Source organism: Macaca fascicularis, chromosome 8 (assembly GCF_037993035.2).
Source record: "Macaca fascicularis isolate 582-1 chromosome 8, T2T-MFA8v1.1".
Taxonomy (NCBI): domain Eukaryota; kingdom Metazoa; phylum Chordata; class Mammalia; order Primates; family Cercopithecidae; genus Macaca; species Macaca fascicularis.
In genome coordinates this window covers 80,530,934-80,675,000 of record NC_088382.1, presented here as the reverse complement: position 1 = coordinate 80,675,000, position 144,067 = coordinate 80,530,934, and the positions used below count along the sequence as shown (strand labels likewise).

The following is a 144,067-nucleotide window of genomic DNA, read 5'->3' as shown; positions in this document are numbered from 1 at the left end:
CAGGGCAATTTTTACATAGAAATAATCCTAAAATCTGTATAGAACCACAAAAGACACCGACTAGGCAAAGCAATCTCAAGCAAAAGGAACAAAGCTAGAGGCATCACACTACCTAACTTCAAAATCCACTACAAAGCCATAGTAATCAAAACAGCATAGTACTGGCATTAAAGTAGACATATAGAACAGTAGAACAAAATAGAGATCCCAGAAATAACCTCATGCATATATGGTCAATTGATCTCCCACAAAGGTGCCAAGGACACGCATTGGAAAAAGACAGGCTCTTCAATAAATGGTGTTGGGAAAATTGAATATCCATGTGCAGACAAAATTGAACCCTTATCTCAGATCATATACAAAAATCAACTCAAAATGGATTAAAGACTTACATATAAGACTAGAATGTGTAAAATTACTAGAAGAAAACATAGGAGAAAAACTATCAAACATTGATCTGAGAAAAAATCAATGTATTTGACCTCAAATGCACAGCCAAGTAAAGCAAAAATAGTGAAATTGAATTACTTCAAACTAAAAAGCTTCTGCACAGCAAAGAAAACAATTAACAGTGTGCAAAGAAAATCTACAAATTGGGAGAAAATATTTGTAATCCATATATCCAATAATTGGTTAATATCCAAAATATACAAGGAGCTCAAACAACTAAGTAGCAAAAAAACAAAAAACTCAATTAAAAAAATGGGCAAGTGGTCTAAATCGACTTTCTCAAAAGAATACATACACACTTTGGGCTGAGGCAGGCAGATCACAAGGTCAGGAGATCAAGATCATCTGGCTAACACGGTGAAACCCCATCTCTACTAAAAATACAAAAAATTAGCCGGGTGTGGTGGGGGGTGCCTGTAGTCCCAGCTACTCGGGAGGCTGAGGCAGGAGAATGACGTGAACCCCGGAGGTGGAGCTTGCAGTGAGCCAAGATCGTGCCACTGCATTCCAGCCTAGGCGCCAGAGTAAGACTCTGTCTCAAAAAGAAAAAAAAAAAAAAAAAAGAGACATACAAATGGCCAACAGACATATTTTTTAAACGCTCAATATTGCTAACCATTAGGGAAATGCAAGGTAAAACCACAAGAAGATAACATTTCACACCTGTCAGAATGACTATTACAAAAGTGATGAAAGGTAAGTATTGGCAAGAATGTGACGAAAAGGGAACCCTTGGTGGTTCAACATTCTACTATTGCTAGGTATGTAAATTAGGACACCTATTATGGAAAACTGTATGGTTTCTCAAAAAACTAAAAATAGATTTACCATGATCCAGCAATCCCACTTCCGAGTATTTACCCAAACAATGTCAAATCAGTTGGTTGAAGAGGTGTTGGCAGTCCTACATTTATTGCAGCACTATTCACAATAGCCAAGTTATGGAATCAACCAAAATGTCCATCAACAGATGAACAGATAAATAAAATGTGATATACACACACACACACACACACACACACACACACACGCAGTGGGATACTATTCAGTCTTTTAAAAAGAAGAAATTCTGTCATTTCTGAAAACATAGATGGAATTGGAGAACATTATCCTAAGTTAAATAAGCCAGGCAAAGAAAGACAAATCCTGCATGCACTCATTTATATGTGACATCTAAAACAATCAAACTTACAGAAGCAAGGAGTAGAACGGTGGTTACAGAGGTTAGGGGTTGGGAGAGATAGGAAGATTATGATCAAAAGGTACAAAATCTCAAGCAGAAGGAATAAGAAGATTATGGTCAAAGGGTAAAAAATCTCACGCAGAAGAAATTTTTTTTTACAACTGTATGCAGCATAGTGCATATAGTTGTAATGTACATTTCTAAACTAAGAGTACAGTTCAAATATTCTCATCACAAATATGCTAAGTATTTGAAGTGATGGATATGTTAACTGCTCTATTTAATTATTTAACATCATATTCATAAAACATAATATCACTTTTTATCCCATAAATTTATAAAATTATAAATTGTCAATTTACAATAAAAAATAAAAATAAAATGTACACAAGAAGGCATAATGTAGAGGGAAAGACTAAACCTGAAAATAGCAAAGCAACAAATTTAAAGTCTTTCAAAGAGTCTAAGATAGCAGCTGTGCTGGTTCACATTCCTACATGTTTCCATCAGACTTTGAAGTTCAACCTAAGTCCAGGTGATAGTGACAGCCTCTGCAGGACTTAGAAACCAGTAAGGAAAGACTTTACTCAGGACATTTGGGAGCAGAGGTCTAGAGCTTATAATCTACAATCATACTTGTGTATGTAAGTGTATCTTGTAAAGTTCTAACTACATATCAAGGGTTTTCTTTGTTTTCCTAAATCCATAGTGTAAACCGTAGAACACAAGTGCTATAAGTAATTCAAAGAACAAATTTTTCCCCCAGTAATCCACAAAAATATTTTATGGAATTAATCTTTATTTTATTTTTTCAGAACACACTTTTTGAGAAAGGTTGTTCTAAATGTCTATCAAGAGTATACTCTTTGGGTAAATGAGCTGAATAGACAACTCTCAAAAGAAGACATACAAAGTGCCAACAGCTATATAAAAAAATGCTCAACATCAGTAATTATCAGGGAAATGCATATCAAAACCACAATGAGATCTCATATAACCCCAGTTAGAATGGCTATTATCAAAAAGACAAAAAATAACAAACGCTGGCAAGGATTCAAAGAAAAGGGAACTCTTTTTTTTTTGGAGATGGGGTCTCACTTATGGAAAAATAATAAATGTTTGAGGTAATGGATATGCTGATTACCAGGATTTGACCATTACACATTGCATATATGTATCGGAATATCACCCTGTATCCCATAAACATATACAATTATTACATGTCAACTAAAAATAAAAGGAAAAAAAGAAAGTAAAAAGACAACCCACAAAACCACAGAAAATATTGCAAATCATATATTTGATAAGGGTCTAGTATCCAGAATGTATAAAGAATCCTTACAATTCAACAATAAAGAGACAAGCCAATTTAAAATGGATAACAGATTTTAATAGATATTTTTGCAAAAAAGATACACAAGTGGCCAATAAGCACATGAAAAGATACTGAATACGCTAAATATTGTTAGTCGCTAAAGAAATGCAAATCAAAACTGCAATGTGATACCACTTTACACCCACTAGGATGGTTATAATTTTTTAAAAAGAAAATGAAAAGAATTATTGGTGAGGAAAACAAAGGAAGAGAATTGCTGGTCCGACAATAGTAAGGAAGAGAATCACTGGCCCGATGATGGTGAGTTATCAGAACTTATTAACATCAGCATCACTGAAGTTGGTATACAACTCCCCACTGCTAAATTTGACTGGCTTTAAAAAAAGAAAAAAAAGGAAGAGAATTGTTGGTGTTGAAAACCAACTGTTGGTGAGGAGGAGAAACCTCATTGCTGGTGGGATTGTAATATGAGGCATGCACCAGTGAATTAATTTGACAGTTCCTTAAAAAGACAAACATAGAATTATAATACCACCAAGTATATTCGTTTTCTAGGACTTCCATAATAAATTACCAAAAATCAGATGGCTCTAAACAACATAAACTTAGTCTCTCATAGTTCTGGAGGCTAGAAGCCCAAAATCATGCTGTCAGCAGAGTCATGCTTCCTCTGAAGATTCTAGGGAAGAATTCTTCCTTGCCTCTTCAAGCTTCTAGGGGTTTCTGGAAATCCTTGACTTTCCTGGCTTCTAGCTGGAAAACTTCCAAAATATGTGAAGATTGAACATGATGTTTCTATATAGTACATAAGTCAAAAAAAAACACACAAGGAACTTAGAAAATATTTTGAACTAAAGGATAATGAGAACACAACACGCCAAAATTTGTGGGACCACCTAAAACAACGTTTAGAAGAAAATTTACAGCTTTGAATGGTTATATTAGAAAAGAATAAATGTTCAAAAATGAATTATCTAAGCATCCAGCTTAAGGAGGTAGGAAAAGAAGGGCAAATTAAACCCAAACTAAGAAATAATGAAGATTTAGGTGAAAAACATTAAAATAGAAGAGAAAAGAGAAACATAAATTAAATATAAGCCAGTTCATGAAAAAGTACAATAAAATTGAAAAACCTCTAGATAAAAAAGAGAGAAAAGATAATTACTAATACTGAGATTAAAAGAATAAATATCTCTATAACACTAAATGCCCACAAGGGAAAGCAGGAAAAATCTAAAATCGACACCCTAACATCACAATTAAAAGAACTAGAAAAGCAACAGCAAACAAATTCAAAAGCTAGCAGAACACAAGAAATAACTAAGATTAGAGCAGAATTGAAGGAGATAGAGACACAAATACCCTTCAAAAAAATCAATGAATCCAAGAGCTGGTTTTTTTAAAAGATCAACAAAACAGATAGGCCACTAGCAAGACTAATAAAGAAGAAGAGAGAGAATAATCAAATAGACACAATAAAAAATGATAAAGGAGATATCACCACCAATCCCACAGAAATACGAACTACCATCAGAGAATACTATAAACACCTCTACGCAAATAAATTAGAAAATCTAGAAGAAATGGATAAATTCCTGGACACATACAACCTCCCAACACTAAGCCAGAAAGAAGTCAAATCTCTGAATAGACCAATAACAGGTTCTGAAATTAAGGCAATAATTAATAGCCTACCAACCAAAAAAAAAGCCCAGGTCCAGATGGATTCACAGCTGAATTCTACCAGAGGTACAAAGAGGAGCTGGTACCATTCCTTTTGAAACTATTCCAATCAATACAAAAAGAGGGAATCCTCCCTAACTCATTTTATGAGGCCAGAATCATCCTGACACCAGAGCCTGGCAGAGACACAACAACAAAAAAAGAGAATGTTAGGTCAAATATCCCTGATGAACATTGATGCGAAAATCTTCAATAAAATACTGGCGAACCGAATCCAGCAGCACAACAAAAAGCTTATCTACCACAATCAAGTTGGCTTCATCCCTGAGATGCAAGGGTGGTTCAACATACACAAAGCAGTAAACGTAATCCATCACATAAACAGAACCAACGACAAGAAAACACGTGATTATCTACTGAGAAATACATAAGAAAAGGCCTTCGACAAAATTCAACAGTCCTTCATGCTAAAAACTCTCAGTAAACTAGGTATTGATGGAACATATTGCAAAATAATAAGAGCTATTTATGACAAACCCACAGCCAATATCATACTTAATGGGCAAAAATGGGAAGCATTCCCTTTGAAAACCAGTGCAAGACAAGGACACCCTCTCTCACCACTCCTATTCAACATAGTATTGGAAGTTCTGGCCAGGGCAATCAAGTAAGAGAAAGAAATAAAGGGTATTCAATTAGGAAAAGAGGAAGTCAAATTGTCTCTGTTTGCAGATGACATGATTGTATATTTAGAAAACCCCATCGTCTCAGCCCAAAATCTCCTTAGGCTGATAAGCATCTTCATAAAATCTCAGGATACAAAATCAATGTGCAAAAATCACAAGCATTGGTATACACCAATAACAGACAAAGACAGAGCCAAATCATGAGTGAACGCCCATTCACAATTGCTACAAGGAGAATAAAATACCTAGGAATCCAACTTACAAGGGATGTGAAGGACCTCTTCAAGGAGAACTACAAACCACTGCTCAACAAAATGAAAGAAGACACAAATGGAAGAACATTCCATGCTCATGGATAGGAAGACTCAATATTGTGAAAATGATCATACTACCCAAAGTAATTTATAGATTCAATGCTATTGTCATCAAGCTACTGCTGACTTTCTTCACAGAATTGGAAAAAAAAAAAAAAAACTATTTTAAAGTTCATATGGAACCAAAAAAGAGCCTGCATAGCCAAGACAATCCTAAGCAAAAAAAAACAAAGCTGGAGGCATCTGACTTCAAACTACACTACAAGGCTATAGTAACCAAAACAGCATGGTACTGGTACCAAAATAGATATATAGACCAATGGAACAGAACAGAGGCCTCAGAAATAACACCACACATCTACAACCATCTGGTCTTTGACAAACCTGACAAAAATAAGCAATAGAGAAAGGATTCCCTATTTAATAAGTGGAAAACTGGGTAGCCATATGTAGAAAGCTAAAACTGGATCCCTTCCTTACTCCTTATACAAAAATTAACTCAAGATGGATAAAATACTTAAATGTAAGACCTAAAACCATAAAAACCTTAGAAGGAAACCTAGGCAATACCATTCAGGACATAGGCATGGGCAAGGACTTCATGACGAAAACACCAAAAGCAACTGTACCAAAAGCCAAAATAGACAAATGGGATCTAATTTAACTAAAGAGCTTCTGTACAGCAAAATAAACTATCATCAGAGTGAAAAGGCAACCTACATAATGGAAGAACACTTTTGCAATCTATCCATCTGACAAAGGGCTAATATCCAGAATTTACAAAGAACTTAAACAAATTTACAAGAAAAAAAACCTCATCAAAAAGTGGGCAAAGTATATGAACAGACACTTATCAAAAGACGACATTTATACAGCCAAGAGACATATGAAAAAAATGCTCATCATCACTGGTCATTAGAGAAATGCAAATCAAAACCACAATGAGATACCATCTCATGCCAGTTGGAATAGCGATCATTAAAAAGTCAGAAAATGACAGATGCTGGAGAGGAGGTGGAGAAATAGGAATGCTTTAACACTGTTGGTGGGAGTGTAAATTAGTTCAACCATTGTGGAAAACAGTGTGGCGATTCCTCAAGGATCTAGAACTAGAAATACCATTTGACACAGCAATCCCATCACTGGGTATATACCCAAAGGATTATAAATCATGCTACTATAAAGACACATGCACATGTATGTTTATTGCAGCACTATTCACAATAGCAAAGTCTTGGAACCAACCCAAATGTCCATCAGTAATAGAGTGGATAAAGAAAATGTAACACATACACACCATGGAATTCTATGCAGCCATAAAAAATTATGAGTTCATGTCCTTTTTAGGGACACTGATGAAGCTGGAAACCATCGTTCTCAGCAAACTATCACAAGGACAAAAACCAAACACCACACATTCTCACTCATAAATGGGAGTTGAACAATGAGAACACATGGACACAGGAAGGGGAACATCACACAATGGGGCCTGTCAGGGGATGGGGGACTGGGGGAGGGATAGCATTAGGAGAAATGCCTAATGTAAACGACGAGTTGATGGGTGCAGCAAACCAACATGGCACATGTATACCTAAGTAACAAACCCACACATTCTGCCCATGTACCTCAGAACTTAAAGAATAATATAATATAAATATATATATTTATATCATAAATATTTATATATATTAAAATATTTATATATTATATATTATATAAATATGTATTCAATATATAATATAAAAATATATATTATATATATTTATATATAAATATATATATATGGAGAGAGAAAGAAAACTTGCTAAATGCCAGGTACTGTGTTAAGAATGTAATGGCAGGCCAAATTCCTGCCCTCAGGCAGCTCCCAGTAATCAAAGGAATCTGTAAAATTATAAGGACTTCTTAATTTAAGGTGGCAGGAGACGGCCCTTCTGACGAGGTGACATTTATGCTGAGATCTAAGGACTAAGGAGGGACAGCCACGAAGAGAGAGAACAGGTGGGGCAGAGGTTGTCCTATCTCCATTACTCCAGCCTACAAGGAGAACCTGGCTTTTCCCTGCAGCCAGGTGTCTGCCACTCACTGATCTGGAGTGAGCTGCAGGACCTCAGAGGAGAAGAGGCATTTAACTCCAGACAGCATTCAGAGTCTTATAGAAACCCCAGGGAGTTTATCACATCTAAGACCCTGATAGCATCTGTATCAGAAATGAGAATCCAACCAGACTGCTCAAGAAATATTAGCTTTAATTCTTTCAGAAGAGAAAATGGCTTATACCAAAAAAAAGAAGAAATATCACTAAGATCCTATAGACACTTTAAAAAAGGTACTATTATTTACATTTTTAAGTGAAAAAATGTTGATTGCTTAGTTGAAACAAATTCCTTGAAAGAATGAGTTACCAAAATGGATTCTAGAAGAGCAGAAAATCTGAATAACTCCCTTGTCAATTAAAGAAACTGTATTAGAATGAAGCCCTTCCTATAAATAAAATTCAAAACCCAGATGACTTCACTTTCAAAAAGTTTTAAAAAGAACTCTTTTAGAAAATAGAGGAAGAGAAACCATTTCTCAACTGATTTTGTGAAACAGGGCTTTCCCAATACCAATATGAGGCAAAAACATTACAAGAAAAGACCAGGCTAGGGTGGTGGCTCATGCCTGTAATCCCAGTAATTTGGGAAGCTGAGATGGGAGGATTGCTAGAGTACAGGAGTTTGAAACCAGCCAGGGCAAGATGATAAGACTCCATCTCTACAAAAAATGTAAAACTTAACCAAACACAGTGGTGCACACTTGTGGTCCCAGCTACTCAGGAGACTGAGGTGAGAGGATCACCTGAGCCCAAAAAGTCGAGGCTGCAGTGAGCTATGATTGCACCACTGTACTTTAGTCTGGGCAACAGAGCTAGACTTAGACCTTGTCTCAAAAAACAAAAATGACCAATATTCCCCATGTACACAGAAGCAAAAATCTTTAATAAAAGTGCAAGACAATTAAATCCATTTATATATAAAAGGTATAATACATCATGTCCAAGTGTGGTTTTCTCAAGAATACAAGGTTGGTATAATATTTGAAAATAATATATTCCACCATACTAACCAAATTAAAAAGATATCAGAGCATCTCAATAAACGCAGAGAAAGCATTTGACAAAATTCAACACTCATTCATAATTTTAAAATCTCAGGAAACTGAGACTAGGAGAAAACCTGAGAAAGAGCATCTACTAAAAATCTACAGCTAACATCATGCTTAATTGTATGATGTTACACTATTTCACTAGTAGTGAAGACAAGGCAAAGATGTCTGCTGTAACTTCTGTTTCACATTGTGTTTGAGGTTGTACTCAAGAAATCATGCAAAAAAAGAAATAAAAGTCATACTACTTGGGAAAAAAGAGCTAAAATTGTCTTAATTTGCAAGACATGATTGTACATAAAAAATACTAAAAAATTGACCCAAAAAGGGACTAGAATTAAGAACTAAACTTAGCAAATTTGCAGGATACAAAATCAATATGCAAGACTCAGTTATGTTGATATATCCTAGCATAAACAATTAGAAATGAGATTTAGAAAATAATACCATTTACAACAACATAAAAACAAGATATTTAGGGGTAAATGTAATAAAATATGTACACTGAAAATTATAAAACATGGCTGAGAACAATTAAAGACCTGTGCAGATAAAAAGATACTGGGAAACTCAATAAAATTGATCAAAAGATTCAATACAGTCCTAATCAAAATTCTATCAGACTTTTTCTAAAAGGTAAAAACTTGATTATAATACTTATATGGAAATAAAAGAGACATATAACAGTAAAAACAATTTTGAAAAAGAACAAAGTTGCAGGGCTTGTAATATTTATTTGAATATTTATAGTTACATTTTTCAGAACAGTGTGCATTAGCCTAAGGATAGACAAATAGAATAGACAGCCCAGTAATGGACCATTGCATATAGGGTCAATTTATTTTTTACAAAGATACCAATAATTCAATGGGGAGAGGACAGTCTTTTCAACAAACTGTGCTGGAACAACTGGAAATCCATATGGGAAAAAGTGAAACTAAACACTTATCTCATACTACACACACACACAAAAAGAAAACACCCCAAGTGGCCTATAGATCTAAATGTTGAATTTATAGAGCTTCCAGAAGAAAACAAAGGAGAAAATCTTTAAGACTGTAGGGTAGGCAAATATTGACTTGGTTTCGCCAATAAAACACAAATGAAGTGAGGTGCAGTGGCTAGTCCCTGTAATTCCAGTGTCTCTAGAGGCTGAGGTGAGTGGATGGGAGGATTGCTTGAGCCCAGGAGTCCAAGGCCAGCCTAAGCAACATAACAAGACCCCCATCTCTGAAAAATATTAAATTTTTTAAAAATTAAATTAAATTTGAATGAATTACATCACTTCAGGGTGGAAGCTTTAAGCGATAGTACATAATTTACCGTTTTCCCTTTTCTATGCAATCATGAAAGTATCAGTTGAAGTAGAATCTCTATCAACCTGTATCCTTAAGTGTATATGACAGATACTGCCAATAATTTCTGGACATGTAGCATGGATGAGAATTAAGTATTTATTGTGTTACATCATGAGATTTGGGCATTCTTTGTACTGAAGCATATTTTAGCCCCTTCAGTAATAAATGCATTGATTACATAGTTCATATGCCGTTTCTCTCAGAAATCAGAAATGTAAGGTCTTATTGGTACTAACAGTAAAAAAAAAAAAAAAAAAAAGTGAAATCTGGTAAATTATCAGTTGAGAACATCCATCATGCATGAAATTAGAGGTATGACCTCAAGGAAGAAATGGATGTTCTGTTAAAGGTGACTTGTACAAAGAAAAATTGAAAAGTATTATAAAATGATACCAACAGATTGCTGTGAAACTGTTTCTAGTAAACACTGCTCTAGATTTTAAATCTCCATAGTTTTAATCTACATGAAGATGACCTTATTCTAATAGCCAATCCATGCCTTCTTACTAAACCTAACAAAGATTACAAAGAAATGAAGAGTCCATTGCAACCAGCTGGCTTAAGAACAAGTTAAATGGCCCTAATTCACCCTGGACTTGATTCCAAATATTACAATGACACACTCATTTTGTTGATTCATTGCCTTCATAGGAAGCAAATAAATCAGTGTTTTTGACCCTGAACACTTCCCCCTTTTAACTGACAAATGGAAGTTAGAAATGGTATGCCAACATTTCACCAGGAAGCTATCAGTTTCCTTCCCAAAGTCTGATCCACACACATCATAAAAGATTAACACAAAAAAATTAATCCAAGTGTTTCTCCCCTTTCCCAAAATGTACACGTTGAGGCCACTTTACAACAACCAAGATCATCCAGTTTTGCATGTGGAGCTTGTTAAAAACTGAGCCAAGAGAAAAGACAGCCTGAAGGGAAGTAAAAAAGTTGTGTTGCTCTATGCTCTATGACCATGGCCAGCAGATTGTATTCAAGTTAACTTCTTGCAGGCATAATCCATCACTAACAGAACCAATTTGTTAACGCATATTCTCTGACTTAATTAAGCCATAGGCCTGCTTCCCTGCATATCCATATCCCTAAACATGCCAAATAATAATCCTGTTTTGGTTGGGCAACCTGAACTAAAAATCCCTCAAAAATACTTGTAAACTGCTTACCTCACCATATCTGCCAGATCTTTTTATAATCACTGAAAGAATGCACTGGCTTTCCTGAACACTCAGTAATCATAATATTGGAGTCTTTTACAAAGTGACAAGACTTGTGTTACAGTACGATTATATGTTTATCACAAATATACATCTACATTACCTGTATAAATAAACTTTTAATTTAATATTTTCATGACCTATTGATTTCCCAACAAGCCAATGGACATAGCATTTTAAAAATAACGTTCCAAACACTTTTCAACTGAAACCAACAATGCTTTATCCTTGCCATTAAAATCCTTTAAACTTTTATACCAAACACTCCCCTTTACTGTATACCTAACTAGAAAACTGGGAAGACAAACATTTGGCGAGTCCTAAAAAGCAAAGACTTGCAACACATGAATTAGAAATCAACAAACTAATTTTTCTGTTCATCTTTTCAAAAGATCTTTTAATTTTTTTAACATTTCTACATAAATATAATAATTTTTAAAAGTTGCCATGGTATTTCACGATGATTGTAGGAGCACAAGACAACACAATAAAGAGAATTACAATCCATCAAAATGAAACCTTACACAGTATTCATTTCTAAACTCCTGTCAGTGTCACAAATATTGTAAGATTCCTGGCTTGTTAGCTAGCGAAGGATATAATAACCAAGGCATTTCATGGTGTTTTAAACTAGATTGAATTGCCAAGAAATCTACTTCTCCCCCAACTGCTCCTGTCAATTACTAAATTGGGCCGTTCAAAATCACTGTAGGGTCAACACAAATGTAAATTCAAATCTTTAGGTTCCTTTGTCATGGAATATTGTCCCAACCATACAACACTAAAAAGAGAGATGCATCATTTCCTTTGTGTTCTCTTTCACAAAGTTTCTGTTCAGAGATCAGCAAATATCCAGACAGATGGCAAACATGTGTTAAACATTTACAATGTTCCAGTTAATCATGCTAGACTCCTGACACAGAAGTGAATAAGATACAATCCTGATCTCAAGTTGCTTAAGCATATTCTAGGAAAGAAAATGCATTTTAATTATGCAAAGATAATACATTCTCAAGGTGTACATGGTATTAATTTATCACGTATAATGCAAGTCTGGTACTTGGATGGACCATCTCAAATAAAATTTAACTATAAAAGTATTCAAAAGTGCACTACACATGGCAGGAAAAACATTTTTCTTTTCTATTTTTTATTTTGTTTATCTAAATCTCATCTAGAAAATTTTCTTGGGATTTTTAATAAACCAATTTTAATTAATTTTCCAAAAGTAATCCTTACAGAAATTTTGTCAATATCTACAATTCTCTTATTGCCATACTCTAAAAGATTCATGCTACAACAGGATTGGATCATCTGCTTCACCCAAACCTCAAGAAACAGCTTGACAAGTGAGACTGGGTTCTCAAGAGGTGGAGCTACAAGACATCATTAGTGGACAGCATTAAGGAACATTTCAGCTATTACCACCCTACCAAAGAACATAGACCACATTTTCTTTTGACCTAGACCAACCCAATCGTCAATTAATGTCATATGCAAGCCAGAATGACTAAAACAGTCACTTGATCCCTGGAGAAAAAAGCATAATATTTTTTGAAGTATATTAACAGGTTTTTCTCTTTTACATTCCTTACAGACATACTAAGGTATCTATCTTCCTTGGAAAGTGAGGTGAAGAGATCAGTGTTGTTGTCCCATTAATATAAAGAGAAAAAAAAATAGTAATCATTTGGACTACTAAATAAAAATTTCAAGTCAAAAAGGATAAAAAATAGTCTTGAAAGTCAGGCTTTGTAAAAATAACTTTCTAGATGGCCAAACAGGAACAGCTCCAGTCTGCAGCTCGCAGCAAGACCAATGCAGAAGGCAGGTGATTTCTGCATTTCCAACTGAGGTACCAGGTTCATCTCATTGGGACTGGTTAAGCAGTGGGTGTAGCCCACAGAGGGCAAGCTGAAGCAGGGTGGGACACTGCCTCACCAGAGAAGCACAAGGGGTCAGGGAACTCGATCCCCTAGCCAAGGGAAGCTTTGACGGACTATGGCATGAGGGACAGTGCTATCCAGCCCAGATACTATGCTTTTCCCATGGTTTTTGCAACCCACAGAACAGAAGATTCCCTCAGGTGCCTACATCACCAGGGCCCTGGGTTTCAAGCACAAAACTGGGCTGTCGTTTGAGCAGAAACTGAGCTAGCTGCAAGAGTTTTACTCCTGTACCCCAGTGGTGCCTGGAACCCCAGCAAGACAGAAGTATTCACTACCCTGAAAGGGGGCTGAGGCCAGGGAGCCAAGTGGTGTTGCTAAACAGGTCCCACCCACATGGAGCCCAACAAGCTAAGATCACAGGCTAGAAATTCTCACTGCCAGCACAGCAGTCTGAAGTCCACCTGGGACACTCCAGCTTGGTGGGGGAAGGGATGTCCACCATTACTGAGGCTTGAGTAGGCGGTTTTCCCCTCACAGTGTAAACAAAGCCACCAGGAAGGTCAGACTGGGTGGAGCCCACCTCAGTGCAGCAGAGCTCCTGTAGCCAGACTGCCTCTCTAGATTCCTTCTCTCTGCACAGGGCCTCTCTGAAAGGAAGACAGTAGTCCCAGTCTGGGGCTTATAGATAAAAGTCCCATCTCCCTGGGACAGAGCACCTGGGGGAAGATGCAGCTGTGGGTGCAGATTCAGCAGACTTAAACGTTCCTGCCTGCTGGCTCTGAAGACAGCAGCATATCTTCCAGCACAGCGCTCAAGCTCTACTACAGACAGACTGCCTCCTCAAGTGGGTCCCTGATCCCCATGCCTCCTGACTGAAAGAGACCTCCAAGCAGGGGTCAAAAGATACCTCATACAGGAGAGCTCCGACTGGCATCTGGTAGGTGCTCCTCTGGGATGAAGATTCCAGAGGAAGGAGCAGGCAGTAATCTTTGCTGTTCTGCAGCCTCCACTGGTGATGTCCAGGAAAACAGGGTCTGGAGTGGACTGCCAGCAAACTCCAGCGGATCTGTAGAAGAGGTAACTGATCATTAGAAGGAAAACTAGCAAACAGAAAGCAATAACATCAATATCAACAAAAAGGTCACACACAAAAAAAATCCAAAAGTCCTCTGCATTAAAGAGCAAAGGTAGATAAATCCATGATGATGAGGAAAAAACAGGGCAAAAAGTCTGAAAATTCCAAAAGCCAGAATGCCTCTTCTCCTCCAAAGGATCACGATTCCTCGCCATCAAGGGAACAAAATTGGATGGAGAATGAGTTTGACGAACTGACAGAAGTACGCTTCAGAAGGTGGTTAATACCAAACTCCTCTGAGCTAAAGGAGCATGTTCTAACCCAATGCAAGGAAGCTAAGAACCTTGATAAAAGGTTACAGGAAATGCTAACTAGAATAATAAATTTAGAAGAGAACATAAATGACCTGATGAAGCTGAAAAACACAGCATGAGAACTTTGTGAAGCGTATGCAAGTATCAAGAGTCAAATCAATCAAGGAGAAGAAAGGATATCAGAGATTGAAAATCAAATTAATGAAATAAAGGATGAAAACAAGATTACAGAAAAAAGAATGAAAAGGAACGAATGAAGCCTCCAAGAAACATGCGACTATGAACAAAACAAACATACAATTGATTGGTGTACCTGAAACTGATGGGGAGAATGGAACCAAATTGGAAAACACAGTTCAGGATATTATCCAGGAGAACTTCCTGGATCTAGCAAGGCAGGCCAACATTCAAATTCAGGAAATACAGAGAACCATTAAGATACTCCTCGAGAAGAGCAACCACAAGACACATAATTTTCAGATTCACCAAGGTTGAAATAAAGAAAAAAATGTTAAGGGCAGTCAGAGAGAAAGGTCAGATTACCAACAAAGGAAAGCCCATCAGACTAACAGCAGATTTCTCTGCAGAAACCCTACAAGCCAGAAGACGGCGGGGGTCAATATTCAACATTCTTAAAAAAAAAAAAAAGAAAAAGAAAAAGAGGAAGAATTTTCAACCCAGAATTTCATTTCCAGTCAAAATAAGCTTCAAAAGTGAAGAAAAAATAAAATCCTTTATGGTCAAGTAAATGCTGAGGGATTCTGTCACTACCAGGCCTGCCTTACAAGAGCTCCTGAAGGAAGCACTAAATATGGAAAGAAAAAATAGGTACCAGCCACTACACAAACATACCAAAATATATAGACCAATGACACTATGAAGAAACTGCATCAACTAATGTGCAAAATAACCAGCTAGCACCATGATGACAGAATCAAATTCACACATAACAGTATTAACCTTAAATGTAAATGGGCTAAATGCCCTAATTAAAAGACACAGACTGACAAACTGGATAAAGAGTCAAGACCCATTGGTGTGCTGTATTAAGGAGACTCATCTCATGTTCAAAGACACACATAGGCTCAAAATAAAGGGATGGAGGAATATTTACCAAGCAAATAGAAAGCCAAAAAAAAAAAAAAGAAAAAAGAAGCAGGGGTTGCAATCGTGTCTCTGATAAAACAGACTTTAAACCAACAAAGATCAAAAAAGACAAAGAAGTGCATTACATAATGTTAAAGGGATCAATGCAACAAGAAGAGCTAACTATCCTAATTATATATGCACTCAATACAGAAGTACCCAGATTCATAAAGCAAGTTTTTAGAGACGTACTAGACAAAAATAGACTTAGAATCCCACACAACAATAGTGGGAGACTTTACACCCCACTGTCAATATTAGACAGATCAATGAGACAGAAAATTAACAAGTATATTCAGGCCTTGAACTCAGCTCTGGACCAGGAGGACCTAATAGACATCTACAGAACTCTCCACCCCAAATGAACAGAATATACATTCTTCCCAGCACCACATAGCACTTATTCTAAAATTGACCACATAATTGGAAGTAAAACACTTCTCAGCAAATGTAAAAAAATGGAAATCATAATAGTCTCTCAGACCACAGTGCAATCAAATTGGAACTCAGGATTAAGAAACTCACTCAAAACCACACAACTACACAGAAACTGAACAACCTGCTCCCAAATGACTACTGGGTAAATAACGAAACTAAGGTAAAAATAAATAAGTTCTTTGAAACCAATGATAACAAAGACACAACGTACCAGAATCTCTGGGACACAGCTAAAGCACTGTTTAGAGGCAAAGTTATAGCACTAAATGCTCACATCAGAAAGCAGGAAAGATCTAAAATTGACACCCTAACATTGCAATCAAAGAACTAGAGAAGCAAGAGCAAACAAATTGAAAAGCTAGCAGAAGACAAGAAATAACTAAGATCAGAGCAGAACTGAGGAGATAGAGACATGAAAATCCCTTCAAAAAAATTAATGAATCCAGGAGCTGGATTTTTGAAAAGATTAACAAAATAGATAGGCCACTAGCCTGACTAATGAAAAAGAAAAGACAGAAGAATCAGGCCGGGTATGGTGGCTCATGCCTGTAATCCCAGCACTTTGGGAGGCTGAGGCAGGCAGATAACCAGGTCAGGAGATTGAGACCATCCTAATAACACAATGAAAACCTATCTCTACTAAAATTACAAAAACAAAAATTAGCCAGTCATGGTGGCGGGCACCTGTAGTCCCAGCTACTTGGGAGATGAGGCAGGAAAATGGCGTGAACCTGGGAGGCAGAGCTTGCAGAGCCAAGATCATGCCGCTGCACTCCAGCCTGGGCGACAGAGTGAGACTCCATCTCAAAAAAAAAAAAAAAAAAAAAGAAAGAAAGAAGAGAAGAGAAAAGGAAAAGAGAGAAGAATCAAATAGACAGAATAAAAATGATAAAGGGATATCACCACTGATCTCACAGGAACACAAACTACCATCAGAGAATACTATAAACACCTCTATGCAAATAAATTAGAAAATCTAGAAGAAATGGATAAATTCCTGGACACATACAATCTCCCAACACTAAGCCAGGAAGAAGTCAAATCCCTGAATAAACCAATAACAAGTTCTGAAATTGAGGCAATAATTAAAAGCCTACCAACCAAAACAAAAGCCCAGGTCCAGATGGATTCATAGCTGAATTCTACCAGAGGTACAAAGAGGAGCTGGTACCATTCCTTTTGAAACTATTCTAAACAATAGAAAAAGAGGGACTCCTCCCTAACTCATTTTATGATGCCAGCATCATCCTGATACAAAAACCTGGCAAAGACACAACAAAAAAAAGAAAATCTCAGGACAATACCTCCGACGAACATTGATGCGAAAAGTCCTCAATGAAATACCAGCAAACAGAAAACAGCAGCACATCAAAAAGCTTATCCACCACAATCCCAGTTTCATCCCTGGGACGCAAGGTTGGTTCAACATACACAAATCAATAAGCATAATTTGTCACATAAATAGAACCAATGACAAAAACCACATGATTATCTCAGTAGACGCAGAAAAGGCCTTCAATAAACTTCAACCCCCCTTCATGCTAAAGACACTCATTAAACGAGGTACTGATGGAACATATCTCAAAATAATAAGAGCTATTTACGACAAACCCACAGGCAATATCATACTGAATGGGCAAAAGCTGGAAGCATTCCCTTTGAAAATTGGCACAAGACAAAGATGCCCTCTCTTGCCACTCCAATCAACATAGTATTGGAAGTTCTGGCCAGGGCAATCAGGCAAGAGAAAGAAATAAAGGGTATTCAAATAGGAAGACAGGAAGTCAAATTGTCTGTGTTTGCAGATTATATGATTGTATATTTAGAAAACCCTGTCATCTCAGTCCCAAAACTCCTTAAGCTAACAACTTCAGCAAACTCTCAGGATACAAAATCAATGTGCAAAAATTACAAGCACTCCTATACACAATAATAGACAGAGTCAAATCATGAGTGAACTCCCATTCACAGTTACTACCAAGAGAATAAAATGCCTAGGAATACAACTTACAAGGGATGTAAAGGACCTCTTCAAGGAGAACTACAAACTACTGCTCAAGGAAATAAGAGAGGACACAAACAAGTGGAAAAACATTCCATGTTCATGGGTAGAAAGAATCAATACCATGAAAATGGCCATACTGCCCAAAGTAATATATAGATTCAATGCTATTCCCATCAAGCTACCACTGGCTTTCTTCACAGAATTAGAGAAAACTACTTTAAGTCTCATATGGAACCAAAAAAGAGCCCATATAGCCAAGACAATCCTAAGCAAAAAGAACAAATCTGGAGGCATCACGGTACCTGACTCAAACTATACTACAAGGCTATAGTAACCAAAACAACAAGACTGGTACTGAAACAACTATATAGACCAATGGAACAGAACAGAGGCCTCAGAAATAACACCACACATCTACAACCATCTGATGTTTAACAAACCTGACAAAAACAAGCAATGGGGGAAAGAATTCCCTATTTAATAAATGGTGTTGGGGAAACTGGCTAGCCATATGCAGAAAACTGAAACTGGATCCCTTCCTTACATCTTATGCAAAAATTAAGATAGAGTAAAGACTTAAATGTAATACCTAAAACCATAAAAATCCTAGAAGAAAACCTAGGCAATACCATTCAGGACATAGGCATAGGCAATGACTTCATGACTAAAACATCAAAAGCAATTGCAACAAAAGCCAAAATTGACAAATGGGATCTAATTAAAATAAAGAGCTTCTGCACAGCAAAAGAAAGCAGAGTGAACTGGCAACCTACAGAATAGGAAAGTGAACATCATCATAGTAAACAGGTAACCTACAGAATGAGAGAAAATTTTTGCAATCTATCCATCTGACAAAGGGATAATATCCAGAATGTATGAGGAACTTAAATTTACAAGAAAAAAAAACCATTAAAAAGTAGACAAAGATATGAACAGACATTTCTCAAAAGAAGACATTTTTGCAGCCAACAAACATGATAGAAAGCTCACCATCACCAGTCACTAAAGAAATGAAAATCAAAACCACAATGAGATACCATCTCACGCCAGTTAGAATGGTGATCATTTAAAAAATCAGGAAACAGCAGATGCTGAACAGGATGTGGAGAAATAGGAATGCTTTAACACTGTTAGTGGCAGTGTAAATTAGTTCAACCATTGTAGAAGACAGTTTGGTGATTCTTCAAGGATCTAGAACCAGAAACACCATTTGACCCAGCAATTCCATTACTGGGTATATTCCCAAAGGATTATAAATCATTCTACTATAAAGTCACATGCACATGTATGTTTACTGCAGCACTATTCACAATAGCAAAGACTTGGAACCAACCCACATGCCCAACAATGACAGACTGGATAAAGAAAATGTGGTGTTTACACACCATAGAATACTACGCAGCCATAGAATCATGTCTTTTGCAGGGACATGGATGAAGCTGGAAACCATCATTCTCAGCAAACACACACAGGAACAGAAACCAAATACCACATGTTCTCACTCATAAGTGGGAGTTGAACAACAAGAACACATGGACACAGGGAGGGGAACATCACACACCAGGGCCTGTCAGGGGGTAGGAGGCAAGGAGAGGGATAGCATTAGGAGAAATACATAATATAGATGACGGGTTGATGGGTGCAGCAAACCACCATGGCACATGTATACCTATGTAACAAACCTGCACATTCTGCACATGTACCCCAAAACTTAAAGTATAATAAAAAAATAATTTTCTAAATGTTTTTATCCTCCTCTTTAACAAATGAAGAGGCAGTTCTGGTCATCTTAATCATAGACTTTTATATAGAAGATGTATACATAGAAGAAGTCCAAATAAGACAGAAAGAAATGTGACAGCTTATTCTTTTGTTTGCCAGTGAACTTTGGGAAGAGAAAGAAAACCGAGAGAGAGAAAGCAGCAAAAGAAACAGGTACATTTTCTGATCTACCTTCTCCAAGCTGAAGTTCCAGAGAGGAGAAACTTTTAGATAAGATGAAAGGAATGTTGAGAGTAAAAGAGGTTTTGGCCCTTTGGGACTCAAGAGCAAAACTGCTGTGCAAGGCAAACCTGTGCTAATATGGTATAGTCCCCGCAGAGTAAAGAGGGCGGAGAAGGAAAGTTGAGCAGAAAAAGGCCTAATTGTCATTATCTTTCATTTGGTGGAATAAACCTAAAGTTGTCCAAATATCCCTAAGAAAAGAATGAGAAGATCCCAAGACAGCAGTCATGACATAGATTATCTCATAATGGGAAGCAAGGAGAGCTCATCAATAAGGCTATAGACTCAAAACTATCTGCCGTACTTGGCAAAAAACTTGAGACAGACGCAGCATCAGTGGGAGTCAAGGTAAATCCATGTCACACAGGTTGGCCTACCAGGGCCTGAAAAATCTGAATCTAAACTTCCATCAGGAATTATATCATTTGCAGACTCCAGAGGCAGATGCCAATATATTGCCTAGGAAAGCAGTCTACTAATCCAGCTCACCAGTTATAAGTATTTGTATACCCAAGGACCAGCAACAAGGCCAGAGAATAAGTTCCCCTCCACCAGTACACTTGAATAATACTTTGAAGAGGAGCAACACCACTGTTTGCATTTCTGCTTCAAATAGGGGATGGAGACAATTCACTGCCCTTATATCTACTATAATATGAAAGGGAAAAAAATAATTTCTTCAGAAATTAGTTTTAGATCTGCTTTTTAATTTGAAATTTCCTTTTAGGCCAAGAAGTTCAAACACCTGTAAACTGAATATATACATTGTTTATGGAAATGATGTATTATAAATAGAAGAATTATATTAATGAGAACTGCCAAAGGCCAAAGCAGCCAACCATGAATTCTCAAATTCTATTTCAGTTGAAGTCCACAGGGGGATTCTTACCTCACACCCAGATCTCTAGGAATGCTAAAAAGCAGTAGAACATCAACTCACAGACACCTTAGAGTTATCTGAAAGATGTTAGCTGGATGGTCCCTGCTCTATTCTACAAAGGCCAAAAGAGTCCACAAACATGTAGACTAAGTAAGCAAGGCCACCGCCTCAGGATATTTTTCAAAATTAACCATCATGCTTCTGAAGTAGAATGAATCTCATTCTACCCACAGATGTATTGAGCTCTTACTCAAATTCTAGGCAGAAACTATACTATCAAAGACCCCTTAATCCATTTTATAGCCCACAATTTTCCCTCTTTTCATCCCTTTCTCACAGACTACAGCCTGAGATTCCTTTTTGCTTAGATCATATAAATGGTAGGAATTACTATACAATTAAATTCCTTTTTATATCCTCTAGTCACAAAATTATTCGAGATCTGGTCACAAGACTATTAGATCAACCTTCCTTTACCAAAAAATCCACCACATACAATTCATGATTTCAATAGTGTCTCTATATATTTTATTGGAGGAATAACAAAAGTATGAAAAACCTATTTCTGCTTTGTAACACAAATAAATAAAGTTCATTGAGTTTTACAGCAGACTTGAAACTATTACTAGTGGCTGAATTATTAAGATTTGGGAACTGCAAGGGTCCCTTAAAATTTAGGGATTATATCTTATTTATCTTTATGACATCACTGCACCTAGAACACAATTAGTTCTCTTTAAATATTTGTTGACATGAACAGCTGAAACTAACCTCTTTATATATCATTATTTTCAAAAAATACCATAACTTAAGATGACTGTATTACTGAACAGAAAGAATGACACTTTTAATAAATTCCATGGATGCAGGGGAGGTGAGGGAATGGTTTCAGGATAAAATTGTTCTACCTTAGATCATCTGGCATTAGTTAGATTCTCATAGGGAGCACACAACCTGGATCTGTTCACAATACAGTTCATGCTCCTATGAGAATCTAATGCTGTGGCTTATGGGACAGGAGGTGGAGCTCAGGTGGTAATGTTCACTTGCCCTCTGCTCACCTCCTACTGTGCAGTCCAGTTGCTAATATGCCACAAACTGGCAGTCCATTGCCCAGGGGTTGGTGACTCCTGAAACAGAAATTACGAGGGGCTGGAAAAAGAGGGGATGGAAAATTACTGTTTAATGATTATATAGTTTTTGTTTGGGATGATTAGTCTAGAGAAAACTATTTTAAAATTCATGTGGAACCAAAAAAAAAAAAAAAAAAAACCGCCCAAATACCCAAGGCAATCCTAAGCAAAAATAACAAAGCTGGAAGCATCACACTACCCAACTTCAAACTATACTACAGGGCTACAGTAACCAAAACAGTATGGTACTGGTACAAGAAAAGACACACAGACCAGTGGGACAGAAAAGAGAACGAAGAAATAAGACCACACACCTACAACTATCTGATCTTCAACAAACCTGACAGAAACAAGCAAAGGGGAAGGATTCCCTATTTAATAAATGGTGCTGGGAGAACTGGCTAGCCATATGCAAAAAATTGAAACTGGACCCTTTCCTGACACCATATACAAAAACCAACTCAAGATGGATTAAAGACTTACATGTAAAACCCAAAACTGTAAAAACTCTAGAAGAAAACCTAGGCAATACCATTCAGGATATAGGCATGGGCAAAGATTTCATGACAAAGATGCCAAAAGTAATTGCAACAAAAGCAAAAATTGAAAAATGAGATCCTATTAAATTAAAGAGCTTCTGCACAGAAAAAAAAAAAATTAACAGAGTTAACAGACAGCTTACAGAATGAAAGAAAATGTTTGCGAACTACATCTGACAAAGGTCTAATATCCAGCATCTATAAGGAACTTAAACAAATTTACAAGAAAAAAAGCAAACAGCCTCATTAAAAGGTGGGGTGAACAGACACTTCTCAAAAGAAGACACATGTGACCAACAATCATATGAAAAAAAGCTCAGTGTCACTGATCATTAGAGAAATGCAAATCAAAATCACAGTGATATACCATCTCACACCAGTCAGAATGGCTTTTATTAAAAAGTCAAAAAATAACATGCTGGTGAGGCTGTGGTGAAAAAAAAGAACACTTTTACACTGTTGGTGGGAGTGTAAATTAGTTCAACTATTGTGGAAGACAGTGTGCTGATTCCTCAAATATCTAGAGACAGAAATACCATTCAACCAGGCAATCCCATTACTGGGTAAATACCCAAATGAACATAGTGTTCTACCATAAAGACACATGCACGCGTATGTTCATTGCAGCACTATTCACAATAGCAAAGACATGGAATCAACCTAAATGCCCATCAATGGTTGACTGGATAAAGAAAATGTGGTATATAAGCACTATAGAATATTATGCAGCCATAGAAAAGAATAAGATCATGTCTTTTGCAGAAACATGAATAGAGCTGGAGGCCATTATCCTTAGAAAAGTAACACAGCAACAGAAAACCAAATCCTGCATGTTCTCACATATAACTGGGAGCTAAATGATGGGAATACGTGGACACACAGGGGGAACAATGCACACTGGGCCTACTGGAAGGCAGAGGGTGGGAGGAAGAAGAGTATCAGGAAAAATAACTAACGGATACTAGGCTTAATACCTGGGTGATTAAATAATCTGTACAACAAGCCCCCATGACATACATTTACCTATGTAACAAACCTGCACATCCTGCACATGTACTCCTGAACTTAAAATAAATTTTTTTAAAAGCCCAGGAAATAGATAGTGGTGGTGGTTGTATAATTGTGAATGTACTTGAATTATACACTTAAAAATGGCTAAAATGGGCCAGGCATGGTGGCATTTGCCTGTACTCCCAGCTACAGGGAAGGCTGTGTGGCAGGAGGATCATTTGAGGCTAGCCTGGGAAACATAGCAAAACCCTTCAAAAATTGTTAAAACAGTAAGTTTTAGTTGCATATATTTTACCACAATAAAAAAGGCATAGTGACTACTAAATATTAAAATAATACCTCACAAAGTGCTACATAACAATTCACTCTACAAGTGTGAAGACTCTAAGGTGTACATACTGTATAAATTACCTATCTTATTTACCCCAAAAGAAACAAATACTAATCAGTAATGAGCAAATAGGTAAAATAGCTGAATATTAAAAATAAAGATGGACTACAATTCCCTTATCAGTAGCCTTACCACTTTACAAAGTAGTTTGAGAGCACTGTGTGTTTTATTCTTACTTACAAGTAAACTGAATAAGAATGGGTAAAAAATATGTTGTCCTAACAGAATTTGAAATAGCTATAGAATAATGACTGCTAAAGATACGCTAATTTGATAATTGAACAAATATTTTTAAAGGTCATTAGATTCATTCTGTAACAAGTCACATGTGAATATTAAAATCTACATTATTTGAAAACAAAAATATAAAGAATATGGTTGAAACAGACAAGTTAGAACTCTAAGTCCTCCAAAGGGTTAAAATAAGCTGTAGTCTTTGACCAATCACCCTCTAGAACCATGTCTTCATAAATTTGATTCATTTATAGAGTGTTTTTGATGATAGGCAATTCTTTGTTGAAAGTTAAGTGCTCTTTTATATGAATAAATAAAAAAGGCTTTGGTTTGAACTAATACATTATTTTGACAAATGTTTATTGGAACCTCAGTTATGGGTTCATAAATCAGAGTTCTTTGTGGTCCATCAGGTGAGCTCAGCAATGCCACCAGATGTCACAGCAAATACCAATAGGGTAATTAAAACAAGTCCATGGAATGCAGTCCCTCTCCTACACAATGACAGTAGTCAAAACAAGAAGAAATAGCTTATTATCTTTAATTTAACCTACTGAAAATACTTCTGCAAGATGTCATAACCATACCTTCAAAGAAAAAAAACATTTGTTTTCTATTTACTATTGTATTAAAATGACAAGGCCAGGCATGATGCATGATCTGTCAGACAGATTATTTCCAAATCTATCTCACAATAAAAAGGAGGAAAATCATCTGCATGCAGTAACTAAACTATATCCTTAGAAAAATTATTCCTCTTTTTTTCTTCCTTTTCTTTCCTTCCTTTCTCTCTACCCGCTTTTCAAAATAGCTCTTATTTCCTGAAAAGTGAGTCCTATTAATAATACCTAATGTACCTGACCCAATGCACATCCAGTTGTATATTGCATGGGCCTGAATTGTTTTTTAAAATTCCATGATTAAAAGCTTGCATTCTTTTCTATCAAATAGAAAACATTTGGCAAGAAAATTCTAGCAAAACACCAAACCCATTTATGACTAAAAACTGGAAAGACTTTTTACTCTGGAGACTTTTGAAAGTCTCTGTACAGTCCTGGCACTACCAGCCATAAAAAGGAAGGGGAACAAGGCTTTTAATTAAAATAGTCATTTGCATAATATAGCTTACAGTGGGAAATTTTCTTGAAGGATCCCTGCCTGTCGGAATGATAGGTAGACCTCTGCATAATTCATCCTAAACAGTCACAAGTAACACAGCGAGCACATTAGAGATTGCTTCTAAACCGACCAGGCAGCTCCATTTAAAGGGCCAGTATGGTAAGGCCATATAAGGAGAGCTTTGCTATTACTCTATAACTTCACTGCCCATGCCTGCTGGCTTCACTATTGATGATAATATAAATAGACAGCGAGTGACAATTTAAAATGCTAGCTATTGAACTACTCTAATCTTAAACCAAAGAAATTATGTCATCAAGACTGACTTAAAAGAGCAATGTCTAAATACAGCTGTTATTTGTGAACAACAAAAATGTTGCCATTATATCATAGGACAATGTTTAGAAAGAACTGAACCGGGACCTGGGTCTTCCAGAGCATCTCTGATTCCACATTATCTGGGTAATCCCATATTTTTAAAAAAGTTCCTATTAAATGGGTGCCTAAACTATAAAGGCAGCTAATTTGCAAGAAAGAACTGGGGAATAAGACAGCCGGAATGAGCCCTGTCAACATCAAAACAAATATTATACATTGACCTCAGAAACTTTTCTGTCCAAAGAACCAAATTTGATGGGATTAGTGTATAGAGAAATTTATATTCCAAGGCATTATTATAAACAATAGAGCAATAGTCCGGCAATTACTGGAGTTTAACAGCTAAGTGTGGTCAGGGAAAGAGTGAGAGAGAGCCCTACCAGTGCTGCCGTCATCCCAAGCTAATTGTGGGCATACTCAAAGCTGTGTCTCCCTAAGGAACAACATCAGAGGCTTAACAACGTAGGGGTGGGAGACATATAGCAGAGAGAACAAGGGAGAGACTTTAATAATCTAGCCAATCGCTAAACAAATAAATAAGAAAATAACAATAACCAGCCCCAGGGTAGTGCCCAGAGTAGCTATATTATCAAAAATAGTTACCAACAAAAAATGATGAGGCAAGCAAAGAAACAGGAAAGTAAGATCCATTCTCTGGGAGGTGGGAGAGCAAACAACATAAATTTCCTGTCAAAACAACCAGATGTCAGATTTAACAGAAAAATAGTTCAAAGTAGCCATTACAGAAATAAAGGAAAGTGGCCGAGCACAGTGGCTCACACCTGTAATCTCAGCACTTTGGGAGGCTGAGGTTGACGGATTACCTGAGGTGAGGAGTTTGAGACCAGCCTGGCCAACATGGAGAAATCCTGTCTCTACTAAAAATACAAAAATTAGTCACACGTGGTGGCATGCGCCTATAGTCCCAGCTACTTGAGGAGGCTGGGGCAGGAGAATCACTTGAACCCAGAGGCAGAAGTTGCAGTGAGCCGAGATCGCGGCACCACACGCCAGCCTGGGTGACAGAGCAAGAGTCCATCATAAATAAATAAATAAATAAATAAATAAATAAATAAATAAAAGCATGATTAAAGAAGTAAAGAAAGATATATTGACAATGTTATACCAAATAGAGAATACCAATAAATATAAATTTTTTAAAAAAGGAACAAAATCAAAATTCTGGAGTTGAAAAGTGTAATGACTGAAATAATGTATTTGCTAGAAGGTCTCAACAGGATGTTTGAACTGAAAGAAAAAGGAACTCGTAAACTAGAAGATAAATTGACAGAGATTATGAAAGCAAAGGAACAGAGAGAAAAAAAAATGATGAGGAAAAAATAAACGGGCCCTCACAGAAATATGGGACACCATTAAATGCACCAACATGCACATAAAGGGAGTATCAGAAGGAGATGAGAAATGAGAAAATTCATAACCAAATGAGATTTCACCAATAATTCAAAGTTAAACATCCAAAACCCAAATAATGTAGTATGTCACACAAGTAAGCTAAGAAACAAAAATCACATGATTGTCTCAATAGACACAGAAAAAGAATTTGAAAAAAAATCTATTACCCTTTCATGATAAAAACATTGAACAAATAGGAATAGGAAGAAATTTCCTCAACCTAATAAAGAGCATCTATAAATATCCACAGTTAACATCATACTTAGTGGTGCAAGACTGGATGGTTCCCCTTAAGATAAGCCACAAGACAAAGATGTCAACCTTCACCACTTCCATTTGACATTGTACTGATGTTCTAGACATGGCATTAAAAAAGGAAAAGAAATAAAAGGTATACAAATTGGAAGAGGAGGCAAATGATCTCTATTTGCAGATGACATGATCTTATATGCAGAAATCTTAAAGTAGCCCAAAAAACTATCAGAGCTAGTGAATAAGTTCAGCAAGACTTCAAGATTAATATACAAAAATCAACAGTATCTCTATACATTTGCAATGAGCAATCCAAAAATGAATTAAGAAAACAATTCTATTCACAGTAGCATCAAAAAGGATGTAACACTTAGGAATAAATTTAATAGAAGACAAAACTTATACTCTGAAATCTATAAAAACATTGTTGAAAGAAACAAAACATCTAAATAAACAGAAAAGACGGGGCGGAGCAAAATGGCCGAATAGGAACAGCTCCAGTCTCCAACTCCCAGCGCGAGCGACACAGAAGACCGGTGATTTCTGCATTTTCAACTGAGGTACTGGGTTCATCTCACTAGGGAGTGCCAGACGATCGGTGCTGGTCAGCTGCTGCAGCCCGACCAGCGAGAGCTGAAGCAGGGCGAGGCATTGCCTCACCTGGGAAGCACAAGGGGGAAGGGAATCCCTTTTCCTAGCCAGGGGAACTGAGACACACAACACCTGGAAAATCGGGCAACTCCCACCCCAATACTGCGCTTTAAGCAAACAGGCACACCAGGAGATCATATCCCACACCTGACCGGGAGGGTCCCACACCCACGGAGCCTCCCTCATTGCTAGCACAGCAGTCTGTGATCTACCGGCAAGGCAGCAGCGAGGCTGGGGGAGGGGCGCCCGCCATTGCTGAGGCTTAAGTAGGTAAACAAAGCTGCTGGGAAGCTCGAAGTGGGTGGAGCTCACAGCAGCTCAAGGAAACCTGCCTGTCTCTGTAGACTCCACCTCTGGGGACAGGGCAATAACAAACACAGCTGAAACCTCTGCAGACGCAAACGACTCTGTCTGACAGCTTTGAAGAGAGCAGTGGATCTCCCAACACGGAGGTTGAGATCTGAGAAGGGACAGACTCCCTGCTCAAGTGGGTCCCTAACCCCTGAGTAGCCTAACTGGGAGACATGCCCCACTAGGGGCAGTCTGACACCCCACACCTCACAGGGTGGAGTACACCCCTGAGAGGAAGCTTCCAAAGCAAGAATCAGACAGGTACACTCGCTGTTCAGAAATATTCTATCTTCTGCAGCCTCTGCTGCTGATACCCAGGCAAACAGGGTCTGGAGTGGACCTCAAGCAATCTCCAACAGACCTACAGCTGAGGGTCCTGACTGTTAGAAGGAAAACTATCAAACAGGAAGGACACCTACACCAAAACCCCATCAGTACATCACCATCATCAAAGATCAGAGGCAGATAAAACCACAAAGATGGGGAAAAAGCAGGGCAGAAAAGCTGGAAATTCAAAAAATAAGAGCGCATCTCCCCCGGCAAAGGAGCGCAGCTCATCGCCAGCAACGGATCAAAGCTGGACGGAGAATGACTTTGACGAGATGAGAGAAGAAGGCTTCAGTCCATCAAACTTCTCAGAGCTAAAGGAGGAATTACGTACCCAGCGCAAAGAAACTAAAAATCTTGAAAAAAAAGTGGAAGAATTGATGGCTAGAGTAATTAATGCAGAGAAGGTCATAAACGAAATGAAAGAGATGAAAACCATGACACGAGAAATACGTGACAAATGCACAAGCTTCAGTAACCGACTCGATCAACTGGAAGAAAGAGTATCTGCGATTGAGGATCAAATGAATCAAATGAAGCGAGAAGAGAAACCAAAAGAAAAAAGAAGAAAAAGAAATGAACAAAGCCTGCAAGAAGTATGGGATTATGTAAAAAGACCAAATCTACGTCTGATTGGGGTGCCTGAAAGTGAGGGGGAAAATGGAACCAAGTTGGAAAACACTCTTCAGGATATCATCCAGGAGAACTTCCCCAACCTAGTAGGGCAGGCCAACATTCAAATCCAGGAAATACAGAGAACGCCACAAAGATACTCCTCAAGAAGAGCAACTCCAAGACACATAATTGCCAGATTCACCAAAGTTGAAATGAAGGAAAAAATCTTAAGGGCAGCCAGAGAGAAAGGTCGGGTTACCCACAAAGGGAAGCCCATCAGACTAACAGCAGATCTCTCGGCAGAAACTCTCCAAGCCAGAAGAGAGTGGGGGCCAATATTCAACATTCTTAAAGAAAAGAATTTTCAACCCAGAATTTCATATCCAGCCAAACTAAGTTTCATAAGTGAAGGAGAAATAAAATCCTTTACAGATAAGCAAATGCTTACAGATTTTGTCACCACTAGGCCTGCCTTACAAGAGACCCTGAAGGAAGCACTAAACATGGAAAGGAACAACCGGTACCAGCCATTGCAAAAACATGCCAAAATGTAAAGACCATCGAGGCTAGGAAGAAACTACATCAACTAACGAGCAAAATAACCAGTTAATATCATAATGGCAGGATCAAGTTCACACATAACAATATTAACCTTAAATGTAAATGGACTAAATGCTCCAATTAAAAGACACAGACTGGCAAACTGGATAAAGAGTCAAGACCCATCAGTCTGCTGTATTCAGGAGACCCATCTCACACGCAGAGACATACATAGGCTCAAAATAAAGGGATGGAGGAAGATTTACCAAGCAAATGGAGAACAAAAAAAAGTGGGGGTTGCAATACTAGTCTCTGATAAAACAGACTTTAAACCATCAAAGATCAAAAGAGACAAAGAAGGCCATTACATAATGGTAAAGGGATCAATTCAACAGGAAGAGCTAACTATCCTAAATATATATGCACCCAATACAGGAGCACCCAGATTCATCAAGCAAGTCCTTAGAGACTTACAAAGAGACTTAGACTCCCATACAATAATAATGGGAGACTTCAACACTCCACTGTCAACATTACACAGATCAACGAGACAGAAAGTTAACAAGGATATCCAGGAATTGAACTCATCTCTGCAGCAAGCAGACCTAATAGACATCTATAGAACTCTCCACCCCAAATCAACAGAATATACATTCTTCTCAGCACCACATCGTACTTACTCCAAAATCAACCACGTAATTGGAAGTAAAGCACTCCTCAGCAAATGTACAAGAACAGAAATTATAACAAACTGTCTCTCAGACCACAGTGCAATCAAACTAGAACTCAGGACTAAGAAACTCAATCAAAACCGCTCAACTACATGGAAACTGAACAACCTGCTCCTGAATGACTACTGGGTACATAACGAAATGAAGGCAGAAATAAAGATGTTCTTTGAAACCAATGAGAACAAAGATACAACATACCAGAATCTCTGGGACACATTTAAAGCAGTGTGTAGAGGGAAATTTACAGCACTAAAGGCCCACAAGAGAAAGCAGGAAAGATCTAAAATTGACACTCTAACATCACAATTAAAAGAACTAGAGAAGCAAGAGCAAACACATTCGAAAGCTAGCAGAAGGCTAGAAATAACTAAGATCAGAGCAGAACTGAAGGAGATAGAGACACAAAAAACTCTCCAAAAAATCAATGAATCCAGGAGTTGGTTTTTTGAAAAGATCAACAAAATTGACAGACCACTATCAAGACTAATAAAGAAGAAAAGAGAGAAGAATCAAATCAATGCAATTAAAAATGATAAAGGGGATATCACCACCAACCCCACAGAAATACAAACTACCATCAGAGAATACTATAAACACCTCTACGCAAATAAACTGGAAAATCTAGAAGAAATGGATAATTTCCTGGACACTTACACTCTCCCAAGACTAAACCAGGAAGACGCTGAATCCCTGAATAGACCAATAGCAGGCTCTGAAATTGAGGCAATAATTAATAGCCTACCAACCAAAAAAAGTCCAGGACCAGATGGATTCACAGCTGAATTCTACCAGAGGTACAAGGAGGAGTTGGTACCATTCCTTCTGAAACTATTCCAATCAATAGAAAAAGAGGGAATCCTCCCTAACTCATTTTATGAGGCCAACATCATCCTGATACCAAAGCCTGGCAGAGACACAACAAAAAAAGAGAATTTTAGACCAATATCCCTGATGAACATCGATGCAAAAATCCTCAATAAAATACTGGCAAACCGGATTCAGCAACACATCAAAAAGCTTATCCACCATGATCAAGTGGGCTTCATCCCTGGGATGCAAGGCTGGTTCAACATTCGCAAATCAATAAACATAATCCAGCATATAAACAGAACCAAAGACAAGAACCACATGATTATCTCAATAGATGCAGAAAAGGCTTTTGACAAAATTCAACAGCCCTTCATGCTAAAAACGCTCAAGAAATTCGGTATTGATGGAACGTACCTCAAAATAATAACAGCTATTTATGACAAACCCACAGCCAATATCATACTGAATGGGCAAAAACTGGAAAAATTCCCTTTGAAAACTGGCACAAGACAGGGATGCCCTCTCTCACCACTCCTATTCAACATAGTGTTGGAAGTTCTGGCTAGGGCAATCAGGCAAGAGAAAGAAATCAAGGGTATTCAGTTAGGAAAAGAAGAAGTCAAATTGTCCCTGTTTGCAGATGACATGATTGTATGTTTAGAAAACCCCATTGTCTCAGCCCAAAATCTCCTTAAGCTGATAAGCAACTTCAGCAAAGTCTCAGGATACAAAATTAATGTGCAAAAATCACAAGCATTCTTATACACCAGTAACAGACAAACAGAGAGCCAAATCAGGAATGAACTTCCATTCACAATTGCTTCAAAGAGAATAAAATACCTAGGAATCCAACTTACAAGGGATGTAAAGGACCTCTTCAAGGAGAACTACAAACCACTGCTCAGTGAAATAAAAGAGGACACAAACAAATGGAAGAACATACCATGCTCATGGATAGGAAGAATCAATATCGTGAAAATGGCCATACTGCCCAAGGTAATTTATAGATTCAATGCCATCCCCATCAAGCTACCAATGAGTTTCTTCACAGAATTGGAAAACACTGCTTTAAAGTTCATATGGAACCAAAAAAGAGCCCGCATCTCCAAGACAATCCTAAGTCAAAAGAACAAAGCTGGAGGCATCACGCTACCTGACTTCAAACTATACTACAAGGCTACAGTAACCAAAACAGCATGGTACTGGTACCAAAACAGAGATATAGACCAATGGAACAGAACAGAGTCCTCAGAAATAATACCACACATCTACAGCCATCTGATCTTTGACAAACCTGAGAGAAACAAGAAATGGGGAAAGGATTCCCTATTTAATAAATGGTGCTGGGAAAATTGGCTAGCCATAAGTAGAAAGCTGAAACTGGATCCTTTCCTTACTCCTTATATGAAAATTAATTCAAGATGGATCAGAGACTTAAATGTTAGACCTAATACCATAAAAATCCTAGAGGAAAACCTAGGTAGTACCATTCAGGACATAGGCATGGGCAAAGACTTCATGTCTAAAACACCAAAAGCAATGGCAGCAAAAGCCAAAATTGACAAATGGGATCTCATTAAACTAAAGAGCTTCTGCACAGCAAAAGAAACTACCATCAGAGTGAACAGGCAACCTACAGAATGGGAGAAAATTTTTGCAATCTACTCATCTGACAAAGGGCTAATATCCAGAACCTACAAAGAACTCAAACAAATTTACAAGAAAAAAACAAACAACCCCATCAAAAAGTGGGCAAAGGATATGAACAGACATTTCTCAAAAGAAGACATTCATACAGCCAACAGACACATGAAAAAATGCTCATCATCACTGGCCATCAGAGAAATGCAAATCAAAACCACCATGAGATACCATCTCACACCAGTTAGAATGGCGATCATTAAAAAGTCAGGAAACAACAGGTGCTGGAGAGGATGTGGAGAAATAGGAACACTTTTACACTGTTGGTGGGATTGTAAACTAGTTCAACCATTATGGAAAACAGTATGGCGATTCCTCAAGGATCTAGAACTAGATGTACCATATGACCCAGCCATCCCATTACTGGGTATATACCCAAAGGATTATAAATTATGCTGCTATAAAGACACATGCACACGTATGTTTATTGCAGCACTATTCACAATAGCAAAGACTTGGAATCAACCCAAATGTCCATCAGTGACAGATTGGATTAAGAAAATGTGGCACATATACACCATGGAATACTATGCAGCCATCAAAAAGGATGAGTTTGCGTCCTTTGTAGGGACATGGATGCAGCTGGAAACCATCATTCTTAGCAAACTATCACAAGAACAGAAAACCAAACACCGCATGTTCTCACTCATAGGTGGGAACTGAACAATAAGATCACTTGGACTCAGGAAGGGGAACATCACACACAGGGGCCTATCATGGGGAGGGGGGAGGGGGGAGGGATTGCATTGGGAGTTATACCTGATGTAAATGATGAGTTGATGGGTGCAGCACAGCAACATGGCACAAGTATACATATGTAACAAACCTGCACGTTATGCACATGTACCCTACAACTTAAAGTATAATAATAATAAATAAATTTAAAAAAAATAAAAAATAAACAGAAAAGACATTTTATGTTCATGGACCAAAATACTCAACACTGCTTAAATGGCAATATTCCCCAAACTGATCCATAGATTCAATGCAAACCCTATCAGAATCCTAGTTAATTCCTATGCAGGAAGTGACTGATTCTAAAATTCATATGAAATTGCAAGGGACTCTGAACAATTAAAATAATGCTGAAAATTGAGAATAAACTGAGGAATCACACTTCCCAATTTCAAAACTTAGTATAAAGCAACAGTAATCAAAATAGTGTAGTACTGACAAAAGAATAGATATATAGAGTAGTCGAACAGAATTGAGAGGCCAGAAATAAATCCATGTATCTATGGTCAACTGATTTTCGATAAGGGTGCCAAGACTAGTCAATGAATAAAGAATAGTCTTTTCAACAAATGGTACTGGAGTAACTGGATAGCCATAGGCAAAGGAATAAAGAATAAACACTTATCTCACACTCAAATCAACTCCAAATTGATCACAGACCTAAATGTAAGGGCATATAATTATAAAAGTCTTAGAAGAAAACATAGGAGCAAATCTTTATGACCTTTTTTCATATGAAACCAAAATCTTGAGCAGCACATGAAAAAAAACTGATAAATTGGACTTTGCTATGGTTTGTCCTCACCAAAACTCATGTGGAGACATGGTCCTCATTGTAGCTATGTTGGGAGCTTGTGCCTTTAAGAGGTGATTAGGTCCTTAAGAGGGATTAATGCCCTTTAGGGGTAAATTCTCACTCTCACAGGACTGGATTAGTTATCATGAGAGTGGATTGTAAAGTGAGGCTGCCTCTCGTGTTTGGTCTCTGCACATGCTCACTTCCCCTTCATCTTATCTGCCACATTATGATGCATCATGAGGCCCTCACCAGAAGCCAACCAGATGAGGCCACTCAATCTTGAACCATTCAGCCTCTAAAACTGTAAGATAAATAAACCTCTTTCCTTTATAAATTACCAAGACTCGGGTATTCAGATATAACAACAGAAAACAGATTAAAACAGACTTCATCAAAATTTTTAAATATTGTGTTTTAAAGAAGCCAGTCACAAAAGACCACATCCTATATGATTCTATTCATATGAAAGTCCAGAATAGGGAAATCAATAGACAGAAGGCGGATTGTGGTTGCTTAGGACTGGAATCAGTGAGAGGGAAAATGGGGTGGAGGAGCAAGAGTTGTATTAATCATGGTTCTCCAAAGACAAAAAAATCAATGGGATGAATATATAGAGAGATTTGCTTCAAGGGATCGACTTACACAATTGTATTAATCAGGGTTCTCCAAGGAAACAGAACCAATATGATATAAAGACAGATACATGAGACGGGCTTTATTATGGGAATTGGTTCATGTGATTATAGAAGCTGAGAAGTCCCACAATATTGTGTCTGCAAACTGGAAAATCAGGGAAGCTGGTGGCATAGCTCAGTCCAAGCTCAAAGGTGTGAGAACAAGGGAAATGGGTGGTATAATTTTTACTTCGCGACTATGGGGTGACAGAGCAGGTGTGGAGGTTTTGTTACAATTCTGAGTCCAAAGGCCAGAGAACTTGAAGTTCTGGTGCCCAAGGGCAGGAGAAGATAGATGTCTCAGCTCCAGAAGAAACGGCAAATCATCTTTCCTCTGCCTTTTTGTTCCATTCAGGCCCTCAAATGATCATATGATACCTACACATTGTGGAGGATGAGGGCACATCATCCTTACTTAGTCCTCTGATTCAAATGTCAATCTCTTCAAGAAGTATCCTCACAACCATACCCAGAAATAATGCTTTACAAAGTATCTGAGTATCCCTTTACTCAGTCAAGTTGATACCTAAAATTAACTATCACAGGCCAGGCACGGTGGCTCACACCTGTAATCCCAGAAATTTGGGAGTCTGAGTTGGGTAGATCACTTGAGGTCAGGAGTTCAAGACAGCCTGGCCAACATGGTGAAACCCCATCTCTACTAAAAGTAGAAAAATTAGTAGAAAATGGTGGCAGGTGCCTGTAATCCCAGCTACTTGGGAGGCTGAGGCAGGAGAATCCCTTAAACCCCCGGGAGGTGGAGGTTGCAGTGAGCTGAATTGTGCCACTGCACTCCAGCCTGGGCAACAGAGTGAGACTCCGTCTCATAAATAATAATAATAATAACTATCACAATTATGGAGGCTGGCAAGCCCAAAATCAGCAGGGTGGGCCAGCAGGCTATACACAGCATGAGCCAATACTGCAGTTCAAGTCTGAAGGCCAGAATTCTCTCTTGCTTGAGGGAGATAAGTCATCTGTTTTTTCAGGTGTTCAGCTGATTCGATAAGGCCCAACCACACTATGGAAGGCAAAATGTTTTGCTCCAAGTCCATTCGTTTAAATATTAATCTCGTCCAAAAACATCTACACAGAAATATCCATAATAACATTTTTGACCACTTACCTGGGCACCATGACCCAGCCAAATAGACACATAAAATTAACCATCACAGAAAGGATAAAAGTAAGAGTTTATTTTTTTAGGTGATGAAAATGTTCTAAAGTTGATTGTGGTGATAGTTAGAGATTAGAAAAGTTTAATGGTTTTAGTCTATTTTGATGACTAGGCTAAAAACCATTGTATTAAATAAACAGTTGAATTGTATTAATTATATATCAAGAAAGCTGTTTTCTAAAAGGAAGAGCAGACTCCAATGGAAATCTTCATATCCTTGGAGAATGAAAAGAAGTTATTTTACCTGCATTTTTTAAAAAAGCTGCACATCTACAGATACCACGAAAACCTAAATTACTCCTCTGGAATGGTAACCAATCAGTTATTTTAACAGGTATTTATTAAGACTTATCCCAGAACATTGCTGAATACATAGACAGCCCTCCAAAGCACATGCTGATGGATTGAGTTATTGCTCCCATAGTGGAATCAGATGATTTTCCTAGGGAAAAAAATATACTCCATTCAATTATCTAGGAGCTTAGAAAAAATAACAGTATTCTGCTGCTAATAGTAACCCTTGGAAATTCCATGCAAAGTTCACTGAGCAACACAGAAATGCAATCCCTAATCTATATGAGCTTATATTCTAGTTAGCAAGACACACTACCAGACACAAAACAAAACTATAAATAAAACCATTGTTTAACCTTAAAGCGACCATAGCTAAAGGGGCTCCAGTCCAGAAAAAATAAGAGAAATAATACTTATCATTAAATACTTCATGAAATCCTACCATGCACATAAGTGGATTCATGCATACACACACCATACACACACGCATTTATACATACCTCCAAAGCCCAGAAAATAATTTGCAACTTAAGCCTTATTCCTGATCTAATCACTACTACTACTTGAATTTAACAGTCTCTGTAGATTATATTTTCTAAATATCAGGAATAAATATAACACACAACAGTCTAATGAAAAACTAAGATGTTATACGCAAAAGGATTCAGCTTATTTGTTATATAGTCACAGTGACACCCTAGGGTGACTGGTCTGTCACCAGCCAGAAACCTCTGTGGCCAGTAATGCCTCTGCTTGGGGTTTGCTTGCACCTGCTGGACTCATCCACCCAAACGGCCTGGCAGGCTGCGCTCAACTCGCACTACCGGCCTGGATCCAATGCCTGCCAAGGGTGAGTCAGGCATTGAGTGGTGAGAGGTGTGTGAGTGAGCAAGCATGGGTCCAGCCACTGTGCACAGCCAGGCATGCCAGCTGTGGCAGGGGGGCAGCTCCAGGCACTGGCATAGATGCCAGCTCCATGTGAGGCTGTGACTGGACCAAATGTAACACAAGTGGCTTCTGCTGCAGGCACCAACATCTAGATAAAGGAAATGTGGTGGCACCTGAAAGCTTGGAGGCACGAGTAACCACGGAACTCCAAAGAGGGTGTTACAGTGTGTCACAGCCCTAGACTGGGGAGCCCTGAGGTCTGGACTCCCAGAAGGGCCACAGCTCTTCTCTCCTTCTCATCACCCACAATGTGGCAAGCATGGAACATGTTTCAGCCCCGTTTGTATTACAGCTCTTTCAGTCCCACCATTCAGCAGGCCCCAAGTTTTTGTCCCACATCCAGGAAGAAGGAGATACACAAACAACTGGAGGGTGAGCGATGCAGACAGGATCTTCATTGAGCAACAGAAAAACTCTCAGGAAACCTGAAGTGGGTCACTCCTTTGGGTAGCTCCTTTCTGTAGCCAGGTCATTCTGATGAATGTCCAGCTCTCAGCAGAGAGGAGACCTATGGTGGGTAGCTCCTTTCCACAGGCAGGTCATCCAGGTAAGTGTCCAGCTCTCAGCAGAGAGGAGACCTATGGTGGGTAGCTCCTTTAGGTCTCCTCAACTCTTGAGGATGACCTGAAGTAGGTAGCTCCTTCTCACAGCTTATAGTCCTAATGTCTGTGTTAGTCTGGCTGAGTCTGGGGTTTTTGTGGGCTCAGAAAGGAAGAAGTGCATGCTGATTGGTCCATGGGCAGCCATGGAAAAAAGCACCATAAAGTTCTCATCTGGGCAGTGGATTCTACCCAGAACTCACAGCCTGGCCTCCAGGCTTCAAGCTGTCCCTGGTTAGATGGCGGGGTTTCACTGGGGACTTGCCCTTTTCCACCAGGAACCTGTCTGCCTCCTGCCATCATCGACATGCCATCCACAGTGCCCAGGCTCCTCATGCCAAGGGGCACCTGCAGGCCTGCACAGAGCCACCCTCAGCCCCTACCAGCCTCCCTCCAATGCTCGTCAGCACCCAAAGTCTAGAGGGAGCCAAGGTTGCAGGGGGCTAGCATTTTAGTGCCTCTCTGAGTGCTCACACATGCAGCTAGGTCACAATAGCACCCAGGCTTGGCTACAACTTTGCTCCACACCAGAGAAGGTGCCGGGAGTGGGGAGAGACAAGGAAGCAGGAGTGGGCACTTCCAAGCCTGTGGGGGTAAGGGGGCTTCCTGGGCCCCTAAGAGTGCAGGGATCCCCAGGTCTAGAGCCACAGCTGGGAAGCTACAGCTGCACCCAGGAGCACAGGTCTCCTGCCCTACTGACTCAGTAGAGGGCAGGGCTCTCACCTGCTCCCGCCCCCGCTGGCTCTGCAGAACAGGGCAGCCTCAGTCACACCTCCCCCGCTGCAGCCCACATCTTCACAGAGGCCATTCCAGATGGGCTGCCACTGTCATTAATTTAATTCTAAAATTTTTTATATAATTATTGCTATCTCGTACATGTGGAAGTAATTTTACAAAGATATAATAACAACATCAAAATCAAGTTCAATAATACTATATTGGTGAAAGAATATCAAAAACATAAAATTTCAGGGATAGTAACAGTCTGCAAAACACCATCACATACAGTATCTCACTGATTTTTCACAACAGTCCTTGGAGACATTATTATTATTATTAAATATGTAATTCTTATTTTACATATGCAGAAACTGGGACTTAAATGACTCATCATCCAAAAAATAATGTCAAATCTAGGAATCAAACTCCAGTCTTTGGACTTCAAATAAAAATTTCTACATTGCAATTGAAAGTAATTGTTGCCTCAAGCCAAGAATTAAGACTACTCAGAAAGGTGTCTAAGACTCTACTTATCTATCTTAATCTATTTTCTGTTGATTAAAACAGAATACCTGAAACTGGGTAATTTATAAAGAAACTAATTACTTCTCACAGTTCAGGAGGCTGGGAAGTCTAAGGTCAAGGGGCCACATCTGGTGAGGCCCTTATAGATGGTGGGAACTCTCTGCAGAGTCTCAAGGCCATACAGGCATCCCATAGGAAGGGTGCTGACTATGCTAGCTCAGGTCTCTCTTCTACTTCTTATAAAGTCACCAGTATCACTCCCATGATAACCCATTAATGTATTAACCTATTAATCCACTAATCCATGAATGGATAAATCCATTCATGAGGCAGTGCCTTCATGACCCAATCCTCTGTGGAAAGCAGTTTGGAGATTTCTCAAAGAACTAAAAATAGAATTACCATTCAACCCAGCAATCCCATTACTGGGTACATATCCAAAGGAAAATAAGCCATTCTACCAAAAAGTCACCTGCACTCATGTTTATCTCAGCACTATTCACAATAACAAAGACATGGCATCAACCCAGGTGTTTATCAATGGTGGACTGAATAAAGAAAATGTGGTAAATACACACCACAGAATACTACACAGCCATAAAAAAGAACAAAATCATGTCCTCTGCAGAAATATGGATAGCTGGAGGCCATTATCCTAAGTGAATTAACACAGAAACAGAAAACCACATGTTCTCACTTATCAGTGGGAGCTAAACAATGGGTACACATGGACACAGAGATGGGAACAATAAACACTGGATTCCAAAAGGGAGAAGACAGGGAGGAGGGCAAGCGTTGAAAATTTACCTATCAGGTACTATGTTTACTACTTGGACAATGGGATCAATAGACACTAAAACCTCAGCATCACACAATATACCCATGTAACAAATCTGCACATATACTCCTGAATCTGGAAAAAAAAAAAAAAAAAAAAAAAAAAAAAACCGGCCCCACCTCTCAGTACTGCCACATTGGGGATTAAGTTAAAGAATGAGTTTTGAAGAGGACAAACATTCAAACCGTAGCACTATCAAGAGAGAGTTTTTAAAGTGCAGCAACAGCAGCAGTGAAGAAACTTTCAAGTTCTGTACCAGTCTAGGCAAAAAGAAAATACAACATTTCTGCAAACGACATCTTTTCATTTTCCTCTAGTCCTTTCCTACTATCAAAGCAATATATCTAAAAGAAAGAAACTGCAAATTCCCTATACTCTGTGATCTTTATATTCCATGAAGAATATAATTAAAATATATAATTATATTTTATATATATTTTATACATTTTATTGTATATTTGTATATAACACATTTATAATATATTTTACTTTATGTTTTATATATAATTATATTTTATATTATATATAATTATATTCTTTATATTCTACATTCTTTATTCTGTTTCAATAAGCACTTCAGGTGATTCTGAGGCACACTAAAGGTTGAGAACCACTAGTCTATGAGAAGCATAGTATTCATATTTGAAGATATGAATGTATAATCATATTCTTTATGGAATATAATTATATACTACATGCTGTTTATTTTACTGTACATAACATATATGTATTATATTCTGTTTAACATTTTTTAAAAGTACTTAAGTCCCACTTTCACAAAATAAAAGGCACAAATCTTAAAACGAAGGATACCATTTAACTACATAATCATCTCTATAACAAACTAGATCTAATAGCAAAATATAGCCTCTTTCGGAAACCACAAATGGTTCATGTTAACTCCAAAGACTACTATGTATATGTGCAAATGCTCACCTAGAAAAGTCCAACTTTGAATTTATTATAATCATTAAGTGGGGCATCAGCCAGCAGAGTTAGAGACGTATTGTATATCTCTGACCCCCACAATTACAAGGACAAGATTTACAATTGGAAATGAGCATCAAGATATTGTGCTAGAAATTAATGTTTGGCTTTGGTGTTCTCCTGGCTTGCAGCAATATATAGTTGATCATATAAACCAGGGAACAAATTAAGCAGCACGTCCAATTTCTCTGTGGTTCCACTGCCCTCTAGTGGCTGTTTTGAAACTAGTTATTAACTGATAGCCTTCAAAAGTCAACGGGGATTCTCAAAGAAGGGAGGGGAGAACACCAGCATCAGCAACATCTGGGAACTTTTTTAAACATGCATATTTCAAGTCTTACCTAATGCCTGCTAAAAAGAAACTCGGGATAGGGGCCAGCAATGTGTTTCAATAAGCACTCTAGGTGATTCTGATGCACACTAAAGGTTGAGAACCACTAGTCTATGAGGATAGTATTCATATTTGAAGATGTGAATGTATATAGGTGCATATGAGTGTTCTTTTATGAAAATATTGCTCATAATTATTTTTCTGCTTTATTAAATTTCAAAAGGCCTCTTATATGCACATAATAATCTAGAAAAATCTCATAATTTAGTTGTGGAAATTTAAGTGTTGTAAAGCCATGACTGAACCATATAGAACATAAGAGGATAAAATTAATTAAGTTCATTCTATATTAAAAGTTCATTTTAAAAGCTTACTATTTAGCCAAAACATCTGACCAGGATCTTCCCCTTTATTTCTTGGCTATAAAACCAATAAGAAAACGTTTGTTGGATGGAATGAATACTTAATCTATGTTTCTGTGGGATACTTAGCATTCGAACTCCTTAGTAGATGTATAATATATTATTTCCTACCCTTTTTCCCATTACATATATTGTTAACGGGATTGTTCAAGCTAACAGAGACACAATTCCAGCTCTACCTTGAGCTAAAGCTGGAAAATATGTAGGCTAAACGTTTTTAAAAATTATATCATAGGCAAATAAATAATTTAGGTCTGGCATGGTAACTCATGCCTGTAATCCCAGCACTTTGGGAGGCCAAGGCAGATGGATCACTTGAGGCCAAGAGTTTAAGACCAGCCTGGCCAACATGGCAAAACCCAATCTCTACTAAAAATACAAAAATTAGCCAGGTATGGTGGTGCACACCTGTAGTCCCAGCTACCTGGGTGACTGAAGCACCAGAATCACTTGAACCCAGGAGGTTGAGGTTGTGGTGAGCCACGATCACACCACTGCACTCCAGCCTGGGTGACAGAGCAAGACTCTATCACAAAAATAATAATTTTTAAATCATGCATAACTTAGCATAGCTCTAGGTAACCTATTCATCAGATAAAGACAGCATGGTTTCACAAAAAATAAACTGGATTTGAGGTGAAAAATCCTGAGATTTGATCTGTGTGAACTTTGGCAAATTATTTAAACTCTATGAACCTTGGTTCTCCCAGTTAAAGGGTAGTGATGATAATAATATCTATATTGCAGTTTTTATCAGGGTCATTAGAGATGAGAGAGAACTAAATGTTAAATTTAAAAAGCTTTATACATCTTGTCCAAGTAAATATTACAGAAAGATTTTACTTTTGAGGTGAAGTCTCGCTCTGTCACCCAGGCTGGAGTGTAATGGCATGATCTCTGCTCGCTGCAGCTTCTGCCTCCCAAGTTCGAGTGATTCTCCTTCCTCAGCCTCCCAAGTAGCTGGGATTAGAGGTAGCCGGGCTAATTTTTGTATTTTTAGTAGAGATGGGGTTTCACCATGTTGGCCAGGGTGGTCTTGAACTCCTGATATCAGATGATCCACCTGCCTCAGCCTCCCAAAATGCTGGCAGAAAGACTGGCAAATATTACAGAAAGATTACTGAAAACGTTACAGATTAATAAGAAGGTGGGTATATCTCTTATTGCACAAATCCTCTCACAAATAACCACTATGAACTCTGGACAAAATACTGACAATTACCTGAAAGCACTTGACAGCAAAAAAAAAGCAAGCAGACACTGGAGAGTGGTCGACATCTGGAAGAAGGAATGGCACTGAGTCAGAGCAGACCCCACTCAGCACATCAACTACACAAAATCCAAATTTAAAAACCTACAGTTTTAGTGGTTTTAAGGCCCAGAGAATGTAGTATGCGATGACCACAACTGCTGAAAAATGAGGTGGAAAATCTAGGAGAAAAATAGAACCAACAGAAAGGAAGTCTCACTTCATATATTAATTCTGCCCAAATTTTAGGCTGACCTTGAACTATGCATATAAGGGAACACCCTGTGCAGCCCACTGAAGGTTAAATAAAGATTGTTTAGAGTTCAGAGCTTAAAGTTCAAGTTACTGCCTGCTGAAAAGAAAAAAAAAAATGTTCCTCTGAAGAACAAAAATAATCAAGAGGATCTAAAATGTATCAGTCATACCATCAAGGACACAATTCAAAAATAGTAGCCATATGAGCAAACGTGAAAATGTAACCCATACTCAAGAGAAAAGGCAATCAATGGAGACCAAGCAGCTTAACTTCTTTTCTCACCTTCACCCCACAAACATACATGCAAACATATACATCAAACATGCAGAAACAGGGAGCTATGTAATTATACAAGAATTATGTGCCCAAGGTAAACCAAAGATTTCCTGCCTCCTACAAGAGTATATGGTTCACACTGATTAACTTTCTCAAAGAGTAGTATAGGGGACATATTACTGAGTTTTTGCCCAGTTTTAATCAGGTTATTTAGGCTTTTTTGTTGTTGTCCAGTTATAGAAATTATTTACATACCCTTAGAAATAGACAGTTCTCAAAGAAGATATATGAATGGCCAATAAGCACATAAAAAGATGCTTAACGTCACCAATCATTAAAGAAATCCAAATCAAAACTACAAAGAAATATCATCTCATATTCATTAGGGTGACCATTATCAAAAGAAAAAAAAAACAGAATACAACATGTGTTGGTGAGGACATAGAGAAACTGGGGCATTTATGCACTATCGGTGGGATTGTAAAATAGTGCAGCCATTATGGAAACAGTATGAAGGTTCCTCAACACAACTAGCATATGATCAAGAAATCCTACTTCTGAATAGGATTTAAAACAGAATTACCATGTGATCAAGTAATCCCATTTCTGAGTATATATCCAAAAGAACTGAAAGCAGAATCTCAAAGAAGTATTTGTAAATCCAAGTTCACTGTTGCACTATTCACAATAGTCAAGAGGTGGAAGCAACCCAAATATCCATTCATCAATCCATTCATCAATGAATGAATGGATAAAGAAAATGTGGCACATACATACAATGGAACACTATTCAGCCTTAAAAAAAAAAAGTAAATCTTGTCACATGCTAAAATATGAAGCTCAGAGACATTATACTCAATGAAATAGCCCAGTAACAAAAGACAAATACAATATGACTACACTTATATGTGTCTTAGTGTGTTTTCTCCTGAATACCAGGGACTGGGTAATTTATAAAGAAAAGTTTACTTTACTCATGGTTTTAGAGCCTGGGAAGGCCAAGAGCATAGCACTGGCATCTGGTGAGGGCCTCTTTGTTGTATCATAACATGGCAGAAGGCATCAAATAGTGAGGGCAAGAGTGTGCTAGCTCAGGTCTCTCTTCCTTTTCCTATAAAACCACCAGTCCCATCATGGGGAACCCATCCTGATAACCTTATCTAATCTAATCTTAAATACTGCCCAAAGTCCCTACCATTTCCAAATGCCATCAACATACATATTTGGAGATTAAGTTTCAAACACATGAAATTTTGGGGGCACATTCAAACCATAGCAATAAGGTATCTAAAGTAGTCAGACTCATAGAAACGAAAAATTATAATTGTGGTTGCCAGGGACTTGGGAAAGGAGGAAATGGGGATTTGTTCAATAAATAGAGAGTCTTAGCTTTACAAGATGAAAAAGTTCTTGAGATCTGTTGCACGAGGTGAATACAGTTAACACTGGTGAACTGTACATGCAAAAGTGATTAAGATGGTAAACTGTATATGTTTTTACCATAATTTTTTAGAAATAAAAACAATTTAAAAATATGACTTAGATACAACTATTCTAGCACAAATAGGAATAATATAATTATGTTAAGAGTGCGTTAATTCAGACAAGCTAGGAAATCAGTAAATAATGAAATGTCAAACCTCTCAAATGCATACCAGTTCTCTTTTGTACTTATGAATTGGAGATTTCATGGATGAAAGCATAGCAGGTGCTAAAAATTTGTTTTCTTCTTACCCTTCCTTCCCTTTTCCTCTACTCAACCTGTCCCCAACTGCAAATATATGCACTGAAGACAATAAAGGAAAAAATCATAAAGTGTTCTGCTTTTCTCTTCCCTTTGCAGTCCTCCACAACAGGTACAGTAGTATTAGTTCAGGAACAAGGAAGAAAAATAGGAAGGAAGCTCAATTCCAGCCTTCTCATTATGAAAACCAGACCATTTCTTACATTTCAGGCTCAAGATGGCAGCTCTACCAGGCAGCAGAAAGATATCTGAGTACGCAAGATCTTCAAAACCAAATGAGAAATTAATTTTAAAAATAAAATACTACTATGTACCTCCTATTTCACAGAATTAATTTCAAATTAAAAGTGGCAAAAATAAGAGACAATACACTCACATAATACACATTTTCTTTACTAACCAATGAAATAAAATATAAGAAAATATATATCATAAATGAATAGCTTATTCCATTAGGAAATATCTCATTCTACATTCTCTTAGAACTGGTTTTCCATCAATTTCATCACATTTTGTTTCTTCACTTCTGTTGGGGTGAAAAGTCCCATAATAAACAATAAGAGAAAGAATTCCAAGAAGAAGAGTAAGAACTATAGTGATACTGATAGGTATAAAATAGTCTGAATTAAAAATAGTGAGAGGGCAAACCCAGAATACAATCAATATGCCCAAAGTGCCCAGTACCCTAACAATATAATAACAAGACATTGGACACTTGGTATTCTGTCCCTTAATATTAAAAAACGTAAAGATAAGAATGAATCCAACAACAATCCTGTATAAGAATTCCATACTTACAGAAGTACAAAACTGGGTGTTCTTTTTAAATGCCCATATTACACCTAACAACCAAAGAAATAACAACATAAATAAAGCAATCTTAACATTTAAGAATAGTAGAAGTACAACGCTGAGCATCCACGATAATAATGTAAAAAACTTGTAAAAGAGATATGTGATTTTGGGACATAATCCATTAAGAAGCTTCTTGTCAGGTAAGGATTTTCTTAAAGCTACTTGATAATCAACAGTTGACCAAGAAATAGCACAGCAAGAGACCATGGTAGCCGCATCTACAAAACAAAAAAATAAAAAAGATATTGTTATAGGAATAATAATAAAATATTAAATTACTATATCCCATACATGCTATATCTACATACACACACCCACAAACACGTCAGGTACTTTACTCATCTCATCTAATCTTCTGAAGTAGACATTAATACATCATATATTACATATGAGGGAACTGAGGCTTGGAGAGATACACTGCTTGACCCAAGCTGCGAAGCTAGCAAGTTGCGGAACTGAGATTTGAACCTGATTCCAAAATGGATAGATTTATCCACTATATTAGACTGCTTTATTATGATTTTTTTTTAATTCATGGGAAAAATTTTATTGAGCAACTGATATGCTCTGTGAGTTAAGAGACTACACTTATAATCCTAGTTTTTCTAGGTTTTTTGACTGCGATTTTAGGCATACACCCAATTCACTAAAAGATAATAGCTTCAAGCAGGGGTAAGGGAAGGAGAAGAGGAGGGGTAGAGAGAGAGAAAGAGGGTTAAACAGAAAATTTAATATGAGATATTAAACGAGCCCAACTTCCCATATCCTGAAGATATTGAAACAAGTGAATGAGTATGTTCTAAAACTTACAAATTTCTGTAGGATTTACATCTCCACCCCATTTTTTTCTCAACAAATAACAGAAAAGTAAGTTAATTGCCACTTTGTTTCTTTCTTTCCTTCTTTTTGAGATGGAGTCTCACTCTGTCACCATGGCTGGAGTGCAGTGGTGCAATATCGACCTCCACTTCACAGGTTCAAGTAATTCATCTGCCTCAGCCTCCTAAGTAGCTGGGACTACAGGCCCACACCACCACACCCAGCTAATTTTTGTATTTTTAGTACAGATGGGGTTTCATCATGTTGGCCAAGCTGGTCTTGAACTCTTTACCTCAAATGATCCACCCAGTTCAGCCTCCCAAAGTGCTGGGATTACAGGCATGAGCCACTGCACCTGGCCTACCTGGCCTACCACTTTCTATATAATATGATTGAAAGGCAGACTTACAAAAATTTATCTATTGATGAAGAAAATTAGGACAGGACCTTTACAAATGCATTTGCATGCTCTCTTGGTTTTAGCATACACCACTGTACCTCATTAGTCAAACTTTATTGGAGACTGATGTGAGTAACAATAAAACTCCAGTCTACTGCAAAGAAGGCTCTGCATGAATTACTCTTTCTCTATTGTAATTCCCATCATGATAAATTGGTTCTGTCCACACAGCGGCAAGGTGAACCCACTGGGTGGTTACAAATCTGGGGCCTCATCCAGCAATGCCCTTGTGACTACCAGCACATGGTTCAGTAGTCCCACTCTGGCAATGGATCCAGAGGCCAGCCCAAGTGGCTGCCTAGTTCTCTTGGACTGGGGGCTGACTCTGCTACTCTTGGCAGTGCTGCCCACCCAATGTGCATGGATTTAACTATAATAAAGAAATAGTCCTGGTAAGACATCCCATTACTGTAGCCCCCTCACAGGGTATCTATGGCTCCATGGCAGAGTGTCTGTAGCTGTAACCCCATTACAAGGTGTCTGGTTTGGTGAGTATCCTAGGCACTGCCAATGCCTCCTTCCTTCTCCCAAATGGTTCTGTAGCCCCATGATGGGGTGTCTGTCCACAGCCCCATTGTGGGGTATCTGTTTGTAGCTCCACCATGGGATGTCTATCTCAATTCAGGTCCTTCGGGGGTCTTGGTTTGTCTATAGCCCCACTGGGGGGTGTCTGTCTCGGTTCAGCTCCTGGGGAGTCATGGTTGGCTCTCCCTAACTAGTAGGAAGTCTTGGTTCAGGAGACTTCTCCTCAATCAGAAAGATTTCAGGGAGATTTCTCAGACTGAGAATAGGAGGATAGTTTGGATGAGATACTCTTGGAGTTCTTGATCAGGAATCTGATTTGGAAGGCCTTCTGTCCTTCTTGTCTTAGCGTATGTTTGTACATGTGGAGGGGATCTCAGAAGGAATTGTCTACAGAAGTTCCACAGTCCTAACTCAGAGAACTTTCCTTGTCTGGTTACATTCCATGAGCCTGAAAGAATGCTCAACAGGCCTGTCTCAGGGTGACTATCCACTCTTCACCTTGCCCAGAGACCACCCGTTGTGAATTACCATTCAGAGGTCATCCTTCCCCACCTAGAGTAGATCAAAGTCAACAGGGGACCAACAGGAGAAAGTTTGAGCTTTGACAGGTTGATATTGGATGCTGAATGAGGTGACTGGTGTCTGTTTTGTTATGTGTATTTTGCTAGAATGGAAAATGTTAATTCGGTTCCCCATGCAGCCCATTAGGCAACATCTTGCAAAATTGAGAATCTTTTGTCTATGATTCCATAAGACAGAAAAAGTGGCTTTTGTAAAGTGGCTGGAACCCCACAGCTATGGCACATCAAGCAGGATCATCAAAAGTTGCTCCATTCTTCTGGAAGCTGCAGAGAAAAGGAACCTGGAAACCTGGTATGCCAGCAAAAAAAAAAAAAAAAAAAAAAAAGCATATGAAATTCTTACCAGCCAAGTTTCTGGTCTCTTTCTCGCTCCTTCTCTATGTGTGTATGTAAATGGTAGACATCACTATTTGTCTCCTCTGCATGAGTCTGATTGATAGAAAAAAGGATTTGTGAAACTAGCCTTAGGCTGTAGCAAATCTGGTGTGCTGTGTGCTAAGAATTTGTCTTTCTGTGTTATTCTGTAATAGGTATCACAAGATACAATGAGGGTTTAGGGCCCCTATAAGGCTGCTTTTCAAGCCAGCCCCAGCAGGCTGGTCATTTACAAACTTTGCTGTGGGTCCCTGAAACCAATATTGGATGAAATTTCTCTATCTTGTTTTGTGTCCTTAAGAACTTAAACCTTGCAACCATGTGGGGATACTTTCCCTTGGTTTCTGCCATCCAGAGGACAGAAATTTTACGGTTCATATCATAGCCCTAAAATTATCTTAAGCAATCAAGAGCCTTTGCAAGCTTGAAATTGACTGCTCTAGCCTTCTGGGAAGAGGAATAGAAACTGCTCAATGCCGTGTAGCTCAGCAGCTAAGGCTTTGTTTTTTGACAATGGTAGTCCAGATTCAATTCTTGGCTTCCGGAATAATTTCTCTCTGGTTTATTATGTGTGTAACTTTGCCACATATTAAGGTTTTTTTCCCCTCAACAATCACTTCTGATTTCCTGTCTTGAATTTTCCTTTCTCTGAACTATCCTTGGGGAGATTATAAATCTTCTTTTTTAAAAAAATGCTTACCATCTCTTTAAAACACTTTATGCATCCATAGTTAAGTTATAACCTTAGTTAAAAGTTATTAATTTCATGTGGAAAGTTACTTGTGGTAGAATTCAAAAGCCAGAAATATTGGCTCTTCTGGCTAGAGTCTGGTAACAAGAAATTTAAAAGAATTTTTCTTTAGAAAAAAAAGAGCTCTATGGAGAAAACTATAAAGGGTTCTAAAAAAGTTTCAAAAAATATTACCTTATGGTCAAACTAATTTAAACTATATAATTTATAATATTTTATTTAAAAAACTAGCTTTAACATTGAAGATGCACTAATGCAAACATGAAATTTGGTTTTCTCATTTGAAAAAGATTTGTATGTAATATTAAAAGATAATGAAAGGGGGTTTTTTGCCCCTTTGGGTAAATGGCAGGGAAAAAGGGGGAGGAAGGACAAGATATTAGTTGGCCTCTTGCTATCTCCATTGGGTCTTGTTTGGAAAACTAAAACTCTTCTATCAGAGTAAAGGGTTTTGCTTTAAAAATATTTTTTTTGAGTTACCACCTCAGATAAGTAAATAAACTGTGATCCCATTTTGTGATATCCAGTGTTTTATGCCTTTGATATCTGACAAACTTTCCAAAATCAAATTATAAAGTATGTCACTTTCTGACCTAATTAATCCTTTAGACATTAGGTCCCCTGAAGTCCAAAAATGATGTGTTGGCTTATTTGGTATAAAAATCATACAGGAAGCACTGTCAAATTTAAAATGGTATTTGGCTTTCTTTGGGCTATATTTGTGTAAATGTGTTATAGGTATATGCTCCAAAATTATGTGAAACTCCTACACTTCTGATATGACTTAGTATATGATATCATTAAGAATTATAATTATGTTAAATTATTGTGTGCCACAGAGGTAACACATTTTCTTGTCAATTGTGTCTTTAACTATGGCTGCCTTAAGATTTTTTGTCATCCATAGGCAATTGTTGCCTTATTTTGATCCTCTTTAAATGGTGGTTTCCTAATCAGCTATAAAACATTGACAGGTGCTCTTGAATGCAAGTTTCTTATAATTTTGGGGATTATGACATTAGAATAAAGAGAAAAAACTTCCAAGACTCCCATGGAGAGCTGAAATATTCATGAATATCAAGCAGAACAGGAGTTAACTGAACTATTAGAAGACTAAAGTAATCTTTTTCTGACTTTTTTGCATAAAACATTGCTGATCCTTTTTGTTTCCAGAGCCAAGAAAACTTTTGAGCTATTTACAGCTTTTAACAATTTAGTAAAATATATTCCTATGAACAAAATTTGGAGCATATTTGTTTCTCTACCTAATTTATCCAGAATTTGGAAACTATTTGTGAGTATTCTCAACTTATGGCAGTATAGTTATTTGCATAAGTGCAATAAGAATCTGTTTTCAACAGGACACAATTGGAGAAACTGGTTATTTTACCAAGACTTTGACTGGAATGGCATACTTTCTTTAAATAATCAAGGTTGACTTATAGAGCCAATAACAGCCCCTAGGGAAATCTGGCCTCATACTCTGTCTACACAGTCCCTGTACAAGGTTCCTGACCTGTGGTAAGTAAAGAATGTCACTTTCTAACAGGCCTAGGAGCCCCAAGTTATCCTGGGACCTCAAGAGGAGAGGAGGGCCCTTCTCTTCCTTTAGTTATTCACATTTCTGCAGCATGCCTGAATTCCTCCCTAGAAAATAGTCTTTTCTTTTTTACCACATGGCATGGCTGCAAATTTTCAAACTTTTTACATTCTCCTTCCTTTCAAAATATACGTTCCAGTTTCAAGTAGTTTTTTGCTTATGCATATGAGCATAGCCTTTTAGAAGCAGGCAGACCACATCTTGTATGCTTTGCTACTTACAAATTTTTTCCACCTGATACTCTAAATCATCACTCTTAAGTTCAAAGTTCCACAGATCCCAGCTCATAGGTATTTGAGGTACAAGCCCATGGCTGGGCTCGGCTTTAAAAAAATCTTATCTGAGATTCCCTATGGAACAGAGTTCCACCAAAGCCAATTTTAAAAAGCCTATGTGAAAAATAATCTTGCTGCACTGTACGCAATAATCAGGCCAATTACAATAAGACTAAAGTTCATTTTGTAAACAAATTAGTTCTATTTTCATTTGTTTTTCATAAAAATGGGGACTGGAGAGAGAAAAATTATGCTTCAAAAGAAAAAACTATAGAACACCTGTTGTTAGCTGTTCTTGAGTTTTTTTCTGCAGTTTGGACAAAATCCTAAATTCTTTGTGGGCTACAAGTTCCCAAACTAATGCTCTCAGATTTTTACTTTTAAAACTGGGAACTGCACTCCTTATCTTAGAGCTCATCATTTAGCTTATAGTATGCTACTCCCTTAAATGCTGTACTAAAACTATAGATGACAATACTAACGCCTTTAACATGCAAGCCTTGGAAGCCCAGCCTGCTCTGTGTGAATATGATCAGAAAGTTGCAAAGTGGTTCCACTCCTCTCACCTTGGGGTCAACACCTACCATCACTATGCCCCTGATCAGCAGGAATAAGTTAGAGAAGTCTTCGCCCTTTTTCCATCTTCATTAGCCAACACCTTAAGATTAAGAGGTATAAAACCTAAAGAGAGGGACTGAAATTGCCACTGCAAAATTACACCTTAGACAGTGAAAGAGACCTGACGTAACCAACTCCATCTTGCTTCTAACCTCCAAGCTCTCCTTGTTCATTCCTAGGCATAGGTTGATCTAACTTTGGGAGGAGCATAGTTTCTAGTTTTTAGTTTAAAAAAAGATAACAGGCCTTTCCCAAAACAAGCCTCTTTCTTGCCTGGGGACTAAACAGCCTTTGTAGGACTAACAAATTAGCCATGAGATTAGAAATTATGGTTTAGGAGTCATGCAGCTGAAGGTGACAAGATTCTGACCCTACCTGAACTGCTCCTAAGATCAGTGCTTGAGATATTTTGCAGACCCTGCACTTGATGGATCAGGTGGCACTACCCAGATCAATAAACTGGCTCATCTGATCTTGTAGCCCCCACCCAAGAACTGATTCAGCACAAGAAGACAGCTTCTACTCCCTATGATTTCATCACTGACCTGACCAATCAGCACTCCCAGCTCACAGGCTTCCCCTACCCACTAAGTTGTCCTTAAAAACCCTGATCCCCAGGCCAGGCATGGTGGCTCACGCCTGTAATCCCCGCACTTTGGGAGGCCAAGGCGGGCAGATCATGAGGTCAGGAGTTCGAGACCAGCCTGGCCAATATGGTGAAACCCCATCTCTACTAAAATTATAAAAATTAGCCGGGCATGGTGGTGTGCGCCTATAGTCCCAGCTACTCAGGAGGCTGAGGAAGAAGAATCAATTGAACCCGGGAGGCAGAGGTTGCAGTGAGCCAAGATCACGCCACTGCACTCCAGCCTGGGTGACAGAGAGAGACTCGGTCTCAAAACAAACAAACAAAAAACTCTGATCCCCAAATGCTGAGGAAGACTGACTTGAGTAATAATAAAACTCTGAAGTCCTGAAAAAAAAAAAAACTTGTCTTTTTAATTCAAAAACATTTTAGTTAAAACATAATTTTCCCCTAAATTGCCCCATGATATCTTTTTTATAATCAGTTTTAATTTTTATCAAATTAACACATACACAAAGGGACTTTCAAAAGTTCATGGAAAATGGAACTAAAAGATAAAAACAAAAAATATAAACTTTATTTTTTAACATAAGCTCCATCAAGATCAAGACATTTCTATAAACCATGATACCAGCCACATAGTCCATCCCTAAAGAATCGAGGGTCCTGGAAATTTAACCATGTCAATGCAGTCTTTTTTTACATTATTAACTCAAGAAAAATGGGTACCTTTTAACAGATTTTTTTAAGGAAACAAAAAGAAATCAGAAAAAGCCAAATCAGGACGGGCGTGGTGGCTCACACCTGTAATCCCAGCACTTTGGGAGGCCAAGGCCGGTTGATCACCAGGTCAGGAGATCGAGACCATCCTGGCTAACACGGTGAAACCCCGTCTCTACTAAAAATACAAAAAATTAGCTGGGCGTGGTGGCGGGCACCTGTAGTCCCAGCTACTCAGGAGGCTGAGGCAGGAGAATGGTGTGAACCTGGGAGGCGGAGCTTGCAGTCAGCCAAGATCGTGCCACTGCACGCCAGCCCATGCAACAGAGCAGACTCTGTCTCAAAAAAAAAAAAAAAAGAAAAGAAAAAAAGAAAAAAAAAGCCAAATCAGGACTTTAAGGTGGATGTCTAATGATTTCCCATCAAAACTCTCACAAAATTGCCTTTGTTTGATGAGAGGAGGTGTAGGAGTATTGCTATGATGGAGATGGACTCTCTTGTGAAGCTTCCTTGGGCATTTTTCTGCTACAGCTTTAGCTAACTTTCTCAAAATACTCACCATAAGCAGATGTTATTGTTCTTTGGCCCTCCAGAAAGTCAACAAGCTAAATGTCTTGAGCATCCCAAAAAACTTTGGCATCTTTGCTCTTGACCAATCCACTCTTGCTTTGACTGGACCACTTCCACCTCTTAGTAGCCATTACTTTGATTGTAATTTGTCCTCAGAATCATACTGGTAAAGCCATGTTTCTTCTACTATTACAATTCTTCAAAGAAATGCTTCAGGATCTTAATACCATTTGTTTAAAATTTTCATTGAATGCTCTATTCTTACCTGCAGCTAATCTGGGTGCAACAGTTTGGGCACCCACTGAGTGAAAAGTTTGCTCAACTGTAATTTGTCATTCAGAACTCTGTGTGCTGAACCAAGTGAGATGTCTGTGGTGTGGGCTATAAATGTTTCTGCTATTGTCAGTCCTCTGCAATTCAGGAACAAACAAAATTAATTTTTTCTTCATGTACTGACGTGGATGATCTGCCACTAAGGTGTTCAACATTGTTTCATCCATTCTTAAAATGAGTTATCTATTTGTAAGCTGCTGATTTCTTTGGGGCATTGTCCCCATAAAGTATTCATAAAGTATCAATGATTTCACTATTCTTCCAACAAAGCTTAACCATAAATTTGATGTGTGTTCTTGCTTCAATTTGAATATTAACAGAATTCATATTGCTGTGATGGGGCACTTTTCAAACTGCTATCTTGTCCTTCTTAGTGCCTCAAATTGGATTCTGCTTAGACACATTATAACAAGTTAGACTGAGTTTATCTGGGGAGAAAGAAAATGTAAAATCCATTCGCAGTTTTTTTCATAATATGCATTTCCCCAAACGTTTTGTTGTTTTTTTGTTGTTGTTGTTTTGTTGTTGTTGAGATGGAGTCTCACTGTGTCAACCAGGCTGGAGTACAGTGATGCAATCTAGGCTCACTACAACCTCCGCCTCCTGGGTTCAATTGACTCTCCTCCTTCAGCCTCCTGAGTAGCTGGTATTACAGGTGCCCACTACCATGCCCAGCTAATTTTTGTATTTTTAGTAGAGACAGGGTTTTCCAGTGTTGGCCACGCTGGTCTTGAACTCCTGACCTCAAGTGATCTGCCTGCCTAAGCCTCCCAAAGTGCTAGGATTACAGCCATGAGCCACCACACCCAGCCCCATGAACTTTTTTAAGTCCTCTCATACATTGTTTTTAAAAGTCAAAAAGTTCTACAGAGTATATAAGAAAAATGGTACCTTGCTCTACATCGCCTCACCCCTCAATTGTAAACCCCAGAAGAAATCACTATTAACTCTTCTAGCTTTTCTCCTGACATCTATTGTCATATTTATGAATAAAATATATATTGTGCTTAATGTATTTTGTACACTGTTTATTGATTTCCTATTTGGAAAAGGAAATGTTAACACATATACACATATATATACACACACTTCTTCCATTTTCCTCTCCCTCCCCCATCCACCCAAAAGAGCAACATCAAAATTTTTGGTAAATATTTGGTGTTTGCCTTATGATATGGTTTGGCTTTGTGTCCCCACCCAAATCTCATCTTGAATTGTAATCCCATAATTCCCACATGTCATGTGGGAGGTAATTGAATCACAGGGGAAATTTCCCCCATGCTATTCTCATGATAGTAAGTTCTCATGAGATCTGATGGTTTTATAAAGGGTCTATGCCTTCATTTTGCTCTCATTCTTCCTCCTGCTGCCATGTAAAGAAGGATGTGTTTGCTTCCCCTTCCGACATGATTGTAAGTTTCCAGAGGCCCCTACCAGCACTGCAGAACTGTGAGTCAATTAAACTTTCCTTTATAAATTACCCAATCTCAGCCAGTTCTTTATAACAGCATGAGAATATACTAATACAGTACATTGGTAACAGAAGTGGGGTGCTGCTATAAAGATACCCCAAAACAGAGAACCCAGACTAAGATGGCCAAATATGAAATGCTTCGATCTGCAGCTCCCAGCAAGACCAACGCAGAAGGTGGGTGATTTCTGCATTTCCAACTGAGATACCAGTTCATCTCATTGGGACTGGTTAGACAGTGGGTGCAGACCATGGAGGGTGAGAAGAAGCAGGGTGGGGTGTCACCTCACCCATGAAGTGCAAGGGGCCAGGGACCTCCCTCACCTAGCCAAGGGAAGTCATGAGGGACTGTGCTACCAGGTCCAGATACTATGCTTTTCCCATGGTTTTCGCAACCCACAGAACAGAAGAACCTTCATGTGCCTGCACCACCAGGGCTCTGGGTTTCAAGCACAAAACTGGGCAGCTGTTTGGGCAGACACCAAGCTAGCTGCAGGAGTTTTGTTTTTTTTTTCCTAGCCCAGTGACACTTGGAACCCCAGCAAGACAGAACTGTTCACTCCCCTGGAAAGGCAACTGAAGCCAGGGAGCCAAGTGGTCTCACTCAGTGGGTCCTACACCCAGGGAGCCCAGCAAGCTAAGAATCACTGGCTTGAAATTCTCACTGCCAGCATAGCAGTCTGAAGTCGGCTTGGATGATCAGTGTGGGGAGGGGTGTGCGCCATCACTGAGGCTTCAGTAGGCAGTTTTCCCCTGAGAGTGTTGAGAAAGCCCAGAAGTTCAGATTGGGCAGAACTCACCACAACACAGTAAAATGGCTATGGCCAGGGTGCCTCTCTAGATTCCTTCTCACTGGGCAGGGCATCTCTGAAGAAAACACAGCAGCCCCAGTCAGGGGCTTGAGGATAAAATTCCCATGTCCCTGGGACAGAACACCTGAGGGAAGGGGTGGTTGTGGGTGCAGTTTCAGCAGACTTAAACGTTCCCACCTGCTGGTTCTGAAGACAGCAGTGGATCTCCCAGGACAACATTTAAGCTCTACTAAGGGATATGACTGCCTCCTCAAGTGGGTCCCTGACCCCCATACCTCCTGACTAGGGGGTACCTCCCAGCAGGGATTGACAGACACCTCATACAGTAGAGCTCCAACTGGCATATGGCCGGTGCCCTCTAGGATGAAGCTTCTGGAGGAAGGAGCAGGCAGCAATCCTTGCTGTTCTGCAGCCTCTGCTGGTGATACCCAGGAAAACAGGGTCTGGATTGGACCACCAGAAAACTCCAGTAGATCTGCAGAAGAGGGGCCTGACTGTTAAAAGAAAAACTAACAAACTGAAAGCAACATCAACATCAACACCAACATAAAGGACACCCACCCAAAAAACCACATCCAAAGGTCATTAGCATCAAAGATCAAAGGTAGATAAATCTACAAAGATGAGGAATAACCAGCACAAAAAAGCTGACAATTCCAAAAGCCAGAATATTTATTCTCCTACAAAGGATCACGGCTCCTCTCCAGCAAGGGCACAAAACAGGAGAGAGAATGAGAATGAGTTTGACGAATTGACAGAAGTAGGCTTCAGAAGGTGGGTAACAACAAACTCCTCTGAGCTAAAGAAGCATGTTTTAATGCAATGCAAGGAAGCTAAGAACCTTGATAACAGGTTACAGGAACTGCTAACTAGAATAATCAGTTTAGAGAAGAACATAAATGAACTGATGGAGCTGAAAAACACAGAACGAGAACTTTGTGCAGTATACACAAGTATCAATAGCCAAATCAATCAAGCAGAAGGAAAAATATCAGAGTTTGAAGATCAACTTAATGAAATCAGTCAGGCTGGAAGACAAGATTAGAGAAAACAGAATGAAAAGGAATGAACAAAGCCTCCAAGAAATATGGGACTCTGTGGAAAGACCAAACCTATGATTGATTGGTGTATCTGAAAATGATGAAGAGAATGGAAGCAAATTTAAAAAAAAAAAAAAATTCACAATATTATCCAGGAGAACTTCCCAAACCTAGCAAGACAGGCCAACATTCAAATTCAGGAAATACAAAGAACATGACTAAGATAATCCTCAAGAAGAGCAACCACAAGACACATAACCATCGGATTCTCCAAGGCTGAAATGAAGGAAAAAAAGTTAAGGGCAGCCAGAGAGAAAGGTCAGGTCATCTACAAAGGGAAGCCCATCAGACTAACAGCAGATCTCTCTGCAGAAACTCTACAAGCCAGAACAGAGTGGGAGCCAATATTCAACATTTTAAACAAAAGAACTTTCAACTCAGTATTTCATACCCAGCCAAACTAAGTTTCATAAGTAAAGAAGAAATAAAATTCTTTACAGACAAGCAAATGCTGAGGGATTTTGTCACCACCAGGCATACCTTACAAGAGCTCCTGAAGGAAGCACTAAATATGGAAAGGAAAAACTGGTACCAGCCACTGCAAAAACACATGAAAATATAAAGACCTATGACACTATGCAGAAACTGCATCAACTAATGTGCAAAATAACCAGCAAGCATCATGATGACAGGATCAAATTCACACACAACAGTATTAACCTTAAATGTAAATGGGCCAAATGCCCCAATTAAAAGACACAAACTGGCAAGTTGGATAAAGAATCAAGACCCATTGATGTGCAGTATTCAGGAGACCCATCTCACATGCAGAGACATACATAGGCTCAAAATAAAGGGATAGAGGAATATTTACCAAGCACATGGAAAGCAAAAAAAAAAAAAAAAAAAAAAAAAAAAAATCAGGAGTTGCAATGTTAGTCTCTGATAAAACAGACTTTAAACCAACAAATATCAAAAAAGACAAAGAAGGGCATTACATATTGGTAAAGGGATCAATGCAACAAGAAGAGCTAACTATCCTAAATATATATGCACCCAACTCAGGAGCACCCAGATTCATAAAGCAAGTTCTAAGAGATGTACAAAGAGACTTAGACTCCCACACAATAATAGTGGGAGACTTTACACCCCACTGTCAATATTAGATCAATGAGACAGAAAATTAACAAGGATAATCAGGACTTGAACTCAGCTCTAGACCAAGAGGACCTAATAGACATCTACAGAACTCTCCATCCCAAATCAACAGAATATATATTCTTCTCAGTGCCACATAGCACTTATTCTAAAATTGACCACATAATTGGAAGTAAAACCCTCCTCAGGACATGCAAAAGAATGAAAATCATAACAAACAGTCTCTCAGACCACAGTGCAATCAAATTAGAACTCAGAATTAAGAAACTCACTCAAAACTGCACAACTACATAGAAACTGAACAACCTGCTCCCGAATGACTATGGGGTAAATAACAAAATAAAGTCAGAAATAAATAAGGTCTTTGAAACCAACGAGAACAAAGACACAACGTACCAGAATCTCTGGGACACAGCTAAAGCAGTGTTTCGAGGGAAATTTACAGCACTAAATGCTCACATCAGAAACCAAGAAAAATCTAAAATCAACACCCTAACATCACAATTAAAAGAACTAGAGAAGCATGAGCAAACACATTCAAAAGCCAGCAGACGACAAGAAACAACTAAGCTCGGAGAAGAACTGAAGGAGATAGAGAAACGAAAAACCCTTCAAAAATCATTGAATCCAGAAGGTGGGTTTTTGAAAAGATTAACAAAATAGACCACTAGCAAGACTAATAAAGAAGAAAAGAGAGAAGAATCAAATAGACACAATAAAAAATTAAAGGGGATATCATCACTGATGACATAGAAATACAAACTTCCCTCAGAGAATACTACAAACACCTCTATACAAATAAACTAGAAAATCTTGAAGAAATGGATAAATTCCTGGACACATACACCCTCCCAAGACTAAACTAGGAAGAAGTCAAATCCCTGAATAGACCAATAACAAGTTTTGAAATTGAGGCAGTAATTAAGAGCCTACCAACCAAACAAAGCCCAGGACCAGAGGGATTTGCAGTTGAATTCTACCAGAGGTACAAAGAGGAGCTAGTACCATTCCTTGGGAAACTATTCCAAACAACAGAAAAAGAGGGACTCCTCCCTAACTAATTTTATAGGCCAGCATCATCCTGTCACCAAAACATGGCAGAGACACAAAAAAAAAAAAAAAAAAAAAAAAAAAAAAAAGAAAGAAAGAAAAGAAAATTTCAGGCCAATATCCCTGATGAACAACGATGCACAAATCCTCTATAAAATACTGGCAAACTGTATCCAGCAGCACATCAAAAAGCTCATCTACCATGATCAAGTCAGCTTCATCCCTGGAATGCACAGCTGGTTCAACATAGGCAAACCAATAAACGTAATCCATCACATAAATGGAACCAATGACAAAAACCACATGATTATCTCAATAGATGCAGAAAAGGTCTTCAATACAATTCAACACTCCTTCATGCTAAAAACACTCAATAAACTAGGTATTGATGGAACATATCTCAAAATAATAAGAACTATTTATGGCAAATCCATAGCCAATATCATACTGAATGGGCAAAAGCTGGAAGCATTCCCTTTGAAAACCAGCACAAGAAAAGGGTGCCTTCTCTCACCACTCCTATTCAACATGATATTAGAAGTTTTGGCCAGAGCAATCAGGCAAGAGAAAGAAATAAAGGGTATTCAAATAGGAAGACAGGAAGTCAAATTGTCTTTGTCTGCAGGTGACATGATTGTGTATTTAGAAAACCCCTCATCTCAGCCCAAAAACTTAAGCTGATAAGCAACTTCAGCAAAGTCTCGGGATACAAAATCAATGTGTAAAAATTACAAGTATTCCTATACACCAATAATAGACAAACAGAGAGCCCAATCATGAGTGAACCACCATTCACAATTGCTACAAAGAGAATAAAATACCTGGGAATACAATTTACAAGGGACGCAAAGGACCTCTTCAAAAAGAACTACAAACCACTGCTCAAGGAAATAAAAGAGGACACAAACAAATGGAAAAAACATTCCATGCTCATGGATAGGAAGAATCAGTATTATGAAAATGGCCATACTGCCCAAAGTGATTTATAGATTCAATGCTATTCCCATCAAGCTACAACTGACTTTCTTCACAGAATTAGAAAATCTACTTGAAATTTCATATGGAATTTTTAAAAAGCCCATATAGCCAAGACAATCCTAAGCAAAAAGAACAAAGCTGGAGACATCATGCTACCTGGCTTCAAATGATACTACAAGGTTACAGTAACCAAAACAACATGACTGGTACCAAAACAGATATATAGAACAATGGATCAGAACAGAGGCCTCAGAAATAACACCACAGGTCTACAACCATCTACAACCATCTGATCTTTGACAAAAACAAGCAAAGAGGAAAGGATTCTCTATTTAATAAATGGTGTTGGGAAAACTGGCTAGTCTTATTCAGAAAATTGAAACAGGATCCCTTCCTTAAATGTTATACAAAAATTAACTCAAGATGGATTAAAGACTTAAACCTAAAACCTAAAACCATAAAAACCCCAGAAGAAAACCTAGGCAATATCATTCAGGACATAGGCATGGGCAAGGACTTCATGACTAAAACACCAAAAGCAATTGCTATAAAAGCCAAAATTGACAAATGGGATCTAATTAAACTAAAGAGGCTCTGCACAGCAAAAGAAACTATCATCAGAGTGAACAGGAAACCTACAGAATGGGAGAAAATTTTTGCAATATATCCATCTGACAAAGGGCTAATATCCAAGATCTACAAGAAACTTAAATTTACAAGAAAAAAAAACAACCCCATCAAAAAGTGGGTGAAGGATATGAACAGACACTTCTCAAAAGAAGACATTTATGTGGCCAACAAACATATGGAAAAAAAAAACTCATCATAATGGTCATTAGAGAAGTGCAAATCAAAACCACAGTGAGATACCAACTCACACCAGTTAGAATGGTGACCATTAAAAAGTCAAGAAACAACAGATGCTGGAGAGGATATGGAGAAATAGGAACACTTTTACACTGTTGGTGGGAGTCTAAATTAGTTCAACTATTTTGGACAGAGTGGTGATTCTTCAAGGATCTAGAACTAGAAATATCATTTGACCCAGCAATCCCATTACTGGGTGTATACCCAAAGGATTATAAATCATTCTACTATAAAGACATTCACATATATGTTTATTGCAGCACTATTTCCTACAGCAAAAACTTGGAACCAACCCAAATGCTCATCAATGATAGACTGGATAAAGAAAATGTGGCCCATATATGCCATGGAATACTATGCAGCCATAAAAAAGAATGAGTTCATGTCCTTTGCAGGGACATGGATGAAGCTGGAAACCATCATTCTCAGCAAACTAACAACCATCATTCTCAGCAAACTAACACAGGAAGGGAAATCCAAACACCCCATGTTCTCACTCATAATTGGGAGTTGAACAATGAGAACACATGGACACAGGGAGGGGACCATCACACAATGGGGCCTGTTGGGGTATCAGGGGCAAGGGGGCAAGAGCATCAGGACAAACAGCTAATGCATGCGGGGCTTAAAATCTAGATGATGGGATAATAGGTGCAGCAAACCAACATGGCACATGTATACCTACGTAACAAACCTGCACATTCTGCACAAGTATCCCAGAACTTAAAGTAAAACAAAAAAAGAAATAAATAATAAATAAAAATAAATAAATAAATAAATAAAATAAATAAACAAAGATACCCAAAAATGTGGAATCGAGTTTGGAACTGGGTAACAGGCTGAGGTTGGAACAGTTTGGAGGGCTCAGAAGAAGACAGGAAAATGTGGAATAGTTTGCAACTTCCTGGAGAATTGAAGGACTCAGAAAACTGGAAGATGTGGGAAAGTTTGGAACTTCCTAGAGACTTGTTGAATGCCTTTGACCAAAATTCTGATAGTGATATGGACAATAAAGTCCAGGATGACGTGGTCTCAGATGGAGATGAGGAATTTGGAGGGAACAGGAATAAAGATTACTCTTGCTTTGCAAAGAGACTGGCAGCATTTTGCCCCTGTCCTAGAGATCTGTGGGATTTTGAACTTCAGAGAGATGATTTAGGGTTTCTGGTGGAAGAAATTTCTAAGCAGCAAAGCATTCAAGAGGTGACAGAGCATAAAAGGTTGGAAAATTTGCAGCCTGAGAATGCTGTGAAAAAAGAAAAATCAATTTTCTGAACAGACATTCAAGCACACTGCAGAATTTGCATAAGTAATAGGCAGTCAAATGTTAATCACCAAGACAATGGGAAAAATGTCTCCAGGGCATTCCAGAGACCTTTACTGCAGCCCCTTCTATCACAGACTTGGAGGCCTAAGATGAAAAAATGGTTTTGTGGGCTGGACCCAGGACCCCCGTGCTCTGTGCAGCCTCAGGACACGGTTTCCTGCATCCCAGTTGTTTCAGCTCTAGCTATGGCTAAAAGGGGCCAATGTAAAGCTTAAGCCATTGCTTCAGAGGGTGCAAGTCCCAGGCCTTGGCACCTTATAAGTGGTACTGGGCCTGCAGAAGCACAGAAGTCAAGAAGTGAGATTTGGAAACCTCCACCTAGATTTTAGAGGATGTATGGAAATGCCTTGGTTTCCAGGCAGAAGTTTGCTGCAGGGGTGGATCCCTAACTGAAAACCACTGCTAGGGCAGTGCAGAAGGGAAATGCGGGGTTGGAGCCCACACACAAGGTCCCCACTGAGGCACTGCCTAATGGAGCTGTGAGAAGAGAGCCACCATCCTCCAGACCTCAGAATGGTATCTCCACCAACAGCTTGCACAGGGCACCTGGAAAAGCCACAGACACTTAACGCCAGCCCAGGAAAGCAGCCTGGAGTGGGGACATACCCTGCAAAGCCACAGGGGCAGAGCTGCCAAAGGCCATAGGCGTCCACCTCTTGCATCAGCATGACCTGAATCTGAGACATGAAGTCAAAGGGGATCATTTCAGAGCTTGAAGATTTGACTGCCCCACTGGATTTCAGACTTGCATGGGGACTGTTGCCCCTTTGTTTTGGCCAAATTCTCCCATTTGGAATGGGTGTATTTACTCAATGTCTGTACCCACATTGTATCTAGGAAGTAACTAACTTGCTGTTGATTTCACAGGATCATAGGTGGAAGGGACTTGCCTTGTCTCAGATGAGACTTCAGACTTGGACTTTTAGGTTAAAGCTGGGATGAGCTAACATTTTGAGGGACTGCTGGAAAGGGCAGGATTGTGTTTTGAAGTATGAGGACATGAGATTCGGGAGACGCCAGGAGAGGAATGATATGGTTTGGCTTTGTGTCCCCACCCAAATCTCATCTTGAATTGTAATCCTATAAGCTCCACATGTCATGGAAGTGACACAGTAGAGGTAACTCAATCACAGGGGCAGTTTCCCCCATGCTATTCTCATGATAGTAAGTTCTCACAAGACCTGACGGTTTTATAAGGGACTTCCCCCTTCATTCAGCTCTCATTCTTCCTGTCACCATGTGAAAAAGGATATGTTTGCTTCCCCTTCTGCCACGTTTGTAAGTTTCCTGAGGACCCCCCACCACAGCACTGCAGAACTGTGAGTCAATTAAACCTCTTTCCTTTATAAATTACCCAGTCTCAGGCAGTTCTTGATAGCAACATGAGAATGAACTAATACACATTATTATAACTACATAAGTGCAGTGTTTTTATTGCTTACTTTTCAAAAAAAAAAAAACACACTATATTTCCTTTCTTTTAAAATGTTTCATTATTCCTGGAGTTGACAATTGCCTTGTTTCCCTACTTGGTTAGTTTCCATAACCCTATAAGTATTTCTTAGCAAAATCTTCAAATTAATTAATAAAACTCTTCTATATACATCTACTAGTTCTTTATTTTTCTGGTTTTTTAGAACACTATCCTCCTGCTCTAAGCCAGTTGCTCTTAAGTCTTGCTTCCAATCTTCCCGCAACTTCCCTTCACCTCTCTTCTACATTGCCTTCCTATTTCCTTGTTCTCCTATCATCTTTCTTGGTTTACTCTCACGTTTTGATTAAACTTTTGTCAGGCCTTCCAGAAAAAAATTTCTCAGAAGCAAAATTTTTTGATACTTTGTATATCTCAAAACATCCTAATTCTACCCTCATACTTGATACAGTTTTGCTAGAAATAGAATTCAAAATTTAAAAAAAAAAAAGTTTTCCATTGAAACCTTAAACTTACTGTTCTATTATGTTTTAATTTCACTGTTATGGTTACAAATTTCATGCCATTCAGTTTTTCTATCTTTAGTACATTACCTTTTTTTTCCTCTCAAATCTTCTAGAATCATCTTTCTTTGCTTCTCTGAAATGATATAATGATGTGCTTGATGTGAGCTATTTTTATTCACTCTTTCAATCTAATAACTCATATCCTTTAATGATATGCCCTGTTTTTATTCTTTGGTGATTTCTCTAGAAATCATAACATGAATATTAAGCATATCAAAGTTTAAGGCTAATCAATATTGTTACCTCAAAGATGAATATATCAATAAGATGGTGAAGCTAAAATTTCAGGGACTCTTACTTGCCCAGTCTCCTTCCAACCCTAGCAAAGCCTCATGTGTTCACCTTGTCACGTATTTTTATAAAATTTGCAAAAATAAGACATTTTAATTGCAGTTGATTAAATTCCCTGTCTCTTTCTACTCTTGTTTACTTTCTCTCACATATTCCCCTAGTATGTTCAAGTGACTGTGGGCATTTTGGGGATGTGGCTAAGGGAAACTAAGTTGAGACTACATTTAGTTTAAGCATAGGGGAAATGTTTACATGATTTGCTTCAATATGTAAGATTAGTGAGTGGCGGAGCTAGGATTCCAAGGCAGTGTACCTGATCTTAACATTTATTCACTAAATTGTCTTTCAGATGTCAACAGGTCTTTCATTCCTAATGTGAGGGCACGATAGTCTATTCTCATCTAGTTGACACTATTATTTGACATTTTTGCCAATTTCCCACTTTCCTACCTGCTTCTAACATTTTTTCTATCATATTGCTGCCCTAACCTGTATCTTACACTCTGTTCAAACTAAATTTGTGCCATTGTCAAACTATGCCTTTGTTATGCCTTTTCCTCAGTCTAAAATAACTTTGTCCAATGACATTATTCTTAATTCTGTACTTATTAATTCAGAGATTTTTATTAATTTATTTGGCATTAAGTACTGACATCAGTGAAGAAAATAGAGAACTCCCATGTTCACTAAATAAGACATCAACAGGGAAAGGACTGTCTATGCAATAAATGGTACTGGGATAACAGGCTAGCCATATTTAGAACACTGAGACTGGACCCCTTGCTTTTACCATATACAAAATGAACTCAAGATGTATTAAAAACTTAAACATAAAATGTAAAATTATAAAAACTCTAGAAGAAAATCTAGGAAATACCATTCTGGACATAGGCCTTGGCAAAGATCTCATGACAAAGACTACAAAATGATTGTAGGTTGCGTGCGGTGGCTCACGCCATAATCACAGCACTTTGTAATTTTGTGTCTATATTCATCAAGGATATTGGCCTGGAGTTTCTTTTTTTCTTGTGTCACTGCCAGGTTTTGGCATCAAAATGATGCTGACCTCAGAGAATAAATTAGGGAAGATTCCCGCCTCAATTTTTTGGAATAGTTTCAGTAGAATTGATACCAGCTCTTTTTTATACATCTGATAGCATTCAGCTATGAATCCATTTGGTCTAAGGTTTTTTCTGGTTGGTAGGTTTTCTGTTACTGATTTAATTTCAGAATTCATATAACATAATTTTGTACATAGTTACTACAGAAAATTTGGAAATTCAGAAAAGTATTTTTTAAATGAAAACAATCATTCATAATTCCTCCACCCAGAAGCAGACACACTTAACATTTTGCATATTTTCTTCCAGATATTTTTCTATATAATAATCTCTTTGTAACCTTAAAAATGTGCTGGCAGAAAATTTTATAAACTGTTTTTTGGCTACATTCTATGTTATAATCGCTTTCTTGTGTCATTAAAAGTTCTTTGTAAACACTCTAGTGGCTACATAATGTTCCATATTAACAGCCTACAATAATTTATTTACCAATTTCTCTATTGTTAGACAGTTGAATTATATCTCATTTTATGCTATTTTTGAATAACTTATCTCAATTTCCTACTTCAATAAGAAACTATATAGATGAAAACTGAACATAAAGATAGCTATCACTGGATCTCATAGATAGTCCAGATGCTATGTATCCTTGGGAATCATCATGAGATCTCCCATAATACAGGCTGTAAGATCTATATTTTGAACTTCTAACTTCAGAACTATATAATACAGAACTGTTAAGGGTTCTGCATCACATAGAACCCAACCCATGAATTATTTGCATCAAAAAAAAAAAGATCTCATACACAATAGAGATCTCATACACACAATCATTTTGTGTCTTCCTAACAATCAAAGTAAAGGTAAAAATATTAGAAGGGGCTATGTTCTAGAGGTTTACAAGAAAATGGGAACAGAGACACTGTTTAACTGATATCACGTGTGAGTCTAGGACAGCAAGAACTCCAGGGAAGATAACAATCTTACTCCCTGAAATGAATCCCAGAATAAATGGAACCCTAGTCATTAATGCAATTTGGGACTATTATTTAGCAAATAAATGGTTTTGTAACATCTCAAGTTAATTACCTATAAAAGGACTTTTCAGAAAGGAAGATAGAAATAAACTTTTCTTTAAAAAATGAACATTTTTACCTTAACGAGCAAATCTACTGTAAAACAGCAAACACATTGGCCAACTTGCAAAACATTCATTAGTTTTTTAGTATTTACACTTTTACCCAGTAATTCCACTTCTGGGAATTTACCCAATGGATATACTTTTTACATGCAAGTGATTTATGCATAAGATTACTCGTTGCAGCATTTTTTCAATGGTTAAATATAAGAAACAACCTAAATTAACACAAATAGGGAGCTTGTTAAATAAATTATGGCATATTCATAATTTGCAATACAATGCAGAAAATAAAAAATATGGGAAATTTTTCTGTACTAATATGAACGGATCTCCAAGATATACTATGAGGCATAAAAAACAAAGACAGTTTTTATTTTATGTTACCATTTGTGTTAAGGAAAAAAAAAAAAAGGACATATGCTTTAAAAACTTTTCTGAAGGAATCATCAAATAACTAACAATAGTAGTTTTCTTTCTGGGCAGATGGATACAGTATATACCCATATATTTTTTGATATTTCAACCATATTACCATACTTCCTTTTCAAAAGAATAAATGATTTTTGAAGTATTAAAAATTTCTAAAGTCAGCCAAAGATTTATATAGTTGACATAAGGTCTCAGTGGCATCCATCTAACACAAGGAGTTAAGAAAAACTTACACTGACTGAAATTCGCTTGTCCATGCTCCAGAAGAATGTAGAGTTGAAGAATAAGTTGTGGGCAGCCTTCCAGGTAGGTCTCAAATAGTCTGAGCATGCTCAAATCAGTCACTCTATCTATAACTTCTTTATGTAGATCAATTTGTTCTTCCATGAAGTTAGTAGTATTGCTGTCATACGTAAAAGCTGCATGGTAACCCCTTTTCAAGGCAAACCAATACCTATAAAGTAAACATAAAAACATTTCTCTTTAGTCTTATATTCTTTATAACATGTCTGTTAATACACATAATAATTTGGGAAAAGGAATATGTGGGGTTTTTTTATTATTATACTTTATGTTCTAGGGTACATGTGCACAACGTGCAGGTTTGTTACATATGTATACATGTGCCACGTTGGTGTGCTGCACCCATTAACTCATCATTTACATTACATATATCTCCTAATGCTATCCCTCCCCCCTCCCCCCACCCCACAACAGGCCCTGGTGTGTGATATTCCCCTTCCTGTGTCCAAGTGATCTCATTGCTCAATTCCCACCTATGAGTGAGAACATGCGGTGTTTGGTTTTCTCTTCTTGCGAGAGTTTGCTGAGAATGATGGTTTCTAGCTGCACCCATGTCGCTACAAAGGACACGAACTCATCCTTTTTTATGGCAGCATAGTATTCCATGGTGTATATGTGCTACATTTTCTTAATCCAGTCTGCCATTGATGGACATTTGGGTTGATTCCAAGTCTTTGCTATTGTGAATAGTGCCACAATAAACATAAGTGTGCATGTGTCTTTATAGCAACATGATTTATAATCCTTTGGGTATATACCCAGCAATGGGATGGCTGGGTCAAATGGTATTTCTAGTTCTAGATCCCTGAGGAATCACCACACTGTCTTCCACAATGGTTGAACTAGTTTACACTCCCACCAACAGTGTAAAAGTATTCCTATTTCCCCACATCCTCTCTAGCATCTGTTGTTTCCTGACTTTTTAATGATCGCCATTCTAACTGGTATAAGATGGTATCTCATTGTGGTTTTGATTTGCATTTCTCTGATGGCCAATGATGATGAGCATTTTTTCATGTCTCTCTTGGCTGCATAAATGTCTTCTTTTGAGAAGTGTCTGTTCACATCCTTTGCCCAGTTTTTGATGGGGTTGTTTTTTTCTTGTAAATTTGTTTGAGTTCTTTGTAGGTTCTGGATATTAGGCCTTTGTCAGATGAGTAGATTGCAAAAATTTTCTTCCATTCTGTAGGTTGCCTGTTCACTCTGATTGTAGTTTCTTTTGCTGTGCAGAAGCTCTTTAGTTTAATTAGATCCCATTTGTCAATGTTGGCTTTTGTTGCCATTGCTTTTGGTGTTTTAGACATAAAGTCCTTGCCCATGCCTATGTCCTGAATGGTATTGCCTAGGTTTTCTTCTAGGGTTTTTATGGTTTTAGGTCTAACATTTAAGTCATGAATCCATCTTGAATTAATTTTTGTATAAGGAGTAAGGAAGGGTTCCACTTTCAGCTTTCTACATATGTCTAGCCAGTCTTCCCAGCACCATTTATTAAATAGGGAATCCTTTCCCCATTTCTTGTTTCTCTCAGGTTTGTCAAAGATTAGATGGTTGTAGATGTGTGGTATTATTTCTGAGGGCTCTGTTCTGTTCCATTGGTCTATATCTCTGTTTTGGTACCAGTACCATGCTGTTTTGGTTACTGTAGCCTTGTAGTATAGTTTGAAGTCAGGTAGCATGATGCCTCCAGCTTTGTTCTTTTGGCTTAGGATTGTCTTGGCAATGAGGGCTCTTTTTTGGTTCCATATGAACTTTAAAGTAGTTTTTTCCAATTCTGTGAAGAAAGTCATTGGTAGCTTAATGGGGATGGCACTGAATCTATAAATTACCTTGGGCAGTATGGCCATTTTCACAATATTGATTCTTCCTATCCAAGAGCATGGAATGTTCTTCCATCTGTTTGTGTCCTCTTTTATTTCATTGAGCAGTGGTTTGTAGTTCTCCTTGAAGAGGTCCTTCACATCCCTTGTAAGTTGGATTCCTAGGTATAGGTATTTTATTCTCTTTGAAGCAATTGTGACTGGGAGTTCATTCATGATTTGGATCTCTTTGTTATTGGTGTATAAGAATGCTTGTGATTTTTGCACATTGGTTTTGTATTCTAAGACATTGCTGAAGTTGCTTATCAGCTTGAGGAGATTTTGGGCTGAGATGATGGGGTTTTCTAAATATACAATCATGTCATCTGCAAACAGGGACAATTTGATTTCTTCTTTTCCTAGAATACCCTTTATTTCTTTCTCTTGCCTGATTGCCCTGGCCAGAACTTCCAACAGCAAGGAGTGGTGAGATAGGGCATCCCTGTCTTGTGCCAGTTTTTAAGGGGAATGCTTCCAGTTTTTGCCCATTCAGTATGATATTGACTGTGGGTTTGTCATAAATAGCTCTTATTACTTTGAGATACATTCCATCAATACCTAGTTTACTGAGAGTTTTTAGCATGAAGGCTGTTGAATTTTGTCGAAGGCCTTTTCTGCATCTATTGAGATAATCATGTGGTTTTTGTCTTTCGTTCTGTTTATGTGATGTTTATTGATTTGCATGTGTTGAACCAGCCTTCCATCCCAGGGATGAAGCCATCCTGATCGTGGTGGATATGGTTTTTGATGTGCTGCTGGATTTGGTTTGCCAGTATTTTATTGAGGATTTTCAAATCGATGTTCATCAAGGATATTCATCAAGGTTCTAAAATTCATCAAGGTCTAAAATTCTCTTTTTTTATTGTGTCTCTCCCAGGCTTTGGTATCAGGATGATGCTGGCCTCATAAAATGAGTTAGGGAGGATTCCCTCTTTTTCTATTGATTGGAATAGTTTCAGAAGGAATGGTACCAGCTCTTCCTTGTACCTCTGGTAGAATTAGGCTGTGAATCCATCTGGTCCTGGACTTTTTTTGGTAGGTAGGCTATTAATTATTGCCTCAATTTCAGAGCCTGCTATTAATCTATTCAGGGACTCAACTTCTTCCTGGTTTAGTCTTGGGAGAGTGTATGTGTCCAGGAATTTATCCATTTCTTCTAGGTTTTCTAGTTTATTTCTGTAGAGGTGTTTATAGTATTCTCTGATGGTAGTTTGTATTTCTGTGGGGTCAGTGGTGATATCCCCTTTATCATTTTTTATTGCATCTATTTGATTCTTCTCTCTTCTTCTTTATTAGTCTTGCTAGCGGTCTATCAATTTTGTTGATCTTTTCAAAAAACCAGCTCCTGGATTCACTAATTCTTTTGAAGGGTTTTTTGTGTCTCTATCTCCTTCAATTCTGCTCTGATCTTGGTTATTTCTTGCCTTCTGCTAGCTTTTGAATGTGTTTGCTCTTGCTTCTCTAGTTCTTTTCATTGTGATGTTAGGGTGTCAATTTTAGATCTTTCCTGCTTTCTCTTGTGGGCATTCAGTGCTATAAATTTCCCTCTACACACCTCTTTAAATGTGTCCCAGAGATTCTGGTATGTTGTATCTTTGTTCTCATTGGTTTCAAAGAACATCTTTATTTCTGTCCTCATTTCATTATGTACTAGTAGTCATTCAGGAGCAGGTTGTTCAGTTTCCACATAGTTGAGCAGTTTTGACTGAGTTTCTTAGTCCTGAGTTCTAGTTTGATTGTGCTGTGGTCTGAGAGACAGTCTGTTATAATTTCTGTTCTTGTACATTTGCTGAGGAGTGCTTTACTTCCAACTATGTGGTCAATTTTGGAATAAGTGAGATGTGGTGCTGAGAAGAATGTATATTCTCTTGATTTGGGGTGGAGAGTTCCGTAGATGTCTATTAGGTTCGCTTGGTGCAGAGTTGAGTTCAGTTCCTGGACATCCTTGTTAACTCTCTGACCCATTGATCTGTCTAATGTTGACAGTGGGGTGTTAAAGTCTCCCATTATTATTATGTGGGAGTCTAAGTCTCTTTGTAAGCCTCTAAGACTTGCTTTATGAATCTGGGTGCTCCTATATTGGGTGCATATATATTTAGGATAGTTAGCTCTTCTTCTTGAATTGATCCCTTTACCATTATGTAATGGCCTTCTTTGTCTCTTTTGATCTTTGTTGGTTTAAAGTCTGTTTTATCAGAGACTAGGACTTCAACCCTTGCCTTTTTTTGTTTTCCATTTGCTTGGTAAATCTTCCTCCATCCCTTTGTTTTGAGCTATGTGTGTCTCTGCACATGAGATGGGTCTCCTGAATACAGCAAACTGATGGGTCTTGACTCTTTATCCAATTTGCCAGTCTGTGTCTTTTAATTGAAGCATTTAGCCCATTTACATTTAACGCTAATATTGTTATGTGTGAACTTGATCCTGTCATTATGATGTTAGCTGGTCATTTTGCTCATTAGTTGCAGTTTCTTCCTAGCATTGATAGTCTTTACAATTTTGCATGTTTTTGCAACGGCTGATACCTGTTGTTCCTTTCCATGTTTAGTGCTTCCTTCAGGATCTCTTGTAGGGCAGGCCTGGTGGTGACAAAATCTCTCAGCATTTGCTTGTCTGTAAAGGATTTTATTTCTCCTTCACATATGGAACTTACTTTGGCTGGATATGAAAATCTGGGGTGAAAGTTCTTTTCTTTAAGAATGTTGAATATTGGCCCCCTTTCTATTCTGGCTTGTAGAGTTTCTGCCAAGAGATCTGCTGTTAGTCTGATGGGCTTCCCTTTGTGGGTAATCTGACCTTTCTCTCTGGCTGCCCTTAACATTTTTTCCTTCATTTCAACTTTGGTGAATCTGACAATTACGTGTCTTGGAGTTGCCCTCCTCGAGGAGTATCTTTGTGGCATTCTCTGTATTTCCTGAATTTTAATGTTGCCCTGCCTTGCTAGGTTGGGAATGTTCTCCCAGATAACATCCTGCAGAGTGTTTTCCAACTGGATTCCATTCTCCCCAGCACTTTCAGGTACACCAATCAGATGTAGATTTGGTCTTTTCACTTAGTCCCATATTTCTTGGAGGCTTTGTTCATTTCTTTTTACTCTTTTTTCTCTAAACTTTTCTCACTTCACTTCATTCATTTGATCTTCAATCACTGATACTCTTTCTTCCAGTTGATCGAGTCGGTTATTGAAGCTTGTGCATTTGTCACGTAGTTCTCGTGTTGTGGTTTTCATCTCTATCAGGTCGTTTATGGACTTCTCTGCGTTGGTTATTCTAGTTATTCATTCATCAAATCTTTTTTCGAGGTTTTTAGTTTCTTTGCACTGGGTTCGTAGTTCCTCCTTTAGCTCTCAGAAGTTTGATCGGCTGAAGCCTTCTCTCAACTCATCAAAGTCATTCTCTGTTCAGCTTTGTTCCATTGCTGGCGAGGAGCTGCGTTCCTCTGAGGGGGAGAGGCATTCTGATTTTTTGAATTTTCAGCTTTTCTGTACTACTTTTTACCCATCTTTGTGGTTTTATCTACCTTTAGTCTTTGATGATGGTGACATACAGATGGGGTTTTGGTGTGGATGTCCTTTCTGTTTGTTAGTTTTCCTTCTAACTGTCAGGACCCTCAGCTGCAGATCTGTTTGAGTTTGCTTGAGGTCCACTGCAGTTAGGCTACACCCAGTTAGGCTCTCCCAGTTAGGCTACTCAGGGGATCAGGGACCCACTTGAGCAGGTAGTCTGTCCATTCTCAGATCTCAACCTCTGTGCTGGAAGAATCACTACTCTCTTCAAAGCTGTCAGACAGGGACATTTACATCTGCACAGGTTTCTGCTGCTTTTTGTTTAGCTATGCCCTGTCCCCAGAGGTGGAGTACACAGAGGCAGGCAGGCCTCCTTGAGCTGCAGTGGGCTCCACCCAGTTCGAGCTTCCCAGCAGCTTTGTTTACCTACTTAAGCCTCAGCAATGGCGGGCGCCCCTCCCCCAGCCTCGGTGCCGCCCTGCAGTTAGATTTCAAATTGCTGTGCTAGCAATGAGGGAGGCTTTGTGGGCATGGGATCCTCCGAGTCAGGCGTGGGATATAATCTCCTGGTGTGCCGTTTGCTAAGACCCTTGCTAAAGTGCAGTATTAGGGTGGGAGTGACCTGATTTTCCAGGTGTTGTGTGTCACAGTTTCCCTTGACTAGGAAAAGGAATTCCCTTTCCCTTTGCGCTTCCCGGATGAGGTGATGCCTCGCCCTGCTTCAGCTCTCGCTCGTTGGGCTGCACCCACTGTCCTGCACCGACTGTCTGACATGCCCCAGTGAGATGAACCCGGTACCTCAGTTGGAAATGCAGAAATCACCCGTCTTCTGTCGCTCACGCTGGGAGCTGGAGGCTGGAGCTGTTCCTATTCGGCCATGTTGTCACCCCACCTCAGGAATATGTGTTTTTAGTACACAATTTTTCCACAAACTCTCTCTACTACAGATTTTTTGTGAATATCTCATAGTGGCTTTATTGAGATTCAGACCCTGTAAACCCTTATTGCATGTTTGATGTGCTGGTTGTGTGCTAGTTCTATTAAGTATACACAATCTCATTTCATCTTTACAATAATTATGTGAGAAAGGTAGGCATTATTCCATTTCACAGATGGAAAAACTAAAGCTGAGAAAGATAGAGTGATGTGCTGAAAGTTACAGAGATAGTAAGGGGTAGACACAGGGTCCAAACCCAGATCTTATTATTTCCAGTCTTAATCACTACTTTCTGAAAGACAAACTGCAATTTTCCATTCATGCAATTGATCTGAACTACAACACAGATAATTTCCCTTATGAGAATATCAAGGTTGAAAATGAGATTGAATCGTCCCTTAATTTAATCTAGAAAACAATTACTCAAATACTTACAAGGTGCTAGGCTCTTTGACCATTACCATCCCAGAAAATATATAAAACTTCAAAGACTCTTGAAATATCCCTGTTCAGGCTCTTGCTTTCAAACAATTGTAAAGTGAACACAAGTTATCATCCCATAGATAAAATCGATAACAAAAAAAATTGAAACATTTATTTAGAAGAAATCTGAGGCTAGCAGTAAGGTAACCAGTATTCTACCCCCAAAGCTTATCAAAAGTCTTTATCTATGTCTCAGTTTTCTCATATATAAAATAAAGGCAGTGATATATGCCCTGTTTCAACCTGTTCCTTCTGCCAACGTTTCCCATTTCAGTAAATGGTAGTAACATCCACAATATTGTTCAGACCAAAAATGTGGGAATAATTCCAACTCCTCTTTTTTCATGCGCTATAAAAATTCCTCAGCAAGTTCGCTTGGCTCTTGGTTCTAACTTCAAATATATCTAGAATCTAAACACTTCTTACCACTTCCACTAGTACCACCCTTGTTTAGGCAGCCAACTCTCTGGCCTGTTATTTCAACAGCCTCATAATTGGTCTCTCTGATTCTACTCTTGCTTCCCATATAAGCTATTCCCTACACAGCATTCAGATTAAACTTTTTAAACATAATTCAGATATCATTCCTCATTGGGGTAGAAAATGTTTCAATGATTTTCATCAAACTTAGAATGAAATCTGAAGTCCTTACCATATGTTACAAGGCCCTCCATGATCTACCTCCCACATATGCTACCACCACAACCACCTTTCCATCTCATTTCTCTCCCACTTCCAGTATGGTCTCCTTGCTGTTTTTCTCAACTTAAAGGCCTTTGTCTTTGCTAATTCTTGTGTCTAGAACTCTTCTAAACTTCATATATTTTCAGTTTGCTCCTTAACTTCATTCAGGTCTCTACTCAAATATTACTTACTTATAGATGCCTTCCAGATCATACCATCTAGAGTAGCACTCTCTACCATATTCTATCCCTTTGTCACATATTATTTTTCTTCAAAGTACTTATCACCACCTAGCACATTATTTATTTTGGTTTATATCTTTACCTTCTCACAAGAATGTAATCTACATGAAAGGACAGACTTTGTTTTATCCATTACTATATCCTAAACAACCAGAACAGTATCAGCACATAATAGGTGCTCAAGAAATATTTACTGAAGTAATACATGAAAGCTCATGACATTTTTTTCCATAAAGATAAATAGATGGTAGATATGAAAGGACTTTGGAAAGCTGAAAGTAAAACACAAATATAAAGTATTCCCATTGTAAACAAGACAAATATATGGATATGCAAAGATTCTTTGTCTGGCAAAAAGAAGCATATTTTTACCATCACAGTTCTGGAATAACATGATCTATTATACTCAATGTGGACTGATGCCAGGGTGGGGAAGAGTGTCAACAAAAATGATGAAAGCATGGTCTCTACCCTCAATGACCTCACAACCCAATGGGAGGGCCAAGCCTATAAACTACTAGCTGCAGTATAAGGCAGAAAAAAAATAGTCATTCATCAGAAAGGCAAATACTGAACTGTAAGTCCTGAAGAAAAAATGATTAATACTGCCTAGGATTTATAAGCAAGATTTCTAAGAAAAGTTGTGTTTTAGCCTTTTCTGGGTATCTGACATAGTAGAGAGTATGTGATTACTGTTCTTGAAGTGGTTTATAATCCAATAGGGCAGATACTATTGAAAAACTTGAGAAATTCACAAGTATAAACATACCCAGAGCATAATTATTACACGCAGCAGAAACTGAGAGAGGTAGCAGAGCAAAGTAGTTAAGAATGTAGACTCTAATAATGCCAGAATGCCATGGTTCAAATTCTGGCTCTGCTACTTCCTGGTTTAATCTCTCTGTGCTTCGGTTTCCTCATCTGGAAAATAGGGCCAATCATCACACCTCCCTCATTGGGTTGTTGTGAGAATTAAATGAGTTAATATATGTAAAATGCTTAGACCAGGACCTGGCACATGTTAAGTGTCTGTTAAAAACAAAACAGATAGTGCTGCCTACAAATGTACACATTTTAATTTCCAGTGTCTTTAGGTAGAAATATTTTCTAATTCTGAAACAATTAATGGCAAATATATACAAAGTTCTGCTTATCTGAGGGTAATTTCATCAAAAAGGGAATATGAATATAATTTTTAATCAATAGGACACTGTTTCACTTATTTATTTATTTATTTATTTATTTTTTGAAATGGAGTCTCCCTCTGTCATCCAGGCTGGAGTGCAGTGGCATGATCTCTGCTCACTGCAAGCTCCGCCTCCTGGGTTCACGCCATTCTCCTGCCTCAACCTCCTGAGTAGCTGGGACTACAGGTGCCTGCCACCATGCCCGGCTAATTTTTTGTACTTTTAGTAGAGACGGGGCTTCATCGTGTTAGCCAGGATGGTTTCAATCTCCTGACCTTGTGATCCGCCCACCTCAGCCTCCCAAAGTGCTGGGATTACAGGCGTGAGCCACCATGCCCAGCCTGCTTCACTTTTATGAAACAAATGACAAATAGGCCAAAAAAAGGAAAAAGCAGAGAGGGCTTTCTTAACATAGTGTATTCCCATATTTTTATCCCTATATCTTCTTTTATTTGAAATAAAAAGCCACCAGCTTCCAGTAATGATGAATTACATTGTATCAGGCTGACTCCCCTACTGATTACAAATATAAATTCCAGACAAAATATAAAAGAAAACAAGGCAGAAAAGAGCAACAAAAGTAGGATTGGTGAACGCGAAGATAGGTGCAATAGACTAACTGTCTGTGTTACCTCAAAATTCATTTGTTGAAACCTAATCCCCAATGTGATGGTATTTGAGGTGGAGAGCCTTTGGAAGATGATAAAATGAATGGCATTAGTGCACTTATAAAAGAGGCCCTAGAGAGCTGCCTTGCCCATCCACCATGTGAGAACACCACGAGAAGGCACCATCTATGACACCAAATTTTCCAGCACCTTGCTCTTGGATTTCCCAGCCACCAGAACTGAGAAATAAATTTTTGTTGTTTAAAACCTGTATTTTGTTTTATAGCCATATCACTAGACTAACACTCAAGAGACTTAAGACCTCACTAGACTATGACTAAGGGTCAAAAGAAATCATCCAAACTAAAGCACAAAGCGAAAAAACTTAGGAGAAAAAAAAATGAACAGAACAACAATAACAGGTAAAATTGAAGTCCTAGAAGAAAAGATAGAGGGGAAAAAAAACACTTGACAAAATATTAACCCAAAACATTTGTTAAACTTGATCAAAACCAGTAACATACAGACTCAAAAAGCTCAATGAACCCAAGCAAAATAAATACCCAAACACCCTACATAGGCACATCTTACTGAAATTGCTGAAAATCAAATGTAAAAAGAAAACCTGAAAAATAGACAGAGAAAAAAGACATATTCCTCACAGGGAAACAATGAGAATGTTGGCTGACTTCTCACCAGAAAGAACCAAAGTCAGAAAACAACCATATTAATAATTACACTAAATGTAAATGGATTAAACACTCCAATTAAAAGAGATTAACAACCTGGATTTTTAAAAAGAAAGACACAAATTCATGTGTTTTGCAAGAGACTCTCTTTAAACTTAAAGACTCAGATAGTTTGAAAGGAAATCACCAAATAAAAAACTTGATATGGCTATATTAACATCCCAGACGAAACAGACTTCAAATCAAGGAATACTACCAGACATAAAGAGGATCAACAAGTCATAATAATATAAGAATAAATTCATCATGAATACATAATATTTTAAAATCTGTATGCACCTAATGGAGCTTTAAGATACACAAAGCAAAAATTATCAAAGGTAAAGTGAGAAAAAGATAAATCCGCATTCTCAGTTGAGGATTTTATCACCTGACTCTCAGTAATTGAGAGGAAAAGGAGACCTTAAAAAAATCAGTAAGGATATAATTTAACATTATCTGCCTAATTGACCTAATAGACATTTATTGAACATTACATTCAGTAACTGAAAATATAGAAATTCTTTTCAAATGTACATGGAATATTCACCAAGTTTGACTACATGCTGGGCTATAAAAACAAGTGTTAATAAATGTAAAAAGACTGTAATCCTATGAAGTATGTTATCATAATAAATTTAAGTGTGAAATCAATAACCAACATATTTTTTAAATCCCCAAAGAGTTGGAGACTGAGGTAAAATTTATCCTAAAGTTTTATAAATATTGAACCCTAATAAATTTGAACATGACTACATGACCTCTCTCTAAGGATATTTAAATTGAAAAATAGGTAAGAAGGAGAGTGCAACTATTTAATGCCCATTTAACTTCATAGAAGGGCCTAAGAATCTGTGGGAGGAGGGAGATTCAACTCCCATTGTATTCATTTTTATATAATTTAAACTTTTTCATATGTACTAAAAAGAGCAAAAGTCATTTCCATATTTTAAATAATTCAAATGCCTTCCATATATCCATCAAAAGAAAACTCTCCTTTGGCAGAGAGAGGTTTTTACCACAAATCACACATAAATAGAAATGCAAAACTGTCATTTAATTTATATTCTGGAAAATGAAACATCCCATTCCACAGACCCCTGAACAGTAATGGCATACATAGTAGTAAGAGGCACACATACCTAATAAATAATTCATGTTCCTATCCCTTGTCTTTCATCTACCAACACAAATTCAATTTTCCTATTCCTTAGGGAAACAAATCCGCAATTCAGCAAATCTCAGGTTTTGCAATACTTAGCCTGGACAAATCTTTGGACAATTTGGCCCATTTTTATGAACTGTTCTAATTTTTGCTCATTTCTCACTATCTATCTCAGTATTCTGCCTCTTCCTGAACTAAAAATATACAAAGAGAAAGGAAAGGGGTTGGGATATGAAGTGGCCAAGATGGCTGACTAGAAGCAGTTAGTGTGCCTGGCTCTCAGAGAGAAACAGAAGGGGCAAGTAAATACAACATCTTCAACTGAAACACCCAGCTACTCACATTGGGATTAATTAAGGAAACAACCTGACCCACAGAGAACAAAGAAAAACAAGGCAGGACAACAGCCAACTGGGAACAACACAGAGCCAGGGGATTCTCCCCAACCTAGGGAAGTGGTGAGTCAAAGAGCAACCCAGGGAAATCATGATTCTCCCACAGATCTTTGCAACCCTCAGGTCAGATCTTGTGAACCCACTCCACCAGGGCCTTCCGCCTTCAGTCTGACAGACAGAGCTATGTAGAGTCTCAGCAGAGCAGCCACTCAGGCATGCATGGAGACCCTGGAAGCTTAGGCATGCATGGAGACCCTGGAAGCTTAGGGCTTTCCAGCAAAAGTAGCTGCAGCTATGGCAAAGTAGGACGTTAGACTCCTGTACATACCCCTAGAAAAGAGGCTGAATCTACGGGGCTGAACAGCATCAGCCCACAGGCCCCATTTCCACAGCACCTCACAAGTTAAGACCCACTTACTTGGAATTCTAGCCAGCTACCAATAGTGGCATTGCACCTCCCTAAGGAGGCACTCCTAGGAGGAGGGGCAGGCTGCCATCTTTGCTATTCAGGCACCTTAGCCATTCTAGCCTTCAGGTTTCGGGAAGTCTGAGTCCACCCAAGGCAGAAGGGATTCCCACAGCACAGCACAGCCGCTCTATCAAAACATGGCCAGACTGCTGCCTTTAGCAGGTACCTGATCTCATTCTTTTTCACTGGGCAGGACCTCCCAACCAGGGCCTCCAGCCACCCCCAACAGAGCTTTCCAGCTGACACAGATCTGAATTCCCCCTGAAATGGCACTCCTAGAGGGAGGGGCAGGCCACCTTGTTGTTTGGGCAACTTAGCCATTCCAGCCTTTGGACTTCAGAGTGTCTGAGGCAACCAAGGGCTGAAGTGGACCCCCCGCACAGCCCAGCTGCTCTACTAAAATATGGCCAGACTGTTTTAAGTGGGTGCCAATCCTGTTCCTCCTCACTGGGTGGGACCTCGCAACCAGGGTCTCCAGCCACTTCCTACAGGTGCCTTTAAGCTGGCAACAGCTTTGCTGTTTCACAGCCTTCATGGTAACACCTTCAGGTTCTGGAAAATCTGAGGTGACTAGGACTGGACCAGGCCCCAAGCATACCACAGCAGCCCTACAGAAAAGTGCCCAGACTTAAATTGGTACGTATATCCCATATCTCCTCACTGAGCAGGTCCTTCAGCCCTGGGCCTCCAACCACCCTGCCAGAGCTACCAAGTCAGCACCAACTCAGTAACACCATAGACAGAGCTTCCAGGGGCAAATGAAAGCCTCTTTGCCACTGCCTCTGCAGTGGAACATGCCTTGCCACCCTCGGACTAACAAAGGAGCAAAGATCCCAAGTGCCTTATCCACACCTCCAGTGAGCTGCAGTCAACCTAAGGAGAAGAGGCCAACCAATTTCCCACAAGTCTCCCATACCCTACCTAGCTTGTCACCAGACAGAAAACCCCTGGCTTGGACCCATAGTACAAACCCTCCATCTTGGGCTGACTGCACTGAGCAACTGCTAACCTGCATCTCTCTGGGGTGGAGCCCCCAGGAGTCAAGCAAATGACCTTTGACCACAATCACTACTATGATCTTTTCCTCTGCTGCCTCTAACCTGGAGAAGGAAAATAAACACTAAGACTGTCCCAGAGCTGCAGTGGGCAGCCCAGGAGTGACAAGTTGTGAACTACAGCCAGCACTCAAGGGAGAGAGGAACCTACACTTTCAGAGCACTGACAGGGAACACAGCTGCAACTGTGAGGAAACATAGGGAAGCCACATAACCAAGCAAGAGTCTACCTAAATGACTGATAAGCCTAAATGTCACCTGCTGGATCATACCCCCAAAGCTTCAACACCAAAAATATCTCACTAATATACCCCCACTGAAACCAGAGACAAGAAGTCAGCTTCAAATAAAGACCCTACACAAAGCCTCAGCCAGGTGAAAACATCCAGAAAAGAAGTCTATTGACTATACTCAATCTGCACTGCAGTTAAAGAAATACCCACATGCAGAGATGAGAAAGAGCCAATACAAGAACTCTAGTAACTCAAATGCTGAGCATCATCAAAAAGCTAATCTACCATGATCAAGTAGGCTTCATCCCTGGGATGCAAGGTTGATTCAACATATAAAAATCAATAAATGTGATTCATCACATAAACAGAACTAAAGACAAAAACCACACAATCATCTCAACAGATATGGAAAGGGCTTTTGATAAAACTGAACATTCTTTCATGTTAAAAACTCTCAATAACCTAGGTATTGAAGGAACATATCTCAAAATAGTAAGAGCCATGGCCAGGTGTGGTGACTCACACTTGTAATCCCAGCACTTTGGGAGGCTAAGGCGGGCAGACCACCCGAGGTTGGGAGTTCAAGACCACCCTGGCCAACATGGTGAAACCCCGTCTCTACTAAAAATCCAAAAAACTAGCCAGGTGTGGTGGTGGGCACCTGTAATCCAAGCTACTCAGGAGGCTGAAGCAGGAGAATCGCTTGAACCTGGGAGGCAGAGGTTGCAGTGAGCCGAGATCATACCATTGCACTCCAGCCTGGGAAACGAGCAAAATTCTGTCTCAAAATAATAATAAGAAGAAGAAGAAGAAGAGCCATCTATGACAAACGCACAGCCAACATCATACTGAATGGGCAAAAGCTGGAAGCATTCCCCTTGAAAACTGGTACAAGACAAGGATGCCCTCTCTCTCCACTTCTATTCAACATAGTATTGGAAGTCCTAGCCAGAGCCATGAGTCAAGAGAGAAAAAAAAAATAAAGGGCATCCAAATAGTAAGAGAGGGAGTCAAATTATCTCTGTTTGCAGATGACATGATTCTATATCTAGAAAATCCCAGTGTTTTGGCCCAAAAGCTCCTTTAGCTGATAAACAACTTCAGCAAAGTTGCAGGATATAAAATCAATGTACAAAACTCACTAGCATTCCTATGCACCAATGACAACCAAACTGAGAGCCAAATAAGAAAGGCAATCCCATTCACAGTTGCCACAAAAAAAAAATAATAAAACACCTAGGAATACAGCTAATCAGGGAGGTAAAAAGTCTCTACAGTGAGAATGACAAAACACTGCTCAAAGAAATCAAAGAAGACACAAGCAAATGAAAAAACATCCCATCATCATAAATAGGAAGAATCAATATCATTAAAATGGCTATAGTGCCCAAAACAATTTACAAATTCAATGCTATACCTGTTAAACTACCAATGACATTTTTCACAAAACTAGAAAAAATTATTTTAAAATTTATATGGAACCAAAAAAGAGCCCAAATAGTCAAGGCAATCCTAAGCAAAAAGATCAAAGCTGGAGGCATCACGTTATTTGACTCCAAACTATACTATGGGGCTATAGTGACCAAACAATATGGTACTGGTGACCAAAGCAATATGGTACTGGTACAAAAACAGACACACAGACCAATGGAACAGAATAAGGAGCCCAAAATAAGGCCACATATCTTTGACTATCTGATCTTTGACAAAGCTGACCAAAACAACCAATGGGAAAAAAATTTTCCTGTGCAATAAATGGTGCTCGGATAACTGACTAGCCATATGCAGAAGATTGAAGTTGGACCTCTTCCTTACACCATATACAAAAATCAACTGAATACAGATTAAAGACTTAAATGTAAAACCCAAAACGGTAAAATACTCTGGAAGACACCTAGGCAATACCATGCTGGATCTAGGAACAGGCAAATATTTCACGATGAAGACACCAAAAGCAATTGCAACAAAAGCAAAAATTGACAAATGGGATCTAACTAAACTTAAAAGCTCTGTACGGCAAAAGAAACTATCAACAAAGTAAACAATCTACAAAATGGGAGAAAGAATTTGCAAACTAGGCATATGACGAAGGTCTAATACCCAGTATCTATAAGGAACTTAAACAACTTTACAAAAGAAAAACAAACAACCCCATTAAAAAGTGGGCAAAGGACATGAAAAGACACTTCTCAAAAGAAGACATACATGTGGCAAACAAGCTTATGGCAAAAAGCTCAATACCACCAATCATTAGAGAAATGCAAATCAAAACCACAATGAGATATCATCTCACATCAATCAGAATGGCTATTACTAAAAAGTCAAAAAATAACAGACGCTGGTGAGGTTGCAGAGAAAAGGGAACCCTTATACACTGCTGGTGGGAATGTAAATTAGTTCAACCATTGAGGAACTATATGACAATTCCTGAAAGAGTTAAAAGAACTACCATTCGACCCAGCAATTCCATTACTGGGTATATACCCAGAGCATTCTACCATAAAGACACATGCACATAAGTGTTCATCAAAGTACTGTTCACAATAGCAAAGACATAGAATCACCTAAATACCAATCAATGACAGACTGGATAAAGAAAATGTGGCATATATACACACCATGGAATATTATGCAGCCATAAAAAAAGCAAGATCATGTCTTTTGCCAGAACATGGAAGGAGCTGAAGGTTATCATCCTTCGCAAACTAACATAGGACTAGAAAACCAAATACTGCATGTTCTCATTTACAAGTGGGAGCTGGCCAGGTGCAGTGGCTCATGCCTATAATCCCAACACTTTGGGAGGTTGAGGTGGGCTGATTGCCTGAGCTCAGGGGTTCGAAACCAGCCTGGGCAACATGGTGAGATGCCCGCCTCCACCCATCTCTACTAAAAAAAAAAAAAAAAAAAAAAAAAAACTAGCTGGGCATAGCAGCGTGTGCCTGTAGTCCCAGCCACTCAGGAGACTGAGGCAGGAGAAAGAATTGCTTGAACCCAGGAGGCGGAGGTTGCAGTCATCTGAGATCGCACCACTGCACTCCAGCCTAGTGACAGAGTGAGACTCCGTCTCCAAAAAAAATAAAAAAACAAGTGGGAGCTAAATTGTAAGAACTTATGAACACAAAGAAAGAAACAACAGACACTGGCATCTACTTGAGGGGGAGGGTGGAAGGAGGGAGTGGAACAGAAAAGATAACTATTTGGTACTGAGCTTAATACCTGAGTGATGTAATAATGTGTAATAACAAACCCCTGTGACACGTGTTTATGTAACAAACCTTCACAGATACCCCTAAACCTAAAACAAAAATTCTCAAAAAGAAAAACAAAGAAAGAAAAACAAAAAAAGAGTAAAGTGTTTGTTTATCTATCTGGCATCTTCCACTAATGCCCAACCTAATTCAATTTTCTTTTTCTTCCTTTTTAAATGGACAAAATATTTAAATAATTCAAAAAATTAGAAAGTTATAAGTGAGAAAACTCTATCCTACTCCTATAACCCACTATCCAGCTTTTACCCTTCCCCATGACCACAGGAATTCAGTTATTAGTTTCATGTGTACCGATCTAGAGTTTCTTCATGCAGATACAAGCAAACATAAATATACATTAGTTTTCACTATCTTTTGTTACACAGGAATACTGTATCATACTAAACCTCCTGTCTGCACCTTGTCTTTTCACTGAAAAATAAATTCTGAATATCTTTTCATTTCACTATATAAAGTACTTTAACATTCTTTATGATAGTTATGTAGTATACCATTGCACAGTATAATACAAACTCTATCAAAAGACACTAAAATTGTTAATATTTTTCTATTACAAACAACGCTACACTTAAAAATTGTGTGCAGATATCACTTTACATGTATGCAAGTATGATAAATTTCTAGAAGAGGAAGCTCTGGGGCCAATATACATATATATATAAAATACATATATATATGTGTGTGTGTGTGTGTATATATATATATTTGCAATATGGTCAAGCTACTTTCCACAGAAATTATACCAATCCATACTCTGATGAACAAGGTATGAAAGTATCTGTTTTCCCATACTTTCCAAGAGAGTATATAGTCATTCAGATTTTTGTCAATCTAGTAAATGAAGAATAATATCTCAATGTAGTTTTAATTGGAATTTTTCATGAATGAGGCTTAGCATCTTTTAAACAACTTAAGGCCCATTTGTATTTCCTTTTCTATGAACTATTCTTTTTCTCTTCCCATTTTTCTGTTGGGTAGATGGTCTTTTACTTTTTGATTTCCAGAAGCTCTTTAAATATCAGAGGACTAGCCCTTTACTGTTATAAGTTTACAATTATTCTTCCCTGTTAATGTTGTTTTTCTTTGTTATGCTTTTGTTGTGTGTGTGTTGGGATTTTTGCTTTTGTTTATTAGCATGCATTTTTATAGTCAAATCTAAAATTTTTAATAGCTTCTGGATTTTGAGTCATGGTTACAAAGGCTTTCCCCATTTCCAAGTTATAAAGGATTTCTCCGATGTTTTCCTTCATAGTACTTTACACTAATATTTGATTCATTGGAAATTTATCCTGCTATCTGGTATCCTACCTAGAAGTACAACATGCTATCTTAAAGTATCCCAACTTTATAAGTTAACAAAGTTTTTACTGTTCTCATGCTGCATATACTGGCTATTGTTTCCTTTTTTTTCCAATCAATTTCAAAAAAAAAAAGACCGGGAGCAGTGGCTCATGCCTGTAATCCCAGCACTTTGAGAGGCTGAGGCGGGCGGATCACAAAGTCAGGAGATCGAGACCATCCTGGCTAACATGGTGAAACTCCATCTCTACTAAAAATACAAAAAAAATTAGCCAGGCGTGGTGGCAGGCGCCTGTAGTCCCAGCTACTCAGGAGGCTGAGGCAGGAGAATGGCATGAACACAGGAGGTGGAGCTTGCAGTAAGCCAAGATTGCACCACTGCATTCCAGCCTGGGTAACAGAGCAAAACTCCATCTCAAAAAAAAAAAAAAAAAAAAATATATATATATATATATATATATATATGGTCTGTGTATTCATATGCCATACAGAGAAAAATTCGTTTATTGCCCTTGTAGTTTGGATGGGTGATGAGGAGAACTCTTGCAGATTATCCTTTCAAACTTTCTCCTGGCTAGGAAGAATTAGAACCCATATTTTGTCACATCAAAAACTGTGACATGCCAAAGACACATACAACATTGCACATTTCTCCCAGTGTCTACCTCTATGTTTCTACTAATATACTTCTGAAGATTTCACCATCACTTCCACAGAATGGAGATTTCATCTCCACAGAAGAGACCTCTTTTCTAGATCATGTGCCATGGTAGGGCATACCCTAAGACTGACCTTTGTGTGAAAACTATTATCGCCAAATAAAATTTACATATTTTGTTTCCTTCTAAATGGTTACCCAGTTTCCCCAACACTTATAACAACTAAGCATAATATCAGTAAAACTGTACAATGTCTGAATGGCACTATCAACTACACTTACTAAATTTCATTTATAGAATACCAGAATAACTGCAGAAACACGTGTTTCAAGTGTACATGAAACATTCATAAAGATGGACCATATGTTAGACAATAAAACAAGTCTGAATAAATTTCAGAAGACTGAAATCATAAGAGTATGTTATCTGGACACAAAAGAATTAAATTAAAAATCAACATTAAAATAACCACAAAAGACCCAAATATTTGAAAAAACATTTATTAGTCTAACCCTTTAGTAAAAGACAAAATCACAAGGAAGCTAAAAAATATTTTGAACTGGACTGGGCACAGTGGCTCATGCTTGTAATCCCAGCACTTTGGGAGGCCAAGGCAGGAAAACCACTTGAGGCCAGGAGTTTGAGACCAGCCTGGGCAATATACTAAGACCTCATCTGTACAAAAAAATTAAAAATTAGCCAGACCTGATGGCACATGCCTGTGATGCTAGCAACTCACGTTGCTGAGATGGGAGGATCACCTGAGCCCAGGAGTTCAAGGTTATAATGAGCTATGATGACCCTGTCTCTATTTAAAAATAAAGAAAGAAAGAGAGAGGAAAGAAAGAAATCCTGTCATTTTCATTTGCAACAACGTGGATGAAACTGGAGAACATTATATTAAGTGAAAAAAGCCAGGCCAGGCACAGAAAGACAAATTTCACATGTTCTCACTCATAATGGGAGCTAAAAATTGAAACAAACTCATGGAGTTAAAGAGTAGAATAATAGTTACCAGAGTCTGGGAAGGGTAGCAGGGAGTCAGGTAGAATAGGGATGGTTAATGGGTGCAAAAATGTAGTTAGAATGAATAGGCTCTAGCATTTGATAACACAACAGGGTGACTAAAGTCAACGATAATTTACTGTATATTTTTAAATAACTAACAGTGAAATTGGAATGTCCCTAACACAAAAAATAAATAAATACTTGAGGTGATAAATACCCCAATTACCCTTTAGTGATTATCACATATTGTATATGTCTGTATCAAAACATTACATGTACTCCATAAATACATACACCTATTATGTACCCATAATAATTAAAACTGAAAAAAATTTTTAAAAGAAGCCAAAGAGGAAAAAACACCTAAAGGAGTAAAGGTAAAAATTACATGCACTTTCTCCTCAGAAACCATTCAAGCAAGAAGAGAATGGATTTGAGAGGCCAAAGGAGACAGATCACTTGAGCCTAAGAGTTCAAAACCAGCCTGGGCAACATGGTAAAACCCTGTCTCTACAAAAGATACAAAAATTAGCCAGGCATGGTGGCACATGCCTATAGTCTCAGCTACTGAGGAGGCTAAGGAAGGAGAATTGCTTGAACCCAGGAGGCAGAGGTTGCAGTGAGCCAAGATCGCCCACGGCACTCCAGCCTGGGCAACAGAGCAAGAATCCATCTAAAAAGAAAAAAGCACTCTGTCTCTACCAAAAAATATACATATAAATTAGCTCGGTGTGGTGGCACACACCTGTAGTCCCAGCTACTTGTGGGGCTGAAGTGGGAGGATCACCTGAGCCCAGGGAGTTAGAGGCTGCAGTTATCTGTGACCGTACCACTGCAGCACTCCAGCCTGAGCAACAGAGTGAGATTCTGTCTAAAAAAATAAAAAATAAATTTAAAAAAAAATGGAGTGAAATACTTAAAAGTGTTGAGAGGGAAAAAAAGGAGAAAGAAAACACCACTCTGAATTCTGTACCCTGTGAAATTATACTTCGAAAGTGAAGAATAAAGATTTCCACAAACACTGGGGAAACTTGTTGCCAGTAGACTTGCCTTGCAAGAAATGTTAAAATAGATTTTTCAAAGAAAAGGAAAATGTTACAGGTCAGAAACTTGGATCTATTAAAATATATAAAGAAAGGAAGAGCACTGAAGAAGGAATAATTGAATATAAACAAAAACTTACTTTTCTGATTTTTAATTGATCTAATTTTAAATTATTTAAATATAATTCTTACATTTAATTGATCTTAATTTTAACTGATCCAGATAACAGTTCAAAATAATATGACAATATATTTGATTATGTATGCTTATGTGTATATATTTATATACTTATGTATACTTACTATAAGTGAAATGAATGACAGCAATGATCTAAGGAATGAGAGAGAGGAATTTGGATTGTAACATTCCACAGAATGTATCAGAGAGACTTAAAAAATAAGAATTTTTAAAATCTAACATTTAACAGTTATGTTAAACACAGCGAGAAGGTATAACTTACATTTGACTGGCATCCCAGAAGGGAAAGAAACACAAAACATAGTAAAGAAAACGTTAAAAAAGATAATGGCTGACAATTGTGTAGAATTAATAGAAGATAATAATCCACAGAATCAAGAGGACCAACAAATCCTAAGCAAGAGAAATAAAATCTACATCTAAACATATAATTAAACTGCAGAAACCCACAGATAAAGAGAAAAATCTTAAGAGCAGCCAGAGGAGGAAGACAAAACACTTTCAAAAGAGCAGCAATGAGACTAAAATCTAACTCCTCCAGAGCAACAATAGAATCCAACAATCAATCAAATATAATATGCAGAGAGAAAATACGACTCATCTAGAATTCTATAGCCACTAAAATATCTCTCAAGAAAGATAATGAAATAAAGATATTTTCAAACAACCAAAAATTGAGAGATGATGTCACCAACAGCCCCTCAATAGATGAAATTCTAAAAGGCAGACCTCGGGAAAGCAGAAGTAAAGTAATTCTAGGGCCAAATGTAGTGGCTCACGCCTATAATCCCAACACTTTGAGAGGCAGAGGTGGGTGGATCACTTGAGGTCAGGAGTTCGAGACCAGCCTGGCCAACATGACGAAACCCCGTTTCTACTAAAAATACAAAAATTAACCAAGTGTCATGGCGCATGCCTGTAATCCCAGTTACTCGGGAAGCTGATGCAAGAGAATCTCTTGAATCCAGGAGGCGGAGGCTGCAAAGAGCCAGGAAGGCGTCCCTGCAGGTCAGCCTGGGTGAGAGAATAAGGCCCTGTCTCAAAAACAAAAAAAAGAAAAGAAAAGTAATTCTAGGTAGAAGTCCTGAGATTCAAGAAGAAATAAAAAAGAGAATAGTAAATATATGGGTAAACATAAATAAAATTTAGTAGAATTTAACTACATAAAGTAGAAAAATACATAATGATATCATCTAGTGGGATTAAAAACAGGCATTAAAATGACAACAATATAAATATATTAGTTGGGAGCATAGCAAATCAAATTCTAGTGTTTTGAGGTTTTTAAATTATCAATGTTAACAGCAAAGGTTTCGTTTTACTTTATACTCAGAACAATTTAAGACCACACATTATGCACTATACTTCTAGGTAGGATCCAGTATATTGGAACAGACCAATGCTCCTGCCAAAGCAACAAGAGAAACTATAAACTGGGCTGATATATCTACAAATGCTTATTGCTTGGAAATACTTGCTGATTCTATTACTCAGAACAAGAGGTTGAAAACCTGGATTTTGCCCAAGCAAAGGGCTGTTGTTAGGCAAGAAGAGAGGCCTAGTTCAATAGATTATGGTACATCCATAGTAAAGGATACACCATGCAGCCTTTAAAAAAAGTAAAGCAGCTTTGTATGAACTCACTCCAGAAGATCTTCAAGATGTTTAAGCTAGGTTTTAGAGGTCTGTTACTGAGGGACCTCAACTCAATCAATTTTTCCGCCAACATATGTGCCAAATTTTGAAACTACACCATAGAGGCTAAAAGCTAAGCAGAAAGTCTTGAAAAAGCAAAACAGGCTTTCTGGTAGTCTTGTGGTGCCAAGATAAAAATCAGCGTTCAGGACTTGTGGAGGTGCGATGACCACACCATACTCTCAGTTCCCTAGAGACTGCAAACCAAAAGCAGACTGAACCTTAGTCTAAATGCCTACCAGAGAAAAATAGTAGCATTTGGAACTTCTATCATCTTTTGTATAGAATGTGTAATATTCAATCAAAAATTACTAGGTGTATCAAGAGACCCTGGAAATCAAGGCAATTTGACCTTTCTTTTATAATACAATTTATAATTTATAACACAATGTACCTTAAGGTCCTCATTTGAATGCTGATGTAAATAGTTCTGCAGATGTGCAAATTTTCCATTATTAGAATGGCAAATAACAGAGAATTTACCATATTTCTAAATTCCTTGCAAAAGCAACTTTTGTCTTTCTTCAATATTACAACTACATAATTCTCAATATTTCTCATACAGAATACTCATTTAATCTTACCTATTACATATGTATTTGTTCATCAGCACTTTTACTGTATTTCTTTAAACATTTGCATCTTACTGAGAATGTGCAGTTCGAAAATTGACTTCTAATACCAACAACTAAAGCACTTTCTTTCCAGCTTTTCCTAAAACCTGTAAACTTCTTTCTCATTGCACATTCTGTTTCTTTTACTTATTAAAAACATAGTAACTATAGCTTCAAAAAGGCAAAATACGTGAAAATATGTCCGGAGCTGCACGCCCCGGCCATAACGAATGATAATTAAGGATTAAAACGCCTGAGCTATATTCATTTCCACCTCACACCTCCTCCCTAGATTTACCTTCTTCCCTATATTAATACCGCCATTAAAAGATGGCGCTTTTCCTGCTTCTTCACTCACTTTTCTTGCGCCCAGAAAAAATTGTTACTTAATAGCGCAAGCGCAACATGACGTCCGACCGGAGAAACCGAAACCTACCTGGCCACGCCCTCCGCAATGAGGTCATTTCCGCCTTAGCCCAGCCTCTTCCCTTCCAAGTGTATATAAGGCATTGCATTACCGCCATTAAACGAGACTTGATCAGAGCACTGTCTTGTCTCCATTTCTTGTGTCTCTTGTTCCCCAAATTCCCACCCCCTCCTCCAGGTCCTGCTTTGACAATCCCGCGGGCCGGGATAAAAATACTTTGAAAATTATAAGTCTCCACATATATACAATGACATTATTCCCATTAATTAATATAAGAAAAGCCTGGAATTTTTTTTTTTGAGACAGAGTCTCACTCTGTCACCCAGCCTGGAGTGCGGTGGCGCGATCTCGGCTCACTGCAAGCTCCGTCTCCCGGGGTTTACGCCATTCTCCTGCCTCAGCCTCCCAAGTAGCTGGGACTACAGGCACCCGCCACCTCGCCCGGCTAGTTTTTCATATTTTTTAGTAGAGACGGGGTTTCACCGTGTTAGCCAGGATGATTTCGATCTCCTGACCTCATGATCCGCCTGTCTTGGCCTCCCAAAGTGCTGGGATTACAGGCTTGAGCCACCACGCCTGGCCTGGAATTTTTTTAATACATTCAACTAAGGGTCATGAATTTGCTGCTTTTTAACAGGACAGAATCAAAAGTAGAATTACTTAAAGGAATAATGAAGAGGTCATATAAAATGAACTATACAGAGAATCATGGAATTCTGAGGGCCTATTTAGAGTCTAGTTTCTCTACCTATAACAAGATGATTCTTAAGGTTGCTTTAGTTCTATGACTCTGTACCTAGCTAACCACATAGCTACTGCATTATTGCAGCAAAAATTTAATTTAGTTAAATCAATGATAAGTATAAAAAAGTGAGTACTCTCTTAGTTACAAGTGAAATGTCATATTTACACAATCAGACTTAGAATATACAGAGGAGATAAAAGTTCTGTACGACACAGAAATGTCTTTTTCCTTCTCGTGAAAACTGAGTTCATATCAGAAAAAGTAACCTAATTAGATAAATTTAAACATTTTTATTAATGACCCTGGAAAATTCTGACAGTATGGCAATGACTTACATAAGCACAATAGTGAGGAGCAAGTAACCTTTGTACTTCATGCAAATAAGGGATCTTTGTACATTTGACTATCCAGATACATAAAGGTAGCTTCTGTTTGGATAAAAGAAACACAGTGGTAATGATTAAACATGTATGCTTACCTTGTAAAAATTCCTCCTTGCAAGCAATGAAGTAGAAGAAAACAATGCTGACTTTCTTGGCCTGCTTTCTTTAAATCAGCCTTGAACCAAGAATAACTGAAACACTGAACCACAAGTGTTCCAAAAAGCATAAAGCTTAATGCTAAAACACTAAAAACATACTGTCCTTCATGGAAAAATCTGACAGATACCCATATGTCCACAATTAAATCAGTTATGTAGATTATAATGCCAAGAACTGACATCATAAAATTCTGTTTAGTATATTTCATTATGAATGACTATAGCTTTTCATTATCTACTTTTTTCTCCCTCACAAAAAGGGAAAAAAAGCCGAACAAATATTAGTATATCCTTTGGTATAGCACTGAATTTTAATTTCTACTCCCTAAATCTATTTAGAAGAAAGAATAAATATTATGAAATGGGAACACTAACACCAAAGTGACTAATTTTGACTTTCTTTTCTAAATCTCTAATCTAGGTCCAATGTTACAAGGCTTTAATCAATCTTCTGTTTCACAATGATCTTCATTACAGATGACAAGACCTAAAATAAAACAGATATTTAAGTTCCAAAATATCCTAAGTATAATATTAAAAACCCTTAGCAATGATTTCATCAAAGCTCTGCTTTTTCTAAAAATAATATATTGCCACTAAATACAGTTCTTATAACAACTTTGGGAAAGTCTCAGAAATATACTTGATAGTTGATAACTTCCTCTCAGACTATTTATCTTTTAAAAATATGACCTACCCACAAAGATATTTATCACATGACTATTTATAGTGGCAAATTGGAAACAACCTAAATATTTCAACATAAGGAAATGGTAAAGTAAATAAAGGTAGATTCATAAAATGGAATATTACAAAACTACTAAAATATATGTAACAAAGGTGCAATAGTTGTAAAAATTCTTAATATGCTTTTGGCCCAGCAATTCCATCTAGATTCTATCCTAGGGAAATATTCAAAAATGTGCAAAAAGATAATTTTTGCAGAGCCTTTTTTATAAGAGCGAAATATTGAAAACTACCTAAATGACAATTGAGAGGCCTAGTTCAACAGATTATGGTACATCCATACTAAAGGATACACCATGCAGCCTTTAAAAAGAGTAAAGCAGCTTTGTATGAACTCATTTTGGAAGATCTTCAAGACGTTTTAAGTGAAAAAAGCAAATCCCAGAAAGATAAATACCGTACACTATTTATGGTTTTTAATTATATATGGAGAGAGGAAGAGGGTTGAGAGAAGGAACAAATGCAACTTCAGTTGTTTTCTCTCTATATTGCTATATTTTTTGAGTTTTTTTAACAACAGACCTGTACTGATGTTGCTAGGTATATAATTTTTTTAAATAAAAACAATAATAAATGATACTTACGCAGAATCTCAATGACTGGAGAAAATGTTTATGCTACTAATAAAAGTTAACATTTACTTACCACTATGTGCCAAGCACTGAGCAAAATGTTGTATATAAAACGCCCCAATTTAATTCTTCTATCACTTAAAATGTAGATTCTACTATTATTACTATTTTATAAACAGTCTGAATGAATGCAATCTGTATACAAGATTTGACTGACTCATTGGTGGTTTTTTGGTTTGTTTTCCTAATTAATTGCCAGCATTTCACGAAAAATGCAAATGTTTAACTGCTATCAAAAAACAGAAAGATCCTCTATACTAGATTACTCCTTCATGAGCAGGGGCTGCCCCTTTAGATGGGGCATGCTCTCTCCTGTTCATCACAGTAGTCATCTGGCCCATTTCAGGCATTTCAACAGCTGGGTTTCAATGTTAATGCAGCTACCTACTAGCTGTGTGTCCTTAAATGTGTTCTTTTCAGCCTTATACCTTATTTTCTTCATCTAAAATGTGGAGAGAATAATGGTATATATCTTATGGGGTTGTTGTGAAGGTCAAGAAAGATAATACATGTAATACATATAAACAAACCCCTAGAAAAGTACTTGGCACACAGTTAGGGCTCAATAAATGCTAAGTTATCATTATGACCTTGCTGACCGCTTGCCTGGCCTCTGTAAGCATATGAGTTTGCAGTCTCTGACTTTATATCATATAATGTTATGTGAAAAAGTACTATGGGTACGATCTCAAAGGTAAGGAGGGAGAAATGAGCTCTGGGGCCCTGATGCAACAGGACTGGTGTTCTTACAAGAGGAAGCAACACCAGAGAAAAGGCCACGTGAGGACACAAGAAGGCAGCCATCTGTAACCCAAGGAGAGAGAACCTCACCAGAAACCAACCCTGCTGGCACACTGATCTTGGACTTCCAGTGTCCAGAACTGTCAAAAAATAAATTTCTATTGTTTAAGCTAACAAGTCTGTGGTATTCTGCTATGGCAGCCAGACCAATTAACACACTATATTTCTATAAAAAATATTTATTACTTTAAACACACCAAGGTGAATGTTTACTAAAAAATACACACACAAACTAATACTTACTGTGTTCTCATCATTTTATCACTTATAAGTATTTAGTTTAAAAGTCTTCAGAATAATATTAAAAGGTATTTCATTCTTCTCACAGAATAAAGCAACAGTTATGATCACTGCTTCTGCTGTCAAGAACATTGTGACCAACAGGACAGAAAAAAACAGTTTAGAAACTGAGTTTTTAAAATCTAGTGGGCCATGAATTTCCCTGCAGTAGGTTTCTTATGTTAACATGAAAGACCTCAAGCCAACACACACATGAGGTTTAGGAGGATGAGATTAATTGGGAGGTTCTGCTCAATTGAACTAATTAAATATTTACTTAGAACCTACCTTGTGCTGTTTTAGGCTCTTCTGGATATATCAAGTGATGAGAGACAAGTATTCCTGCCCGTGTGGAACTTATATCCTAGCACAGAAAGATAATCGAGGAGTATCTCAATTACAATGATTTGATTTTTATAAATTATATTAATGTATTAAATTATCACATGCACCTCAAAAATATATACATTATGTATCATTTTTAAACATAAAATTTGAAATATAGTCAATTAACAATAAAAATAATGAATAAATAAATCAAATATTAGAAGGTGGTAAGTGCTATGGAAAAAAAAAAGCATAGTAAGGAAGATCAGCAATTACAGTAGAGATGGGCATATCATGGGCTGTGACATTAATTAGATTGGCCAGGGCAGGACTCACTGAGAAGGTGGCATTTGAGTAGTGAAATTGGCCATGTGAATATGAGATGGAAAAGTTTTCCAGCTTGAAGGAACAGCTAGTTCACAAGTCTAACGCACTAGATTTTGAATCCTCCAAAAACAAATTTCATAAAATACTGTCAGAAATTCCTTAGCATGGTTCTATTGGATATGTTTAATGTGTATACAAATCCTGTTCTAATATCATTCTTCAAAACATAATTTCTTAAGCTTTACTAAGAAAAAAATTGCATATATAAAAGAACAGATGGTAGTAATAATAGCTACTACTGCTAGGTGTTTACTAAAAGTGAAGTTTTTTGGCATAAATTATTTCATTTAATCCTCACAAATCCCTTTGAAAACAGTATTATTGACGCTATTTTGCAGATCAGAAAACTGAGGCATAGAGGTGTTTGGTATTTAGGTGAGTTATCTCTAATGAGTAAAATCTGTTTGCCTCCAATGCTTAGGTCCTACCCACAATATACTTACACAGTATCTGAAGAGAAAACAGAAAACATTTACAGGTGTGTGAGTATAACACTTAGGCATAGCAGTCTATAGATTTGAGATAGACTACACATTATTATTATTATTATTGTATATTATTCTTTTCTGTAGTGAAATTAAAGGGAGAGAGGAATATAGTTAGAATTGCAAATGATGTGATCTAAGCCTTTCTAAACAAAAATCTTGGCCAGGTGCAGTAGCTCATGCCTGTAAGCTCACTTTGGGACGCTGAGCCAGGAGGATCACTTGAGTCCAGGAGTTCAAGACCAGCCTGGGCAATATGGTGAAACCCCGCCTCTACAAAAAAAAATAATAATAATACAAAAATTAGCCAGGCATGGTAGTGTGTTCCTGTAGTGTCAGCTACTTGGGAGGCTGAGGTGGGAGGATCATTTTAGCCCAGAAAGTGGGGGTTGCAGTGAACTGACACAGCATCACTGCACTCTAGTCTGGGCAACAAAGTGAGACCCTGTCACAAAACAAAACAAAAAAAAGATTTTTTGTTAATTTTCTTTTTCTCTAACTTATTTTCCACTGCCTCTTCTCAGCAAAACTTTATAGTCTGAGAACATGTTCAAAAGAATAAAAGTTGACTAAAACACAATAGTTAAGCTAAAATTTTGCTTTAAATGATTTTAAATGTAGATAATTTCCTTAAAATTACAGACTATAATACTTCAGTATTCCATATGTGCATTTCTTAATCTCTCAACACATAAAGAGAGCTTCCTTTACCTGGCATGAGTAACAAAAATGTAGTAGCAGGTTTGGGTTGTTTGTTGGTTGGTTTGTTTGTTTGTTTTAAGACAGGGTCTCTCTATATTACCCAGGCTGGTCTTGAACTCCTGTGCTCAAATGATACACCCACCTTAGCCTCCTGAGTAGCTGGGACTATCAGCACAGGTACCATACCTGGCCAACACTAGCAGTTTTGAGTCAACTTTTACAAGATGGAAAGAATAATTTCCAAGAAACAGAAACTGTTACTGGCAGAACATTAGATGCAATAGATTAATCTAATATGGTAATATCCATATTCCTAATTTAGTCAGGCAGAACATAACACCAAGTAGAAGGAAACCTACACAGCAAGCTAATACATATAGCAGATCTGATAAAGAGAGCTTGCAGGTCTTTCAATAACCACATAGTTGTATAACTTGTATTAAGAATAGTTCATCTCTATCTCTATGGTTGATCACTATTCCAGTACCACTTTAGGTAAAATAATGTCACCTACAAAGTTTGGCTTCATAGGGGACTTCTTACACTTACTGACTTAATAGGACAATGATATAGTTTGAATATATATCCCTACCAAATCTCATGTTGAATTGTAATCCCCCATGTTGGAGGTGGGGCCTGGTGGGAGGTTTTGGGTCATGGGGTGGATCCCTCATGGTTTGGTGCTGTCCTCATGATAGTGAGTGAGATTTGGTTGTTGTAAAGCGTTGCGTCTCCCCCACTACTTTCTTGCTCTGCTCTCACCATGTGAGACACCTGCTCCCTCTTCACCTTCTGCCATGATTGTAAGCTTCCTGAGGCCTCCCCAAAAGCAGATTCTGGCATTTTGCTTCCTGTACAGCCTGAAGAACCATGAGCCAATTAAACTTCTTTTCTTATAAATTACCCAGTCTCAAGTATTTCTTTACAGCAGTGCAAGAATGGCCTAACACAGAAAATTGGTACCAGTAGTAAAGTTTTGGTATAAAGATACCTGAAAACATGGAAACAGTGTTGGAACGGAGTAATAGGCAGAGACTGAAAGAGTTCGTAAGACTCAGAGGAAGACAGGAAAATGAGGGAAAGTTTGGACCTTCTTAGAGACTGGTTAAAACTTGTGAGCCAAATGTCGATAATGATATGGACAGTCAAGTCCAGGCTGCTGATGTCTCAGATGGAAATGAAGAACTTATTCAGAAGTGAAGCAAAGATCACCCACGTTATGCCTCAGCAAAAAGCTTGGTTGGATTGTATTTGTGCCCTAGAGATCTATGGAAGTTTGAACTTCAGAGTGATGATTTAGGGTATCTGGCAGAAGAAATTTCTAAGTAGCAAAGCATTCAAGATGTGGACTGGCTGCTTCTAACAACCTATGCCCAGATGTGGGAGCAAGGAAATGACTTAAAATTTGAATTTATATTTAAACAGGAAGCAGAGCATAAAAGTTTGAAAAATGTGCAGCCTGGTTAGGTAAAAAAGAAAGAAAAAGCTTCTTCAGAAGAGGACTACAAGCAGGCTGTAGAGCAACCACTTGCTAAAGATACTTGCATAACTAAAAAGGAGCCAAGTGCTAATATCAAAGACAATGGGTTCAAGTGATTCTCCTGCCTCAGCCTCCCCAACTAGTTGGGACTATAGGCGCACGCCACCACACCTGGCTAATTTTTGTATTTTTATTAGAGATGGGGTTTCGTCATATTGGGCAGGCTGATTTCGAACTCCTGACCTCAAGTGACCCAACCACCTTGGCCTCCCAAAGTGCTGTGATTACAGCCATGGGCCACTGCACCTGGCCCTCTTTTCTTATAAATTATCTAGTCTCAAGCATTTCTTTACAGCAATGCAAGAATGGTTTAACACAGACAATTTCAATCCAATTCCAAATATCGACCTAGCTATGTGGCTACCTGGTTGCCAGTCAAAATACACAACTTTTGCCCACTGTACAACTATCTGAGATAAGGCAGCTATTTAAAGAAATTAAAACTAGGAAACTTTCCCTTGTCAACCAAATTTAACACATATAAAACACAGACTTACTTGTCAAATATAAAAAGCCATCTTTGATTCAAAGTCCCTTCTGGAAAAATCTTCATCTTGTGAATATTTTACTTCTTCTTCACTAAAAACAAGTATAATTAAAGGATGTGTAAACTTTTAAGATCGAATACTAAAATGAAACTGAAATCACCTGTTAGTCACATGTGGCATTTTCTAATCTAGTGATAAGAGTCTGTGTCATTATGAATTCAGTACACCCTTTTATAACTATCTCATTGAAGGGAAGAAATAGCATAGGTCCTTTCATGGGCTGACTACGTTCCAAGCTTTCACTGTATTTGTCAAATAAGTCTAGAAAATACAATTTGCCTCACAACAAATCCAAATGGATAACATGTCATGTTTGAAAAGGAGGTTCTTAAATTTGAAGTACTCTAACAAAGTATCATTAACTTAGCCCTACCTACTTTTCAACCTTATACATTCTCAAATCGTATGCCCCCAAGAGCATATGATTGTTGGTCTGTATTCCCAAAATAAGCGCTGCTTTTCTTCTATTTCCAAGCCTTTGCTCAAGGTTATTTTCTGCTGTCTAGAATAACTGCCATCTATCTGACGAAATTCTGTCAATCCTTTAAAAATCAGCTCAAAACCCACTGTCTTTATGCTTTCCCAGATCATCCCAATAAATATGTTTCTCCCCTTTCTCCTTGCAATCTCATCACTTCAATTGTACATCTCTTCTAGTATTTACCTAGTAAATACTAGTAAATACTATCTCTTCTAGTATTTACCTAGTAAATACTATTATTTTTCTAGTATTTATGCTTTTTTTTAAGAGACAAGGTCTTGTTCCATCACTCAGGCTGGAGTACAGTGGCACAATCACAGCTCACTATAACCTCGAACTCCTGGGCCCCAGTACTCCTCCAGACTCAGCCTCCCAACAGTGCTAGGATTACAGGCATGAGCCACTATACCTGAACCCACATATACTTTAAAAGTATCTCCTTCATGGTTATGACCCTCTAGAAAGCAAAGACTATCTTATTCATTTTTAACATGCCCTCAATATGTCTACAACATTACTTTGCATGTTGTAAGTAGATAATAAACTATTGTAAATGTGACTGAACAGAACGTAAAAAATCTTTGATCTGATTTCTTGGAGAGGAACTTAAACTTCAAGTCACATTTCTAAACATATTCACAAAGACTTAACTTTGAATCTTTTTTTTTTTTTTTTTTTTTTTGGAGACAGAGTCTCTGTCGCCCAGGCTAGAATGCAGTGCCACGATCTCAGCTCACTGCAACCTCCGCCTCCTGGGTTCAAGTGATTCTCCTGCCTCAGTCTCCCAAGCAGCTGGGATTGCAGGTACCTGCCACCATGCCCAGCTAATTTTTGTATTTTTAGCAGAGACAGGGTTTTGCCATGTTGGTCAGGCTGGTCTCGAACTCCTGACCTCAAGTGATCCTCCTGCCTCAGCCTCTGAAAGTGCTGGGATTACAGGCGTGAGCCACTGCACTCAACCAAAAAATGTATCTACCTGTCTATAGGTTTCTTCACCTGGATATACCACAATCACCTCAATTTTATCTCATCTAAAACATAGTTACTATCTACCCTCTATTTGTACTCTTCTTCTAGTATCTCCTCGTATGACCCTATGCAAGTTGCCTTACTGTTAAATCATTTGGCCTATTTCTTCATCTGCCAAATGAGGAGCTTGGCAATTGATTAAATGGAATCCAAAAGGAAAGTGCAGGTGAAAGTTTAATTGTTAAAAAAAGCTAAAGAAACTGGACCCTGTCTCTCAACATACGCAAAAGCCAACTCAAGAAGGATTAAACATAAGACCTTAAACTATAAAACTACTAGAAGAAAATATAGGTAAAATACATAAGGACATTGGTTCAGGCAAAGATTTTGTGGCTAAGACCTCGAAAGCACATACACCTAAAATAAAAACAGACAAATTTGACTCTATTAAATGAAAAATCTTCTGCACAGCAAAGGAAACAATGAACAGGGTGCAGAGACATCTGCTGAACAGAAGAAAGTATCTGCAAACTATTCATCTGACAAGGGACTAATATCCAGAACATACAAGAAACTCAAACAACTCAACAAGAGAAAACACAAATAATCCCATCAAAAAGAGGGCAAAGAACATGAATAGACAATTCTCAAAAGAAGACATACAAATGGCCAATAAATATATGAAAAAAATGCTCAACATCACTAATCATCAGGGAAATGCAAATCAAAATCATAATGAGATATCATCTTACCCCAGTTAGAATAGCTGTTATTAAAAAGACAATAACAAATGCTAGAGAGGATGTAGAGAAAAAGGAACTCTCATACACAGTTGGTGGGAATGTAAATTAGTACAACCGCTATGGAAAACAGTACAGAGATTTATAAAATACACACATACATACACACACACACACACACACAAATAGAACTACCATATGATCTAGCAATCCCACTACTATTTGTATATCAGAGGGAGAACTGCACCTGCATGTTTATCGCAGCGTTATTCACAATAGGAAAGATATGAAATCAACCTAAAAGTCCATCAACAAACAAATGGATAAAGAAAATGTGATGTATACACACAATAAAATACTATTTAGCCCTAAAAAATAATGAAATCATGTCATTTGCAGCAACATGGATGGAACTAGAGGTTACTGTGCTAAGTGAAATAATCCAAGCATAGAAAGACAAATATCACATATTCTTATTTATATGTGGGAGCTAAAAAGTTTATTTCAGCCAGGCATGGTGGCTCAGGCCCGTAATCCTAGTGTTTTGGGAGACCGAAGCAGGAGGATCACCTGAATCGCTTGAGTTCAAGAGTTCAAGGTTACAGTGAGCTATGATAGTGCCACTGCACTACAGCCTGGGTGAAAGCCAGACCCTGTAAGTAAATAAGTAAGTTAAGTAAGGAAATTATTTAAGCTAAAGGATAAAAGAATGGGTGTGCCCCGATTCTCAGGAGAACTTTTCAGCAGAGTTCTTAAAAAGGGAAGATGTGCATAGCTTCCTGCCTGAATAGCCATTAATTGATGGCTATAGTAAATACATATTGACAGATTGAAATGCCTGATGTAGGAGAATGAACTCGATGAACTCACTACAGGATCTGTGTATTTTCTTTTAGGTAATTTATAACTCAACTTTTTTAATGGGAAGCGGTAGTTAACACTGGATAGTTAATACTTGGCTGGTTAGAAACCGACTTGTTACAGAGAAAATGAGTCCCTGCCATCTTGGACATAAAACAGCTCCACAAGACCAGCCTAGCTCTCTGGGCAGGCGGGTAACACTGGGAGGCAGAGACACGCTCCTTCAATCTCACAGAGCTGGGCAAGTGTTAGTGCGAGGCAGGTAGGAGCAAGGCTGCACACGCAGACTCTGTCAGCTGGGCAGCCGCCCAATCCCCGTTTTTCATTTGTAACAAAAATAGTGTCCACCTCTTAATAATGTTTTGAGGATTAAGGGAGTTAAGTGGGATGTTTGTAGAAAGCACTTAGGCACAGTAGGAAGTACTAAGTAAATATGTCTTACCAGTATTTATTATAAAAGATGAACAGGCTGGCCAGGCGTGTTGGCTCACGCCTGTAATCCCAGCACTTTGGGAGGCCGAGGCGAGTGGATCACCTGAGGTCAGGAGATGGAGACCATCCTGGCTAACACAGTGAAACCCCATCTCTACTAAAAATACAAAAAACTAGCCGGGCGTGGTGGCAGGTGCCTGTAGTCCCAGCTACTCAGGAGGCTGAGGCAGGAGAATGGCGTGAACCCGGGAGGCGGAGCTTGCAGTGAGCCGAAATCGCGCCACCGCACTCCAGCCTGGGCGGCAGAGCGAGACTCCGTCTCAAAAAAAAAAAAAAAAGATGAACAGGCTACCACTACTACACACATACACACACAGAGCCACTGCCTAAAAGTCTGACTGGCAATCCTTCCTGGGATTTATTACTGAATAACGAACAGTTACCAAACCTGTCTGCCCCATCACAAGACTCTTCCAGATTAAAATGTCTCGCCCACTGGGATCCACTCGCCTGTCTAGGACACAAACCCGTGAAGCACCAGCCCCCGTGACAGAGCCAGATTCCCGCTTCGCCTCACGCCACCTCACGCCTCGCGCCAGCCTTCCCACCACTGCCGGCGCAGCCCGCGCGGCGTCACGTGACCTCTGGTTCTGTCCCCGGCCGCGCTGCCGGATCCCCGCCCCAGCGCGCCCGCGGTGTCACATGATACCTGCCCCCCTCTCCCCCGCTAGCCAATCCCCTCCCTCCCGGCTTGCGCGGCGTCACATGGACGCTACTCGCTGTCCGCGGCCTGTTGGTTTGTTCCGCGGTGGAGTATCCAGATAGGCAACACTGCGGCGCCGGCTGAGGCGGGAATGGCTGCTATACTGCAGCGCGTCGAGCGGCTGTCCAATCGAGTCGTGCGTGTGTTGGGCTGTAACCCGGGTCCCATGACCCTCCAGGGCACTAACACCTACCTAGTGGGGACCGGCCCCAGGTAAACGTTCTTCTCCAACCTCCCCAACGTACGCGGCCGGCCGCGGAGCCCGGGCTGTGACTGATCGCGGGTGTGCGGGCAGTGGAGAGCGCCGCGTCCTGTCCCTAGCAGGGCAGCCCCGCGCCTAGCGGCCCGCCGGGACTGCACGCAAGACACTCGGATCTCGAAGCTAGCTAAAATACGACCACCCCGGGTGATAGCTCTCTAATTTAGCGAGAAATGGAAAAAAAAAAAAAAAAGAAAGAAACTTCCTGTTTTGAAACCCGATTTACTCTGCTTGATGTTTGAATGCCAGAGTATGCGTGTTTAAACTTGAGGAAATTCGGGTGTCAAGAGTCCAAGAAAGGGTTTACTTTGCTCACTTGACTTTAACTGGTGTTTTGCCCAGAGTGGAACTTCCCTTCTCAAAAGCGATTATGTTGAGGCGATTTCCTCAACTCAGCAGCAGAGGGCAGGATTCTCTTGGCTTCCAAATTGGTTTTCTGTAGCCTGTGGGATCCTAAGAGGAGCTGACGTAACTAATTTGGAGAAGTTTTTTGTTTCAGTTGTTTGAGTTTAATTTGCAGACACAGTAACACACCTGTATTTCTAAGAAGATACTTTTGCTCTTGTTTAACTGCGTTCTGTTTTAGTGAAATTATGCAGGAATGGGAGATTTGGTTTACTGCATAGTAAGTCTTAGCAACTTTTGTAGTCTACTGGATGAACCAAGAAAATGTACTGTCTCTTGAGCGTAGAGTTTAATTGTGCAGTCAAGACATAAATAATTTTTAAAATATAATTGATTACTAAAAACGATTTAGTAAGTACAGTTAATTGAGTTTTCCTTGGAAGTGTCTACTGTTTGGCGTTTTTCCAGTAAATAAGAATTTTAGAAGCAGCAGACCTACAAGGTGGGCAGGTAAAAGATTAAGCTCAGAGTAAACAAGGCAGGGTCAGGTAGTTACCAAAGGTTTAGGCTACCACCAGAATCTAGGAGGGTAGAGAATTAAGCAGGAAAAATGCCAGATCTCTAGGTTACAGTCTGTCTTGGCTGGAAAAGTCCCTCAACCAAGTAAATCCATAGGCGGTCTCTCTTCAGTGTGTCATCTTAAACTAGTCAATACCTCAGACAAAAGATGCATATTATCAGAATTACCCTGGAAAGTCTCTTAGAAGAACACCATGTTGGAGATCAGTGTATTGTCTCAGTAAGTTCAGCACAACCTGCCTTTTTTCCAGCGTTGAAACAGATGGCTGATTCTGTTTGAAAACCAGATGAAGAAATTGGCTTGTGTTTAGGGGCTATGTTGTGCGAAAAATACACACTGTATCTTTAAACACTAGAATCACACTCAACATAGCAAAGTGCTAGTGCTAAAAGAGACTTAAAGACTAACTGAGGGAAAAGCAGATTTATAGTCTCCTGTCTTAAATTACTTAACACTGTTGCTCACGTAAATTAATGGAGTGGAATAGCCAGTGGAATTACTTGCACTATGTAAATTATTTCTCCAAATAGTTGAACTAGAAAGTCTGTATAGTTGAGCTAGAAATAAGTGTAGATGATGCTACTGTATACAGTAAAACATGTACAGTAAAAGGTGGCTAGAAATTAATTGACCTCTTGTCAGATGTTCTGAGATTGGTGTCCACCCACTCCGCTTCACAAAACAGTTCTAAGATCACAAGCGGCTTTTGTATCACTAACCTCAATGGTATTTTTTTCTGTTCTCATCTTCCTTGAACTTTCAATGCTTTGACACCATTGACCACTCCCTCCTTAATTTGCCAACACCACATTCTTCAGGTTTCCTCTTACCTCTCGAGCTGCTCTTTCTCTTTCACCTTGATAGAGTCACCTTCTTTACCAAATCTTTAATGATTTTAGTTATTCAAGATGTAATCCTCATCTCTCATGTCCTCCTACTGTTTTCTCCAGGTGACCTCATCTACTTCTTTGGCTTTACCTTTATTATCTGTTTATTATTAACTACCAAATATATAGCTCCAGTTCAAATTCCAAACTTGATCTTCAGACTAAGTAGCCAACTTTTAAATCTATTAGCATGACTCACTGCTGTCTGGAACTCAGTGTTTTCCATACTGAACTCATAAACTTTCCCAGAAAACTGCCAGGTCCTCCTCCAGTTGTTCATATCTTGGTAAACAAAACCATCAAAGGAAATGCCTAAATACCCTCCCAGACATTTATTTGCTTCCTACTGCATAACCAAGCCATTATGAAGATCTATTCATGTCCCCTGCTACCACTCAGTCCAAGCCAGCAGAACTCTTGCTTAGGCTACTGTAATAGCCTCCTAACTGGCTTCTGTAAGACTGCTTCTGTCTCTCTCCAATCCAATCTTCCCTATGTAGCCTGAGTGGTATGTTAGGAATGAAAATTGGAAGGCCTTGTGTATTCTGACCTCCATCAGTCTTATCGGGCTCCTGTCAAACCTCTCCCATTCCAGCCATGCTGGCCTTATAGTGTTTCAGATGAGGTTTATGATACCCTGTCTCAGGGCCTTCATGCATGCTTTCCTCTTTCTTCCACTCTTCCCTCCCTTCTTTATCCAGCTAATCTCATTCATCCTTTAGAGCACAGCTGAAATACCATTCCCTCATGGAAGTCTTCCCTGACCCATCAGACTGTATTAGAAGCACTCCATACTTTTCATGGTCCTTATCTCAATGATAATGAAATGATTTTTTTGTACAAGAAGCTTAGTGTCTTTCCACACCTTCATACCCCACTATAACATCAGTTCAGTGAAAGCGTATTCATGGCTATATCCCCAGCCCCTAGCACAGAGCCTTATACATGATACAGGTGGAACACTAAATAGTTGCTGAATGAATGAGCATTCTGTACATTTTCTCTTAATTTTCACTATAATGACTCCAAGACTGCTGGATAACTATAGTTTTAGCTAGTCTTCCTTTCTCATCTGATCAGCCCATGGATGCCAAATGAATTTCACTAAAATACTGCTAGACCTAACTGTGATGCTTAGTACATAGGCACTCCATAAGCATTTGAATCAACTAATGACAGCCAAATTGTCCAGTATTTTCACTTTCCTCCTCTGCTCAAGAACCTCTAAAAGCTGCAATTTTAACCTTTCCTATCAAAATTGTACATACTTTGTGGGCAGATAGTGTGGCTGATAATAGAAAAAGGCAGTCAAGTGGAATAGAATTAAAACTCTGGACTCTGGTTACCTAGATTAAAATCCTGGTGCCATTTACTAGCCATATGACTTTGGACAAGACAGCTCTAAGCTTCAGATGCCTGATACAACCCAGTGAAGGTTGTATAGTACCTACCTCATTAGATGTTATGAGGATTCAGTGAAATTTAAGTAAAAAACATATATGAAAAGTACTTAAGTTGTAGCACATGGAAAACATACCATGTTAGCTATTATTTTTATCACTTCTGCTTTCCTCATAACATCTAGACAACACTGGGCTCACAGTAAGTGTTCAGAAAATATCTAATGATTTTGTAAGAGTGACAGCAAATAGAGACCAGTTAATAGCTATCTTAATATTGACATAAAATACATATAACAAGGAATTTGATTCTACTAATTTTCCATCAATTGAACATTTTTTTCTCCATTCATGTAGCAAATAGTTATTGTGTGCCTACTGTGTGCCAGACACTTTGCTCTAGTGAATAAATCGTTCATAGACCTATACAGATTTCATCTATTTTCTTGAGCCCTTGATTAGCATAATTTGCATTTGCAAAATGACCTCCTAAGATACAGGATATTATTGTCTTGACCAAAAAGAACAAAGTCAGCTAGCCCATGTAGAGATGATACTATCCAATCATCTATTATAACTATTCACAGACATCATGGTTAGAGTAACTGTTTGCTAAGGGAGAAACTAATAACATTTTTTTCAATTTCAAAACTGTTAACAGTTTTTTCAAATGTATAGCTGAAGTTTTATTTTTGCCACATAAAGAATGATTCTAAGCATTTAACCTAAGCAATCCCCTTCTGCTAGAGAGGCCGTGTTTTCAATGGAGAAGTCACTGACCTTGCATCTGAACATCTAGTGCTTCCCGGCACTGCCTCTTGCTAGTTATATGACCTGGAGCAAATCACTTAGCCTTTCTGAAGACTAGTTTTCTTAAAATAAATAATTAATAAAGTAATAATTCCTCCCTAGAGTTGATATGAGGATCAAAAGAAATAGTAAATATGAAAGCTCCAAATGGTTTAAATTGCTCTGTCAATGTAATATGTTATCAGTGTGACTTTTTTTTTTCCCTCAAAGCTTGTTGCAAACTCATGTTTTAGGTTTGATAGCATCTAGACACCCCTCCTTTGTTCTGAATAGATTGTATTAATTCCAGAACTTTTTTCTGTTTTCTTTCTTTTGAGAGCCCTTCTTTTGTCAATTCCAATTTTGTTAGACCAAGACAGGACCATTAAGAGACCTAAAACTGGAGGCCCAGAAACATGTTCTTCAGTACCACAGTCATATGGTCACTCAAACTTTCAACTGCAAACAACCAGCACAGGCATTCTAAAAGATCTGTTTTCGTTGCTACTAGATTTTATCAAATTCGTGTATCAACCCTGTTAATTTTGTCATGATCAGTGTGATGTGATCTGGTCTTTAAATTACAGAGATTTATATTCATTTTTAGATTATGAGATATTTCAGAACAGAGTTTCTTGGGAGGACGGGAAGGCAAGGATTAAGAAATAATTTTAAAAGTGGTGGGGCCTTGATGGATTGAAAAAATTTGAGTCTTACATGAAGCGTGGAAGGATTCTTTTTGAGGACCAGAAGACCCACAAAAATAGTCCCATTGACTCTTCTTTAGGGGCAGTGAGAATTTGTGGTAAATAACCCCAAATGCATGGAGGCAGCCAAAATCTAGGATGGGTGGGCTAGAGAGTGTTATTGGAGGTATCATAGTATTATAGTCTTGTGTATTTTTAATTTAGCATGACTAAATATGCACAGTGCTAAGTGCAGTACAATGTATTATAGATAAATAAATCCATAAATTCCTTGAACCAAACAGACAAGCTTTCTGCCCTGAAGGGACTCAAATTTGTAGGGTAGTATTGGGTGTGGAAATAGGCAATAAACAAATAAATATGTAAATACATAATATGTTACATGGTAATAACATGTAATAACATTTTTTTGCTATGGAAAAAAAGTGAGGTACGATAGCTAGGAATAGCATCAGAATTCTCTCTAACCCAAATCACACTCATCTCAAATTTGCTCCCTCCAGGGTTTACCTTCTTGATTAATGGCACACCAATCCTCCCACCTAGAAACCTCAGAATCGCCAACTGTTTCCCTCCTTCCACATCTAGTTGTTTAACAAATATCCTGTTGGTTGGTTGATTGTACCTTCTAAATGTTCTTTAAGCCATCTCTTCCTTATATTTCAACTACCAACAGAACCCTATAATAAATGCCCCCTTGGTCCAATGTGACCACCTGGGCTACTGTCTCCAGATAGGACAGTTCAACACTGTTTCTGAAGGACATCTACTGTGCTACAGAACATAGGGTGCAGATAGAAGCCAATGGGCTATGAGGCCATTGCCCTCCTCCCTTATGAGAGGCCAGTTTGTTTTTGTTGGCTCTGGGTCTCAGGGAGTAGGGTTAGGGAAACAAAACAACCAATAAAAAATATCCATCCAGTTACTCACTGTTTAATTTTAATGCTTTGCAAAATGCTTTCTATTGTATGTTACTTTTATTGTTTATTTCCAGTCATATGCAGTTCCCCTTCTCACCAACAGTTGAATGTAAGCAGGGATGTTTTGTCCTGCTTACTGCAAGAACAAAGTTGTAGCACATATTACGTAATCCGTAAACAGTTATTGATCAATGAATGAATAACTCAGACTTTTCATCGAGGCTAATCTGTCAGCCAGCATGAATTAGTGAGGTGTTACTGTGAAACAGCACGAGTAAAGAAGTTTGTGAATTGGATCTTGAGCTGGGCATGGTGGCTCAACACCTGTAATCCCAGCACTTTGGGAGGCTAAGGTGGGAGGACTGCTTGACCCCAGGAGTTAAGAGACCAGCCTGGGCAATATGACGAAACACCATCTCTACAAAAATGAGCCGGGCTTGATGGCGCATACCTGAGTCGCAGCTACTCAGGAGGTGGATGTGGGAGAATCGCTTGCACCCGGGAGGTCAAGGCTGCAATGAGCTGAGATCACATCACTGCACTCCAGCCTGGGTGACAGAGCAAGACCTTGACTCCAAAAAAAAAAAATGGATCTTGAGGCACATGTCACCCTGATGTCTTTAGTTCAGCAAAACTTCATAAAGGCCACCTCATGAAACCATGAGGAAGGGCAAACAAAATATAAGGAAGATTCAGAACCACAAGCAAAAAAAAACAAAAAAAAACAACAAAAAAAAAAAACAGCTAATTGGGTTGTCTAAGTAAAGAATGAAAACAGCTCAGACGTTTTTCCCGTGCTTCACTAAAGCCTTCATTTTAATGTGTCAGGGTGCTAATGTAAAACTTCAGTGATAAGTTCTATATAGTTCTATATCTAGTGCCAAAGACTAGTTCCTTTAGGGGTGCCATCGAATCAAAATCTTTCGTATCTATAAAACTTTTGAAATATACTGAGATATGAGATCTCAAAGGCAGATAGATAAGAGCACATATTCTGGCATCAGAATACCTGGGTTTGAAAGATGTTTCTGCCATTTATCTGTAGAGTAACCTGGGCAAGTTACTTCTAAATATAATGATAAAATATCTATGTTAACCAGTTGTTATGAGGAATGCAATTGTTAAAATATGTAAGGTCCTTGGAATGGTGCCATGTTTTCTTTAATTGCTATGTAAATGTTCAAGATTATTGCTATTATTCCTTGTTTAGACTTAGATTTAGCTCTAATTTTTTTCAGAAAACTTTCTTAGGGTGAGATTACTGTAGTTAAGCTGAAGTGACATAGCTGTTTTTTGAGCATGTTGAAAGTAAAATAATTTTTGCAGTTTCTTTAATGTAAATTATCTGTGTACAAAATAATGCTAATATCAACTCAGCGTTCCAATTGTGTGATTATCTTCCATTTAATTTTCAGGAGAATCCTCATTGACACTGGAGAACCAGCAATTCCAGAATATATCCGCTGTTTAAAGCAGGCTCTAACTGAATTTAACACAGCAATCCAGGAAATTGTAGTGACTCACTGGCACCACGATCATTCTGGAGGCATAGGAGATATTTGTAAAAGCATCAATAATGGTAAACAGAAAACATTCATTAAGCTCATTGAGGAAAGCCATGTTTGGAGAATAATTTATTTCAGTTACAGAGCTAAGTAGTCTATAAACCATTTACTAAATGCCTCAGTTTTAAATGGTACTTTTAGAAATTGATGAGACTGTTGAATATTGTGCCTAGTTTTAACAAAGGAGGAACGGAAAGTCCTGATTTCTGTTTCAAATCCTCAATTTTACTTTAGTCTGTGAGTTACTATTCAGACTCAATCATAACTAACAACTGTTGAGCATTTACTCTGTGCCAGGCACTGCACTAAACAATTTATGTGGAACTGTGAGGTAGGTGCTCTTATTGTTCACATTCTAACAGATTATCTCAGGCCTTCTATAACTTTAAGGCAGTTACTAACATATGCTGAAATTCAGGGAAGATATCATTGTATTGATAATTCATTGTCCCTGAAACCTATACAGTATTGATATTTTCCATCTCTTTATTTCCTCATCCCACCATCATATACCTAAATTCGTTCATTCATTCATTAAACAAATATTCCTTTTACTGTTATACGTCAGACAGTGTTCTTGGCACAAGGGGTATGGCAGTGAACAAAACAGACACTGTTCTCATGGAGCTTTCATTCCAGTAGGGACGTTAATGGTAAATAAATAATAGATCAGTCTGGGTGCAGTGGCTCATGCCTGTAATCCCAACACTTTGGGAGGTCAAGGTGGGTGGATTGCTTGAGCTTAGGAGTTCAAGACCAGCTTAGGAAACATAGCAGGACCCTGTCTCTCCAAAAAAAGTGCAAAAGTTTCCCAGGTATGGTGGCATGCACCTGAAGTCCCAGCTACTCGGGAAGCCAAGGTGGACAGATTGCTTGAGCCAGGGAAGCTGAGGCTGCAGTAAGCCATCATTGTGCCACTGCACTCCAGCCTGGGCACCAGAATGAAAAAAAAAGAGAAAAAAATAGATCAGATCATCATGGGTGCTATGCAGGAAAATAAAGGTATAATAAGAGAAAGGGAAGAGAGAGTAAAGTGGAGAAGGGCAAGGGCTGTTATATCCAGAGTGGACAGAGAGAAGGAGCAAGCTCCTGGCAGTAAGGGCTGCCAGGCAAACAGCATTGCAAGAGCAAAGATGCTGGAATGAGAGTGTGGTTGGCACATTCGGGGCACAGTAAGGAGGTCAAGAACATTCACGCTCGTTTACATTGAGCTAGTATTTTTAAACATTTGTAAAAATCTGCTTTTTTAGGCCTTGTGACTATAATTGGGACATCTCAGCTACCACACCCAATATCACCAGGCGGCCAGTTATTAAAAAAACTGGCAACCAAGCTTCCTTACCCTCTTAGCTCCTTTCTTCCTATCTAAGGGCACTGTATACCACAGGAACTTATAATCTCTCACTCTGACTTTTCCTTCTCTTGTCTTGCCTCTTTTAATCTTGTCTTAAACCTCTTCTTTTAATCTACCTATTAAATCTTGTGAATTAAAAAACTATTTTATGCCAGAGACGGTGGTGTGTGCTTATAATCCCAGCTACTCAGGAGACTGAGGCAGGAGGATAGTTTGAGCTCAGCAGTTCAAGACCAGCCTGAGCTACAAAGTGAAACCCTGTTTGCGGGGGGAAAAAAACACTATTCTGTGATTTCTTAATTAGCTTTGTCACCTCAGCCAACTCTTCAGATTTTTCAGTTTGAAAAATTAAAATGTTTATAGCCCACTTTTTTCTTTCATAAATCAATTTTATTGAGCTTTAATTTACATACATAAAATATGCCCATTTTAAGTGAACAGTTTGGTGAGTTTTAACAAACATGAATACCTACGTGACCATTCCAGTCAAGATATGGAACACTTCCTCCATTCCAAAAACAGTCCCCTCGTGCTGCTTTGCAGTGATTTCCCCCATCCCCAGCCTCCAACAACCACTCAAATAGGATATGTGTTTTCATTTATATTTGCACGTAAGTTTGAAAACAGATACAAAGTTATAGTATGACATTGATTTTGTAATTTTTATATAATTGTGATTTTTTTAAATTGTCTACTAAAGGTCTCATAAGCAGAAATGTAACGCCTCCATTTCTTTACTGAAAGATAAAATTATACAGCTTATAAACAAAACAAACAAAAAAAAAAAACTCAATATCTCAATCTTGTTATATGATGTCAATTCCCAGAAAAGCATATCATTGTTTTCCTTTGGCCTCTAAGATACAAAATAATAGAGTTTGGGGTTGGAAGGGGAAGTGGTATTTGTTGTTGTTTCTTTTCTTTTTATTTCAGTGTTTCTGTCTCCTTTATCCTCAAACTAGCAGATTCGTGTGCCTTGTCCATTTTTCTCTGAAATATCTCTTTCTGCTTTCATATTTCCAGTGCTACCATCTTAACCCTAATATTCAGTACCTTCCAGCTGGGAAATTGCAGTCATTGCCCTCCTGGGCTCTCTGATCTCCTTTTGGTCTCCCTACCCACAGCCGCCATATTTATCATGAGTTAACACTATTTCATTATCTTACTAAAGAATGTGTAGTGATTACACATGATAAAGTTTATATTCTTCTATTTTGTAGAAGGTAATTTAAGACCCTTTCTGATCTGAGCTCATCTTACCTATCTAACTTTATCTCCACTCTTCCCAGCCAGTATTTTGCAGTAGAAAAATTGATAGCATTATGTTGTCAGACATATGTCATGTTTATTCTTATTTTAATGCGTTTGTTTGTTTGTTTGTTTGTTTGTTTTGAGACAGAGTCTCACACTGCTGCTCTGCCTGGAATGCAATGGCGCGATCGTGGCTCACTGCAACCTCCGCCTCCCGGGCTTACTCGATTCCCCTGCCTCAGCCTCCCTAGTATCTGGGACTACAGGCACACACCACCACACCTGGCTAATTTTTTTGTATGTTTAGTAGAGATGGGGTTTCACTGCATTGGCCAGACTGGTCTCGAACTCCTGACCTTGTGATCTGCCTGCCCTGGCCTCCCAAAGTGCTGGGATTACAGGTGTGAGCCACCATGCCTGGACTTAATGCCTTTCCTAATGCAGTTCCCCTTACCTACAACTCCTTCTCTGTACCTTTACCCATCCTGCTCATCCTGTAAGTCACACCTCAAGTTCTATCATATTTATAAATCGTTTCCTAACTCTCCTTTCTCTGAACTCCTGCTGCCTTTATTAGCCGAATTGTCCATTTAATATTCATTAAATGGTACCAAGTATAGTTCTTTGTTTCATGTTTGTAAATTTTAGTTTCCCAATCAGGGCAACTTTTAAGAACTTTGATATCACAGTGATTGTATTCAGTGTACCTAGTATACTGGTTAGTTAATTGGCACTCAATTGTTAATTGGTTAATTTATTTATTTTCTTTGTGTCAGTGAGGGGTGGTATAGATTAAGCTTATTTTAAAGGTTTAATATCTTAGCCACTGCTTTGGGGCTTCATTTCAGTACTCATAGCAAGGACCTCATGCTAACATCCTTTTGTTATTAATTACTGTATGACACCTTTGCTACATGTTAGGCACCTGGATAAAGTTTCCAGGTTCTGTATTACTGCCTCTTCAACACTTGTTGGGATGCCAAAGCTAGCTGAGATTATGAAGAACTACTTTTAAATGTTTTATATAAACTAGGAGTGACTCAAAAAATATAGAGGCTTTCTTGTAAACCTAGAGGGGCATGAAAGAATGAAGAGCTGTTTGGTTGAAAGATATGAAATAGTTACATCCCAGAGATAACCTGCTGTAATTCATCCCATTTTCTATTGTCTCTTAATGTTAATATTTTATGCAGTCATTCACAAGTGTTAGCTCTATGAAAGTTGATCTCTTAAAAGCCTTAATTATAATTTAAAGTGTGAATCAATATATTTTATATGTTTTATGACTAGACACTACCTATTGCATTAAAAAACTCCCACGGAATCCTCAGAGAGAAGAAATTATAGGAAATGGAGAGCAACAATATGTTTATCTGAAAGATGGAGACGTGATTAAGACTGAGGGAGCCACTCTAAGGTAAGTAAATGTCCCTTAGCCAGGGAAGGTGAAGGGTTTGTGTATACGTGTCATAAAAAAGCATGGAAGGATCCCAGCACTTTGGGAGGCAGAAATGGGAAGATCGTTTGAGCCCAGGAGTTCAAAGACCAGCCTAGGCAATATAGTGAGACCTTGTCTCTACCAAAAAAAATTTAGTTAGCTGAGCATGGTGGCATATGCCTGTAATCCTCACTATTCAGGAGGCTGAGATGGGATGATCGCTTGAACCCAGGAGGCGGAGGCTGCAGTGAGTCAAGATTGTACCACTACACTCCAGCCTGTGCAACTGAATGAAACCCTGTCTCAAAAACAAAAAAAAAGAACAGAAGGTTTATGCATACGTGCTGGTATGTGTGAAGAGTACATCAGGAAGGATACAAAAGAAACCCAATAACATTGCTTACTCTGGGAGGAGAAAATGAGTTGCTTGAGAAATGAGAAAAGAAAGACCTCACTCTTTATTAAATTGTTTATTTGAATCATATGATTACCATTTTTTTGAAAAATGGAATTTACACTTTAAAAAATTAGTGTTGTCTCCTAAGGAGGCTTAGGGATCTACCTATCAATTCAATTCAGGGCTTTCCCATATTCTCACTTCCAAAAGATGACCCATACCTAAATTAAATAAGTTTTAGACTTGACCAATCATACCTCATGACCTATCTGAGGGCTTCAAAATGGTATTTCAAACTCGGTTGTTTTAAAACTGAACTCCTCTCTCCCCCACAATCTGTACCTGTTTTCTGATCTCAGAACATCCACTTTTCTCAGTATGTAAGACTTTACTCATTCTTCTAGACAGAGGCTTCAGGATTACCTTGCACTGCTCTTGACCTTTACCATCCCCCTCCCCTTGCCCACTACACTGATCAGGTTAGTTTTTACATCAAAAATATTTGTCAGCTGACACAAACAAATGGAAACATATCCCAAGCTCATGTTTGTGTAGGATCAATATTGTGAAAATCATACTGCCAAAAGCAATCTACAAATGCAACACAATCCCCATCAAAATACTACCATCATTCTTCACAGAATTAGAAAAAACAATTCTAAAATTCACATGGAACCAAAAAAGAGCCCGCATAGCCAAAGCAAGACTAAGCAAAAAGAACAAATCTGGAGGCATCACACTACCTGATTTCAAACTATACTGTAAGGCCATAGTCACCAAAACAGCATGGTACCAATATAAAACAGTCACATACACCAATGGAACAGAATAGAAAACCTAAAAATAAACCTAAATACTTACAGCCAACTGATCTTTGACAAAGCAAACAAAACCATAAAGTGGGGAAAGGACACCCTTTTCAATAAATGGTGCTGGCATAATTGGCTAGCCACATACAGGAGAATGAAACTGGATCCTCATCTCTCACCTTATACAAAAATCAACTCAAGATGGATTAAGGACTTAAATCTAAGACCTGAAACTATAAAAATTCTAGAAGATAACATTGGAAAAACCCTTCTAGATACTGGCTTAGGCAAGATTTTATGACCAAGAACCCAAAAGCAAATGTATTAAAAACAAAGATAAATAGTTGGGACATAATTAAACTGAAGAGCTTTTGCATGGCAAAAGGAACAAACAGCAGAGTAAACAGACAACCCACAGAGTGGGAGAAAATCTTCATAATCTATACATCTGACAAAGGACTAATATCTAGAATCTATAATGAACACAAATCAGTAAGAAAAAACAAGGCCATCAAAAAGTAGGCTAAGGACATGAATAGACAATTCTCAAAAGAAGATATACAAATGGCCAACAAACATGAAAAAATGCTCAACATCACTAGTGATCAGAGACATACAAATCAAAACCACAATGCAATACCACCTTACTCCTGCAGGAATGGCCACAATCAAAAAATCAAAAAACAGTAAATGTTGATGTGGATGTGGTGAACAGAGAATACTTTGTACACTGTTGGTGGGAATGTAAACTAGTACAACCACTATGGAAAACAGTGTGGAGATTTCCTTAAATAACTAAAAGTGGAACTACCATTTGATCTAGCAATCCCACTACTGGGTATCTACCCAGAGGAAAAGAAGTCATTATACAAAAAAGATACTTGCATACTCATGTTCATAGCAGCACAGTTTGCAATTGTAAAATCATGGAACCAACTCAAATGCCCATCCATCAACGAGTAGATAAAGAAACTGATATATTTATATGATAGAATACTACTCAGCCATAAAAAGGAATGACGGGCCTGGCATGGTGGCTCATGCCTGTAATCCCAGCACCTTGGGAGGCCAAGGCAGGTAGATCACCTGAGGTCAGGAGTTTGAGAGCAGCCTGCCCAACGTGATGAAACCCCATCTCTACTAAAAAAAAAATACAAAAATTACCCAGGCCTGGTATTGCATGGCTGTAATCCCAGCTACTTGGGAGGCTGAGGTAGGAGAATCGCTTGAATCCGGGAGGCAGAGATTGCAGTGAGCCGAAATTGTGCCATTGCACTTCAGCCTGGGCAACAAGAGCGAAACTCCCTCTCACAAAAAAAAAAAAAAAAAAAAAAAAAAAAAAAAAAAGGAATTAATTAACGGCATTTGTAGTGACCTGGATGAGATTGGAGACTATTCTTCTAAGTGAAGTAACTCAGGCATGGAAAACCAAACATTATTTGTTCTCACTGATGTGTGGGAGCTAAGCTATGAGGACACAAAGGCATAAGAATGATACAATGGACTTTGGGGCCTTGTGGGGAAGGGTGGGAGGGAGGTGAGGGATAAAAGACTACAAATAGGGTACAGTGTATGTTGCTCAGGTGATGAGTGCACTAAAATCTCACAGATCACCACTAAAGGACTTGTGTAACCAGATACCACCTATACCCCAATAACTTATGGAAAAAATATATTTGTCAGCTGAGCACAGTGGCACATGCCTGTAGTCCCAGCCACACAGGGACTTAGGCAGGAGGATCACTTGAGTCCAGGAATTCTCGGCTGTAGTGCACTATGCCAATCGCATGTCCATGTTAAGTTCAGCGTCAGTATGGTGACTTCTGAGACCTTAGGAGCTGGGGACCACCAAGTTGCCTAAGAAGAGGTGAACTGGCCCAGATAGGAAACAGCAGGTCAGAACTCCCATGCTGATCAGTACTGGGATCGAGTCTGTAAATAGCCACAGCACTTCAGCCTGGGCAACAAAGTAGAAACCCATCTCTAAAAAAAAAAAAATAGGTAAATACACACACAAACACACACACGCACACACATATTTGTCAGTGCTATCCCTTCTTCATATCCACTACCAGTACTTCCTCCTTTATCTTACTGTCTCCAGCTCTCCCCTTTAGCCTACCATCCTACATTGTGCTACTTGAAATTTTTAGTGACTCTCGCTGCATACAAGATAATGTTTGTTCTCTTTACCATACCGCAGTCTGACCCCAGGCCACTTTTCTGGTCTTAGTTCCCACTCCCCTCACAAAAACACTTAGCCAATATACAAATACTCCTGGGCATATTATGCCTGTTTATGCCTTTGTTTACATCACCCCTTTCCACTACTTGTCTCCCTGGTAAATTTTTATCTTTTCTTCAGAGCCCAGTTCACATGTTACTTATATCAAAAACGCTTTCTGGGCAAAATTAACTGCTCTTATTCCGCTTTTGTATAAATGTTATTCTATAATAGCATTTATCAAGTTGTATTATGGTTTTGTGGAGGAGGGTAAGTGTCTCCTTAAAAAGGAATCAGCTCCTTAAGTTCACAATATTAGTTAATGTCAGTTGCGATAGCAAAACAACTCAGAAATGTTTAACGGCTCAAATAGGAAACAAATTTATTTCTTGGTCCCATAAAGTCCCAAAAAGGTTATCAGTTAGCCAGTGGCCCTCTGCAAGTAATGATTTATGCTCCTTCCATCTTGTGATTCTACCCTCCTCAAGACTTTTTTTTCAAGGTTGCCATGCGCAGCTTAATCAATCCAGCAGGTAGAAAAGCATGGAAGGGATATTGCATGGGAGGTTTTCATGGACCAAGTCTTCTGTTGCATTGGCTGTCAATTCAGTCATAAGCCACCCCTAACTGTAGGGAGTCTGGAAAATATACTTTAACTGTATGCCCAGCAAAATAGAGGAAATGGGTTTAGTAACTAGATAGCCATTCTCTGATACAGGCAGATACCAGGTTCATCCTCACATCCTCGCCTCTAGCACACAGAAGGCACTGAATATTTATCTTACATATAGTTAGTATCTTTAAAGAGGCAAATAAATGAACAGATGAGTAAGAGAAAATGAAGTAGTAGATGTCCATGTCCTCTTTTAAACTGGTGCCCCCTTTTTTCTACTTGCTGTGGTTTTCAAAATGTAGTTTAGAAACCTGCTAGTTTCTGGGCAGTTTCCTTACAATGCTGTTATTGAAAATATAGCCAAGTGTGTTTTCTCACACCTGTAATCCCGGTACTTTGGGAGGCCAAGGCAAGCGGTTCGAGACTAGCCTGGGTAACATGGCAAAACCCCATCTCTACCAAAAATACAAAAAAAATAGCCAGGCATGGTGGTGTGTGCCTATGGTCCCAGCTACTTGGGAGGCTGAGGTGAGAGGATTGTTTGAGCCTGTGAGGGCAGAGGTTGCAATGAACTGAGATAGTGCCACTACACTCCAGCCTGGTGACAGAGCGAGACTCTGTCTCCAAAAAAAAAGAAAATATAATAGCATGTTATATAATTTGCCCATGACATCAAAGGAAAACAAACATTATATTACTGCTTCTCAAAAAGTATTCTTGATAGTACTGAAATTTCCTCCAAAGCACTCCAGCCCTAGGCCAAGTTAATGAAAGGGGTAGAGATGGTTTATTGACTCTTCTGTCTCAAAGATTTGGAAATCACAGTACTGGTTTATCACAGTTATCATAGAATCATGGGTATTCCTTAGAGCTGTACCTAATTTTCCAGATTAAACATATGCCGCTGTTGGATGTTAACTGCCATCCAGGTGGAACAGGACATTTTTTTAAAAACTTCTTATCAAAGTATAATATATAAACAGGAAAGATCACATAGCATAAATGTACAAAGTAATGCATTTTCAGAAATTCAACAAGGCCCGTAAGCAGCATTCAGATGAAGAAACAGAACAGTATCAGTGTCCCAGAAATCTCCCTTATGCTTGCTTCCCCTTCAGTTGAGTACTGTCTTGGATTCCTGGAGTGAATTGATGCCAAAGATTTCAAATATTATATGAATTCTATTTAATTTCTGTTTTACTGTACTCTGATGGGAATCTATGTAAAGATTTAAGGGGAAAACCGACAAAAAGAATCAAAAACAGACACATTTTAAAGATGACTAGTTGTAAATAATCTTTTCTCAAAATATAAATTATCATTATGCTAAAGCCTGGATAAAGCATTTAATTTCCTGATGACCGTGGTTTTCAATTTTCACTTTTATGAAGTCAGAAAAGCCCAATTGTTTTCAATATTAACATGTAATATTTTAAGCAAAACCTCTGTTAAGCTAGCTGGTGAAAAGACATTAGACAGAGTTCAACTCTACATAAATAACAGCACTTAAGAGTTTTGTTCAGCGAAAGTTGCATAAGTAGAAGGTTAAAATCTGCCTCAGTCCTCATGTATTCATTGGCCAGTTGATCTTGCCTACTTGCCAACTTTGAAAAAATAAAATAAAATGTAGTAGGGACAGAGATAATATCCACCAAGAACCCTTGCAGTAAAAAGCAGAAAACTAGAAAGGTTTTTCGTAAGAATTTGATTCTGGATGTAAACTAGCAAGCTAAGTTGAATTTCTTGAAGAAAAGTCAATCTGACAGTTTTTGATTACTGTCCCGAATTCTCTAAGAGAGTCATCCTTACAAAGTCCACTCTATCACAGAAGTAACAAAACTAGATAAATTTTCTACCTGCTAAATAGGAAGGCCACAGCTGCAGTTCCTGGGACCTTTAGCAAAGCACCTCTGATGTCATTTCCTTTTCTCCTCCTGCCTGTGTGAAGTGAATTTTAACAGGTTTATGCAAATTACAGCAGCCACCCAGGTGACTGGAGAATTGAGATTACTGATTCCCCAATTTAAGAAACCCTGGTGCTTGTGTTCTGTTTATAGCACAGAAAACAATTAAGTTCTGGTGTGTTAGGGGGTCAGGGAGGGCTGATAATGAAGGAGGCATTGCAAGCAAGACAGTTTTCAGATGAAGAGTGGTTCTCCAAGTGAGTTTTTGTAGATTAAAAAGAGAAAGATTGGGGTTCTGTTTGTTAATGCATTCTATGTGTTCATAAGATTGTCCACAAGATATGACACATCCCCACACACAGACACATATTTATATAGTTGGCTGGAAATACACCCCTTGGAATTATTTTCATATAACATTGGATACTTCTATTAACAGCTTGCAACAGGTTTAACCAGACAAAAGAGATGATTTCTAACAGCTCTTTAATACCTTGCCATTGGATCAACTATAATATAGTAATTGTTTGCAATATATGAAATATACCCTTGGAAACTATAAAAGCATAATAGTTCTTAATGTCAGACACTGGCCTTTCAAAAATAATTGCTCCCATTAGTATCTAATATCTTATACCTTATATCTATTATATTATTCGATTTTTTAAAGACTTTACAGTTTCAGTATTTAATATTAAGGATTTGGTTGATTTTTATATTTATGGCAAAGGAGAAACTTCCCTAAGTTATAGTCATTTCAGTTCTCTTAAATACTTTTATTTAAGAGTTGAATTTTATCAAATGTCTTTTCACTGTCTAGGGAGATGAACTTATTAGTTTCCTCCATATCTTTACTATGATTTTCAGGCGTCTTATAATATTGGAGCATTCTTGCATTTTTTAATAAACCTTATTTGGTCATGATCTTTAAATGTGCTTTTGGATTCTCTTTGTTAATATTTTGGTTATTATTTTTAGAATATTAATAAAATTGGGTAGTATTTTTCTTTTTGTACCTTTGTCAGTTTGGGGCTTTATCTGTTTCTTTTTTTTTTCGAGATGGAGTCTCACTTTGTCACCCAGGCTGGAGTGCAGTGGTGCGATGTTGGCTCACTGCAACCTCCACCTCCTGGGTTCAAGCAATTCTCCTACCTCAGCCTCGTGAGTAGCTGGGATTACAGGCATCTGCCACCACGCCCAGCTACTTTTTGTATTTTTAGTAGAGGCGGGGTTTTGCCATGTTGGCTAGGTTGATCTCAAACTCCTGACCTCAGGCCTCAGCCTCCCAAAGTGCTGGGATTACAGGTGTGAGCTACCGTACCTGACCTTTTTCTATGCTTCAGGAGAGTTTAAGTACATAGTAGTGAAATTATCTGACCTCTAAATGTTTGGTAGAATTATCCTGTGAAAATACTGAACCTTTAGCTCTAATGACAGTCACACATCTTTTTACTAGAGCTTTAATTAATAATGTGGTCCTGTGAGTTAAGCTTAACACAAATAGCTTTATACTTTTTTCTGTATACTACTTTTTATAGATTATTTTTTAATATAAGGTTGGCCTAAACGAGTTTTGTATTCTAAATTAAACTATAATCAGATCGTTTTGTAAAAAGACAGGTTTACATGGTGGCTCACACCTGTAATCCCAGAGGATCCCTTGATGCCAGGAGTTCAAGGCTGCAGTGAGCCATGATCACTCCACTGCACTCTAGACTAGGTGGCAGAGTGAGACCTCATCTCTTAAAAATAATACAATTTTTTAAAAAACATGTTTCAAAAGGTTTACTTATTAGTGTGGCTTCTAGAATCTAAAATCCAAACTTGAAAACATTTACATATCATGACTAGGCTCATCAAGGTCTCAAGGAAGAGAGACACACATAATTACCTTTAATGGTATGGTTTTGTTGTATAGGAACATACAGAAAAATGACATAAATGATTAGCTAAGAGGTGAAAGTAGTTGCATCTAGGGAGAAAGAAATTATACAGTGGGGGAGTAACAGTTACAAATCTTAGAGGACTATTTGATTCTTTGCTACATCTTATTTTTCAATTTGAGATATTTATTAACTTTCCACTATGAAAAAATTAGAATTGGGTTTTCCTCTTCTCCCACTTTTGAACACCATTCCTGTCCTCTAACCTGTCATAATGCTGGTTAGATCAGCATTCGGTGTTGATGTTGTTACGACTGTAGACACTTTACAGCTGAACTGTGTAGTAAACTATGCTTACTTTTCCTGCTTTCCTGCAATTAGTTATTGTTTTTGCTTTGTTATTTTGGATAGTTTTCTGTGTATTTATCACTAATTTAACTCTGAGTATATAAATCTTCCCTTAGGGTGTTTAAATGTATCATGGATTCTCTCAATTTCATCTTCTGAAAGAACCTTCCCTTTAAGCCTCCCAGCTAATAACTTGCTCCTGTCTCGGCTTGTTTTCCTCCAGGCCTGGTGCTGGTGTCATCTCAGAATTCTCTGCACTCTCACCTGGGGCTTCTGGAACTTTGCCTCTCTCCAGTGCCCATAACTTTCTTAAAACCCCCTCTGTTTTAAAGGAACCCACCTCCAATGGCTTCCTGAGAAATGGTGAATTTTTGAGACCTTAGATGTCTAAAAGTAGTCTTTTTTCATCTAACTTGATTTAAGGTATTTATGAGTATAGATTCTAAGTTGAAAGTCTTTTTCCTTCTCAGTATTGTCTGCAAGGTTTCATTTCCTTCTGGTTTCAATATTGCCATAGAGAAAGCTAAAGCCCTTCTGTTGCTAACTTTTTTGGTCCCTGGCTTTTGCTTTTTTCCTTCTTGTCCACTGTATCCTGAAATTTCACAGTGATTCCTTCATCTTAAAATACTCAGCATGCAAAGGTGCCATATTTTGGCGGTGGTGTGTTCTGAGTCCCATCATCAGAAAAAACTCAGAGGAGTTGACTATAGTTTTAGTCAAAGCAGAGTATTTGTCAATCCGTGATAGGCCTTTTCAGTCTGGAAACATGTCCTTCAGTTCCAAAACTTTTCTTGAGGTGCATATTTTCTGTCATCTCTTGTGTGCTATTTCATTTACTAAAATTCCTATTATTTTGTTAGAACTCCTGTACTACTCTAACTTTGTTTTTTTCTCTCTCATTTTTCATCTTTTTGCCTTTTTACTATACTTTCTGGGAGATTTTTGTTAACTTTATCACCTAACCTTACTACATGTTTTTATTTCTGTTCTCAGATTTGTAATTTTCAGGAACCCTTTTTGTTTCCGAAATGTTCCTTTTATACTACCCTATTCTTGTTTCATAGTTGCAATTTCTTCTCTTTTTGCTGAGGATATTATATTCTATGGGGTTTGGTTCTTTTGGAAATTTTCTTCATAACTGCTTTGTTTGCTTGTTCGTTTTTATTCACTGTCTTCAACATGACTTTCCTTAGATGACTAGTAATCCTGATTATCTTCTGATGTTTACTAATTGTGTTCTGATGGAAACTACAGAGCTATTTGGGAGCTCTGAGAATGTGAGGGGGAGTCTTCTGTAGGCTTTAAGCCTCACTGTAGGATAATCTGGATGAGCTCTTCAGTTGGGAACCTTCCATCATTGGTATCGTAGAGTCTTTCTTCCTGAGTTGGTAAAATAACTTAGAAAAAGACTCTTCTAATCTTCATGTAGGGTAAAGGCCTGGCTGCCAGAATTATAGAAGCTGAGTGTGGAAAGAAGGCATAGGAATCTACATATATTCTTGTAATCTTCCTTTTTTTTTAGTATATTGTCTCTTCCTCCATCTGTGCCTTGTTTTACCCTCTTCAAAGATTAAACCTCCAGCGTTTCCCTTAGTGAGATTGGGGCACTTCTCAACTCAAAGTGGGAAGAGACTCTGAGGATCTGAATGTTTGTTAAAAAGACTTTCAATAGACTTCTTATTTCAGCCACCTTCCTTCCACTTCACCCTCCACTTCCAGATTTCCCAAATCCTTAGACTTTGAGGAATTCTGCAGTGCAAATCTGATTGGTTCTCAGCTTTCCCCGCTGCTTATTTAGGCTTCCATTTTCTCCTGTCTGATAAGTCACTTATCACTCATCTATATGTCATCACATTTACCCTGTTCCCACAAAATATTCTGTTATTGTGAAGATTTATTAAGTATATTCCAAGCATGGCTGGGTACAGTGGCTCATGCCTGTAATCCCAGCACTTTGGGAGGCCAAGGCGGGCAGATCACTTGAGGTCAGTGAGGTGTTTGAGACCACCCTGGCCAACATGGTGAAACCCCATCTCTACTGAAAATACAAAAATTAGCCAGGCATGGTGGTGAGCACCTGTAGTCCCAGCTACTTGGGAGGCTGAGGCAGAAGAATTGCTTGAACCTGAGAGGCAGAGGTTGCAGTGAGCCAAGATTGCACCACTGCACTCCAGTCTGGGTGACAGAGTGAGACTCTGTCTCAAAAAAATAAAAACAAAAAATTATATATACAGATAGAGAAATAGATATATATTCCAAGCACATAATAACTCAATACTGACTAGAATAGACAGGTAATTATCCTCTTAAACTAAATAAAATATAATTTAAACTATATTCCTTTAGACATTTATTACTATTTGCTGTGATTTATTTATGTAAAATGTAAAATAGAGAGGTTAATAATGCCTAACCCAAAGTAGTGTAAGGATTAAATGTGTAATATGTGTAAATCCCTGAAGACAGTGCCTGGCACATGGAAAGCAATCTATTACTAAAATTAGCTACTACTGAGTGCCAAGTACTGGGTATATAAAAATGAAAATGAGATGAGAGTCCTGCCCTTCTGGAACTCATAATCTTGTGAGGTAGAATAGTAAACAAAACAATCTGAAGCCTACAGAATAGTATATAATTCAAAGTAGAATAATAATGTAGAGGCAACGGTGACCAGTACAGAGAATTAAGTCTGTATATTGCTGAGAAGTCAGGGGGTGCTTCGCAGAACAGATTATTTGAACTCAGTTTTTGTTTATCTGGTTTCTTGTTGGCATAGTTACAAAACAATATAAATGTAAATAAGAAATTTTGAAATAAAATACCTGTCATACTTTAAAAGTATTATAATCAGTTTTGTCAACAAAAACTGAAAATTGGAGGAAAGGAAAAAGGAAACAAAAGCATATAAATTTCTTATGTAGGGTAAAATTTATAAAAAAATAAAAACTCTGTTCTTAAAATTTTTAATTAGCAAAAAAATAGATTAAAGAGTCTTTTTCTGACCACCTGCTGCCTGTTAAGAAAGTTTAAGCTTTAAAATAAATTTTTTATTTTAAAAAAAAAATTAAATAAATTTTTTACCATTTATTAAGCATGCAACTTTGTGCCACCTACTGTGCTAAGCACTTAAATACTTGTCTTTGAAAAGTATATACTGATGCCAGCCTAGGCAACATAGACAGACCTTGTCTTTACAAAAAATAAAAATAAATTAGCCAAGCATGGTGGCACATACCTGTGCTCCCAACGACTCAGGAGGCTGAAGTGGGAGAATTGCTTGAGCCCAGGAGGTCAGGGCTGCAGTGAGCCAGGATCACGCCACCATACTTCAGCCTGGGTGAGAACAGCTTGGAAAACATAGCAGGACCTTGACCTATCTCAAAAATAAACAAACATATATATGTGTGTGTGTGTGTGTGTGTGTGTGTGTGTGTAGAAAATGATGTAAACATATAGTGATGTAGGAAAATACAATATAGTAAGTTAAGAATTCAAAAATCAGGTATTAAAACAATATCACAGTTTTGTTTTTAAAATATAAATATGCATAGAAAATAAATATATATTCTATAATAATAAAAGCACTCCCTCTGAGGAATAGAAATGGTTGTTGATGTTCATTTCTTTTAAATACTTTCCTTTTCTCTTTTCCAAATTTGTTATAATCAGTGCTTATTACTTATAAAATAAGAAAAAAGGTAGGAGGCCAGACGAGGTGGCTCATGCCTATAATTCCAGCACTTTGGGAGGCCAAGGTGGTAGGATTGCTTGAGTCTAAGAGTTCAAGACCAGCCTGTCAATTTTGTGAGCTCCTGTCTCTACAAAAAATAAAAATAAATTAGCCAGGCTTGATGGCCCGCACCTGTGGTTCCAGCTACTCAGGAGGCTGAGGTGGGAGGATCACTTGAGCCTGGAAGATTGAGCCTGCAGTGACCTGTGATTGTGCCCCTGAACTGCAGCCTGGGTAACAGAGTGAGACCCTGTCTCAAAAAAAAAAAAAGAAGAAAAAAAAGGGTGGGAAAAGTATTAAATTTTACTTCAGAGTGAGAATCTTTGTTTAGTTGAAGGAGAGCATTTTCTAATGATAATTTTCAGTGGGTACAAGAAAAAAAAAGATGCTTTTTAACTCATCTGTTTATTTGTGTCTAAAGATAAGGATAGAGAATAATTTACTTCTCAGAATTTCTTCTAAGCCTGAGTTCATAATTGTTATTATTCCTTATTTCTTCTTTCAACCAGAGTTCTATATACACCTGGCCACACTGATGATCATATGGCTCTACTCTTAGAGGAAGAAAACGCTATCTTTTCTGGAGACTGCATCCTAGGGGAAGGAACAACGATATTTGAAGACCTCTATGATTATATGAACTCTTTAAAAGAGTTATTGAAAATTAAAGCTGATATTATATATCCAGGTGGGTAATTTTTTAATTTTTTTGTATTTTTAAATAGAGACAAGGTCTTGCTGTGTTTTCCAGGCTGTTCTCAAACTCCTGACCTCAAGCAGTCTTCCCACCTCAACCTCCCAAAGTGCTGGGTTTACAGGCATGCCAAAGTGGATAGTTTTTCAAACCTAGCAAACCATTTGTGTCAGATGATGAGGAAGGTTCATTTTGGCTTGTCTCTGTATGTATTTGGCCTTGAAGAGATAACATATAAGGCCAGGCTCGGTGGCTCACACCTGTAATCCCAGCACTTGGGAGGCCAAGGCGGGCAGATCATGAGGTCAGGAGTTCGAGACCAGCCTGGCCAACATGGTGAAACCCCGTCTCCACTGAAAATACAAAAATTAGCTGAGCGTGGTGGCACACGCCTGTAATCCCAGCTACTTGGGAGGCCGAGACAGGAGAATCGCTTGAACGTGGGAGATGGAAGTTGCAGTCAGCCGAGATCGCACCGCTGTGTGCCAGCCTGGGTGACAAAAGCAAGACTCTGTCTCGGGAAAAAAAAAAAAAAAAAAAACATATAAACTACTTCTTTAAAATATACCCCTCTTTGGGAAGCCTAGGTGGGCAGATCACCCGAGTTCAGGAGTTCGAGACCAGCCTGGCCAACATGTTGAAACCCTGTCTCTACTAATAATAAAAAAATTACCCGGGCATAGTGGCAGGCACCTATAATACCAGCTACTCAGGAGGCTAAGGCAGGATAATTGCTTGAACCTGGGAGGTGGAGGTTGCAATGAGCCAAGATCCGCCATTGCACTCCAGCCTGGGCAACAGAGTGAGACTGTCTCAAAAAAAAAAAAAAAAAAAGGAAAAAAATACACCCCTAAGTCCTCTCTAGCTGTGCAGTTAAAGAGAAGGCCGAGAGCCATATTAATAACTTTTGATAAAGATATGAGGGTTATTTTTCAACATACAGTTATTAATAGAACTGTGCAAAGAAATAAGCTTACATTGAAATGGGAAAATATTTTCATTCCATAAGCCACTGTCATTTTTGTTAACTTGATTTGTATTTGTACCACATTTTAGCTGTGTAACTTTGGGTAATGTTTGACCTCTGAGCTTTAGTTTTTTTAATTTACAATATTGAAATACCAATAGCTTCTATATCAACTATAAAATGGTAATCCTTATTTCCATTCTCCAGAAAGAGAAACATATTAGTATCTCAGATCTCACTGGACTGTTCTACAATATCAATCTCTCCTTCATCTTAAGAGCTAAGAAATGGCCAGGCGCAGTGGCTCATGCCTGTAATCCCAGCACTTTGGGAGGCCAAGGCAGGCAGATCACCTGAGGTCAGGAGTTCAAGACCAGCCAGGCCAACATGGTGAAACCCCATCCCTACTAAAAATACAAAAATTAGCCAGGCGTTGTGGCGGGCACCTGTAATCCCAGCTTCTCAAGAGGCTGAGGGAGGAAAATCACTTGAACATGGGAGGCGGAGATTGCAGTGAGCAGAGATCACGCAATAGAGTGAGACTCCTTCTCAAAAAAAAAAAAAAAAAAGCTAAGAAAGGACCCAACAAAAAGGCCCAAAAGGAAAAAGGGACTAGGCCACTTAATTTTCTAAGTTCTTCTAACTCGCTCCTAACCCATTGAAAGATCCATCCATCCAGTATCTTCAACACATTTATACTCTGTGATGAGTTCCTACTGCTGGGGAAATAAAAAACATACAGTAGAGCTAGGCATTTAGATTAATATGATGATGTTAAAGGATTGCAGGCTGATAGCTTTGGGGGTTTTGTTTGTTTTGCTTTGTTTTTGCTAAAGACAGCTATTTTTAAAGAGAAGAGGGCAGACGTTCGGTGAATTCACATTCAGGCTAAGCTAATGAGAGGCTGCCTAGTAAAGATTCTAGAGTGCTTTAATGAATCCAGTGAAGTGGCTTACTAGCACAGCAGTTGTTTATATGTAAATTATGCTCTGTAGCCATAGCTACCATAATATTAAAGCCTTCTAGCCATCAGGTTTTGTGCAAGGGCCTTTACAGTTGTCATCCTCACCAAAACCCTGTAAAGTAGGTAGTGGTTTCCTCACCACACATCAGAAGAAACAGCTTGGAGAGATTCAGATAATTCCTCATTTATTAGCCACACAGCAAATAAATGATAGGTCTGTGTCTAACCAGATCCCATAACAGGTTAGCCTGCTTCTGAATATTTTGTTCTCAAATATTCAAGAACATCATTCTTCCAGACTTGTATAATATATAATATTAATATGTACTGTCTTAAAAGGGAGGTAAATTATAGTATAACTTAATCTGGGTTGTCAAAATTTCTGACATACATAAGCGTATACATAGGATTCTTAAAGTTCTACTGTGGGTCTTGTGAATTTTTAATAGAGCTTGGTCATGTACATGAAACTGCTTTTTACATTCTCCTTTTGCAGTATTTTATAAGCTTAGCCTAATGGTCAAGAGCACAGAGTGGTTAAGAGATCCCGTCAGAATCCTAACTCTACCCCTTCTTAGCTATGTAACTGTGGACAGATTATTTACCCTCCGTATGCCTCAGTTTCTGCCATAAGAAAGGTATAATAATTGTACCTACTTCATGGGATTCTTGTAAGAATAATGTATGTTAATCATTTAGGGCAGTGCCTAGCACATAGTGAGCACTCCATAAACATTACCTATTGTTATTATTGTAGTTGCTATTTTTATTGCTATATTTTATTGTTAAATTTTTATTCCTATTTTTAATGTACACAATATTTTCTATAGATTGTATTTGCTATAATTTTCTAACTGGGGGGCATTGTACATAATTTTTAAATCTCTTTCACCTGTATAGCTTTCCAAATAGTTCATAGAGTGAGTTAGCTTCTGTTGTACTTAGTATTTTTTTATCTGGCTGAAGTAACTCATAATTATTTTAATTCAGGACATGGCCCAGTAATTCATAATGCTGAAGCTAAAATTCAAGAATACATTTCTCACAGAAATATCCGAGAGCAGCAAATTCTTACATTATTTCGTGAGAACTTTGAGAAATCATTTACAGTAATGGAGCTTGTAAAAATTATTTACAAGGTAATTTTCAGTTTTCTTATTTGTATGTAGTCACAGATTTATCAGAATTATCTATTTAGTAGACTATAGAAATGGTAAATTTATCATATCCCAGATCAGAAGTTATGCCACTTTTCTAGATGTGAGACCAGCAACCTAAACTTTCTACAGCGCTAAAATTAAACAAAAACTGGCCTTAGAGAACAAAGATAGCCATTTTGAGCCATCATTGAACTTTATATACTTGATTATTGTAGGAGAAACTGCCTATTTAGGAGGAACTACCAAGAGCCTGATGATTACATTTTGTAATAATTTTTGGATTATTCTAGCCATCTTGATTATCTCGTGTGCTAGCCTGCACCAAGAAAGGCGGGGTGACCTGCTAGACACAAATATTGGGATGGTAACAGTGAGAAGTAGTAGCAAAGCAGTGAGAAGTAGTAGCAATGCCAAACAATGGAGAAAAAGGAAAAAAAAAAATCAAAGAACATGAGTAAAGTAGTATGTAGGGAAAGAGCCTTACACCTCAGTGGCCTCTGAGAATATCACTGTATTGACAGCACTATATAGCATTCAGTATAATTCAGTTTTTCAGCAAATGTTTATTAGATGTCTGCTGTCTAGGTAGCATAGCTTAGAGGTTAAAAATGTAAGCTTTTGTGGCCAGGCATAGTGGCTCACCCCTGTAATCCCAGCGTTTTGGGAGGCTAAGTGGAAGGGTTGCTTCAGCCCAGGAGTTCATGACAAGCTTGGGCAACATAGTGAAACCTCAACTCTACAAAAAATTTTTTAAATGAGCCGGGCGTGGTGGCACATGCCTGTGATCCCAGCTGCTCGGATGGCTGAGATGGGAGGATCACATGAGCCTGGGAAGTAAAGGCTGCAGTGAGCCGACATCATACCGTTGCACACCAACCTTGGTGACAGTGCAAGACTGTATCTCAAAAACTTTTTTTTTTGAGACAGAGTTTCTCTCTTGTTGCCCAGGCTGGAGTGCAATGGTGCCATCTCAGCTCACTGCAACCTCCGCCTCCCGGGTTGAAGCAATTCTCCTGCCTCAGCCTCCCGAGTAGCTGGGATTACAGGCATGTGCCATCACACCTGGCTAATTTTGTATTTTTAGTAGAGACAGGGTTTCTCGGTGTTGGTCAGGCTGGTCTTGAACTCCCGGCCTCAGGTGATCCGCCTGCCTAGGCCTCCTAAAGTGCTGGGATTACAGGTGTGAGTCACTGCGCCCACCCCAAAAACTTTTTTCTAAAAATTAAATTTAAATTAAACTATACAAAGATATTACCGTGTAACCTAATAAATAAATTATAGGGCCAACTGTCTGTAGCATCATGAAAACATTCTAAGAATAATTTTTACATTTATTCATTCATAAAATATTAATGTGTTTCTGCTATGTATTATTATGCTAAACACTGAATATTCAGTAATGAACAAAACAGATACTGCTGCTGGGCCGGGCATGGTGGCTCACGCCTGTGATCCCAGCACTTTAGGAGGCCAAGGCGGGTGGATCACCCGAGGTCAGGAGTTCGAGACAAGCCTGGCCAATGTGGTGAAACCCTATCTCTACTAAAAATACAAAAATTAGCCAGGCATGCTGGCACACCCCTGTAATCCTAGCTACTCGGGAGGCTGAGGCACGAGAATAGTTTGAACCTGGGAGGCGGAGGTTGCAGTGAGCTGAGATCGCGCCATTGTACTCCAGCCTGGGCAACAAGAGTGAAACTCTGTCTCAAAAAAAAAGAACAGATACTGCTACTGTCTTTATGGCACTTACAACCTATTCTATCTATAGGAGTATAGATAGAATATAAAACAAGATGTATACAAAGTGAAATTGTGAAAAATGTTAAGTTAAAAATGTGTTTAAGATAAACTTTTGTTACATTTTGCTTTTCTTCAAAGCTTTCAAAAAAATTAACTGTTCTTTTTTTAAAAAGAAGGAATTTTTTTCACCTTCATTTTTCTTTTAGAATACTCCTGAGAATTTACATGAAATGGCTAAACGTAATCTCTTGCTTCATTTGAAAAAACTAGAAAAAGAAGGAAAAATATGTGAGTATGCTTCCAAATTTTCTTCTGTTACCAGCATTTAAAATATTTTTACAGATGCCTTAGTTTCCTTCGAGGAAAAATAATACCCATCAGAGTTCTCCCATGAATATCACTTTAAATTGGAGAGAGACAGACGCTAGGAAGGTCAGTAGCACAGGGCCAGTTGACCACAAGTTGGAACCAAAGGCTCCCATGGGAATTAGAATCTCAGTTGGAATTCCAATCCTTACTCACCAGAATGGCAATCAAAGACACGTAGTAGGAAGATAACTTCTATTCTCCCAGACCCAAAAACCACGAAGAATTTTACATGTGGTAGATTTGGGAACAGCCAAAGGTTTTAAACAGTGGTAAAGGTAGTAAACTCAGAGATGTTAAAGCAGTAATTATGTAATTATTTTCTAGTGTTAGTTTGTCAAACTAATAATTTATAGAAATGTAATCCTTAAAAGCCAGAATTCTAAGCTTGAATTTGATGTGGAAGCCTTAGCAATGTTTTTACATGTACCAAAAATACCCAACTTTATATTGAGCAACAAAATTATTTTAAGAATGAGTACTTTTTCTAGCCACAAGGTAACTTAAAATCCAGTGCATTTACTTATCTATTGTTAAATTTTTACTCTCTGATTTTCTTTCTACAGTTAGCAGCACAGATCCTGACAAGAAATGGAAAGCTCATCTTTAGTTTCAGATTAAAGAAACCTTTGTTTTATTTTGCTTTGAGAAAATGGTATGTTTTCTTAACTATAGGTTATTTTATAGAGAGTATAAAAGTATAAAACATTGAAAATAACCCTAGATATGCTTTAAAATAATGTTATATTTATGCTAAAATATATGAATTACACTATACAACCATATGATAGGTTATTTCTCTAACCTTGGTTTTATAACGTTTTACCAAAAATTCAAAATCTAATAGTTTATCAGTTTTCAATAGATTCAATAAAATGGTTACTTTAAAAATAATAAAATTTATCCAATTTAAACTTGATGTTATTTTTGGTGGTCAGTTATCTATTATTAGTGATCAGTAATACTGTTTTCTATAGCTACTTTATTTAACAGCACAGATTTCTATGTACCCTTACTCTTTTCTCAACCCTTGTCTCTATCTGTACATAATTGCTTTGTCTTGATGTTTCTATCAACTATATCATGACTATCTATTGGTTCCATAACTCTGTATCATGTGTATTTTCTTATTCTGGTATACCACAAATGATTCATGCAAATGAATTTTTGGTGATTGAAAAATATTAAATTCCTAATTTAAAGTATTATATAATGAGTAATTATTTCTGTAATCCATTAATGCAACCAACATACTTCCCAAGTTTAAATTTTAGTATGTAAATAGTCATCAGCTTATACATGAATTATTTACCAAAAGTTTACATTTAAATTAAAGGATTATAACATAGGGCATTTTTTATATTTTTATATAAGTAGTGTTCCTATATAGTGGTTAGGTTCACAAGGCAGTCCACCAGTGCTTACTTATACAGTTCTCAAACTACAATACTAAAACATGCCCGGAATTCTGAGTGCATTTTGTTTACTCTTCTCTAAAGAGTGAGACTTTAAAAAGTTTTTTGTTTGTTTTTGAGACAGTCTCTCTGTCACCTAGGCTGGAGTGCAATTGTTCAATCTCAGCTCACTGCAGTCTCTACCTCCCAGGCTCAAGCAATCCTCCCACCTCAGCCTCCTGAATAGCTGGGACTACAGGCACACAGCACCACACCTGGCTAATGTTTTTATTTTTTATACAGATAGAATCTCACTATGTTGCCTAGGTTAGTCTTGAACTGGCTCAAGCATTCCTCCTGCCTCAACCTTCCAGAGTGCTGGGATGATAGGCATGAGCTACCACACCCAGCCAGACTTAACATTTTTTTAGTTTTCTTTGGCAGCTTCATCTCTTTCTGCCTCTTTTCCCAAGGTCCCTAGAATTTTCATGCCATTCTAATACACTTATTCTCATGCTTTGAAGACCTAGACCCGTATTCCTAGAACTGGTTCTTATTACAGAATAACTATAAACTCAAAAACAAAATCATCCTAATTGAAAAATAGGCAAAGAACTTGAATAGACATTTCTCCACAAAAGATATACAGGTGGCCCATAACACATGAAAAGATATTCATCATCACTCATCATTAGATAAATGTTAAAACCCTGAGATACCACTTCAGGCCCATTAGGATAGCTGTTATTAAAAATTTTAAATTAAAATAAATAAATAAATAAATAACAAGTGTTGGCAAGAATGTGGAGGAATCCTTGTGCATTGCTGATAGGAACATAAAATCGTGTAGCCACTATGGAAAACAGTATGGTACTTCCTCAAAAAAACCTTTAGAATTACCATATGGTCAGCAATTTCTCTTCTGACTATATACCCAAAAAATTAAAAGCAGGGACTTGAACAGACATTTGTACATCCATGTTCACAGCAACTTTATTCACAATAGCCAAAAGGTGGAAGCAACCTAAATGTCTGTTGAAGGACGACTGGATAAATAAAATATGCTATACACATATAGCGGAATGTATTTCTTCTTACAAAGGAGGGAAATTCTGACATGTGCTACAACATGGATGAACCTTGAAGACATTATGCTAAGTGATACTAGCCTGTCACAAAAAGATAAACACTATACAATAGTACTTATAGGAGGTGCCTAGAGTGGTCAAATTCATAGACAGAAAGAAGAATGGTGGATACCAGGGACTAGGAGGAAGGGGAAATGGGAAGTTAGTGTTTCATATAAGAAGTTTTGCAGTTTGGGTAGATGAAAAGAGTTCTGGTGATAGGTGGTAGCGGTGATTGCAAAACACTGTCAATGTACTTAATATCACTGAATGATACTATGTTAGGGTTCTCCAGAGGAGCAGAACCGATAATACAAATGTGTATCTAAAAGGGAGTTTATTAGGGAGAATTGGCTTACGCAGTTACAAGACAAAATCCCACAATAGGCTACCTGCAAGCTGGGGAAAAAGAGAAGCTGGTAGCATGGCTCAATCCAAGTCCAAGAGCCTCAAAACCAGGGAAGCCAACAGTGCAGCCAAGGCTGAGGCCAAAGGATTTATTCTTTTTTTTTTTTTTTTTTTTTTTTTTTTTTGCGCAACAGAATCTCACCGTGTTGCCCAGGCTAGAGTGCAGTGGTGCGATTTTGGCTCACTGCAACCTCTGCCTCCTGGATTCAAGCGATTCTCCTGCCTCAGCCTCCTGAATAACTAGGATTATAGCCCCAGCTAATTTTTGTATTTTTAGTAGAAACACGGTTTTACTATGTTGGCCAGGCTGGTCTCAAACTCCAGGATTTGTTTTTGATATGCTTCTCTTCCTCCTCTTATAACCAAATCTTCACCAAGTACTTAATGCCTATTCCACCTCCAGAATGTATCACTACCTCTTACCCCACCAATACTCCTTAGTCCAGGCCATCATCCTCTCTTGCCTGAACCAGTGCAATTAATTCTGGACTTCCTACCTCTATTCTTGGAAGAAGTTGGGGAACAGGGATGAGAAGGGCATTCTGAGCTGAGGAAATCTTACGTAAAAGCCATGGAATCATTGTCTTTTTATAGTACCATGGCCCACTTCAGATACTGCAGACTGTAATTAGATATATTGGAAGAGGGGTGATAATGGAAGGCTAGTACATTTATTGTTTATTGAAAGAGTCTAGCAACTGAGAGCTTTAACCAAAACAATGGCATTCATTAAATGTCTGCTTTGTCCTGGGTACTGGGCCAGGCCCGGGGATACAAAGGTAAACAAAAGAAGCTCATATTTTATTTATGAAGACATACAATTACCATGTGCTAGAGTAAAGGAAGAGGAGCTTACCTGGCTGAGTTATAGAAAGCTGCTTAGAGGACCTTGAGCTCAGTCTTAAAAGATGGGTACATGGTAGGCAAAGTTAGGGGTTTTTGTATGGTAGATGGGAGAATTGTTCCAATTGGAGGAAATCATGTATGCACATAGATATGGCAGAGCATCATTTGGTTGGGGAACTAATTTATACAACTAGAATTTATGTTATTGTGTGTTGAGGCCATAGGGATAACAAGAATCTCATGGGAACACAGAAATCACACAGGAAGCAACGTATTGTTATCCAGCCGTGTTTCATACAGGTTGAGGTATGTATACTTTAGGAATTGGAAAGCATTTCAGGTTCTGGAGCAGTTCTAGTATTATTTTGTTGTATCCTCACAGCAAGAGTTGGTCCTCTTCTATTCTGGTGATTTCATTCCTCTATTCATTTCCAGTACTTCAATCACTTTACCTTCCGTTCAGAGCACCTGGAAGTTTTTGCTTACTCATGTTCTGTTTATTCAAGAGTTTCCAAAGCCTGCTTGTTGTCACCTCTGCCTTCTCTCTGCATATCTTCAGCCTCTGTTTGGCAACTGTGTAGCCCTCTTCATGTCTCAGGTACTGATCTCCTCATAGAAAACGATCTGATTGGTGTATTTGTTCTCTGTTTGAGAGAATTTTCTTGCCACACTTTCTTATATGTTACTGACCAGCCTTTATGCTGACTGCGCTGGACCAATCATCAGGGACCAGAAGTTTTATCAGAAGGGGACAGGGACCCCATTGAACAGAGGCAGTGGGGAGCGTAAGCATTCTAAGATTTGATGTTTTCAGTATCGTGGGGGAAGGAAAAAAACAGAAGGGGTATCAAGGATTCTAGAATGGGGGATAAGATATAGGATAAATATTAAAGAAGAGGAATAGCACTTAGAAACCTATTAGTTATTGAGAGATGGGGGATCAGGTAGACAGAGAGAAGTCTAGAAGAGCTATAGATTTCTGGCTTGGGCAGCTGGGTAGATGTTGGTAACCAGATTGAGAGACTAGAAGAAACGGGACAGGTAGAGTACAGAAGAGAAGAAAGATGCGTTTTACTACAGATACAAGTTTGAAGTACCAGGAAACATCCAAAGGGAGATACCTAGTAGGCACTCAGATGTATGGAACTGGAGCTGAGCAGATAAGATATATTTTGTTACAGGTAACAGAAACTTATTTCAACAAGCTTAAGCAAAGGGGGAAGTTGGTTGGCACATGTAACCAACCTGAGAAGAATAAGAGTAGAGTAAAGTCAAGCCTGTGAACAAGAACAGATGTTGACATTCCCATCAATACAACCCCAAACCTCTCACCTCTATTTATCTTTGCAGGTAGGAGACCCCACATTCAACTGGGTTCTTCACATGATGAAGGACATGGACACGGTTATGGGAGCTCTGGGCTCACACTACTTTTTTTTTTTAGTGGGGGGAGATGGGATCTTGCTATATCACCCAGGCTGGAGTGCAGTGGCACAAACATGGCTCACTGCAACCTCCACCTCCCAGGCTTAAGTGATCCTCCCACCTTAACTGCCCCAGTAGCTGGGACCACAGGTGCAGGCTACCATGCCTGGCTAATTTTTATTTATGTATTTGGTTTTTGTAGAGATAAAGTCTTGCCATGTTGCCCAGGCTGGTCTTGAACTGAACTCAAGCAGTCCTCCTGCTTCAGTCTCCCAAAGTGCTGGGATTACAGTCATGAGCCCCCATAACTGGCCTCTAGGCTCGTATTCTCACCATTCTATAACCAGCAGAAAAAACTGATTTGTCTAGCTTCGAGATGAAAAATCCTAGGGGAAGAATTCAGTGATTTATACTGGTTTATTTCCCATCCCTTAGACCAGTCCCTGTGGTCAAGGAAACATTAGGTACTGTATTTAGCCCAGCTACCCCCTGTGGCTGGAGTGAGCAAAACCTGTTTCCAGAAGAAGACTGTCACAGGAAGATTCTGGACCAATATAGTTACCTTACTGAATAACTTTGCCTTCTTTCCAATTTGTGTAAAATATATAATAAATAAATCCAATTATGCTGCAGCAACTCAAAGAATGACTGGGTCATCTCTGTGCAACCTTAATCGTTTCTGTGTATTTCTCTCGAGACTTTGAGTATTTTGAAGTCGTCTCTCCAGATTGTCACTTCAATTAAAAGTTGGTGAAGTGGCTGGTAGCAGGGAAAGTAGAATCCTGGAGAACATGTGAAAAGATTCAAGGGCAGATAGTCTTATTTCTGCTAGTGCTGTTTATCAGTGCCCCCTCCGAAGTCTGTGCTTATAACAATGCAACACACATCAAAATGAGACCTGCCACCAATTTCCAGGGAATGGTGGAGGAGGAAGACTCTCATTACTATCAGTCTTTCCCTCCTATTCTATTTTTGGGGGTGCTTGGGAAGATACTTTTGCTTTAATTTTTATTTTAAAAAATAGAGACTGGGCGCAGTGTCTCACGCCTGTAATCCCAGCACTTTGGGAGGTGCAGGGGGGCATCATGAGGTCAGGAGATCAAGACTATCCTGGCTAACACCATGAAACCCCGTCTCTTCTCAAAAAATACAAAAAATTAGCCGGGCGTGGTGGCGGGCACCTGTAGTCCCAGCTACTCGGGAGGCTGAGGCAGGAGAATGGCATGAACCTAGGAGGCAGAGCTTGCAGTGAGCCAAGATTGCACCACTGCACTCCAGCCTGGGCGACAGAGCGAGACGCCATCTCAAAAAAAAAAAAAAATAGAACTCCTAGACTCAAGCAGTCCACCGGCATCAGCCCCCCAAAGTGCTAGCATTATAGGCACAAGCCACTACACCCAGCCAATACTTGTGTTTTGTTAGGGGATATACGTTCAGTATTTGAAATATTGGGGGATCCATTCCAAGATGACTGAATAGGAACAGCTCTGGTCTGCAGCTCCCAGCGTGATTGATGTAGAGGACAGGTGATTTCCGCATTTCCAACTGAGGTACCTGGTTCATCTCACTGGGAATGGTTGGACAGTGGGTGAAACCCACGGAGGGCAAGCTGAAGCAGGGTGGGGCATCACCTCACATGGGAAGCACAAGGGGTCAGAGGATTTCCCTTTCCTAGCCAAAGGAAGCTATGACAGACTGTACCTGGAAAAATGGGACACTCCCACCCAAATACTGCAATTTTCCCAAGGACTTAGCAACTGCCAGACAAGGAGATTCTCTCTCATGCCTGGCTCAGCGGGTCCCATGCGCATGGAACCTTGCTCACTGCTAGCGCAGCAGTCTGAGATCAAACTGTAAGGCGGCAGCCTGGCTGGGGGAGGGGCATCTGCCATTGCTGAGGCTTGAGTAGGTAAACAAAGCAGCCAAGAAGCCCGAACTGGGCAGAGCCCACCACAGCTCAGCAAGACCTACTGCCTCTAGACTCCACCTCTGTGGGCAGGGCTTAACTGAACAAAAGGGAGCAGACAACTTCTGCAGACTTAAACGTCTGCAGCTCTGACAGCTCTGAAGAGAGCAGTGGTTCTCCCAACACGGCATGTGAGCTCTGAGAATGGACAGACTGCCTCCTCAAGTGGGTCCATGTAGCCTAACTGGGAGACACCTCCCAGTAGGGGCCAACAGACACCTCATATAGGCGGGTGACTTTCTGGGATGAAGCTTCCAGAGGAAGGATCAGGCAGCAATATTTGCTGTTCTGCAATATATGCTGTTCTGCAGCCTCCGTTGCTGATACCCAGGCAAACAGGATCTGGAGTGGACCCCCAGCAAATTCCAAAAGACCTACAGCTGAGGGACTTGACTCTTACAAGGAAAACTAAATTAAAAACACAAAGGAATAGCATCAACAGCAACAAAAACAACATCTACACCAAAACCCCATCTGTAGGTCACCAACATCAAAGACCAAAGGTAGGTAAAAACCACAAAGATGGGGGGAAACCAGAGCAGAAAAGCTGAAAATTCTAAAAATCAGAGCACCTATTCTCCTACAAAGGATCACAGCTCCTCACTAGCAAAAGAACAAAGCTGGACAGAGAATGACTTTGATGAGTTGACAGAAGTAGGCTTCAGAAAGTCGGTAATAACAAACTTCTCTGAGCTAAAGGAACATGTTCGAACCCATCGCAAGGAAAATATAAACCTTGAAAAAAGGTTAGACAAATGGATAACTAGAATAAACAGTGTAGAGAAGACCTTAAATTACCTGATGGAGCTGAAAACCATGGCAAGATAACTTCGTGACACTTGCACAAGCTTCAGTGGCCGATTCAATCAAGAGGAAGAAAGGGTATCAGTGATTGAAGATCAAATTAATGAAATAAAGTGAGAAGACAAGGTTAGAGAAAAAAGAATAAAAATAAATGAACAAAGCCTCCAAGAAATATGGGACTATGTGAAAAGACCAAATCTGTGTTTCACTGGTGTACCTGAAAGTGATGGGGAGAATGGAACCAAGCTGGAAAACACTCTTCAGGATATTATCTGGGAGAACTTCCCCAAGAGACAAAGAAGACCATTAGATAATGGTACAGGGATCAATTCAACAAGAAGAACTAACTATCCTAAATATATATGCACCAAATACAGGAGCACCCAGATTCATAAAGCAAGTTCTTAGTGAACTACAAGGAGACTTAAACTCCCACACACTAATAATGAGAGATTTTAACACCCCATGGTCAATATTAGACAGATCAAGGAGACAAAGGGTTAACAGGATATCCAGGACTTAAACTCAGCTCTGCACCAAGCAGACCTAATAGACATCTACAGAACTCTCCACCCCAAATCAACAGAATATACATTCTTCTCAGCACCATATCACACTTATTCCAAAACTGACAACATAATTGGAAGTAAAGGACTCCTCAGCAAATGTAAAAGAACAGAAATCACAACAAACTGTCTCTCAGACCACAGTGCAATCAAACTAGAACTCAAGATTAAGAAACTCACTCAAAATCGCACAACTGCATGGAAACTGAACAACTTGCTCCTGAATGACTACTGGGTAAATAACGAAATGAAGTCCAAAATAAAGATGTTCTTTGAAACCAATGAGAACAAAGATACAACATACCAGCATCTCTGGGAAACATTTAAAGCATTGTGTAGAGGGAAATTTATAGCACTAAATGCCCACAAGAGAAAGCAGAAAAGATCTAAAATTGACACCCTAACATCACAATTAAAAGAACTAGAGAAGCAAGAGCAAACACATTCAAAAGCTAGCAGAGGACAAGAAATAACTAAGATCAGAGCAGAACTGAAAGAGATAGTGACACAAAAAACCATTCAAAAAATTAATGAATCCGGGAGCTGGTTTTTTGAAAAAATCAACAAAATTGATAGACCGCTAGCAAGACTAATAAAGAAGAAAAGAAGAATCAAAGAGATGCAATAAAAAATGATAAAGGGGATATCACCACCAAACCCACAGAAATACAAACTACCATCAGAGAACACTATAAACACCTCTACGCAAAAAAAAAAAAAAAAAAAAAAAAAAAAAAAAAAAAAAAAAAAAAAAAAAAAAAAACTAGAAAATCTAGGAGAAATGGATAAATTCCTGGACACATACACCTTCCCAAGACTTAACCAGGAAGAAGTTGAATCTCTGGATAGACCAATAGCAGACTCTGAAATTGAGGCAATAATTAATAGCCTACCAACGAAAAAAAAGTCCAGGACCAGACAGATTCACAGCCTAATTCTACCAGAGGTACAAAGAGGAGCTGGTACCATTCCTTCTGAAACTATTCCAATCAATAGAAAAAGAGGAAATCCTCCCTAACTCATTTTATGAGGCCAGCATCATCCTGATACCAAAGCCTGGCAGAGACACAATAAAAAAAGAGAATTTTAGACCAATATCCCTGATGAACATCGATTTGAAAATCCTCAATAAAATACTGGCAAACTGAATCCAGCAGCACATCAAAAAGCGTATCCACCACGATCAGGATGGCTTCATCCCTGGGATGGAAGGCTGGGTCAACACACACAAATCAATAAACATAATCCATCACATAAACAGAACCAAAGACAAAAACCACATGATTATCTCAATAGATGCAGAAAAGACCTTCGACAAAATTCAACAGCCCTTCATGCTAAAAACTCTCAATAAACTAGGTATTGATAGAACATATCTCAAAATAATAAGAGCTATTTATGACAAATGCACAGCCAATATCATACTGAATGGGCAAAAACTGGAAGCATTCCCTTTGAAAACCAGCACAAGACAAGGATACCCTCTCTCATCACTCCTATTCAACATAGTGTTGGAAGTTCTGGCCAGGGCAATCAGGCAAGAGAAAGAAATAAAGGGTATTCAGTCAGGAAAAGAGGAAGTCAAATTGTCCC

The 144,067-nt window shown here is 38.4% G+C and overlaps 2 protein-coding genes across 3 annotated transcripts; one reads left to right on the top strand and one right to left on the bottom strand.

The window, feature by feature from the left end:
- Positions 1 to 46,284: 46,284 nt before the first annotated feature.
- Positions 46,285 to 100,494, bottom strand: XKR9 (XK related 9). Its single transcript, XM_015454945.4, has 5 exons — positions 100,348 to 100,494; positions 96,698 to 96,773; positions 93,888 to 94,437; positions 68,832 to 69,052; positions 46,285 to 46,980 (listed from the first exon to the last, which is right to left on the bottom strand). The coding sequence occupies exons 3-5, from the start codon at positions 94,157 to 94,159 to the stop codon at positions 46,352 to 46,354; spliced, it is 1,122 nt and encodes a 373-aa protein (XP_015310431.3). The 5' UTR covers positions 94,160 to 94,437; positions 96,698 to 96,773; positions 100,348 to 100,494; the 3' UTR covers positions 46,285 to 46,351.
- Positions 100,495 to 104,641: 4,147 nt separating this feature from the next.
- Positions 104,642 to 135,144, top strand: LACTB2 (lactamase beta 2). Of its 2 annotated transcripts, XM_005563513.5 has the most exons (7): positions 104,642 to 104,857; positions 111,947 to 112,110; positions 115,992 to 116,118; positions 128,557 to 128,735; positions 131,663 to 131,811; positions 133,779 to 133,860; positions 134,505 to 135,144. In XM_005563513.5, the coding sequence occupies exons 1-7, from the start codon at positions 104,736 to 104,738 to the stop codon at positions 134,546 to 134,548; spliced, it is 867 nt and encodes a 288-aa protein (XP_005563570.1). In that variant the 5' UTR covers positions 104,642 to 104,735; the 3' UTR covers positions 134,549 to 135,144. The 2 variants fall into 2 exon arrangements, 1 of the variants encoding a protein (XP_005563570.1); XR_012416931.1 differs by lacking the exon at positions 131,663 to 131,811.
- The last annotated feature ends 8,923 nt before the right edge of the window (positions 135,145 to 144,067 follow it).

Bases quoted from the DNA above. Each gene is read 5' to 3' on its own strand.
- XKR9 (XM_015454945.4), bottom strand. From the start codon at position 94,159: ATGAAATATACTAAACAGAATTTTATGATGTCAGTTCTTGGCATTATA. The intron at 69,053-93,887 runs GTAAGCATACAT...TTTACTTTATAG, and splicing joins CAAGGAGGAATTTTTACAAG to GTATTGGTTTGCCTTGAAAA. The intron at 46,981-68,831 runs GTAAGTTTTTCT...TTTGTTTTGTAG, and splicing joins ACAAGCGAATTTCAGTCAGT to ATGCGGCTACCATGGTCTCT.
- LACTB2 (XM_005563513.5), top strand. From the start codon at position 104,736: ATGGCTGCTATACTGCAGCGCGTCGAGCGGCTGTCCAATCGAGTCGTG. The intron at 131,812-133,778 runs GTAATTTTCAGT...TTTTTCTTTTAG, and splicing joins TTGTAAAAATTATTTACAAG to AATACTCCTGAGAATTTACA. The intron at 133,861-134,504 runs GTGAGTATGCTT...TTCTTTCTACAG, and splicing joins AGAAAAAGAAGGAAAAATAT to TTAGCAGCACAGATCCTGAC.